General features: G+C 44.8%; 3 protein-coding genes across 7 annotated transcripts in view; 1 reads left to right on the top strand and 2 right to left on the bottom strand.

Annotated features, from left to right (window-relative positions):
* The first annotated feature begins 8,030 nt into the window (after window positions 1-8,030).
* SUMF2 (sulfatase modifying factor 2) lies at window positions 8,031-26,206 on the top strand. The gene is made up of 9 exons (XM_088445864.1): window positions 8,031-8,208; window positions 11,410-11,566; window positions 14,196-14,310; window positions 17,448-17,492; window positions 18,233-18,383; window positions 18,610-18,665; window positions 21,140-21,224; window positions 24,230-24,392; window positions 25,672-26,206. Exons 1-9 carry the CDS (start codon window positions 8,139-8,141, stop codon window positions 25,766-25,768), a joined length of 939 nt encoding a protein of 312 aa, XP_088301990.1. The 5' UTR covers window positions 8,031-8,138; the 3' UTR covers window positions 25,769-26,206.
* Window positions 26,207-34,141: 7,935 nt separating this feature from the next.
* PHKG1 (phosphorylase kinase catalytic subunit gamma 1) lies at window positions 34,142-89,043 on the bottom strand. 5 transcript variants are annotated; one of them, XM_088445935.1, is made up of 11 exons: window positions 88,566-88,752; window positions 55,817-55,907; window positions 54,591-54,698; window positions 53,042-53,217; window positions 51,236-51,290; window positions 44,568-44,633; window positions 42,816-42,979; window positions 41,026-41,116; window positions 35,823-35,976; window positions 35,337-35,462; window positions 34,142-34,589 (listed from the first exon to the last, which is right to left on the bottom strand). In XM_088445935.1, exons 3-11 carry the CDS (start codon window positions 54,671-54,673, stop codon window positions 34,338-34,340), a joined length of 1,167 nt encoding a protein of 388 aa, XP_088302061.1. In that variant the 5' UTR covers window positions 54,674-54,698; window positions 55,817-55,907; window positions 88,566-88,752; the 3' UTR covers window positions 34,142-34,337. The 5 variants fall into 5 exon arrangements, with proteins under 5 accessions (XP_088302061.1, XP_088302063.1, XP_088302060.1 ...); XM_088445937.1 differs by lacking the exons at window positions 55,817-55,907; window positions 88,566-88,752 and adding an exon at window positions 89,000-89,043; XM_088445934.1 differs by lacking the exon at window positions 55,817-55,907 and having other exon boundaries at window positions 88,566-88,751.
* A 54,163-nt stretch (window positions 89,044-143,206) lies between these two features.
* Window positions 143,207-144,179, bottom strand: part of CHCHD2 (coiled-coil-helix-coiled-coil-helix domain containing 2) — a 14,159-nt gene continuing 13,186 nt past the window's right edge. The window contains exons 3-4 of the mRNA XM_088445939.1: window positions 143,625-143,784; window positions 143,207-143,511 (exon numbers count right to left, since the gene is read on the bottom strand). Of these exons, the coding sequence (XP_088302065.1) occupies window positions 143,504-143,511; window positions 143,625-143,784 (168 nt within the window). The 3' untranslated portion in view covers window positions 143,207-143,503. The remainder of the gene's footprint in view (window positions 143,512-143,624; window positions 143,785-144,179) is intronic.

Here is a 144,179-nt window from a genome sequence, read left to right on the forward strand (position 1 = left end):
TATGGAGAGATGAAATAAATAGATTAGACATTGACACAGTAGGAGCCTGTCTAATAGCAAAGACTCATTTTGTATAACTATCCTGTGTGCAGTTTTACCACAAGATTCTTAAGAACAAAAAAATTTCTGCAACAAATCCACAGTTCATGCAAATACTCCTACTCTCAAAAACAAAATGAATGTGAGGGTCCAGGAACATCATCTACATTATAGTAGTAAGAGCGTTCAAAAATATTTTATTCATTTTTCTGTGGACACATTTTTTTTTTAATAAACATGCATACAGTCAGGATAAATCGTGTACCTTAAATGTGCTTTAAATCTCCAAACATAACCAAAATCTATGAACATCCTGCATTTTTCCTTCACTGCATTTCAATTTTACTAATTTAAAAGTTATATTTTAGGAGTACTTTAATTGTTCGAGTGCCCCATAAACTATATACAATAAAGATCTTGGCCCTCATTCAGAGCCGTACGCTCTGAGCAGAGCGCACGCTCTGCATGAGGGCCGGGCTCCATTTTCATGGAGCGTCCTCCTGGACGCTCGTATAGCTGTGGTTCACCACCCACAGGCTATACGAGCGTGCATTTTGATGGCCGCGATGGTCGTGACCATCGCGACCATCGAAATTGCGAGCCGGAGCCTGCGGTTGAGGTTTTCAACCGCAAGCTCCGGAGTGATTTTGGCTCTATCAGAGCCAAAATCACTCCCACTGACATCACTAGTGATGTCAGTGGGCCGGCTTCTGACGGGAGGCGTTCCCGTGGGAACGCCCCCGTCAGGTAGGCATGCCCCCGGCACGCCCACCAAAGGGGGCGTGCTGTCAATCAACATTGACAGCACGCCCCCTTTGATCGGACACAACGAGCGAAGGAAAGTCCTTCGCTCGTCGTGTCTGGCGCATGCGCACGACGGAGCTCCCTCCGTCGTGCGCATGCTCAGTGCAGACCATCGACCCACTTGCGAGCGGACAGCCGCTTGCGAGTGGGTCTGAATCAGGCCCCTTGTGTGGAATCATCCTGCCTCTCTGACTTCTGCTGACAATATCAGGTTCTGCATGTACCTTAAGGTACTGCTTCACTCTCTTCATTGCATTCCAATCTCTTTGACAAGGTTTGCTCAGACATCTACAAAGATGGGACATAGCTAATGACATATCAGCCCTTGTAGTAGTTGCCACATATAAAAGTGCCCCCACTGCTTGTCTGTACTGCTCATTATTTGGTAAGAGATCATCTCATCTGTCTACTTTCAGATATGGTGCATCCTGGATGTAATCACCATCCTGGCTGTCGGTATGCCAATGCTCAGAATGCTGGCGCTGGAATCCCGACACCAGTCAGAAGTCCCGGCATCCCTACAGTAAGTAGTGGGGTTAGGGAGAGGGTTACGGGTTAGGCAATAGGGGAGGAGGGTTAGGTTTAGGCAGCGGGAGGGGGAGGTTAGGTTTTGGCTGGGAGGGAGGGTTAGAGTTAGGATACCTACCGACAGATGTTGGTATCTTAACCCTGTCGGGATGCTGGCATCGGAATTCTGACCGCTGGGATCCCGAGTGCCGGCATCCCGTACCCAACCCGGTGCATCCATTGGTGTTGTCACACCTTTTGTTTCTGACATTCCAAATTTATTAAGAATTTTACCAATTTTAACAGACTGTTACCATTTGCATGCTGTTCTTAAGGCCTCCATACACGGTGCGATGCGACAGGGGATCCGTCGTCCGACATATTGGGCGGTCCACACACACAGTGCGATCGGGTGGCCGACCGCCCAATATGCCGGCTCCCCCCTGTTTCACCTGCATAGCAATGAATGGGATCGCACATTGCATCCCCTGATCCTATGGTCCTGTAGAGAGATTAGGGGGTGCGATGTACGACCCAGCAGGAGCGCGCTCAGCCCGATATCAGGCTAGCATTCATATGCAGGCCGGCGCTACCATTAGGCAGCTTTAGGCAGCTGCCAATGGGCGCCGGCCACTGGAGGGCGGTGCTGTCAATTAAATTTTAGAAATGAAGGATGTCTCAGACATAATTCAATTAAATTCTGCTAGCGGCGGCCACTGTCTATAAGTCAAATCACCCCACATACCTCACTGGCAATGCCAAACTGAGGTCTCCACGTCCGGCCGCCTTTGCTGCCAGCGGTGACATGTACAGTCACCAGGGGCGGATTGGGATGGAAAACCAGCCCGGGAAATTTATGGAAGCAGCCCTAATAGGTGCGGGGTCTGTTGAGGGGGCCGGGATCCCTTCTCATAGGGTCTGATTCTGAGATGGACACAGTAGCAGCTGTCCTTGTATCTTTTGCTGCAGTTTTGTCTGTGAAATCACCTGCATTGTGCTTTTAGTATAATACATAATATTATGCATCAAGCAGCTTGATACATTGGGCCTGATTCAGGGCCGGACGCTCTGACCAGAGCGCTCGCTCTGAATCAGGGTCCTCCTACCTAAACTTACCACCCACAGCTTATACGAGCGTCCATGATGATGGTCGCGATGGTCAAGACCATCGCGACCATCGGGCCTGCGACGAGACCCTGCGGTAGGGTCTCGCTGCCGCAAGCCCTGGAGTGATTCTGGCTCTATCAATGCCAAAATCACTCCCACTGACATCACTAGTGATGTCAGTGGGGCCGGCCCCAGACGGCAGGCGTTCCCAAGGGGACGCCTCCGTCTGGCAGCCACACCCCCGGCACGCCCACCAAAGGGGGCATGCTGTCACTCTCCATCGACAGCACGCCCCCTTTGGTGCGAGACCCGAGCGACGGCTACCCCGTCGCTCGCCGGGTCTCGCGCATGGACACGACGAAGCTCCCTCCGTCGTGCGCATGCGCCTTTGGGTACCATCGACCCGCTTGCAAGCGTCCTGCGCTTGCGAGCTGGTCTGAATGAGACCCATAAGTCTTTAGACAACCTCCTGTAACTACCTAGGAATACCCAACACATTTCTAAAACACTTCTTGGTGCATGCGTCTAAATCCGCACTGCAACTCAGACCTATGCGCAGACGACAAACAATGCACAAGAAAAAAAATAAAACACATTGGCCCCCACAGGAAAAAAACAAAAACACATTGCCCCCACAAGAAATACATAAAACCACATGAGCCTCAACAATAAAAAAATTAAATACACATTGGCCCCTGCAGAATAAAACAAATACATTGGCCCCCACAAGAAAAAAAGACATTTACCCGCACAAATAAAATAAGACACCATTGTCCCCACTGGATAAACAAACACATGGCACCTACCAAAATGGTAGTGTCTAGATGCCCTTCACAGAGAGGACCCTGACGTCATTAGTTACTGTCTAATGTACAGTAATTCCCTACTATTCACGTGGACATAGGCCCTGATTCAGACCCACTCATGAGTGGCTGTCCGCTCGCAAGTGGGTCGATGTTCTGTACTGAGCATGCGCACGACGGAGGGAGCTCTGTCGTGCGCATGCGCCAGACGCGACGAGTGAAGGACTTTCCTTCGCTCGTTGTGTCTGATCAAAGGGGGCGTGCTGTCGATGTTGATTGACAGCACGCCCCCTTTGGTGGGCGTGCCGGGGGCGTGCCTCCCTGACGGGGGCGTTCCCAAGGGAACGCCTCCCGTCAGAAGCCGGCCCACTGACATCACTAGTGATGTCAGTGGGAGTGATTTTGGCTCTGATAGAGCCAAAATCACTCCGGGCCTTGCGGTTGAAAACCTCAACCGCAGGCTCCGGCTCGCAGTTTCGATGGTCGCGATGGTCAAGACCATCGCGGCCATCAAACTGCACGCTTGTATAGGCTGTGGGTGGTGACCCACAGCTATACGAGCATCCAGGAGGACGCTCCATAGTTATGGAGGCCGGCCCTCATTCAGAGCGTGCGCACTGCTCAGAGCGTACGGCTCTGAATGAGGGCCATAGAGGGAGAATATAAACCTGTGGCGAGTGAACCGAGCCCACGAGGGGACAACTTTCTTTGTTTGGTGGCCTTTATGGGCATGGAACCGCACTTTTGCCTTCATCTCACCTTACAATGAAGGGGAAATAAACTCAACCTACAGAAATCAATAAAACACAATGGCCCCTACAGGGAAAAAAAACCCGCATTGACCCCCACAGGAAAAAAATAAAAACAGATCAGGTGCAAGCTTGGAGTAGTAGTAGTGTGGGGACAGGCAGCGAGTAGAAGTAGTGTGAGGGGCTGGCAGGGAGAAGTAGTGTGGGGTAGGTGGGGAGTAGTAGTAGTGTGGGGCAGGCGGTGAGTAGTAGTGTGGGCAGGGAGTAGTAGTATGGGGCAGGTGGTGAGTAGTAGTAGTATGGGGTAGGCAGGGAGTAGTAGTAGTAGTGTGGGGCAGGGAGTAGTAGTAGTTTGGGGCAGGCGGGGAGTAGTAACAGTGTGGGGCAGGGAGTAGTAGTAGCATTTCAAAACGGGACAGAATGGGAGTAATAATGGAAAGCAGGGCAGGATGGGAGTAGTTGATTGGAGTAGTGGGCAGCATTGGAGTAGTGAGCAGGATTGGAGTAGTAGTGGGAAGCTGGTAGGATAGGGGTAAGTCACCTCAGCTCATGGGTCCTGGCCGTCGTCCCTTTCTCTGCACTGACAGCTCCCTCACAGCCAGAGTAAGCCCCTGCCATCCGTGTCCTGCACTGCTTCTCCGGCTGCCATTCGTGTCCCGCACCGCTCCTCCGCCTGCCATTCGTGTCCTGCTTCCTACTCCTCCATCCTAGGCTGACTGACAACTGCATACACCCCGCCCCCCCTGCATGGTCCCGCCCCCTGGCTCATCTCCCGCAGCATTGCTCCGGCATCCCACGGAGCTGACGGCGGGAAGCGGAGGATGAGGGAGGATGGGGTCACCGGCACTGCACAGTCATTGGGGTGCCCAGAACTTCAGGTTTGCGTTCCATATCGAAACGTAAACCCCAGAAGCATTGCAGCTGGCATTCAGTGACAGCCCGACCGGCAGAATCGGCCAGCCCAGCAAAGGGGTTTAGGGGTCGGCCCAGCGGGAACTTTCCCGCTGTCCCGGTGGCCCAATCCGCCCCTGACAGTCACTGTTGTTTATTAGTGTTGGCAGGCACGAGCACCTGTCTTTGCAGAAGACGAGGACCTGGCTGCTGGGCTGCCTGGGGTTGAGCTGAGCCTGTGAAGAATATGAAGAAAAACCGCTGACAGCCAGTTATAGTACTGTAAATCAGCTCAGCAAGTTTTGTGTTGTGTAGTGATCTTATGTGAATGTATAAAAATAATTAGACTACTACTGTAGTAATATAATTATTTGTATACAATCATTCACATAAGACCACTATACCAGCAGAGCAGAGGCATCTGCTGGTGCCTAGTGCATGCTGCAGAACATAAAATGAATAAATAAAAATATATGCAACAATTAAAAATAATTAATATTGCAGCTGTCAGCGTTATTGAAAGCAGAGGGGGGGGGGGAGGGAGAGGAAAGAAAGAAAACAGGCAGGTTAGGCCACCAGGAGAATAGGGCACTTCACACTGGACTGCACCTTCTCTCTCACCAGTGGCCCAGGCCCCCGACACCTACAGTATAGGACTGGCTGGCACTGTCACACATCGACAGTGACAGCGCAGCGGCCACGCTCGCCACTCTTGTCTTAGCTGTGCCTGCGGCAGGGGCAGGCTGGGATGGAGGTGGGACACGGAGACATGTGCTTCACGGGCCGGACCTCTTTAGAATGCATTTAGGATGGCTGAAGTTTTGCCTAGGGTGCCGAGAAACCTTGCACCGGACCTGTTTGCATGGCTTCCCTAGAGGACAGTACCATACCTGAATATAGTTAATATGTTCCTGCTTAGCAGAATTAACAACTTCATTCATTACAATTTAATGCATTTATCACCTATAAATCAAACTTGCCTATTTTTGTAAAAGCATTTCGGGGAGACAATGAAAGCAACACCTATGAGTGCGTGTTAAAGTGGACGTGTACTGCTACATCTGAGAGGTGTGTCATAAAACTTATTAAGGTGCCCATACATGGTGCGATAAAGCAGCCGATCTGACGGATTGGTACGATTTGGCTGCTATATCGTATTGTGTATGGGCATGATATAGGACAGAGGGCCTAATTTAGACCCGCTCGCGAGCGCTGAGCTCTCGCAAGCGGGTCGATGTTGGCCAAGTGCGCATGCGCGAGACCCGGATAGTGACGGCCAAGCCGTCGCTATGGGTTTCGCTACAAAGGGGGCGTGCTGTCGATGGTGAGTGACAGCACGCCCCCTTTGGTGGGTGTGCTGGGGGCGTGGCTGCCCGTCTGGGGCCGGCTCCACTGACATCACAAGTGATGTCAGTGGGAGTGCTCTCTGCTCTAATAGAGCCGAAAGCACTCCAGGGCTTGCGGCAGACGAGACCCTACCACAAGGGTCTCGTCGCAAGCCCAATGGTCGCGATGGTCTTGACCATCGCAACAATCTTTTTGGCCGCTCGCTATAGCTGTGGGTGGTCACCCACAGCTATGCGAACGGCCAGGAGGCCGCTCTAAAATTCAGAGGGACGGCCCTGATTCAGAGCGAGCGCTCTGTCAGAGCGTCCGGCTCTGAATCAGGGCCAGAGCGCGCACCCGTGGGGTCGTACATCACACCCTCAGATCTTACTGCAGGTTCAGTCAATCAAGGGATGCGATGTGCGATCCCATCAGTGGCGGGCTGGGCCTGGTAGCAGGGTGCCATGTGCCCTCCGGGCCGCAGCACCATGCGGGCTGCGGGCAGTCTGTGTCTGTGTGACACAGCTGCACCGCGCGTATAGCGCTGACCGGACGGAGTTCGGTCAGCGCTACAGAGTTACAAACACACAGCCGCCGGCTCCGGCAGCTGTGTGTTTGTTTTGAGTGGCAGCCAATGAGAGTCTGTCAGACTCTCACTGACTGCCGCTGCACCCACTGCAGGAGCCGCTCCATCTTCCAGCTCCTGCAGTGGGTAATGGGAGAGACGTCATATGACGTCTCCCCATAATGCAGAGCGGCCCGGCCCGGGAGGACAGACGGAGGAGCGGATGGCTGCGGCGGGAGCGGGGATTCAGGTAAGTGTTTTTTTTTATTATTTATTACGTGTGTGTGTGTTTGTACTGTGGGAGGGGGGGGACCACTACTGGGGGCACTACAAGGGGGGGGGGGATTACTACTGGGGACACTACAAGGGAGAGGCTACTACTGGGGATACTACAAGGGGGAGAACACTACTGGGGGCACTGTATAAGGGGCACTGCATAGGAGGATCACTACTGGTGGCCTGTATAAGGGGATCCTCTCCTGGGGCACTGCATATGGGCATCACCACAGGGGGCTGCCCCATATCTTTATTTTCACTTTACATTAATTCCATATGGACCCGTCTCCTCCCTGGAACATTGAGGGGGGGGGCCTAAGCATGCACGTGCTCCGGGCACCCTGGCTACACGCTACTCCTCTGCCAGGGCCACCTCCATGCATTTGCCCCCAGGCTAAAAGTTGCCATCCCGCCCCTGGATCCCATGCAGCGCTGTGGGAGAGCCAGCATATCAGGCGGTCGGCCACCCGATCGCACCGTGTGTGGGGACCGCCCATATGTCGGACGTCGGATCCCCCATCGCGTCGCACAGTGCATATCGCACGGTGTATGGCCAGCTTTACATCCAAATGTAAACGAGCCCCAAAGCAGTTAGTAAGGTAAAATAATTGAAACAGACATGTATATTATCTCCAGTCCATAGCAACAATATTATAATTTTAAAACAGTGCCGCAAAGAATTTCACATTTATTCAGATTCTCAACTATTCATGTAATTATTAATTTGCGGTTTTGAATGAGTCATTGAAGTGTATTTAGTGGAATTTGTACAATGAGTACAACATTGCTATTTAGCTTAATTTAGGCACAATCACACATTTTGTTTGTCTTTTTGTCTACTGCTGCAATGGTAGTGTCAATCCTACTTGCAATGGACACTGACTGTGGTGTAATTTAGCATAAGGTACAGCCAGCCATAGAGGAATGGTAGTGCACAAGCGGCTCCTATAGATGGCGCTGCCGGCACAGAACGCTCTTCCACCTACAGTACTTGTGAGCCGCAGTCTGAGACATCACAGTTGCTTCCCGGTGCAGCTTCCGGGTGGTGTATGTAGGGAAGCTGCAGATGTGATGCTCTGCAGAATGAGCAGCCCGGTGGTCCTGGTGCTGTTGCTGTGTGTGCTGCGTGTGTCTCAGGCGGGTGAGTGGTGGTGAGATATATATCTGCTGCACCGGGAGACCCTTCCTCTGTTGTCATAGACAAAGTGTGCAGTGTCCACAGTCATGGCTGCAATCCTTGGCCAGCCGTTCTCCCCCCCCCCCAACACACACACATACACACACTGCCAGTATGATGTCATGAGTTCTTTCTTATTGAAATTATGGAGAGAAGGAGGGATACTGTGCACCATAATAACAAGCGTTATAACAACAGCTGAAAGTTCCTGCCTACAGAGACCACGATTCTAATTGTCTATTATGGGTACAAGTGAAACTTCACAATTGTTCTGTCTCATTGCCTAGTAAAAGACTGTCATTTCTTAAGCTGGGTACACTCTAGAGTGGGGTCTTCAACCTTGACCCTCCAGCTGCTGTGGAACTACACATCCCAGCATGCACTGCCATAGTTTTTGCATGCTGTTATAGCAAAAAGGTGGCAGTGCATGCTGGGATGTGTAGTTCCACAGCAGCTGGAGGGCCAAGGTTGAAAACCCCTGCTTAGACGATGTGTACCCAGCCGACGGAATGACGCGTCATAAAGATATGTCGTGCCGGCCATACGCTCTACACAATCCAGTGTACGATGGCTCGGTATATCATTACATGCTGTAGGTAGCAGTATGGCGTGGTTCACCACATTGTCTCATCTGATGTGCAGTACAGCAGATGGGACGATGCGATGAACAATCCTCACATGCATACACAGTATTCGATCTGCACAATATATAGTTCCGATCCGCGTCAGAACGATATATTGTATGATCTATCTCATAGTGTGGGAATCAGTATGAAATACCGGCTGACACATGGCCGGCAGTTCGATTCCCGGCAGCGTCAGTCCGACAGATGCAGAGATCCCAGCAGCGGCAGCCCGACAGCGCTGGAAATCCCGATTGTCCCTAGGTAAGTACAAACTAACCTAACCCTCCTTAGGGGTGCCTAACCCTAACCTCCCCCCGGGGGTGCCTAACCCCCCCTTCCCCTAGCCTAACCCTCCCGGGGGGGGGTGCCTAACCCTAAGTCCCCCCCGGTTGCCCTAAACCTAACCCTCCCACCCGTGGCTGTCTGCTCGCGGTGCCCGGAATACCTTCGATCGGGATGCCGGGCGACTGTCTCCCGGCGTCGGAAAAATGACGGGCGTCTAGATTTAGACGCCTGTCATTAACCCTCACCGGGATAAAGCAATCGGGAAGCCAGCTTTCGGGCTTACGTCAGCTGGTTTCCAGATTGAATACCCATAGTGTGTACCCAGCTTAAGATGCAAAGTCACAGAATTGCTTCACTATATATTTTTTGCTGAAAACCGAATCATTTTAATTAGTGATAATTGAGAGAAATGTAATAGTGAAATTCACAGATACATTCATATGGAGGAAAGTGACTCTGGCTGTACTTTGGTGAAAGAAAATGTTGTCTTCTGTATTTAAGCCATTTTAATAGCAAAGTTCAACAAAAAGAGGGATAATTATCAAACCACTTCTCTCAATGATCAACATGATTAATTTTCATTTACTTGTGTTGTTTCCCCACTACAGAAACCTTTTGGCACCTTCTAAATAAAAGCTAATAATAAAAATAATAATTTGTCTATCATTTGCTTGTATTAAAAAAAATTAGGACACACACACTTTTGTGTATTTTCCCAAAACATACCTACGTAGATATGAGGATCTCTTCAAGCATGCAAATTTCACAAGTGTTTTTTTTTGTTTAAAAAACAGCATATTTACTCTTAAAATGTGTTTATTATCTTAATCAGCACAATTATGTAATACACATTAAAATAGCACCAAAGGCATGCATATGGGTCTAAAAGCAAAAGGTTGCCTAAAATATGCAGGTTGCCTAATTGTGATTAATAAATAGGATCTTTTCACATTAGCCCAGGTACAGATGTGTTCTCATACACTAGGCATTTTTACACCATATGGAGCTAGAGAAGACACTCCGTGCGAATGAGACAAGCTGAGAGGAGTAGCATACTGTATTTTTCTTTAAATGTTGTGTCTTAGTTGCCGACACAACGAAAAGCTGCTCACAGTATGCTAGAGACGCTAGGCTGCGACTTTAACCGCACAGGAATTGGTTTTACACACGTACAAAGTTTCAGATGAACTTGTCATGAGGAAAAGTGGTGACAGCTCGCATACAGCAGGAGCCCTTTTTGCAAAATCAGGCTCTGTGGGAATTCAATTAAGGGCTAATTGAATTCCCCAATCAGTCGCAGTAGTCAGTGTACGGTAGCAATGCAGTTCTGTCACTTTGTTTTATTTATGCAAATAAAACGCACATTTTAAGCGAAAGATGCTCAGCGCAGCTGTACTGCACTGGCCTGGCGCTGAGAGGGGCTATTTTTGGTGCAACTGAAGCCACACTAAAAAAAAGGTCTGTAGTTCTGTCAGAAAGACTCAATGACTGATGGCTTATTTTAGGGCAGAGTTAACATAGCACTTGTTCTGGGGTTGCAATCATTCAGTGGAACTCTATCTTACATGGGTCCACTTTATACATAACTAGCTTTTGCCCGCGGCTTTGCCCACGATGAAATCGCTTTTGCCAACATTGTTTTTTGCATAGGAACCCTGACGCAAGAGTGGCCCACGTGATCAGCAGTACTTATCAGCCTAGCGTCTTCACCCACCACTTGCGCCAATGTGACTGTGCGCTGTGTGCGCAGACTGCTATGTAGCCTATCCTATTCAACTGAACGCGGGCCCAAAGCACCTCTCCCCCACCCCTTACCGGCCATTCGCATGGGTACTACACCTGTCTCTTGCATTGATGTTGTCAATAAATGTTCTTTTTGTTATTGCCCAGCTTTTTCTTGGCCGATTGAGATGAAACAAAGTCCTGGTTATTTCATGAGAACTGGTTCAGTAGTTTTTGCTCCAACTTGGAACAAACAGACAGACACAACATTCTTATAATATTAGTATAGATTTAAGCTAATTATAATTGTTTGAATAATTCTAGTATTTTAATGTTAACTGCTAGATGATTATAGATGAATGTTGTGCCATGTTTGGTATTCTTCTCATCTCTCCTGCTTGGCCTTGTCCACTGATTGATATACTTGTTATGTAAAGGAGATTGTTGTGGATGGCAGAAGACTTAATGTGACTCCTATACTGTTATAAACGTGTGTGTAAAGATCTAAACCATAGTCCTATTATTGTCACAGGACATGAACATAATGATTTATTGGTGCAACTTGATGGAGGAAAGTTCATCATGGGAACGAATGCTCCTAATGGTAAAGATGGAGAATTTCCAGCCAAGCAGGTGACAGTGAAGCCATTTGCTATTGACCGATATCCAGTCACCAACAAGAATTTCAGGTTAGCATAGACAGTGCTTGCTATTTCTCAAAGGTGTAATATTTAATAAACAGAGGAGGAGCCATCAGAATTTGTGACATTACTAGCTGATGTACCCAATGCTGCCAGGATTTCTCTCTCTCCCTATTTTTCTCCTCCAGTCTCTTCCCTTTGCTCCATCTCTCTTCCTTAACTCAGTTTGGTTGTGAGATAGAGAATGTTGGTTTAAACCATACTTTCCTTCTCTCCTGGACAGTCTAGAAGACTCACCATTTTTTGGGTGGATCCCTCACATCCCACCACTTCCTAGTGAGGTGGGCTGGATGGGGAGAATAATCCTTGGAATCACAGGCCCATAGAGTGGGAGCAGGGCCAATATGACACAAATCTATCATAATTGCGTGATTTAGGGGCTTAATGACGTAAAGATCTCGGACCTTCCCCACTGCCTGATCACCTGAGGAGAAAAGAAAAGTCGGTAAGTATGGTTTAATCTATCCTAAATAAGTAGCACCCTACAAAATATGTACCAGTGAGTGATATCTTGAATGTGGATAATTGGTACGGTATACGATTTGAATATGAGATGTAGTAACGGGTAGACACTAGAGTAATATAAATTTTTGTGGTCGGTAGTCTGCCTGACTTGCTATAATGTTATGGAACACAGTAATGTGACCCTCAGTGATATAATGGTTATGTCTTATTTCTGCAATAAGATCAAATGTATTCCTCTAAATTATTTATTATTCCTAAACATCCTAATAAATCTATTAGACCAGAGGTTCCCAAACTCCTCTATTACAGTCCATGGTTTAAGGGTATCGATGCTTGTATCCAGATGGTTAAATCAAATTGACTGAGGTGCTAATTAAGTCACCTGTGCTCAAGCATGAAACCCTTAAAACATGGACTGTAATAACAGAGTTTGGGTACCTCTGGATTAGACAATGCAATCACTCAAAGGTCCTATCTAGTATCTGTAGGATACTGTAGATGTGTTGAAATAACATAATTGACATTGGTGCAAGGGACCATTAACTGCCAACGTGATGCCATAATTTTAATCAGTGCTTTTTCTTATTATATAGATTACTAGTATTTCGGACCTGCCATTTGTCAGGTCGCTAGCTATTGTGCTCGGCGTTGCAAGTTTTCTTTTCTTCCAACTCTGCCCCACTCTTGTCTGACTCTCTAATAAGTATGGCCATCTGTGTGCCATAGATATATAACATCGATGGTGGAACTTTGCATCCATTGAAGGACTTACCTGCTCTGTAGAATGACAGGCTGTGGGCCCATCAGGGAAGAGGGCGGGGCTAAACTCCATGGGAGAAAAAAAACATTACCGCCCTGTCGGCCATCGATGGTAGAGGACCATTTGATATCCTCCATCAATGGCAAAACCATTGACCATCGATGGTAAACCATCAATTGTTGTTAACCACCGATTGCCATCTCTACTCTCTGTCCTTTCTTTCCCCCTCCTCCATGTTTGTGTGTCTATCATCCATCTCTGTACCACTTCTCCCAGTCTCTTTCGCTCATGTCTGTCTCTGTTTTCCCACTCTCTCATCTATGTTCCCCTCCTCATCTCCAGTCTCTTTCTATCATCTCTCTGCCCCCTGTCTCTCTCTCATCTTTGTCCCCTTTCCTCCCACTCGCTGATATGATGGTATTGGCCCATGTGCGAGTGAGAGGTTCTTCTGGCCTTCTGCCAGCTCCAGGTGTTGACAGGCCTCAGGGACCACTCCTGTGCATCCAAACAGTGCTGGCTGGGGGTGGAGCAATTGCTGGGGCCCTCTCCTGATCTCATTGTGCCTGTGCTAGACTGAAGCAGTAGCAGATTCTATAATAGATGACTCATACACATAGGCATACAGTATGCATGTAAATAAGTATTGCATTGCAGAGTCCATGACCTGTTATTTGTTCTTTATAGAACTTGATGCTATCTTTTGTAAGTGTCGTATCGCCTCCATTTGTGCTGGGTAAATGCAGTAGAACTCAGGTGATCTCAAAGTTAAGTTGAAAAACTATGTGAAATGTAAAACTTCCTTTTATAAAAGTGATACCTATAAAATGACATGGTTCTACGCTGACCCTGGATTACCTTTATTGTATGGTATTATCTGTTACACCAAATATAATCCAGGTGAATTTTTTACTTTATATACTGTAGAGCAGGGGTTCCCAACCACGGTCCTCAAGTCACACTAACAGTTCAGGTTTTGGGGATAGCCAAACTTGAGCACAAGTGACTTAATTAGTACCTCAGTTATTTTGATTTAACTATCTGTGCACAATCATGGATATCACTAAAACCAGGACTGTTAGTGTGCCTTGAGGACCGAGGTTGGGAATCACTGCTGTAGAGCAATAAGTCAAATGGACTTGTACACCAATTTGGAAACATGCAGGACGCCAATGTACTGTAATAAATAATTCCTTTTCTCTAACTAATACTTTCTTATTTTCAAGTCATCGTTAGTGTGATAATTTATGTAAAACGCTCACAGTCTTCATTTTTTTAACAACAGGATGAGCACAAGTCAGGGGTGCTTTAGTTAATTTACCTTTCGTTAACAATATATTTTTAGTAGGACAAATATCTAATTATAATCTCTCTTTTTCACATTTAAAAATCCAGAGAATTTGTACGGGCAACAAAATATAAATCAGAAGCTGAGACATTTGGCTGGAGTTTTGTGTTTGAGGACTTTGTACCACAGGAGCTAAAACAGAAAGTATCTCAGAAGCTGGAGGTAAGTGCTCTCTTCTATGGAGTGCTTAGATTGTTGGGTCATCATAGGAGGAAACTGTTGCTGCATATGTTTAAAGGAATTGAAAGACACTCTTTATAATATGATGATCTGAAAACATTTTCATTATATCGTCTACTGCTTTATGATTGAAAAGCAGCACATAACAGTTTTGATTGCTGCCTTTAAAAGTCTGTTGCAAACTTATTAATATGTTGTTAATATATACTTATGTTCTCACCAGGAGGGAAATGTTACTGCAATGAATTGCAACTTCTCTTTTTATGATGTTTGGAAGATTTAAATAGGACATATATTATTTCCATATAATAGTAATCCACTTGTGATGTTCTATTTAATACAGTTAACAAAATGATCTCTACCTACGTTCACTGCAAGATTGTCCCTATAGTTTTGTTTTTCTTAGTGATGATATCATTCAAAAGCTGAGGGAGTATGTCCATTTTAATGCAAAGTGTAATTCCAACCCAGTGTATTGTCACTGTCAGTGATACCCTTTTGGTTATGTCTGAAATGTAATTTTAAGTGGATGAGAAGAATTATGCTTGTACAGTGGTGTTATATAAGGGGTAACACATCCTAAATGTGGAAGGTATTTGGTTCTACAGACAAATCAAAAGTTAGGAGCAATCATCATCTGAGTTTGAGAAGGAACCTTACAGTAAAGAAATTGGGACTTATCAGTGTTTTCATAGACCCTGATGGGTCTACGAAACTTTTGAATCATTTGGGAGAAGGGCTAGGGGGCTATTATCTGTCACACCTGTCGCGCACTGTGGAGTCGGTGACTTACTGCATATTGCGAACTCTAACTTTCCCAAAGTTAGTCTGTCATATATGTCAACCTTCATGTAACATTTTATTAAAATTGGAGATGGTCAGGTAGGGACCCTTGGTCCACTTGACATGTAATCACCCAGGGAATAGGGGCAGCCATGTCTGGTCAACCACTGGTGATTGGAGAACAAGAATACGTACAGGGGTGTCCTTGAAGCCCATTTGTACAAGAATGCATACAAAAAAATCCTAGCTGAGTCTATACCGGGCCTTATTGGTCAAGGAGACCTATCGCCAGGGCCGGATTAAGGCTTGTGGGTGCCCTGGGGCAACTAAGTTGCAGGGCCCCATCAATAAAATTGCAATGGCCCCATGCCTTGTCTCCGGACTCTCCACCGACCATCAAAGTTGCAGCATACTACATCATGTCTGAGACACTGCTGGGAACTGACTCACGTCAGCATAGTGAACATGATCGAGTACACTGCCCAGGCAAACATAGGATTTTGAGTGGGGGCTTGTATGTGTGTGTGTGTGTGTGTGTGTGTGTGTATATATACATATACAGTATGTGTGTATATATATATATATATATATATATATGTATAATTGCCTCTTGATAACGGTATTACCGCAACAGCTGTCAGGGTACAGCATTGCCTTCTTATATGCTCAGGCGCACGGACATGACACTGTGGTACCCTGACTGATGCTAAGTATCTTCTATCCACTATTTGAGCTGTTCAATGATATTTGTTCTGACTTCTTTAAGGCACATTACATTTTTTACAATATTTTGCATTAAGATGGAGTGCTGGTCTGTCTCTACCTACAGAGAATACGTTTATATGGTTTATATTTGACCTGGCACCTGGCTATAACTTTTGAAGTGGGTGCAGTTCTCCTCTTGTTATATATTATACATACAAATATTGACACAAGATAGGAGTGCCTGATGTGCTTCTATACCCTTTAAACATTTGTGTATTTATAATGGTGACTTCAAAATACAAAGTGCTAAGTGACAAATTTAAGGTGCTAAGTCTGTGAATACAAGTCATGAATTTCTAAGAACATTAAGATAACTTTACACTCATAGTAATGTTTTAAAAGTTAATTATATAAATACTTAAAAGTGCAAATCACAATGAATAAATATGTGCAAAAATTCATAAAATTCTATATACAATACAGACAATTTGTATTCAGAACAAAAGGGGCTATTCCCATATATATATATATATATATATATATATTTATTAGGATATTATACGCACAATCCATAAATAAATACACATGTAAAAAAAAGGGGTAAAAATGGCTTATCTGATCATAAAATTGGTAAGTTCATAAAAGGAGAATAGGACTCTCCTACGCGTTTCGTCCGTTCCTTGGACTTCTGCAAGTATCCCTCAAGAGGCAGTTATAGAAAGAGGGGCACGGATGGGGAGAGAAAGGGAGGAAGATCCAGGGAGAGCGAGCGAGGGAGGGGGGCAGGGAGAGAGATGGAAGGAGGAAAGGACAGGGAGGGAGACTGGGAGGGAGAGAGGGAGGGGAGAGGGAGGGAGGCAGGGAGAGAGATGGAGGGAGGAAAGGACAGGGAAGGAGAGAGTGAGGGGAGAGCGAGAGAGGGAGGGGGGCAGGGAGAGAGATGGAGGGAGGAAAGGACAGGGAGGGAGACTGGGAGGGAGAGAGTGAGGGGAGAGCGAGAGAGGGAGAGAGATGGAGGGAGGAAAGGACAGGGAGGGAGAGAGTGAGGGGAGAGCGAGAGAGGGAGGGGGGCAGGGAGAGAGATGGAGGAAGGGAAGGACAGGGAGGGAGACTGGGAGCTAGAGAGTAAGGGAGTGTGGCTGTGCTGTGATTCTGCCGGGGAGCTGGCCAGGGAGGGTCCAGAATGGCCTGCTTCCCAGCAATGTTTGGGCAGTGTGGGGGCCCCCAATGTGTGGGGGCCCCTGGGCGACTGCCTCGTCTGCCCCGTCTATAATCTGGCCCTGCCTATCACCCTTTTGGATATTATCAGAAGTGTCTCTATTGGGGATAAACTATAGATTGTAAGCTTGCGTGCAGGGCCCTCTTACCACTATGGCTGTGTTATTACACAGTCTTGTTTTTTTTACTATTGTTCCCAATTGTAAAGCAGTATATAAGTAACTAATACCAGCAATAATAATAATAATCTGCATATGGTTGTTTTTGATCATGGAGCTTTTAACACCGTTCGATTTAAAAATATATAATTTTAAGTACTATTTGTTATTTGCGAGCACAAATGCAATTTTCAAACTAAGCTTTGTAAATGATCTTCCATTATTTTTCTTTTCTTTTTTTTTTTTTTTGCACAGTCTGCCCCATGGTGGCTTCCCATAGAAAGAGCCTTTTGGCGTCAGGTAATAGTTTTGGCAGTTTATCATCTGTTCTGTTTCTCTGCAAGGTATCTTCACACATGGATGCTTGTCATTCATATTAGTATTGTGTTTGCTCAATATTAAAATGGGAGTGGATGCATGTTACCTTGTTTATTCCTATGGGGAAATAAACAATGTTATACTTGATGAGCTTGTATATCTTATTTCTTTTAGGCCACTAACTAAAAATTTTATATGCAATTTAGCATCTTGTAAAATTCAGGAAAAGGTATATACCTATATTAACTTACGATGAAGTTTTCATATGTGATAGAACCCAGATTAAACCTACAATTTAGAACTATGTATGGGGCATCATTTCACACATGTAAGAGTGAGTACCATAGTGTTTATACTGACATAAATGTGCATACTAATAGGATAGTTTATTTACTGGGTAATCCTTATAGTGAGGGGTGAGGTTTCCCCTGATTTTTAACCTCAGATATTTGGGTATAATTTATCAAATGCTTATCTATCATAGTGAATGTTATTGTGATGAGTGTACATAGCTTATTTTTTGTGTTACTTGGTTTTGTACAGCATTTTTGGAAGATTCCATGGTGTAACAGGAAGGCAATAAAAATTAAATACTAAACGGCCTTTTATGCTGACATCAAATAACACAAAATTGTTATACCCCATTTCTAGGGCTTTTTGTAAAACACATGGCTAAAAGGTAGGAATTTGGGGTCCTAAATGATTCTTTCTGGCATTTCCAGCCGTCGGGGCCGGGCTCTGGTATCAAGGACAAGTTGGATCTCCCAGTGCTGCAGGTTAGCTGGAATGATGCCCAGGCCTTCTGTAAGTGGCTGGGGAAAAGACTGCCTACAGAGGGGGAATGGGAGTTTGCTGCCAGAGGAGGCCTGAAAGGTACGTCAGAAATAAGCTTCTAATGGTATATAGAATTAAATCTATTCTCTTGGTATCTGTCATTTCTTGTAACATTCTGCTGTTATCTGGGTTTTTATACTACTCTGTAAATGTATTAACATAAAACTATATTAAGATATTTTACAATAATTTGATGGAACATTATTTAATGTTTACACAACTGAAAATAAAGGTTGACATTAATAACATTATATTATACTCACAGGGAACACCTATCCATGGGGAAACACATTCCAGGAAAATAGATGCAATCTGTGGCAGGTAATATTCACATTTACAGTCATTGTTGTCATTTTCTTACCATGTGACTCTCATTCAGAAAAGTCATATTTATCACTGAGAGCTTAGTTTTAAACCGAAAAATCATTGCTTGATATAAATAGTTTTTCTATGTGATAACCTGCATTCTATTACATCCAGTATTAGTGGGTTGTTTTTTTTTCTAGGGTTCAAACATACTTTCCAACTCTCCCTGATTGTCATGGAGACTCCCTGAAATAGTAGTAATCTCACTGACGAGTCTATAAAGCTCACTGATTGCACCTTACCCCCATTATGTAGCTGTTACATAAAAAAACAGAGAGATATACAGTCAAATGGGATCATTAATATAATTTCTCTACATTGGTTATAAGGCACAATGATCCCTGTGGCTAAAAGCTTTTTTTGAAAAGTATTAGTGTGTTTTCATTTACAAGTAGATCTTACTAAATGCTTCGGGGCTTGTTTACATTTGGATGTAAGTCAGTATTATGGCACGCCTCTCAGATGTAGTAGTACACGTCCACTTTACCGCTGTGCTCATAGGTGTTGCGTTAACAATCTCCTTGAAATGCATTTTCAAAAGTAGGTAAGTATGGTGCAAAAACAAAAGGAAGAAAAACTCTTATGGGGGCACGCGTATGTAGTGGGATATGTGTATTGTTATGTATAAAAAAATGACAACTTTAATAGTTATACATTAATATAGAGGAGGAGATAGTTGTTCCAGGTGTGGATGAACAAAGACATTTCTGACTGAATGATCGAAGACATTTGATCACTTGTGATCACCAGTCAATATTTCAAGGCGCTATGGAAAAAGTATGTATTCTGTATATAAGTGGGAGGGCACATAGAGCCCTATTACCCCATAATGAGAGCTGCAACCAAGTGGAGTCCCCATTTTCAAATTATTTGTCCCACTAGTACTTATTGTCCAGTTATCACAAGACAAAATTACCGTATATGGGTGGGAGGGCGCTACGTGGCCTATCCCATCCATAATTACACCTGAAAATGTGGGGTCACTCGCATATGAACGAGGGGAGTCCCCTCTTTAAATTATGTGGCCTCCTTAGCAGCTTTGGTCTGGTGACCACCTGTGATCACCAGGTGGTCAGCTCGAAACGCATCTACTACCTACTACTTGTATACAAGCCTGTGAGTGTCAGAAACAGGGTGGTGTCCGGAACCTCTGTTTTTCACCCGCAGTGACACTCACCACCGTTTTATGGTATGAACTATTGTTTGTTTCTATTTGTGACTTTTAGGGAGCTATTCTGATGATTGCTCTATCACATTGGAACTTAGTGTACTGATTACTCAATATTTACATGTATCCATGATATTGTTTATTGCATGATAATTTTATTTGAAGCCTATTCTATGCACCTCGATCTCTGCTATTTTATCCTACTGTGTCATGTTTTTATTGTGATACACATTTAATAAATTCAGTTTGCTACTGATATTCAGACATAGTTTTTATTTTATCTAGTTTTCCATTAGCACAAGTGTCACTACACCTAAACTTTGCTTGGTTAAATTTTATTTGATATGTTAGAATGAGCAAAAAGACTAGTGGTATATTAATGAAAATACAAAGTCTTCAGAAAAAAACAAGGCATAATTTGTGTGAATACTGTTTAAAAAAACAATGAGCGCTGTTGGAATGTAATGAGCACCAACGTCAAAAAATGGCCTCAGCACAGTTGTGAGAAAACGCACATCTAGTAACTAGTGGACTGGGAGCAGCTGGTATATGTGGTGTCCAGTCACAGGGATTGAATATTATTAAAGAATAAGGGACACTTACTTTCTTACAGTAACTCCAGTCCTGTTTGGACCTCGATGATCACCATCCAACATGAATAACATGCTAAGGTCTTAAGATGTCAAACCCCGGAAGACGGACAAAAACTGTTGTTCAAACAAGTTGTTTAAATCAAAAAGATTTTACCAACTTGTCTCATGGAAACTGAGTTTTACTGACCTTTGTAAATCAAGAGCTGTGCTTGTAGGAAGATGTACTGTGGTTTATATCCCGGTGTGCGGGATGCTGCCGCTCACAATGCCGGTGCCGGTATCCTGTCACCAGTCAGAATCCCGACGGTAAGTATTGGAGTTAGGGGGAGGGTTAGAGTTAGGCACTAGGGGGAGGGTTAGAGTTAGACACTATGGCAAAGGTTAGGTTTAGGGTGTGGGGAAGGAGGGCTAGGTTTAGGGGTAAGGATAGGGTTAGGATACTTATCGAGAGGTGACTGTATCCTAACCATGTCTCTGACCGCGGGGAATCCGAGCGCCGGAAACCCGTACCCAACCCCTTGTCAGTATTGTCACTGTAATATAGGCAGTGCATTTACTATTGTTTTTAAGTGACCAGTGTTAATTATGCGGCCGCCGGTCTCATTACTACATCCCTATATGAGTTATCTATGAAATGTATTTTCTGATAAAATGCTTGTGCACTGCAGGGGAAGTTCCCTACAATGGACTCTGCTGAGGATGGTTATCATGGTGTGTCTCCAGTAACTGCGTTTCCTGCACAGAATGCTTATGGTAAGCGATCATCTACCTAACTTTACATTGGCTCCATCCATATACATTATTTTCTTGTTGTTCTGCATGTATCCTGTATTCATAAATGAGTGCTCTGGATTATTTAATCTGGAAAACTAGAACACAAAAAAATATTATTATTACTAAATTTCAAAATAAAATATTTGTCACAACAAGGCATGTGTGACATGACTGTGAAAGCGTTTTATTAAACTAAAAACACCATACTATCTCAAATGGGCAAACTTCCACCTTAAACACAAGTTCAATGGTTGATACTCTTATAAAGTCTTTAAAATGCAATCACAATCTTATTTAATCAGATACTGTGATCCAAACAATTTCTTGCATAAATTTAGTGATCTAAAAACCAAGCCTTCTACATGAATTCTCTAAGAACACAAAAACAGAATGTTATTCGTATTATTCATGTCAAATTAAATCTGAGGTAACTGAACAAAATAGTAATGGCAAATTTACTTACAAAATATGGATACAAAACAGTATCTTAAAATAAGTAGAAAAAACAGAAATGGAAGAATGATAATCGCATACAAAATCTGTCACATATGAAAAGGCTAGAAGAGATGGGAAATTACCCAACTCCACCCCCCCCCCTCCTCCCCAAAAATGGTCATATAAAAATAATTTTATTTCTTTTTGTGATAATTACTCATTTATGGTGTCGAAATTTTAATGCTTCCTGAATTTCAGTTGTGCAGAGTGTGACAAAGCTGCTGTAACATTTGTCAAGGTCATTTCTGACTTTCAAGGCAATTGTGGCTTATAATAATTATGCACATTTAGGTGCAAAAGGTGTACAGAGGGCCTGATTCCGTTTTGGGAATAGAGTAAGATATAGCAACTAACTGTTAACCTGAACAAACCATGTTGCAATGTGGGGTACAAATACATAAATTTTTTTTTTTCATGTGGGGTAAATACTGGCTGCTTTTGCATGAAGCCCACAAATACTGCACAGCTTTATTTTTACACAGCACTTTAGATTTCAGTTTGGACACACCCAATGCTCAAAGTGGGCCATTATGCAACGGTATGACATACCGGCACTTCAAGCACTAGAAGTTTTTTTTTTTAATTACTAGCGGTGCGGTTGGCCATCGGTACGCCATACCGCCCACTCATATTGTAGCCACTGTTAGCGGCTACATATTACATTGGATCAACCAGACCTGCACGGTTGCTGCTAGATCCTATGCCAGACTGCACCGCCGAGCAAGACCGTGCTGCTCGGCGGTGTGACAGACCGCTGAGCAGACAGCTCCTTCGCTGTGCTCACACAGTTGTTCCACGGGGCAGGGCTGCTAGGAGGACGTGAAGGTGACGTCATGTGCTCCCAACGGCTGTCGCGAACAGTAGCTTGGGGCTTGGCGCACTTCTTGCATTCCTTGGGCTGAAGGGAATCTTATCTACTTCCCTTGTGTCACTGCCTTCCTCGGCTTCTGCCACCTCCTCAAAGAAAGAGCAACGGAGGCTGGTTGATTGTTATTGAAGCAGGGGAAATTGAGTGGGGATGCAGGGAGTAGTGGGGGAGATTTTGTAAGTGATGCAGGGAGCAGTGTGGCGAGGGGGGGTTTGTTAGTGGTGTTGGGAGTAGTGGAGGAGGGGTTTGTAAGTGGTGCTGGGAGTAGTGGAGGTGGGTTGTAATTGGTGCTGGGAGTAGTGGAGGGGGGTTTGTAATTGGTGCTGGGAGTAGTGGAGGGGGGGTTGTAATTGGTGCTGGGAGTAGTGGAGGGGGGTTTGTTAGTGGTGCAGGGGGAAGTGGATGGGAGGGTTTGTTAGTGGTGCTGGGAGTAGTGGAGGCGGGGTTTGTTAGTGGTGCTGTGAGTAGTGGAGGCGAGGTTTGTTAGTGGTGCTGGGAGTAGTGGAGACGGGGTTTGTTAGTGGTGCTGGGAGTAGCGGAGGCGGGGTTTGTTAGTGGTGCTGGGAGTAGTGGAGGTGGGGTTTGTTAGTGGGGCTGGGACTAGTGGAGGGGGGGTTTGTTAGTGGTACTTGGAGCAGTAGGCAGGGGGTGAGTGGTGCTCAGAGTAGTGGAGGGGGGTTTGTTAATGGTGCAGGGGGAAGGGAAGGGGATGGGGGGTTTGTTAGTGGTGCTGGTAGTATTGGATGAGTTTGTTAGTGATGTGGTGGCTCCTGATTGGCTCACAGACAGCGTTAGATTTGAAATGGGAGCGCGGTGCCGCTGTCTCTACATGGATATCTGCCATGCAGGATACCAAATACACATTGAGATGAGTCTCCTCTCATCATGTCATCTCTTATCATGCTGCTGAAGGGACACAAGGGGGAGGTAAGAGGCTGCAGGGGGGGAGAGTCTTTACTGAGGGCATAATGTTATAATGGGCATTACTATGGGGCATTAATACTGGGTGGCACAATTTGCACTACAAATTTTGTAGAGGACATTACTATGTGGCATCACTTGTAAAGGGCATTACTGTATGTGGCATAACTTGTAAATGGCAATGTGTGTGGCATAATGTGTATAAGGGGGCATTACTGTGTGGCATAATGTGTTATAAAGGGCACTACTATTGTGTGGCATAATGTGTATAAGGGGTACTACAGTGTGGTAAACTATGTGACATTTGTGAGTGACCATGCCCTCTTCTGAGTGGCCATGCCCCTTCACGGGTGCGCGCGCGCCTCCGGCGTGCACATAAGTAGAGCCTTAGTGTTCCTTACGCCCATTTCAAAATTCCCACTTCGACCACTGGACACACCCCTCCCAAATCTATCTCTCTGCACATTTTAAATCTGCCCCACCTGCAGTGCAGCATGGTTTTACCAAGATGCAAAGTTACTTGCTATATCTAATACTCTACTCTCAAAGCTGAACCAGGCCCAGAATCTACAATGCACTTTAAACTGTATCATGCAAGTTAGACAATAAAAGGAAGTTTATGATTTTTTTCTAATGGTTTGTACAAATTTTGCACATAAATGCAAAATTAGTAAATGAAGCTTTTTATGTTGTACATCAGGTATGTATGACATGCTGGGAAACACCTGGGAATGGACATCCACAGAATACAGTTCATCTGGAGAGACCACACAGCATAGACAGAAGATGTATGTCCTGCGTGGTGCTTCTTGGATTGATACCCAGGATGGCTCAGCTAATCATATAGCTCGAGTGTCCACCAGGTAAGTTAAGTATCCATCTGCAGTTTTGATGTTTGTGTACCCTCTACTTACTTCCAGTCCTGGGATGAGGAAAAACCAAAGCAAGATTTATGAGGAAATAAATTGTGGGCAAAAATATATATTTACTTCCTGATGTTGGCTTAATTGGTGTTTCTTTATAATTGGTAATAAATATAAGATATATGGGGAGGTTTATCAAATGTTGGAGAGAGATAAAGTGGAGAAGCTGCCCATAGCAACCAGTCAGCTTCAAAATGTCATTTTACAGGCTGTGCTAGATACAGACGCTGATTGGTTGCTATGAGCAACTTCTTCACTTTATCTCTCTCCAAGATTTGGTAAATCTCCCCCTTAATTTATATTATTTCCTCTTACGGCTTATTATACTCTAAAATAAATAATTAGGTTAGGTTGTTCAAATTAATAATAAATGGGCCATCTTAAATCTATCCTTACCTCCACCGAATTACCCCACTTTCCAGTCTGTTTACATATTGTGATTGTTCCACTCTTCACATAGCAGTTATAGGGGGAGATTTATCAAATCTTGGAGAGAGAGTGGAGAAGTTGCTCTTGGCAGCCAATCAGCTTCTAACTCATTTTTCTAGCACCGCCTGTAAAATGACAGAAGCTGATTGGTTGGTATGGGCAACTTCTGCAGTCTATCTTACTTGAAGATTTGATAAATGTCTCCCATAGTATTATACTGTAAATGCTATTATTTATAGCCAGAGGATATGTGCTGTAGGATTATATAAAGAGAATTCCATTTAGTGTCAATTACTGAATATGCAGTGTCAGCTCCTACCTTATGGAGAGAGAGGGGGGCTGCCTGACTGCTAATGACTATGGGCGGCCGTGTCCATTACGCATGCGAGAACAATCATATAGGGAGCAGGAAGGTCGGAAAAAAGTGCATGCTCATTAAACCTGGCTTCTAGGGACTGCATCGGCTGCAGCACTTTGCAGCCAGGTAGTGCTGGAGAACTCAACGCAGAAGTGACTTCCCATTCAAAGCACTTTCTGCTAACAGCAGTCTGGATTGCTTCTCCCCCTAGTACTGTCAGTCCAGCATGTAACTAGCAGACAGCGTTTCCAATGGGAAGCCTGTCAGCTGCCAGTGCACAGACTAGGAGACTGGGGGCTGTGCTCTATTCTACTGGAGGGATTGCAGCCACTGGCAGTATGTATATGTCATAATGTTTGCTAATGAGTCATAACCTGTCCCTGTAAAACTGACCTTTACTATTTTATTTTTTGTATTATTCATGTGCATCAGGATGGGCAACACCCCAGATTCTGCCTCAGATAACCTGAGCTTTCGCTGTGCCAAAGACCTTTCCAGACCAGCAGGACATGGAAAAGAGGACCTCTGAGGAAATGGCCCAATTTCATAATGACCAATACTCTTGAACAAAGGTGACTGCAGGTACATACTGTGGGTCCAAAAGGAAGGCAGTCTTGTTACATATTTCCTAATTCACAGTTTTCTATATAAAAAAATCCAAATTCTCTTGTTTTGAGATGTGCCCATTGATGGGTATATCCTTATGAACTGAATGTGAGTAGTTATAGGAACTCCCACGGGTACAGCATCATGTAAGCTCTATGGCCCATAGTTGTGGAATGACTTGGTGGCTGTGCTAAGTTTGGGCCTTTAATTTATTATGATTTCCAATCCATTTATCTTCATCTTTTCATCACATCAAGTTTACTTGAGTGAAGTAGTAAATCTGTACCCAGAACCTGAAAACATCAGCAAGGGCAGCACAGATTACAAAATGCATGTGGAGAGATAATTGTGTTTGTTTTCTTTTCTTACCTAACTTTAATAAAGTTTTATAAATTAACAAGTAAGCATTAAGAATCTGTCATTTCAGTTTCAAGGTTAACAGCTTACTATTACAGTATAATTCATAGCGTACCTCCCACTCCATGGGATAAATTTACTAAGTGGCGGATTTTGCAAGCAGTCTATCCTTGTAGTTTTGACTACAAAATGTAAAACTGCAATAATATTAAATACAATTGTATTTAATATTATTCCCGTTTTAAAATTGTGGCCAAAACCGCAGAAAGTTAGTGGCTTGAACAGAGGAAGAAAGAAGAAGAAAATAAAGAACAGCAGCGATTTGTCTGAGGTGGTCAGACAGAAAAGTGTAGCGAAGCATGGACACTCCCAAGTCCAGAAATAATCTCCAGAGACCTTGATCTTCATGTTTTCACTACACATAACGTTACGCAGTAGTTTAAGGCCCATGATACTGTAGCCAAAATAGCTGCAAGAGAAAATATGGTATAAATATGCAGCACAGAATTGTTTTAATGGTGAATAAAGCAGAAGGTACAACAGTTTCAACTCGCCCTGTGATTATATGGCAGAAGGTCCACTGCTGAGAGAGCGACATAAGAAAGCCTGACTGCAGTTTGCTAAGACACATCTAAACTAGCCCAAAACCTTCTGGGAGAATGCTTTGTGGATATATGACAGCAAATTAGAGCTTTTGGGTAAAGCACATCCTCTCTTTGTTTGCAGAAAACCACATTCAGCATTTAAAGTAAAGAACATCTTCCCAGCAGACAAACATGCAGGAGATTCAGTGCTGTTTTGGGTTGTTGTGCTGTCTCTGGCACCGGATGCCATTAATGTGTGCATGGCATCATGAAATCTGAAGATTACCGGGCCATTTTGGAGCAAAATGTTGAACTCTATGTCAGAAAGTTTGGGTTTCTGTCAAAGGTAATGACCCCAAACGTGTACCCAGGAATGGTTCAAGACAAGATGCCGTGATACTCTGTAGTGGCCAGCAATCAGTCCAGATTTAAATTCTATAGAAAATCTGTGAAGAGATCTGAAATCAGCATTTTGAGAAAACTGATCTTCAAATCTGGGAAAACTGGAGTAGTGTGAACCCCATACAGTATGTACAGTATGTCACACTGCCAGTAGAGAAGTGTAGGAAGCTTATTCTTAGCTATTGGAAGCAGATGATTGCAGGTATGTTGACAAAAGGATGTGCTGCCAAATATTAAGTCTATGGTATCAATAATTTTGTCAGTGATACTTCTTATCAGTTTTTTGTTTGAAATGCTATGCAGTATGCAATTCTGGATCAAGTTTCCGTAATATTATCAGAATTGGGGAGCCCAAATACTGTTGTTCATTTCAATTGATGTGTTGTTGAACTTATGAGTTATTTGAAAAAAAAGCAAGGGCTTTGTGCACACTAAAACGATAGCTGATACAGAGGGACGCCATGTAATAGTGATTGGCACCCTCCGTACAGATGTCCTTACCCTTGTTTCAATATATGCCCCTAATCGGGATCAATCCCAATTTTATAACTCTTTGTTCCAACAGTTAGTTAGAGTTGCACAGGGTCATATAATTCTGGGAGGGGACTTTAGTACTGTCTTTGACCCTCTCTTAGATAGGTCTGGTTCGCCTAAAAAGAAGAAAGAAGCGACGACATCTAGCGCCTCTATCACCCTTACATCCTCCCTCAAACAGCTTAATTTGTGTGACTCTTGGCGCCTTTGCCACTCTACCGCTAGAGATTATACCCATTTCTCTGTACCACACCAACGCTACTCCTGCATTGATATTCACATTTCTCAATCAATTACGACACTAGTTAGTGATGCTGGAGAATTATTCCGTTTACATGGACCGACCATGCGGGGGTTTATATTTTGTTAGATATATATGTAGGGCCGCACGGGGGACTCATAAATGGCATTTAGACGATTCTCTTTTGTTGCATACTCCTTTTGGAAACTAAAAATGCTTTGTTGCATTATTTTGAGGAAAACGCATCCCCTGATATCTCACATGGAGTAATCTGGGAGGCCCATAAGGCCACCATTCGAGGCCATTTAATAGCAAAGGCTTCTGTAATTCGCAAAAAGGCAGCCCAAGAAATTCTGTCTTTAGAGTCCCAATTCTCCACTCTTTTGGCCAAACATCAACGCTCCCCCTGGGCTTCTCTTCTTTCTCAGAATGCCTGAAAGGACAGCTGAATGCCCTTCTGTCCCGTCGAGCTGCCGCTATTTAACAGTAACTACACCAGCGGTTTTATTACAAGGCTGATAAAATTGATACTCTTCTAGCCAATAAGTTGAGGTGTAAGCAAGCTTCCAGTACAATAGACAAATTGTATTCCCACAAACTAGGAGCCCTTACATATGACCCTGTGGTGATGGTGGAGGAGTGTAGAGGCTTTTATAGCTCTTTCTATAACTTACCAGAAACCCCCTTTCTTCCTCCACTGGTGCCGAGGGAGTGCATTCATATCTGTCCATTATTCATTTACCATGTGTGTCGAATTCCCAACTTTCTGTGCTTAATAAGGAGATTTCTCTAGAGGAGACGACGGCTGCTATCAAGTCCATGTGTTCCTCTGCTGCCCGGGTCCCGACGGCTTCACAGCTCAGTATTATAAATCATTTGTGAAGGAGCTCGCTCCGCATCTTACCTCCCTTTTCAACAAAATTCTGGATGGTGCTTCCACGCTAGCTGATATCGTGGTAATTCCAAAACCTGACAGAGACCCTACACAGTGCTCTAATTATAGGCCAATTTCATTGCTAAATGTAGACCTTAAAATGTATGCAAATATTTTGGCTAACCGTTTAGCCCCCCCTTCTTACCCATTTAATTCACCCAGATCAGGTAGGCTTTATTCCAGGCCGATATGCATCTGACAATACTAGAAGAGCCATCAACCTGATTCACTCTATTCATAAGCAGGACAAAAAACAAGAGATAAAGAAGACTCTTTGTTTGGGGGCACTCTTATACTGGTATATCCAGTTAAAACATAACTTTTATTACAAATCTTCCAAATTATAATTTGTCATAGAGAACAAATATTTGGACAACGAGGTCCTAGAGACATACATTTAAAATAGATATTAAACAATTAAACACAATCCAGTTCTGTCCGGATCTTCTAGATCCCACATAAGATATCCAAAAAGGGAAAAGAGAAGAAACCAATCTTCCTTGGCACTCAAGGATTTTAACTGGTAAATATTATTCAATATTTGTATATTATATACAGTATGCATTACTCAAATAAACAGATGATTTCTGTATGTTGCATGGAGGCAAACCACATATGTTCCATTAATCTCTGAAAATAAAAATTTCTTTCACAGATAGATCAGGAAACGTAATAATGGATATATGATCTTTTTTTAGAACAAGCTGAAGACATCAATACATGTTGCATTAATCTCTGAAAGAGAAGTTTTTTACGCAGATAGATCAGGAAACATGCAATAATGGATATATCATCTTTTTTATAACAAGCTGAAGACATCAACATAAATATATAGAAGTATAAAGTCTATTCATACTCAGAAATGACCCTCGCTAATTATGGCATTAGATGCTGAGAAGGCTTTGATCATATTTCCTGGGCCTTCGTTTTTGGGGTACTTCAGAAAATATGGTTCTCTGGAAATATTTAGATGGTATTTTAGCCCTATATCGAATTGCTGGTACCAGAGAAGGATGCCTGCTTTCCCCTTTGATCTTTGCTCTAGTCATGGAACCTTTGGCAGCGAGGATTCATCACAATCCAGACATTGTCGGTATAAATGCTGGTTCCTCAAAGCATAAAATTGTATCATATGCGGATGACGTTATAATATCATTTGGGAACCCAGCTCAATCGTTACATCCTCTCCTCGCTGAAAATGGCCTTTATTCCGGTTATTCAGGCTACAAAATGAATACAAGTAACACAGAGGTGCTTGACTTCTATATTCCTGGGTAAACAAAAAATCCTTCTGGAGACATCATTACCATTTAATTGGCATACACAAAAAATGTAAATATCTAGGTATCTTCCTAACACATCGCCACCACCAGTTATTCCAGGCAAATTTTCCCCGTGTTTTAGACCAGAAATAAAGCAAGGGCACCTATATTTTTGGCCATGACAATGAAAAGCTATAACTTTTTTTATAATAATTGACTTATTGTAAAATAAAATTGTAATATAAAAAAAGAAGAAACTTACACACTACAACTAAGTATGTCAACTTCAGTACAATGCAATATTGTCCATTATTCCTTTTTTGTATTGAAGTGTATCCAGTTTTAATAGTGTCATTGCAATTTGTATTTAAATATTCAGCTCTTTTAGATCAGGAGCCTGATCAACTCCGTAATCTATTTACAATTTATTTATGATTTATTTCTATTTTTGGTACAATATATGACTAATTTTTATATGTATGTTAAAGGTGAAATAAAACACTTATTTATATAATACATACTACTGCCTGTGTCCCAGCATAAATATTAGAGCGTAGTGAAATTTATAATTTCTTGTTCTCTCGTGAGGTTGACAATCACCTTTTATCTTCACTGCTGCACTTTTATTTGACCTTTTTGACATATTAGTGATTGGTTAATTTTTTCTTTGTTAAATAATTCATACACGTTATAATGAGCCTGCACGACTCTCAAAAAAATAAGTAATAGTGCATTTAAGCATAGGATATGCCGGGGCATGACCAGGACAGGGATAGAGTAGCACGCATCCATGCTACCTTCCCATCTCCATTATCCTTCTATCCAATCCTGTATCAGTGCCATTCTCTATTTAGCTGCTCTGGACACTGAAGGCTTAATGACTGGCATTTCTTCCCTCCTGTTGTGTTTAGTTTTTGTGTGACTTGATATTGCTTTGACTCTGTCACTACCGAGTCAGGCTGAACCTGTTTGCCTGTGTGGAATGCATGGTTCCAAGTAAACCCAACCCTTACCTATTTCTTCCATGGTCCTATTTATCTTGCTGGTGCAGCTTTTGATAGTCTGTTGAGCGTTACTGTATTACCTATTTGCTGTTTAGCTTTGTTCTGAACAAGGTGTTTCATTGCTGTTGAACGCCTTGCTTTGCTGTTATCCAAAAGACAACTCCTGCCAGCTATACCTTGTTTGTACTTTGCGATCTTAGGTTAGGGGTGGGAGAGTGGGGAGTTTCCATTGTTTTTGTTTAGCTTGTTGTTAGGGAGCAAGGTATCCCATAGCTGGGGTTTGGGTATGTAGCAGGATGTAGCTGGTAGTTAGGGATCCAGGTATACCATAGTTTGGGACTGGTATAGCGGGTGGGGGGAGGCTATTGTTGGGGTTTTAATTCTTTTATTTACCTGGCTAACTTTCTTCATACAGTCATATTCACTACTACTGTATGGTTTCTGAAGGCATTGTGGTTTAATTTGGTGGTTAGATTTGGCAGCTGGTGGGTTGGGTTTATCTCAAACATTCTGAGTTTCTTCAGTTAGTTCTGCTTATTACAATATTTCTTTCTAGATCTGTGTCCACCCTAGTGGGATGCTTAAACTATGGTCTTAAAACAATCCCCCCTCCCCCCACATTACCTCCCCCCCTGCCTGCCTGTGACCACAAAGGGGAATTGGTGTCCAGCATATTCTGACACCTTCCCCCATTAGGGAAAAGCACATCTGCGCCCCCCAATACCCCACATCCTTTTAACACAACTCAGAAATTTGGAGCATTGTGACTACCAAATCACTAAAAGATTTACGCACCATATTATTGATTTGACTATTTCTTTCTCATCATTTCAAAACATAAGCAATAACACTGCTTTGCACTTCAGGCACAAATACCATTGTTTTTTTGTTTACCATTGAAAAGAGGTAGGGGTCCTCAACACTAGGTTTGTGCTGCCACCTGGCAGTGAGCGCGAAGTACCCTATTATTTTATCTATGTTTTATCTTCTAGCTGATAGTATGGTCTTATGATCCTCATACTTTTGTGCTGGTACAGTGTGGGCTTCAATGGCACCTCCTTGCCTCCACTTTGTGTCCCGGGTGTCTGGTTGTTATTCCTGCTGGGTATGAGAAGTATTGTGCTGTTATTATTCGGTTCTTAGATCCGGTATGATGCATTCAGGCCATATGTTAGTGTGTATACTTGTATTGTCTGCACTGGCTTAAATGTGCAATTATGTGCCCGGCTGTCATCAGGCCAACTACTTTGATCCTGTGACTGCTCAAGATTTTTCCATTTTAAGACATTTTGTGTATGTTGTGTTGTGTCGCGTACATTGTGACTTCATTGAGATATGTTCTATTAAGTGTTCCTAGTTTGCAGGTTATGTTTTATTTATCCTGTTTTGTGTAAAATCTGAAAACTCTTATATAAATAAACATGAATTAAAAAAAATTACATGCCAGTGATTGCAGAAGTAAACACATGAGAATTGCAGTATGTTCCTAATACAGCTATTCTAATCCATTCACTGAAATGAACTGTTTTATCGATGAATTTTTGTCACTAACTTTATGAAAGTTGCATTTTAGCCATTTTTTGTTAATTTGTGATTGTTTACATTTCTGGATTTTGTTTTTCTATTTTGCTACAATGTGCCTTTAGTTTTGTCTTGTTTGTAATCCAGATAAGACTTTTTTTTCCTCTGGGGCACTCTTAATTGTAAATGTCTGTGTATACTAAAACATAACTTTTAATAAAGGCTTTAAAATATTGTCTCAGACTGTCATTGTATCCACTTCCTGAGAACACTCACAATAATAATTACATATGTAATGTTACAATAAGACTTGGATATATAGTTCTACCTTGTTCTGGCAAATGGAGATGCATTCACTCTCCAAATCCTATGTCAGTACCAATTTAAAACAATGCATGGTGAAAATATCTTATGAATTGGAGATTCTTAATCAACAATAACATCAAACAGTCATATGAGTTGCTGGATCAGAGAAATGTCTCCTAATTGTACTCCTGCACTTGTACTCCTGGTGGCTAACCATAACCAGCACTTATGTCAGTAGAGGGTAACTGAAAAATGATGCTGCACTGACCTAGACTGCAAATGCTTGTGGGAATGGGATAATTCCAACCAATGTGTTCCGTTACCATATTATTATTATTACCAGTTATTTATATAGCGCACACATATCCATTTACATGTTTGTATAAGCGCTAAAAAGCTTGTATTTTGACACCAGTGCTTATATAAAGTAACACACAACTGACGGAAGCGAAATCAAAATTGCTCACAAATCATATAGCTATTTCTTTTAGAAAGCTACCATGGCTGAAAATAGTATTAATTACACACATACTTAGTGGATCAATCCTATTAAGTGCAAGGGGAGCGAGTTTCTGTCGCAATGATGGGAAAATGCCGACAACAGCGCCGCAATTCGCATGATCTTGCCCAGGACTCATGGATTATTGTACGCAGCCTTATGGTGCTGCAAACAAAAATCAGCAAGTCCGGCTGTACGGTAAGTGTGGTAATTAGCTGCCAATTACACCTAATAGGATTGACTTGTTAGTTTGGCTTGTATTTCTGAAGCTGCATACACACACAACGATTGAGTTAATGAACGATTTTAGTAAACGATTTTCTACCTTGAAAAAATTAACTAAAATCGTTTACTAAAGTTGTTCATTTACTATGTTCATTTAAATGTAATGAACGATTTTTATGAACTACAAACGATTTTTGCATATTGATGAAAGTCGTTGAGTTGACAAGTCTGACTGAACTACAAACGTGAACGCGCATGAACGAAAATCGTTCATCGTTTGACTCAGAAAGTGAACGATTTTTACAAACGATTATCGTTAAACGATAATCGTTCAAAAAATCGTTGTGTGTGTATGCACCTTGAGTCTGAACTAAGAAAAAATGTGCTAGTTTGCAACATTATTAAAGTTTACATATGTATTGTTTTATTGTTTTTCAGCTCACACACAAACATATAATAATCATTAAAAAAAAAAAAAAAAATAGGCTGTGATTTTTATTACCTTGAACTGTTTTAAGTTGTATTGAATAAATAGTGCATAAATATATTTACATACACACACATATTTATTTGTATTCAAAATGCAGTCTCTGTGTGGGTACTGCTCCTCCAGAAGCAGCGTGTTAGGATGTCCTGGACTCTGCAGCCAGGGATAGCAGGATGGCTTTTGCAGTGTTTTCAAAGAGAGCGGCTCTGTTCTGCTGTTCTCCTTTCTTCACCCAGTGTCCATAGATCCTGAATGCACAAGCATCAATCATCTTCCGAATGGGTTTAATTGCATATGGGTCCCTTACAACGATCTCCTTGGTAACTGGTTTCACTCGGCGGTAATAGTGATAAATACGGACAGAGGCCAGAACTGTTAAGCAGACCACCTGTAATGGTATATCATTTTACTCATTTATACTTCTTAATGTATCAACTATTTAAGTCAAAACTTTTGTTGTCTCATTAGTTTAAGGTTACATAAACTTAGCAACTGTGGATTATTGTGTAAATTTGAAATAACAGTATACAATATTTTTTACATGTGAAAATAATCTGCCTCATGCGTTCACTTAGGCTCACATAGAAATTCTACAAAGTACTGATCTGTACTGCATTCTTTTTACGTAAGTGTGCTTAATTCCCTGCCAAACACATTTCCAGACCCACATTCACATTATATTCTAAGGAAACGCCCTTGTAAAAGGGGGATATGAATACATTTACTAGTACATCTGAAAATGTACATGCTACCAGTTCAGGAATCCCCCCCTTCGTTAACTTAATTTTTTATTATTGTCAATGTCCCCAATCCGCAGGTTGGCTCACAGCATGTCAACAGCATAATGACGACATGGTCTGATTGTCGACACTGACATAATGTTGACAATGGGATTTCCAATGTAAACTACATTTACAGCCTAACACTAACCCTAATTTAATCCTTACCCCAATTGCAGTCTAACCCTAAAGTCCTGTGTCAACATTTCGGCCTTACAATATTCACAATACCGACATTCTGAATATGTTGATATTATGCTGTCAATGCATACATTTAGTTTATATCTTAAATGAATCATCTAACCACCACTATACACTGTCTGAACTGTCTGTATGAAAGAGAATGATTTAATTACCTTAAACTTTCTGTATGGACTAAAATGGCGCACCTCTTCTACTACATACTGCTGGAAGAAGGGGTGAGCTAGTGCCTCATCTGCTGTCAGACGTCTCTCAGGGTTCACCACTAATAGTCGTGCAATCTGCAGACAGAAGATGGTAGTATTACTTTCTTTCTAATACGAATATAATTATAGTCCTTTCTAGAAACATGGGGCCTCATTTAGAGTTGAGAACTTCCAACAGCAAAGTGCAATGTTGCACCTTGGCAAAACCATGTTGCACTGAAAGGGAAAAGGGGCACATTTAAAATGTGTGTCAGACATAGAATGTGGGCAGCCAGTCCTAGCTCAGTTCTAAAGCACGGTCCCTGAATGCATAAAAATATTGCATTTCCCTTTCATCGCAACATGGTTTGTACAGGTGCACATTTGTTCCCTTTAGTTGGATTAGCTCCTAGCTGTAAATGATATGCAATGTGAGAGGTCAAACTTGAGCTGTACCAGGTCTTTAACAGTGTCCGACCGATCATCCCATTCTGGAGAACCAAACTGGTAGTCACCATTCATAATCATCCGTAACATCAACATCTGTTTCCTGTGCCAAAATGGTGGGGATCCAGCTAAGAGGGTGTACATTATGACTCCACTGCTCCACCTGTACGTGAGAATGAGACAGAACATAGTGATACACATTACCAAACTAAGCAATATAGTATTAATGTGGAGTTATTTATACTGTAGCACAGTGAGGTTTTCCTTTACAAAGTGCACTAGCTGTGCACCAATATGGCCTGCCCAATGCACTTCAAGGTGCATGCATATTCCCCTGTACTTAGAAACAGGGCTGCCATCAGAAATTTTGGGGCCCGGTACTGACAAAATAGGCAGGGCCCCCCGAGGTATAGGGCAGACTTGGGTGGAGTTGTGGATAATGTGGGTGGAGCTACTTTGGGGGTGGTGCATCAATTGGTGTGTAAATCAGGGATGGCTAGACATGGTGGAGGGGGGCACAGGGTAGAGAAGACTGGATATTAATGGGGAGCACAGGGCAGGGCAGGGTAAAAAAGCGGGGGCACTTGGCTGGAAAGAGTGGATGGGGGTAGCAAAGGGCAGGGAAGGATGGTTTGGCCTGGGGGGGGGCAAAGGGAAGGGAAGGCCGGCTGGATTAGGGGAGAGGCAGGACAGAGAAGGCTGGCTAGACATAGGGGTGCCGCAGGGAAGACTGGCTGGGTGGCTGGACTAGAAGGGGAGGGGGTGCAGGGAAGGCTGGCTGAACTGGGGGTGTAGGCAGGGAAGGATGGCTTGCTGGCCTGGGGGGGTGGGCAGGAAAGGAAGGCTGGCTGGACTGGGGGAGGTGGGCAGGGAAGGATGGCTAGCTGGACTCGGGGGGTGGGCAGGAAAGGAAGGCTGGCTGGACTGGGGGAGGTGGGCAGGGAAGGATGGCTAGCTGGACTGGGGGAAGGTAGGGAAGGATGGCTTGCTGGGAAGGAGAGGGCTTAGGGAAGGCTGGCTGGACTCGAGTGGGGGCACAAGACAGGGTCAACACAAATACACAAGTACCTGAGAAAGGGGCCAGGGTGGCAGCGCGAGTAATGCACAGGGCGGCAGGCGGAGAAAAAGAGCATCTGCGTTGCTTCATTTGAACTATGGAGCCGGCTGCGAGCCAATCACAGCTTGCGGAACGGCAGCCAATCAGGAGCAGCTGCTTATGATTGGCTGCTGCCAGCTTAATACTGTTGAGCTGGCCGCGAGCCAATCACAGCTCGCGGAACAGCAGCCAATCAGGAGCGGCAACTGTGATTGGCTCGCGGTGGGCTCCATAGTAGTTCAGCGGCCGCAGCACCGATGCTCTTCCTCACCGCTGCCACCCAGGCCCCCTCTCTCTCTGGGACAGGAGGCCCGGCAGTCCCCCCCTGATGGCGGCCCTGCTTAGAGATGCCGCCACAAACACAGTGCTATATGTTTGCAGAGGCACAGGAAAATAGGAGGTGCATTGTGCAAAAGTGCTGTCGAAGTACACAACGAAGATACGTATGCAAATATACCTTTGGGATATATCTTTCTAGGAGTCAATTTGAGCGCTTTCCTCCACTTACAGGATAGTGACGTACCTTTGTCTGTCCAATCTAACCCATTATTAATGTCTACTCGTAGACTGTGGCATATCCTTCGCCATAAGCGCTCATTAAACCCATTTATATCTCTTTATGATTTCCAACATGGACAGACGAGCCATCCCTTTACCTTGTGGTCTAAAACGACAACTTACTGACCCCTCAACTAGGAAACCGCTGCTGTTCTCACAAGCTGCTACCAAATACCCGGTTCTTAGACCTTTCCCCTAGCTTATCTCCAAACTCAATATTATATTGCAACTCTTTCTAGAGTTTTGTCAGCGGATGACTGGGATAATCCACTGGACGGATTACTGCTCCAGTAGACCCCTCCTCATGAAGCCATATCTATTCATTACTCTTTCTTGCAATGGGCTTGCACAATGGAGAGACCAATTCCCATCCCTAACCACACAGACTTTGCTACGGACATTAACTAATTAGATTAAAATGATTCCTGCAGCGTGATATGTCGAACTCTTTCTCTCCTTCTCAACAAATTCTACAGGACATATCTTTCCCCTCAGCATATACAGTCAGGTGCATAAATATTGGGACATTGAAAGAATTTTCATATTTTGTCCTCTATTCACCACCACAATGGCTTTGAAATGAAACAAACAAGATCTGCTTTAACTGCAGACTTTCAGACTTAATTTGAGGGTAATTATATCCAAATCAGGTGAACGGTGTAGGAATTACAGCGGTTTCTATATGTGCCTCCTACTTTTTAAGGGGCCAAAAGTAATGGGACTATCAAATCAAAAGCTATTTCATGGACAGGTGTGGGCTATTCCCTCGTTATTTCATTATCAATTAAGCAGGTAAAAGATCTGGAGTTGATTCTAGGTGTGACATTTGCATTTAGAATCAGTTGCTGTCGACTCTCAATATGAGATCCAAAGAGCTGTCACTATTAGTGAAGCAAGCCATCATTAGGCTGAAAAATCAAAACAAACCCATCAGAGAGATAGCAAAAACATTAGGTGTGGCCAAATCAACTGTTTGGAACATTCTTAAAAAGAAAGAATGCATCGGAGAGCTCAGCAACACCAAAAGACCCGGAAGACCACGGAAAACAACTGTGGTGGATGACAGAAGAATTAATTCCCTGGTGAAGAAAAACCCCTTCACAACAGTTGGCCAAATCAAGAACACTCTCCAGGAGGTAGGTGTATATGTGTCAAAGTCAACAATCAAGAGAAGACTTCACAAGAGTGAATATAGAGGGTTCACCACAAGATGTAAACCATTGGTGATCCTCAAAAACAGGAAGACCAGATTAGAGTTTGCCAAACAACATCTAAAAAAGCCATTACAGTTCTGGAACAACATCCTATGGACAGATGAGACAAAGATCAACTTGTACCAGAGTGATGGGAAGAGAAGAGTATGGAGAAGGAAAGGAACTGCTCATGATCCAAAACATACAACCTCATCAGTGAAGCATGGTGGTGGTAGTGTCATGGTGTGGGCATGTATGGCTGCCAATGGAACTGGTTTCCTTGTATTTATTGATGATGTGACTGCTGACAAAAGCAGCAGAATGAATTCTGAAGTGTTTCGGGCAATATTATATGCTCATATTCAGACAAATGCTTCAGAACTCATTGGACGGCGCTTCACAGTGCAGATGGACAATGACCTGAAGCATACTGCAAAAGCAACCAAAGAGTTTTTTAAGGCTAAAAAGTGGAATGTTATGCAATGGCCAAGTCAATCCCCTGACCTGAATCTGATTGAGCATGCATTTCACTTGATGAAGACAAAACTGAAGGAAAATGCCCCAAGGACAAGCAGGAACTGAAGACATTTGCAGTAGAGGCCTGGCAGAGCATCACCAGGGATGAAACCCAGCGTCTGGTGATGTCTATGCGTTCCAGACTTCAGGCTGTAATTGCCTGCAAAGGATTTGCAACAAAGTATAAAAAAATGAAAGTTAGATTTAGGTTTGTTTAGTTTGTCCCATTACTTTTGGACCCTTAAAAAGTGTGAGGCACATATAGAAACCGTTGTAATTCCTACACTGTTCACCTGATTTGGATGTAATTACCCTCAAATTAAATCTGAAAGTCTGCAGTTAAAGCATATCTTGTTTGTTTCATTTCAAAGCCATTGTGGTGGTGAATAGAGGCAAAAAATTTTAAATTCTGACAATGTCCCAATATTTATGGACCTGACTGTATACCTGATAAGACTCGCAGAGGATCACTCCTGCCCCAGATGTGTGTCTTTGAGGGCGGATTATTGCATTGCCTTTGAACATGCCTTGTGATACGCGGATTCTGGACTCAAATATAGAAATGTCACTCGGCACTTATTTATCTCTGACAACCAAATGGGCCATATTCGGCATCTTACCTGGGGGCACACGTATGTCGCAGGGAGTACGTAAATTATTAGTGATACCAGCAGCGGCTAAAATATGTATCCTACAAAATGTGTATACAGCCCCCAATCCCACCATTGTCACTTTTTCTAGAAAAGTTATTCCATGTTTTCAGGGTGGATTGGCTGGAAGCTTTGCTGAAAAAAAGAAAAATTTACGGAATGTTTTTTTGATACATGGGAGAGCTACATTGACACTCTATCCCCGCTACTTAGGGAACAACTCTGGATATGTTTCCGTGGTACGAAACACGTATGTTCTTCCAAGAACTCTCAATAACTATTGCCACTATTCCTGCTCTGGGTGGCTGTGATATGCAGTATAATAATTTTGTGTATTTACTAATAAGTGGATATTGCTTCATTTATATTGTTATTTGTCTATATGCAATATTGATACTTATTGTACTTCTGTCATTTACTTGTTTTTCATATATTGTGTACTAGCTGGGATACCCGGCTTTGCCCGGGTTCAAGACTGGACCCTGAAGTACACCTGCAGCCTTTATTTGTGTATATTGTCATCCCCACTGTTTGCTAACATGCATGTAAACAGTGGCGTAACTACCGTGGGTGCACAGGGTCAGGCTGCTATGGTACCCGAGCTGCCTCTGTGGACACGGTGGGCATGCTTCAGGCACGGTGGCTCGCTTCGCTTGCCACAGGTTTATATTCTCCCTCTATGTCCACGTGGACAGTATGGAATGACGTTGGATAGTAACTGATGACGTCAGGGTACAAATACTGAAGGGGATCTATCCTCTTCCATAAAATGAGCCCTTTACCACATTTCAATAATCCCACTTGGCAAAATTAAATCTTGTTTTTGCAACTGCTGTGTGCATTAGAAAGCTGCGCCCAAAGGCCTGTGCAAACATCTGCTACTTGGAAAGCATTGCCATTTTGCGCTGCATTGCTCTTTGTTAGGGTACATAAGAGGTAATAGCGTATATTGCATCATTTGATTCCAGCAAAGAGGATATTGCTCTACTCCTGAACAGCTTTCCGCCTTATAAATAAGGGCATCTATATGCAGCCCATTCCCTTTAATTAGTGCAATAAAAATAAACAAATCTCTGTCTGTTCCACTAAATCAAATAGAGAAATTTCCTTAAAAGCAAAACAAAAGTGAAAGCATGTGTATTGTAACTCTATGCAATAGATAGTATACTGCAGTTTACAATTAATAGACATTAACTTACATGTCCACTTCTTTACCATATCCTGGGTGGTACTCATCCATAGAGCACTGAAGAATTTCAGGGGCCAAATATCCTGGGGTGCCACATATTTCTTTATAAAGAAAACCAATAACATACTGATTTATAATGGATCTAGATTGCTGGAAGGCAAATTTTTACTGTATCTGATAAATATGTCTGTTTTAGAGCAATTCCGAAATACAAACCATCAGTATTGTGTAATACAGAAATATATTTGTCTGTACCCCCATACAATATGTAGGTCACAGCATCACTTACAGATGGCACTAAAGCTAGTGACACCTGCAGGCTAGAGGATACAGTATAATTAGTGAAGCAACTCACCACAGCATATGTTAAAAATGTATGCAACTATATTTCCTTTATGACATACTGTTGATTTATACCTGTAGCCTCAATCAGTGTGTGTGTAATTACAGGTAATAGTCCAAATAATGGAAGTACATGGACAAATTGGGGACACCAAGTATATCAGATTATGGGTTTTCACACGTGTGACTCATGCATTAGGTAAATAGATAACATCCTAGCTTGGTTGGGTTCATGAATTACAAATGCAGTACTGTCCTGTTTAGGAATTGGTATGAAATACCGCCGGCGGTTCGATTCCCGGCAGCGGCAGCCAGACACTGGAACAGATCCCGGCAGCGGCAGCCCGACAGTGCTGGAAATCCTGATCGTCCCTAGGTAAGTATTAACTAACCTAACCTACCCCCCTAACTCTAACCCTCCCTTAGGGGTACCTAACCCTAACCTCCACCCCCTTCCCCGCTGCCTAACCCTAACCTCCCGGGGGAGTGCCTAACCCTAAGTCCCCCCGGGAGCCCTAAACCTAACCCCCCCCAAGGCTGTCCGCTCACTGGAAGCCGGCTGTCTGTATAATGTCAGCCGGCTTTCCGATTGCATCCCCCTGTTTATAATCAAAATATTTGGCTGGAGCTTCAGTGATTAAAAAGCTCTACTTGCTCTTCATAATGTTTCAAGATCAACAATGGTAGACTGAATCTCATGTTCCCTTTTATGTGACTTTATATTGGAGTTTCCTTTTTATACCCACTAGTATGTAAGAAAAAACATCAGTATGACAAAATTTGAAAACCCTCCTTTAAGCCGTGCTGCACTCCTGCCCTGTCACTGCAAAATAATAGTCTTAGGAACGTATAATTTACAACTTGCAGAGGAATACCTGCTCATTGATATCGCAGTTGTAGCTTGAACTGGGTTGGGTATGAAATCCCGGCGGCTGTGTAGCCGCCGGGAGAGATGCCGACGCCAGAAGCCCGACATACCAGAATCCCGACGGGGCAGGTAAGTATACTAACCCTACCCTTCTCCCCCCCTAACCATCCCTTGGTGGTATCTAACCCTAAAACTCCCAGGTTGGTGCCTAACCCTAAGTCTCCCCAGAGGTGCCTAAACCTAACCCCCCCTTCCCGCACCCTAACCGTCCTGGGGAAGAGTGCCTGACTCTAACCTCCCCCCAGTGGGGCATAACCCCCCTTCCCCTAACCTAACCCTCCCCGGGGGTGCCTAACCCTAACTTCGTTCGGGCAGCCGTCTGTCGGGATTCCGTTGTTGGCCTAAAGATAGGCTTCGGTATTTAGACGCCTGTCTTTAGTATTAAGTGGGGATTTCGACGTGGGGATTCCGTCAGACGGCTTCCCGAGCATCGGTATTGTAACTACATCCCGCTGAGAATGGATTAAATTGTATAGTCACAGTGCAGGATGATTACTTACATTGAAGGAGCAATAATGGGTGAGGCTTACCTTTTAGCTTTTGTCCCTCATCGATTTCACAAGAGAACCCAAAGTCTGTCAGCTTAATGTTCATGTTGTCGTCCAGCAGAATGTTCTCCGGTTTCAGGTCTCTGTGAACAATGTTGTTTGAATGCAGATATGCAACAACTTCAAGCAGGGCGCGCATGATTTTCCTGCAGGATAACATTTTAAATGGTAACGGTTTGAGAAATGTCACAACTTTATTTCTGTTTAAATAACTCCACTGAGACTAATTTATTTATATAAGTAATATTTACCTTTACATATTAACTATATAGCCAACCGGCAATTATACAGAATTATTCGTTCTGTATTACTAATACTACACATATTATTCCTGCAAAGTTGTTTCGGTTTTAATTGTCAAAAATGGAGCAGTTCAGTGGAGATAGGATGGGCTGTTGGGACAAGAACTGCCCTCTGTGGCTACAGAAGTAGCAGAGCTTATTTAAGTGAATGATGGAGCACTGAATAGCTCTGTGATGTCTTATAACAGATCTCTGATTAGTATAGAGGGGGATAAATTTAAATAACTGCGTTTTATGCAAAGAAATGTAATAATAATATTCTGTGCCATGGCTTTTCCTTCACTGCACTAAGCTTCACCTCTGTCTTTTTCTTATAAAATAAAGCGTTGTATTTAGGACCCAGAATGGTATTAGGACTGTCAGATATCGATAATGGCTTGACAATGACGGCCATGTATGACCCTCTAAATATGCTGGTGTACTGTACAATACATTTCTATTTGCTCAGTTACACATTATTGTTAGCCTCGCACAACATAGAAACCAACCTACATTACACTTTACTGATTCCATAAAGACACTCTGTGTGACTATAACTGGATTTGCACTTTAGCAGGATTGCACATGGTGGAGAGAGTAAAACATCACCTGACTGAGCAGTGCACCACCACTCCAGGACAACTTCCCTCATGCATTTCATCACTTACATTCTTACATAAAGTACTGCAAAATTTAGCATCATTCATGTATTAAGCTAATCATGATAGCGAAGGGACATGTGTGTCACCAATGTACATATGCATTTTATAATTTTTTTAACACTCGTACAAATGTGCTTAGAAAATAACCTTCCCATATAAAGTGCAGCTGTCGGGTGTTAGAGACATCTCGGGCTCAAGTGTGATTTTACCCCCACCTGGGCTGTAAGAAAAAATACTCTGTCACTGCATGGTTGGGTAAAATGAGGCCTCCCCCAGTACACGGGGCTACTTCCATCTGGACACACAACATGTTACACTACCACAGGGACTGCCATTTTCACACGCCAAGTGCTGCATGAAATAGAGTCTTGAGGGGTATATTTACTAAAGTGTGGGTTTTTAGAAGTGTAAATGTTGCCCATAGCAACTAATCAGATTGTAGCTATTTTCTTCTATAAGGTGCTAGATAAATGTTAAGTAGAATCTGATTGGTTGCTATGGGCAACAGCTCCACTTCTAAAAACCCACGCTTATGTAAATATACCTCTCAGCGTTGGAAACAATCTTTACATTAGCAGGCATGTCAATGAACACTTTAAAAGGTATTCATACTACAATTACACAACATCTTGATTCAGTGAACACAACCCTAAGTGAAGCAATACACAGTAGTATGTGAAAAGAAATCCGTACATTCAATTTACTTAAATTAGTTGTATAAACTAACGCTGAGCATAATACCATGTAATTCGTAGTGTCTGCTGACAGAAGCCAGTAGGTAAGGACAATACCTTGTTTCCTTCTCACTCATGGTGACTTGTTCTGTGAGGTAATCAAACAATTCCCCTCTTTTCATCCTACAAATAGATAACCAGAGCATCTTAAGTATGCCAGCTTATGTCCTTGTCTAATTAACATCTTCTACAGTTTGTCTGTGAAACTCAATAGCTCCTTCCACTTGACTCATGTAATTTAACACCCTTTGAATGGTTCTTGTGTTCCTGAATCCAGTCAATTTCACCTTCAAGCCTTCCCTGCACCTCTAGCTGTAAGTAAGACCTTATGCCTACTAATTTACAAATCTCACAGACAGGGCCTATATACAGTACTTGTTGGGAACTAGTCGAATTGTCGACAATTAATATGTCGCCAAACTATATGTGGACAGGAGAATCCCAATGTCATAATGTAATGTTACATGTTTTACATTTGTTGGCAGTATAGCTTTAAACATTATGGTTTTTGATCATGTTTAATGTTATACTGCTGACACGGTTATAGTGCTTTAACTAACATTACATTCGTGCTGGCAATATGAAATCTGCATTCTCCTATCCACATACATGAAAAAATATGTATTCCTACTTATACCAGTTTGTAAAGGTAAGTTATATATTTATGTCACAGTTTGTAATTTAGTAAAAATATTGTACTTGTAGCACTGTACTTACCACAAACGGCCCAGGTTAGTGCGCATACTTGGATTACTTTTTTTTGTGGTGGGCATTGATATCAGGTTTTTCATCAGAAAGAGTGGTTCCCTTGTCTATTGTATTCTGCATGTGATTCATTTATTTGTAATACATTTAAACACTTATCTAAATGAGTCCTAAGAAATTAAATACAATCAATTGTCTGGATCAGTCCTAAGAACTTACATACGATTTTTTTTTTGTTTGTTTTGTATTTTAAGATTAAACAGAATCTGTAAAATTCAATTTTGTTTTAGCCATTATCCAGGTCCATAATGATTTATGTTAGATCCATCTTGACCGTCATTTAATTGAGACTCATGTAAAATATCAGGACCTAAATGTACCCAGAGCTGTTATAACAATTTGTCACTTGCACCCAAACAGGCAGACCAAGCAGAATGTAAAAATAACATCCAGACCACAGATAATTTTATCACTGCAAAGGGTACAGTGACATCTGAGATTGTCATAGCTGACATCGTAGGCTCCGTAAGGGCAGCTGTTATACAGACTAGTAGGCAGGTACTGTACTCACCACTGTGTTGAATGCATTAGAGACAATCATACAGAACAATTTGGCATTGGACAAATATTATAAGCTCATTAGAATGACCGTCATAAACTTCTCCTTCAAATGTTGATGTGTAAAGTCCTAGAGATTCTCTACGTCCTGGAAGGAAGTCACGCTGGATTACTCTACGCCTATCATGGTGCTGTCAAGATGTCAACTATTTAAAATAACAACAAAATGAGAAGGCAGAACCATGTTGTGCTGTGTTCTCTTGAGTTTAAACTTGTATTATGATCACTTGAAAAATATGTTGTCTGTTTATCCATGCAAAATCCATGAAAGAACGGTATTGCAATATATTTAAAATTAAAATTTGCGAAAAAAAAATTGTGATTCAAATAAACTGAACACTTAGTACACTCAGTATTATCTAATATTGGTAGTTTCCCTTTTCCCTCCATAAGGTTTATTATTTCTTAATATTTCAGGGAAATGTAATGGGAAATTGCATAAATTAATTAAATCCTCCACTTTCCATCAGCATTAGGTGCTCTCTACATCACCATGCCAGTCAATAATTGTGATGTAAAAATTAAATTAATGCTTCTAAAGACTGATCTTAATACTTATTTCCAATTCCCAATCTATACTACCACTTGATGTTTCATATTGCCTATAACAGCCTAATAATCCTAAATTATTGCTGTATAGCTCTCGGAATCAGTGTGTTGGATTGCTAGGATTGGGTGGTACTACGCATTATAACTATAGATGTGTGCCGACCACCGTGTTTTGGTTTTAGTTTTGGATCTGGATCTCCCCTGGTTTTGGATCTGAATCTGGTTTTGGATTTTTTTCCTCCCTGTTTTGTTTTTGTGTTTTTTTTTGGATCTGGATTTTTTCTTAAAAAATCATAAAAACAGCTAAAACCACATAATTTGGGCCTGTTTTTTTCCTACAGTATTATTAACCTTAATAACAATGATTTTCAGGCATTTCTAACCAACTCACAGTTCACAATATTGATTTCACTATTTTTCACCAATATAGGCCAAAGGCTGTAGCGAGCTGGCTGGCTAAAGTAAGCAGCAGAGCAGCGGCACAAACGCACGGTAGTTTAAAAAAATATCAGACATTTATGAAACTTTGCCACACAGCAGTGGCAGACAGGATGGCAGTTTAATAAACTATAATAATGTCAGTCGGCAATGCCCCAAATTGTGCCAAATGTAAAGGAAAAAGGTGCAAGATGGAATTGTCCCTCCCACCCACTCTTATGTGAGATATTAAAAAGGACATGCACAGTTTAACAAACCAAGCACTTTAGCGACTAGGACTGACACTTTCGTGGCTGAACTCCTTGGTTTGTTTGGGCCCCACAAAACATTTTTTGGAAGGACTACCTTCAATTATTAAGGAGGAGGTTGATGATAAGGGTGTTGGTGGTGGAGATTGCATGCTATGGTCCAAACTGCTGGTAGCTGATACTGGACTGCTTGTTATTAATTTACAAATTATAATTTTGTTAAACAAATTGCATGATCTTGCTGCAAATGACGGAACAGGGAGGAGGTGCCTAGATGGTTAACGTCCCTTCCTCTGCTAACTTTGGCTTTACAAATGGAACAGATGCCTTCACAACTGTTGTCAGAATTTAGATTAAAATAATTCCACACCGAAGACGTTGCTTTTCTGGCTTTCTTTTTATCATTAGCAAGAACTGCTGCCACTGGTGGCTGATTTACACAAACCACATCCTTATCATCAACATCCACATTAGCGTCAGATAGGACACAAATTTCCCCCTCATCCTCCTTTTGCACTTCCTCCACACTATCATCCTCATTTTTTATTATTTCACCATCTAATACTAGCACAGCTGTCATGGCGTCAGTGATCCGCTGTGAAACTGGGTGACAGCTGTTATACTTACTTCCTCTATCAAAGGACTGTTTAATAGTCAATTGTTTTTTTAAATTACTTCCGATCACGAATGAGGATGTAGGTGATGATGCAGGTGTTAGTGTTGGAGATCGAAGGCGCTTGGATCCCACAGATAGGGAGCAGGTAGGTGACACTGGACTTGTTATGTTTTGAGTTTTGGAACTTGGCGACGTACACTTTGATATTTGAGTAATGCGCTCCAAGTGATGTAACAAGGAGGAGGTTCCTAGATGGTTTAGGTCCCTCCCTCTACTCACTCGCATGGCAATGGGCACATATGGCTTGACAACTGTTGTCCGGATCGGGATGGAAATAATTCCACACGTGAGAAGTAGATTTTTTTGTCTTTTGTCCCGACATGACAACAATGGGCTTTGGCTTTTTCAAACCATGGGCAACAGCTATTGCCTTTCTTACACAAAGGACATCCTCGGTATCAACATCCTGATCACTAACATCTTCATCATCAACATCCTCATCATCCTTAGTGCCTTCATCCACCAAAATAGCCTCCTCCTCCATGTGCAATTCCACAGAAGCATCCTCAATGACTACGTGTCTAAGATGTTGACTGCCCTTCCCCACATTTACAGAGGGCACACAAATGTGGAAACTTGGAGGATCCTCCAGTACACTAGTATTTAGGTCTGGCTCACACATGGCAACCGCGGACACACCTGCACTCTCCTCGGGGATTTGTGGTTTTGATTTCTCAGGGCACACAGTTGGTTTTCCCGGAGCTGTCTTAACAACTTTCACATTTTTAATTGGACCACCACCACTACTACTACATGCAGAAGGGCTATCAGAATCAGCAGTCTTCATAAAGAAAGAAGGTCAAGCCTTTATCCTTTCCTAGCCACTTTGTGTAGTGAATGGCATATTGGCAATGTTTTGTTTATCTAAAGGCAAATATCCTTTCAAATTTTTTTTCTTAATTTCAGTAAAACTTGCTTTACCATATTGATGGCGTGACTTAAGTCCTGGGGCATGGGCCTTCCTAGAGGTCGAGGAAGTTGACGGCCTTGCACTGCTGGCGGCAGCTACAACATGTGGTTCTTGGCCTTGCTCTCCTGTCATGTGACAGCCCTCCATATTTTTTCTGCAGTCTAGAAGCAGTGTCACAATCACCAATAGTGTAGCCAAGGTGCGGTTACAAAATTAACACACGTGCAGTCGTGCGCACACACAAAAATATTAGAAAAAAAGACAATGATTTTTATTTTTTGTCAGCTCCAGAAGAACTTGGCCCCAGAGGTTTTTTTGGAGCACAACTGTAGTCGGGCAGCACAAGGTTGCAACTTGCGTTGCTGGCTGGCTCTTGTGCGCTACTGTGGTTAAGCCTAACACCCACGAGCACACAGAAGAAAAAAATATGACACTTTAATTGTTTATTTTATTTGATTGAGCACGACTGGAGTCGCTGGATCTTGTGCGTTACTGTGGTTCAGCCTAACACCCACGCACACTCAGAAGAAAAAAATATATAAGACACTTTAATCGTTTTTTTTTTTGATTGAGCACGACTGGAGTTGCTGTATCTTGTGCGCTAATGTGGTTAAGCCTAACACCCACGCACACACACATGAAAAAAATCTAACTATATAAGACACTTGTACTGTTTTTTCTTTTATTGCTCACGACTGGAGTCGGGCAGTACTGGCTGGCTCTTGTGCGCTACTGCGATTAAGTCTAACACCCACGAGCACACACAGAAAAATATAATAAAGACACTTTAATTTTTTTTTTATTTATTTTTTTTGGAGTCCAGAACTTGGGTCCAGAGATGAATACAGCACAAGCCCAGGACACAGCAGACAGCCCTGATGGATCAGCAGACAGCACCGTGACCAGAATGGATCAGCAGACAGCACAGTGACCAGAGACCGGAATGGATCAGGACTCAGGAGACAGCACAGTGACAGTGACAGCACCGTGACCAGAGACCAGAATGGATCAGCAGTCAACAGCCCAGGACACAGCAGATAGCACCAGCACCTCTCCCAGCCCTACACTATCCACTCTCCCTGTTCAGTCTCCACAGCCGGAGTGAAATGGCGTCTATCACGTGGTCCCTATATACTGCATTGATCATAGAGACGAAAGCTCGCGAACCGCGAGATTTCCGTCTCTATGGTTTTGCCTCGGTTTCGAGAACCGAGTAAGGCGGGATCCTCCGAGCCTGCTTGGATCCGACTCGGATATGCTAAATTCAGATGGATTCTGTTCTCTGGGAACCGAACCCGCTCATCTCTAATTATAACAGTTCATATTGAGTTAAGGTGCATACACACTAGACGATATGCTCCCTGAGCGATATCGTCTAGTGTGTCCCCGGCAGGCTGTGCTCAATGTCGTTTATGACATTGAGCACAGCCGCTGAACGATATCATTAACGATATCGTTCAGCACCGGGCTCTCTCCCCCATTCCCTGATATGCAGCAACCTGACGAGATCGTCAGGTTGGCCTGCATGTCAGCCCGATGAACGATGATGACGAACGACCCGCGGGAACGCGCGTCGTCGTTATCGTTCATCTTTTTGGGCTTAAAAATGGACAATAAAGTGGATGACTGAACGATAACGATATCGTTCAGTCGTCCACTTTATCGCCCAGTGTGTACGCACCTTTAATTGATTAACTTGAATACTAGTGAATTAATAGGGTATAGAACAGGCCTGGTTGACCAGAGGCTCTCCAGTTGGTGTGAAACTCCAAGTCCAAGCATACCATACCACTGATCACATGGTAAAGCATGCTGGGACTTTCAGTTTCACAACAGTTGGATTGACCAGTCCTGGTATAGAAGGTAAATGGAGGTGAATATATCTACAATTGCTACAGTGGTTGGATCTGTTCTTGAGCGACAAGATGTCAGATATTGCAGGGGAAGACGAAAATTCTAACTGCATGAATCAAAGTAAACCCAATGTCTGTGGTATTTTTGGGCCTGTCCTATTTTTTTTAGCTGATGAAAGGTGAATTTCCCCACCAGTATGACTATGTGCAGTCTTGATGTGTGAATTCTAGTCCTTTTAAGGTGTAGCACAAAAGCCAATTGTAATATGTAGGTTACATACTTTTATTGCTCTAGATAGAAGGACTATGTTTTTGTCCTTCAGAAAAGGGTTGATTTAATTAACTACAAGGGGGGCAAACTGCCATTGCAAGGACATGGAAACACGGTCAACAACATTTCAATTTGTCCCCATTTTGCCCCGGTCTTGCGGATTATTTGTCTGCAGCTCTGTGGGTCTGCAAACAAAAATCTGCGAGTTTGGAGCTACTGTAAGTGCAGCATATGTCCACACTCATGGAACGAGCTTCCTCCAACCTAATTATCTCGGCCCCTTTATGTCTCACAATTCACATTTTATTACAGTGTTGAGCAGGGATGTTTATTATTTTATTTTGTGTATTTTTACCACCATTCATATAATGCTGCAGGAATGTGGTGGCCTTTATAAATACTTACTGAGAATAATAATCAGCATTATGTAAGAAAAACCATACTGAACGGTACTTACAGGTCAAAGACCAAAAAGAAGAAGGTGTTGGACTCATAGCTGTCCTTCAGCTGGACTGTAATAAATAGAAACAGAACCACATGTTAATAGTGTTCATATTTATTTGTACAATACTGGGAATGTGCATATGCCGGATACATGCAGATTTCCGATACAATACAAATGGGACATGGGATGGAAAAATTACTTATTTTGGAAAATAAAACCGACAACTTTATAATATCTTTTAAATGTGTTTTATATATTACATCTGGTAAATTAGCACATTCCTCCATTTATAAAACGTAACATATGACTGACTGTAAATAAGTTCTGTGACTACAGAAAAGCAGATCAAAGAATAGCAAGATAATATGAAATCAGTGTTGGCCTGGCGGGGGGCCGGGTTATTGCCCGGTGGGCCCCACTGCCTCAGATCCCCACCCTCTACTATGGGATGAAGGGGCCTACACTGCTGTCATCTGCAAGGGGAGTCCCCTAACATAACACTTAGGGGTCTATAAATTTAGCAGTGATAAAAAGGATTTTCGCTGCTTCTCCTTATTCATAGAAGGGGTCACTGGAGAAACATGAGATTTCTCCAGCGTTTCCCCTGCTAAGTATACACTTCGCTTCCCCATACAGTAGTATGGGGAGAGCGATTCATAGAAGCAAAGCTCAGCATTCCGTTTCGCTTCTGAAAATGTTTTCTCCATCTCAGGATGGCATAATGTGCCTCCTAAAGGGAGAAGAGCAGGGAAGACAGCTGTCTCCCTGCCCCCTTCACCAGCAGCAGCCAATCAGAGGAGCCCAGGGCATAGGCCGGGTCACCTCCTCGTGACTGTCCGCTGCTGCCCCATTCCCCCCTCACTCTGCACTGCACTACCCCTGCTGCCCGCTACCCCAGTGCCCTGCCCCCCTCCCCTCTCTCTGCTCCTATCCCCTGCCACCAAAGTAACCCTCGTTCTGCTCCTGTTCTCTGTCTCCGGTCTCCGTCTGTGTCCTGACTGCCCTCCCTTCTCCCTCACACAGCCCCCCAAGCAGCACTGAAGTTACAAGATGGCAACTGGCGCAATCGTAGAGCCTTACCTAATGAAGAGGACCGCAGGAGAAGACTGCATCGCTGGATACCGGTTCACATTGCAGGACAGGTAAGTATACATGAATTGCTACTTAGACAAGCTATATATCGTATCAAAATTATGCGATATATAGTGATAAGTAACAATTACATTTTGCAAATATACAAGTATAAACCCCTTACGCGTGAGACGGCCTCCCACAGTGGGTAATATATGGGGGGGAGGGGGGGGGGCGTTCTAACCCTTGGGACTGACACATGGAGGGCGGGGGATGGCAGAGCCTTCAGTGTTGAGGGAAGGACGGCTGTGCACTAGCTCTGTGTCGTGACTTGCTGGGCATTCCTGTTGGCTGCTCAGACAGGATGGCACAGGGAGATCAGGCTCTGTGAGTGACATCGTCGTGGGAGATTTCTAAAGCTGGCCCATACAAATGACAATCGACAAGTTGGTTAAATGAAACAGATTTAACCAATTTGTCTGAATGACCATTTTTGTCCATTTTCTAGTGTTTGGAGGCAAATGGTGGATTGTCATTTGCTCCCATACATTATCAGACATATGTTCCTAACACTGCACTAGTTGGATGGTTGGACAGATCATTTTAGGTGTATCGCTAATGAATCCTGAGATGGAGGAAAGGCTTTGCCATAAAGTAGTAAACATTGCAGTTGTATTGTATTGTGAGGTTTTTTTTCGTGTGTACAAATTAGTTTGGCATCATTAAAGCAGAGGAAATGTTACTCACTAACATTCAGATGTCCAGAAACCTTCTTTAAGATGTCAATCTCTTTGATAGTTGCGTCTCGAAGCTCCTCTATTTCCTGTGGTGTCAAGTGATCACCAGTAATGTCAATAATTTTTACAGCAAAGTCCTCTCTGCTGGGCTTGTAGATGCATCTCCTGACCACACTGCTAACTCCTCTGCAGGAAGCACAGAGATTGGCAATGCAAAGTCCAGAGAACAATATATTACTGCTCCCACGCTCTGTATATCATTGCTTTGTTCCAACTCACAATTTAAGGAGCAGCAATAGTTACATAAATACCTATAAGTATTGTGAGCAAACAATTTGAGGATAGATGTTATTACAGAAAATCAGGTTTCACTTATAATATTCCACTCAGAATGTTCTGATAAAATTTAGCACACTTCTTGATACTGTCAGAGCCGGCCCTAGCCAATTCGGTGTCCTCGGCAAAATTTTGGCTGATGCCCCTAGCATGTATTTTTTATATATCTATATATATATATAAATACATATATATATATATATATATATATATATATATATATATATAGCAAAGAAAAAACTCCTCAACTGTCTCCTGGGAAACGATAAAGGAGGACCAGCACACCATCCGTATAGCACAAAGCATATCAATACATTTATTTAATAATTATTAAATAAATTTATTGATATGCTATTTGCTATACGGATGGTGTGCTGGTCCTCCTTTATCGTTTCCCAGGAGACAGTTGAGAAGTTTTCTTTGCTGTGATAATTTGTGACCCTGCACCCTGCTTTTTGACATAATTTGTACGATTTATCATTGATTGACACACATATATATATATATATATATATATATATATAAGGCCGGCACCCCACCTTGCAGGTAGTCAATGTTTCATATTTCTTGAAAAAATTTTGTCACAAAATGTTTACATATTGAATGGTCACTCCAGGAATGTGATGATTGTGTATATATATATATATATATATATATATATTTGTAGTAATTGTAGCATAGGCTCGGCACTCATAATCCACAATGTAATTGTGGGTGGCCTCCGCAGAAATCAGAGAAGTAGATGCAGAATGGCAGCGGCACTCGCCAATAAAACACGATTAGAGTAGGGTTAAATAAACTTCTATAGAAAATATAGAGGTTTATTTAACCCTATCTAATCGTGTTTTATTGGGGAGTGCCACCGCCATTCTGCATATACATATATATATATATATATATATATATATGAGGAGGCTGCTATAGCATGAAAAGGGGGACCAACTCCACATTAATGTCCAAGGTTTTGGAATGAGAATGAAATGTTCAATAAGCACAGATGCACATGTGGGTGAGATGTTCGGGTGTCCACATACTTTTGGCAATCTAATATATAAAACGTGTGTACCTATATTTTATTAAAAACTAAAAAAAAAAAGTATTAAACAACTTTGTTCATCTTGAAAAACATTTCTTTATGAAATTTGCTTTGCTATGTTTTTGTAAATCATGGTTCAATACAGTCATCCTCCACTGCAGTGTTATACTCTATAATAGATATTTACCTTCCCAGGATCTCTTTGGGCTCATATTTTTCATAAAACTCTTGAGATGTCTGCCAATCAGGTAGTTCCTCTTCACGTGTCATTTTTTGTTACTTCTTGTAATACTCGCTAGAATTAAAAGTCAGGAGCTGTGAGAAGAGTATAACAATCTACACCAACAAGTGGCAGTAAGTGACAATATTAAGTTGTTTTCTTATGCAATTCATTTTTAATGATCTATTAACAGTAATCCGGTCATTGAGTAGTGGACATTTGAGCAGGGAGAAAAGCACGAGAGTCGTGAGGTACATAAAAGTAGGAGCATGAATGGTGGGATACTGTACCCGAGAGAAAGAAATGTGGGGAAGAAAGAGCTGGTTCTTTGTTTGGATATAGCTGTGTAACAGAGCATTTGTACCACTATTAGCCTGTGCGTTTTCCTATCTCCAAACTCTAAAAAGGTTGGGTTGGAACTTTTGTGCACGTGCGCCAAAGACCTCATGCTGTGCACGTGCGCCAAAGACCTCATGCTGTGCACGTGCGCCAAAGACCTCATGCTATGCACGTGCGCCAAAGACCTCATGCTATGCACGTGCGCCAAAGACCTCATGCTATGCACGTTTTGGGGGTGTGACTGCGCATCACACCTCTGTTCTCATCATGCTGGGTGTTTGCCCAATGCTCTGGGAGCTGTTGTGCAGCCCCCAGCTTCTCCCAGCACAGTGCCTGCAACATCCAATCACTGCTGCTCTGCAGTGCAACACCAAAAAGAGTGCCCCCCAACCACTCCCACTGACAGGACAGTACCCGAAAAGCGGGTCTGTCCCACTGAAATCGGGATGTTTGGGAGGTATGCTTTCTTCAGTCATAAATATATTAAAAAATGTTTCATCTTATCCTCATATCCTCATATGTAACTTTGTGTATGCTCTGCAGTAATAGGCTAAAGAAGGAAAAGTAGCTACATGATGTTTGTTTTGTATTTGCAAGGTGCTGGTTTGATTTGTTTGTAATTATTACTCTTGCAACTATTAGTGTATAAGCTTCTATTGTCCCTAGTATGTACTTTTTAGTTTTGAAAACTTAATGTCATATATAGAGTCTACAACAGATGCAAGATCTGCATTTTCTTGTTGGAGTGTTGTTCATTTTGTAATTCATCAAAATCTCTGTATGCTCTGTCAATGTATACTCTGCAAACATAAAATACATCTATATATCATAGACACATTCTACATATATCCAACCTTGGAAAATTCTTCATCAATGTATGCCTACGGACGTTGTTGTACCAGAGGCTGCCACTAGGTGGAGTCGTAGAGTACAAGAAGAGATAAGCTGGGAAGAGAAAAGGGACTCAGTTGTTGGAAAAGTGCAGTTTTGCCGGACATACACACGAGGAGCGGAGCTGGAGAGCGGGGTGAGAGGCCACTGGTCTATGTGTGAGGACTTTTCAAGCAACAATGCTGAGGGTGCTGAGTGCCAGCGCCACTTAATACCGGCTAATAGAGTGCTGGGGACCGCAGCAGAATTGCCAGTGGTTTGTGCAGGAGATCCAGAGAGACAGCATGGCAGCGCTGAGAGCCGCAGCAGGAGCAGTGGAGGCTGTGTGAGTTGAGCAAGTAAGATGTCCCAATTGTGAGCTGCAATATCAAGTATTTGAGATATATATATATATATATATATATATATATATATCTGAGTTATAGTAGGCTTACCTTTGTTAACTGTCTTTCTTCGAAGTCCACAGGGATACCATGGGGTGTATGTGGTTGGCATGATCAGGGCACCAAACAGTTAAAGCTTTAGCTCCCAGGATGCACTGGTCCTCCTCCACATATACCCCTTCTCCAGCCAAAGGCAGATCAGTTTTATAAACAAGCCCAAGGCAAGAGAGAGGAGAAGGAAGAACAATGTACACAAGAAACACTCACAAAAAATGACGGAATCTGTGACCAAGAGGAAAATACCCAATGAAGCCGGGTGTGTCAGGGTGGGTGCCCTGTGGACCCTATGGACTTCAAAGAAATAGAATTAACAAAGGTAAGTCTACAATAATTTCTTCTTCAGGGTCCATAGGGATCCACAGGGATACCATGGGGATGTCCTAAAGCAGTTTCCCCTAAGAGTGGGAATGCTTTTGAGCAGAAAGGAATATATGATGCCCAAAGAAAGCATCCTGTGAGGCAGAGGTGTCAAAGGCATAGAACCTGAGAAAGATGTGGACGGAAAACCACGTGGCCGCATTGCACCTTGTCTCTTAAGAGGGATGAGTCACACCATCAAAGAGACTAGGTATGTGCAGGAAAGGGCCCTGCGCTAACAGATCCTGCCGTAGAGGAAGTGAAAAAGAAGTGTCTATGTAGAGACTCTGTAGGTCAGTGAACCAATGGCGCCTGGGCCAGACTGCCGCCTTCTTGTTTGAACTTTTGGAGAACCCTCAGGAGGAGGGAGATCGGAGGAAAGAGGTATGCAAGACTGAAGTTCCACCTCACTGCCAGAGCATCCACAAAGACGGCTGAGGGGTCTCTGGTCCTGGACCCGTACCTGGGGACCTTGTGGTTGTGACATGATGTCTACTTCTGGTAATCTCCATTTGTCCACCAAGAGTTGAAAGATATCTGGGTGGAGAGCCCAAGTCTCCCAGTTGAGGACGCTGGGGATGAACACTGCAGAGATTGCCGGGAGATGACATTCGGCCCAGACCAGGATGTTTGCCACTTCTCGCATGGCTGCCCGACTTTGCGTGCCTCCCTGATGGTTGAGGTAGGCTACTGCAGTCGCGTTGTCAGACTGGATTTTGTCCGGCCTGCCCTGGAGAAGGTATTCCACCTGAGTGAGTGCTCTGTACACTACTCGAAGCTCCAGAATGTTTATGGGCAGGCAACTTTCCTGGGTTGTCCACCATCCCTGAAAGGTATGATGACCGGTTACCACGCCCCATCTGTGAAGGCTGGCATCTGTAGTGAGAAACTCCCAATTTGGAATCCAGAAGGGGCGACCCTTGTCCAGGTGGGATGTGTGTAGCCACCATTAGAGGGAAAGCCGAAACTCCAGAGAGAGGAGGATCATCTGGGACCGGATCAGATGATACTGCCTGTTCCACCGGGAGTTAATCAGTTGTTGAAGGGGCCTGGAGTGGAACTGGGCGTATTCCATCATATCGAGTGTGGATAGCATGGACCCCAGGACCTGCATAGCTGAGTGAATGGATATCCTCTGACTGTGAAGCAAGTTGCACACACGCAATTGCAGTGCTGAAATTTTGTCTGCTGGCAGAAAGATCCTCTGTATTCGAGAATCCAGGAGAGCCCCCAGATATACCATTCGCTGTGTCGGAGAGAGGAAGGACTTTTTCCAATTGATGAGCCAGCCGTGTGTTTGCAGGCAGTTCACGGTCAGCTGGAGATGGTGTTGCAACACAGCCAGTGACTATGCAAAGATTAAGAGATCGTCTATGTATGTCAGGATTCTGACTCCTTGATGCCTTAGGTGGGCCGCCATAACTGCCATTATTTTGGTAAAGACCCGAAGGGCCATTGATGACCAAAGAGCAGTGCCTGAAACTGGTAATGTTGCTGCAGAACAGCAAACCATAGGAACCGTTGGTGGGTTGGAGTAATAGAGGTATGCATCCAGAATGTCCAGATAAACCATGAAATCCCCAGGCTCCAATGCTAGGACTATTGAACGTAGAGTTTCCCTGCAGAACTTGGGCACTCTGATAAATTTGTTGAGGGATTTGAGATTCATAAGAGGTCGATGAGACCCGTTGGGCTACTGAATCAAAAAGAGTGGAATAAAAAGCAGTTCCTCGATGAACCGAAGGAACCGGTATTATCACACCTGAACTCAGCAGGGAGTGAATGGCTTCCTGTAGGGCCAGAACCTTGATAGGGTCTGACGTGGGACCTGTACAAAAAAATTGCTGGGGAGGATGCTTCAGAAAGGTGAGAGCATACCCCTGAGTGACCACTTCTTGGACCCAGGTATCTGTTGCTGTTTGACGGCAAGAGTCGGCAAATCTAAAAAGTCAGCCTCCCACCCTGGGATCCCCCAGGAGGAGGCCCGCCCTATCAGACGAAGGGTTTGTCATCAAATTTGGAAGCTGGACGTCTGGCCGACCAAGAGTGCTTAGCTTGCAGCTTGGTGGTCTTGTGAGACCTAGACTGTCTAGGAAAGGACTGACCTTTTGCCTTACCCTGAGGGCGAATAGACCGAAAAGAGGCTGATCTAGGCTTAGGAGCTGTTGATGGCAGAAAAGCAGATTTTGAGGCTGCCACAGTAGCCACGATTTTGTCCAACTGCGCCGAACAGCCTGTCTCCAGAGTAGAGTAAGGATTCGAAGGCCTTCTTGGATTCCGTGTCTGCTTTAGTGTATGGTATATTTTGTTGACATGATACAATGTAGACAAAACATCCCTGGTGGTTTTAATAGCATCCAAGTGTGAAAAGGTTTGATCCTGGAAATATTTCTGAGATGAAATTGGCTGGACTGTGAAAGGTACTGAATGTGTAGTTTGAAAGAGAGTGAGGAGCTAAGGATAACTCGAAGACCGCACACTTGGGGGCTAGATGAGATGGTTGTGATATCAATGGATATTGAAATTGTGGGTAGTGAGGTTATGCGGGATGGTGGGAAGTTGATCAGCTCAGTCTTAGACAAGTTAAGCACTGGGATATCCAGGAAGATAGCAGAGAGACAGTTGGAGATACGAGTGAGAAGAGAGGGTGAAAGGTCAGGGGAGGAAAGGTAGATCTGAGTATCATCAGCAAGGATTTGATATTGGAAGTCAAAATAGCTGCTGAGATCACCTAAAGAGGACGTATTGATGAATAGGAGAGGTTGAAGAACAGAACCTTGGGGGACACCTACTATTACATGAGACAAGACAGGGAAGGATTGAATAGAGACGTAGGAGGACTACCAAGACTGAGCAGTATCACATAGACCATGGGAGTGAAGGTTTTGCAGGTGGAGCGGTTGGTCCACAGTGTCAAAAGCACCATAGAGGTTGATTAGAATGAGCAGAGAGTAGTGGCCTCTGAATTTGGGAGCAAGTAGGTCATTGCTGACTTTCATTAAGGCAGTTTAAGTAGAGTGGACAGGACAGAAGCCAGACTGAAAAGGGTCAAGCTGGGAGTGGGAGGACAGAAAGGCAATATGCTCAAGAAGCTTGGAGGTAAAAACAAGGAGAGAGATGGGTCGGTAGTTGGAGAGAGTGTTAGGATCAATGGGGGAGACAAGGGCATGCTTGAATGGACAGTGCCTGATGAGAGGGAGAGATTAAAAAGGTGGGCAAGATGGGAATAGGCAAGAGGGGAAAAGTAGCAAAGGAGGATTGGGTCAAGAGGGGAGGACCATATGAGGGCCATGACTTCATCTTCATATACAGGAGAAAAAGATGTCAGGGTTGCTAAGATGAATGGGGAGGGGTAGGTTGGGAAAGGAGTGGGCAGGGTACTTACGGTCTGGCGGGATGTGATGTCCTGGCATACAGTATAGAGTAAATTTTAGAAGTGAAGTAGGTGGCAAAGTCAAGGGCAGAGAGTGAGGAGGGGAGGCAACCAGGGGGTGGGCAGAGAAGGGATTTGAAAGTTGCTAAGGGACACTGGGGGTTAGAGGACTGGAAGGAGATGAGTCTTTTGAAATACGACTGTTTAGAGAGGGAAAGAGCAGCACTGTAGGATGAGAGCATAAATGTGAAATGGAGGAAGTCTGCCTTAGAGCTTTGCTCTGCAACTTGTGAACACTTTTGTAGGTATGTGGTGTATTTGGAATGCCAGGGTTGAGGTGTGGATCTGCTAGGGTGAGTAGTGATTGCTGAAGCAACAGAGGGCCTGATTCAGACCCGCTCGCGAGCGCTGAGTGCTCGCAAGTGGGTCGATGTTGCCTAAGTGCGCATGCGCACGACGGAGGCAACTCCGTCGTACGCATGCGCGAGACCCGAATAACGACGGCCAAGCCGTCGTTATGGGTCTCGCACTAAGGGGGCGTGCTGTCGATGGTGATTGACAGCACGCCCCCTTTGGTGGGCGAGCTGGGGCGTGGCTGCCCAGACGAAGGCGTTCCCATGGGAACGTCTACCATCTGGGGCCGGCCCCACTGACATCACTAGTGATGTCAGTGGGAGTGCTTTTGGCTCTTATAGAGCCAAAAGCACTCCAGGGCTTGCGGCAGCGAGACCCTACCGCAGGGTCTCGTCGCAAGCCCGATGGCCGCGATGGTCTTGACCATCGCGACCATCATTTTGGCTGCTCGCTATAGCTGTGGGTGGTTACCCACAGCTATGCGAGCGGCCAGGAGGTCGCTCCAAAAAGGTGAAGGGACGGCCCTGATTCAGAGCGAGCGCTCTGTTAGAGCGTCCGGCTCTGAATCAGGGCCTGAGTCGAGAAAAAGTAAGGGATACATTGTGTGGGGAAGTGGCTTGTTCAGGGCAATAAAGAAAGATAATGGAGGAGAGAAGTGAGTCAAGCAGCAAGGATAAGGAAATGGTGTAGATAGCCTCAATGTTACGTTTATGCAGAGGATTCAGTGGGGACATCTATAGGGATATTGAAGTCACCTACGATAATGGAAGAGAAATCTAAAGAGAGGTAGTAAGAGAGCCAGGAAGCAAAGTTGTCAGGGAATATGGAGAGTGGGCCAGGGGGATGACAGATGACAGCTACTCGGAGATGAACAGATAGAAGAATCCCAACACCACCACCATTGCGACCCCTGGGCTGGGGTCTTTGAGATAATGTAAGAACCCCAGAGGAGAAAGCCCTGGGAGAAGTGGTGTCCAAGAGGGACATCCAGGTTTCAGTGATGGCTAGGAGATATATCGGTATATCAATTTTACAATTATATTATTAGGGACCCCCATAACTTTGTTGCCCATGGGTCTCCACTAACCTTAATCTCACCCTGCTTGTATGGTCAACCTGATGCCTGGTCTGGTATACCGGTGTGCCGTCAAATGCATGCTGAAGTCATAATGAATTTCAAATGTACAACTACATGGTTTGGCAGAAGCTAAGCTTATAATAACAACAACAACACAAGGTCACTGATTTTCAATTCTCCAAGATATAGAGCTCCTTCACACATTCGCCAGACACACAGATACAGGAACACACATTGTGGAATATTATAGGGAGCTTCACATGATAGTAATAAATGCCTGTCAAAAGCATTTGATTTGCATTTCACTTGTATCTTGCTAGTGTCACATTGTGGAAACGCCAGTGAGTACCTGACCTCATATACTGTAACATTTCCACACAGTCCTCTACTAACTATAGAGAATATTTGTAAGGTAGTGTTTATGATGACATAGAATACACTCCTTGGAATAAATCAAGATTAAATCTCTTTCTCTGGGTCCGTCTGGGGGCACACCTCCTTACGCATGGGGTTAGAGTAACTTGAGGCTGCAGCACATAATGATCTAATTATTAGTGCTATAAAAGCTCCTCCTCTCTAACTCCTTCTCAGTTTGAAGTTAAAAAGCCAGAAGTATAAGGTGGAAGAACAACTATAGACATCTTGCTCATAGATTCCACAAATGAGGGAGGGACTGAAGTGTCTCCAGATGGAGTCAGAGAAAGAGATTAAACAGGTAAGAACCATAAATCTTGTTTTCTCTTCCTACATCTGGGGGACACTTCCTTACACATGGGGCAATGGCGTGTGGTGAGGTTAATGGTTGGGGAGGCACACATGGAGATGGGTCTGAGTGCTGGGTGCCCATCTCACCGTCTACTCACTGTAACTCTCCCCTCACTACACTAAGCTTCAGTGTCCATTGATTCTCCTACCTGCATCACTGTGTCTTCTCTTGCTGCTGCTGCTGCCTGAGCTCCAATCTCTAAACACTGAAGTGCACTTCCTGGTCACATGACACATCCTAGGTGTCCATCAGTGCTGAAGGCACGCCCCTCCCCCATGCTCAGAGGCATGCCTCTATTATCTCACTTTCTGTGCAGCTTACTGCCCCTGGTGTGGCCCCACCCCCAGCTCTGCAAGCAGGGTCTGACTATACAGAAGTGAGGCTGAGCTGTTGTAGCTGCCTCATCTTTCGTCTCCCTGTAATCCCAGGGAACTCCACAAAGCTGGTAAGTTTTAACTATCTAAATGATTACAAAACAAAGAAGATTTTAATAAATTAGAAATATCTTTATTGTATTATTCTAATAATTTTTATATTAAATCTCAGAAGTATGACAGGGGAGGCTCTGCCTGCACGTCCCTGACTTGGGGGTGTACCAACACTTGCCCCTAGGGGAAAGCTTGTCCAGGTTTCTCTGAACTTAACACTTTATGACCAAATTCAGACTGTTATGAAAACTGTAACATTTGGTGAATGTCTGTACTGAGGACCATGTAGCTGCTTTACATAATTACTTTGCTAAAGCCCCATGGACCTCATTCAGACCCGCTCGCAAGCGCTGAGCGCTCGCAAGCGGGTCGATGTTTAGGCCCTGCACATGTGCAGCGGCCTCACTGCGCGTGCGCAAGCCCCGGAGCGAGAGAAATTCTCTCGCTCCGGACTCCTGATTACTGAAATAACATGCGGGTTTGATGTGCCTGCCTGGAAGGTAATTTTGTGACTATTGTTACTTGACTGTTTGCAACATATTTACTGTGCTGAATTGCCGGATGGTACACAAAGTTACTCCTTAACTATTGCTATGCAAAAAAGCAAGATGCTTCCAAAAGGGCTCATGATTATCTATTGACATTTTAGTGATTCCAGTTTGGGACATTTTAACATACTTTTAAAGATTGCTTTATCCTCATGATCTTTAATTATATGCTACTGAAGCTGCTACATGTTTTTTGATTACTTTACATGATACATTATTTATTTATATGTGTTTTGTTTTATTCATTTTAATAAATACACAATTTTTACTATTATAATTCTCTGCATTGGTTTGAGTGACCTTTACTAATGACTTTTAGAATATGTGGTTGCTTTATCCCTCCTGGAAGGATTGTTTGTCTGCCTCCAAATCCTCTATCCCCGGAATAAACACTGCTGATATAGATGGGACGCTGGTCTCTGTCCAAGACAATCTGAAAAGCTTCCTTCATGGCTAAGAAGCTTCCTGTGCCTCCCTGGTGATTTATATATGACACTTTGGTAGTAGCATTGTCCGATTTAATCCTTATAGGTTTCTCCAGAAGGAGGTCTTCCGCTCTCCTTAATCTGTGCAGAAACCGCTCTTAGGGCCTGATTCAGACCCGCTCGCTAGGATGCGTTCGCACGCAGCCAGCCGATTGTCTGTCTTCTGCGCATGCGTACACATCGCAATGCGTGTGCGCGAACCAGTGTGAGCGATCAGGAAGCGTTCGCTTGCTGAGCATAGACAGCCCGGCAGATTGAGTGACAGGAGAAGCCGTTTGTGGGTGGTGACAGGGGCCGGCTGCTAGAAACAGGTGGAGTGGAGGTGCGAACGCAGGCATGCCTGAGCGTCTTAACGCTGTTTCAGAGGCATGCATAATTAAGAGGCAGCGTCATAGTATACGTCACTTGGCTGAAATTTACAAAAGCGCTCGCAGTGCTTGCGAGAGGGTATGGTCAACCACAAGTGCTGCGATCGCATCCGATGGTACTCAATGCTACCGATGGTCCTCCCTCTATATGAGTTGGCCAGAGACCACTCTCAGGCTCTATTGGTGGCTGTGTGCTCAGGAGGTTTGGTCAGTCTCCCTGTATGCCTCTCCTGCAGTGATCAGGTCATACAGAGCTCCATATCCTACCTGGGCTATTGATAGTTGACTAAGAGCTTAGGACCTCATTCAGAGTCTCTCGCTAGCGTTGTGTGCTTGCAAGCGAGCCGATGGTTTGCGTAAGCGCATGTGCACGCTTCGTTCGTTCTGCGTGCAGGAACCACCTTGGGCTTCCTTTTCCCAGATCATAGCACAGGTTGCAGACCGATTGGCAGCCACGGGGCCGGCCCCAATGATGAGATACCCTCAGCAGCTGTAAGCTACTATGCTTGTGTCCCCTATGCATCTGTCCTGTGGCTTCATCCTCAGCAGCTTTTCAGCAACCGTGGCAAGTAGCTAGGCCAGTACAGCCAAAAACCAAAAGGCGATCGGTTTCACACGCTGTCCAGCCTTCAGATTCTGGTATATCTTCTGATGAGTATGGGGATACACTGGGCTCCTCTCATGAATCTTTTTTGGAAGAAGACCGTTTTGCAGCAGCAGATGTCCCCTATCTGATTAGGGTGGTTAAGACTGTGCTAAACATAGACGAAGAGGAGCCGGTACAAAGAAAGGCTGCAGGATTCAAATGCCATAAAGTGGTGAAAGCTGAATTTCCTAAATCTGAACACCTTTCAGGACTTATGGGTGAAGCATGGAGTTCTCCAGATAAGAAATTCCATATTACAAGAAGGGTTGAGGCCTTATACCCCTTTCCATTGGATGAGTGCACCAAATGGGAAGTTCCTCCGTCAGTAGATGCACATGTGGCACATCTGGTTAGGAGCGCTACATTGCCTATACCATCTGCATCCTCTCTTATATGTTCCACAGATAGGAGACTAGAAGCTTGTCTCAAAGCAGTCTTTTCTCTATCAGGAGCTGTTACTTGCCCGGCCATGACTACGGCCTGGGTTTCCAAAGCCATTGAGGAATGGATGAAGACACTGGAGGAGGCTCTTCCAGAAGCTTCCAAGGAACAGCTGACAATTATCTTCTTTGTTAAGGAGGCAGCGTCCTATTTGGGAGAGGCAGCATTGGATGCTGGTATATTATCTTCTAAAGCATCAGCTGTCTCAGTGGTGGCTTGGAGAGCCCTTTGGTTAAGGGACTAGAAGGCAGATGCAAGCTCTAAGAAAGCCCTGGAATTCCTTCCGTTTACGGGAGGCATTTTGTGTGGCACGGAATTAGGCAAGATTGTGGCTATGGTGGCAGCTTCTAAAATGGCTGGTCTAACTTCAGCATCTACTACTAAACCTAAGCAATTGTCCTTTCGGGCCTTTCGGCCACAAGGAAAAGCAAAGGGTCAATCTTCCTCTAGAATCAGTTCTCGCAGGAAACCACAGTCTAAGAAATCCTGGCCAAACAGACATCCGGCTTCCAGGAATGAGGATAAACCTGCAGCCTGATGGGACGGACCGCCCTCTAGAAGATCCCAGAGTAGGGGGCCGACTTCTTCAGTTTTCAGTCACCTGGCATCTCACAACAACAGATGCCTGGGTTTGGGAGGTGGTCTCCCAGGGGTACGCCCTTACTTTCTGAAGAAGTCCCTCACAAAAGTGTTTCTGCACAACTCCGGCAGCGGATTCTGTGAAAATCTTTGCCATCCAGCAGGCTATACACTCCCTGCTGGTGTCAGGGGTAATAATCCCGGTTCCAGTGAATCAACTAGGAAAGGGATATTATTCCAACCTCCTCTTGATTCAAAACCCAATGGGTCTCACCGGCCTATTCTAAACCTGAAGGGACTCAACACATTTATCCAGATGCCCAGGTTGTGTATGGAAACCCTTTGGTCGATTGTGTTGGCAATGGAACCAGGGGATTTCATGGTGTCCTTGGATATTCAGGATGCATACTTTCATGCAGGGCCGGACTGGCCATCTGGCAGTTCTGGCAAATGCCAGAAGGGCCGATGCCAAGATGGGCCGATCCGGCTGCTGAGATGCCCGGCCGTCACATATCTCCCTTCCTGACCCAAGTGATAAAATACCATAGAAAAGTCCCTCCCAAAATGGCCACCAGAGAGAGAAGTGGGCTCTAGTGTCTGCCTGGCTGGAGACGGAGCTATTGCTGCTCATCACAGGGGTGGAGGTGGGGTCACAAGAGCACCAATACCCCCCCTCCTGCAATCACAACAGCCCGTGCCCACCCCTCCGGCGATCACAATAGCCCCTCCACTGGCGGATGCCCCCTCTCCTGCGGTCACAACAGCACCTCCCCCCTCCTGGTCCCCCCCCGCGATCAGAACAGCTCCTCCCCCCGCAGGTGCCCCCCCTCCCGCGATCACAACAGCCCCTCCCCCCGCAGGTGCCCCCCCCGCGATCACAACAGCCCCCCCCTCCTGCGATCACAACAGAATCCAACCCCCCATCCCCCCCCGTGGGTACCCCCCTACCGGGATCACAACAGTTCCTCCCCCCCATGGGTGCCCCCCTCCTGCGGTCACAACAGCATCCTCCCCCCTGCTGGTACCCCACCTCCCGGGATCACAACAGCCCTCTCTCCGCGAGTGCCCCTCCCACGATCACAGCAGCACCAACCTGCAGGTAGGAACCCTCTTGCAGTGCTCAGTTTTGTTTAAATATGTATATATGTGTGTGTATATATGTGAATTTATGTATATATGTGTGTGTGTATATATATATATATATATATACTGTGTATATTTATATATATATATGTGTTTGTATATATATGTGTATATATGTGTATTATGTATATATGTATGTAGTATTCACTTTAGGTCCGGCGCCGGGCAGGGCGTCAGACATAGAAAAAGGGCACTTGTGCACACGCGCCCATGAAAAGGGGGCGTGTCTTTATGACGCGTCCCATTTTCATTACTCTTGAGGGCGTGCCCGGCATTTACGGACATGCTGGGCAGCTCCCAAGTGCTGTGGTCAATGTGTATGGATGCCGGGTGCCCAGCATCCAGTTACCGGCAGTGACTGCTGCACCGCCATTTTCCCTACCCGTGGGTGGGAACAAAACCTGCAGGCTGTTTCAGAGGGGCACCGCACCAGAAATAGGGAGAGGCGCATGGTGCCCCGCTGAAACTGCCTAGCGGGATCACTATATATGTATATATAAGTGTATACATGTGTGTGTGCAGGGCCGGACTGGCCATCGGGCACTTCTGGCAAATGCCAGAAGGGCCGATGGGCCAATGCGGCTGAGCGCAGGGTTACCACCGGCACTGCAGCGTTCACCCTGTTTATTACATTCGCCTCGGCTGCATCATTGCGTAATGACGTTATCACGCGGCCGGCGGCCATGTGAATCTGGGCGGCTGGAAGCTATTTAGCCAGCTCCTCTAAGCTGGCATGTTGCTGCGCTGCCCAGTGTTATGGGCGGGCGCTTCATTATGCGGCCGCATCATGACGTGTCCGTGTCATGACGCGATGGTCGGCCTCTCCCCGTCAGCCTCTGTCTCTCCCCGGCCTCTCCCGTCAGCCTCTGTCTCTCCCCGGCCTCTCCCCGTCAGCCTCTGTCTCTCCCCGGTCTCTCCCCGTCAGCCTCTGTCTCTCCCCGGCCTCTCCCCATCACCCACTGTCTCTCCCCGGCCTCTCCCCGTCACCCACTGTCTCTCCCCTGCCTCTTCCCGTCACCCACTGTCTCTCCCCTGCCTCTCCCCGTCACCCACTGTCTCTCCCCGTCACCCACTGTCTCTCCCCTGCCTCTCCCCGTCACCCACTGTCTCACCTGCCTCTCCCCGTCACCCACTGTCTTTCCCCTGCCTCTCCCCGTCACCCACTGTCTCTCCCCTGCCTCTCCCCGTCACCCACTGTCTCTCCCCTGCCTCTCCCCGTCACCCACTGTCTCTCCCCTGCCTCTCCACTTCACCCACTGTCTCTCCCCTGCCTCTCCCCGTCTCCCACTGTCTCTCCCCAGTGTCACCCACTGCCACTTTCCTGCCTCTCCCACTGTCTCTCCCCAGTGTCACCCACTGCCACTTTCCTGTGTTAACTACTGCCACTCAGCAGCATCACCCACTGCCTATCAAACACTGCCTCTCCCCAGTGTCATCTGCTTAGTTTCACCCACTAGAGGCAGTGGGTGACATGAAGCGGGTGACACTGGAATGTAATCCAGGTAATGCATCCAAGTGACAGCATACTTACACTGTTCCATCTGTAATTATGGCGGTAGGAGTTGTTTAGGCATCAAGAGTCAAAGTAAGAGCAGCATTTTTTTGTCCTGTAAAATCTAGATGTGTACCAGTTAGCCTTACAAACTTTTACTAGAGTAAATATTGCTACCATGTATAGTGTTCCTGCTAGGCTGTTTCAGCGGGGCACCGCGCCCTGCCCTATTTCTGAAGGGCAGAAAGCACCCTGCCCTCCAGCACGGCGCCCCGTTGAAACAGCCTGCGTGTTCTGTCCTCCACCCGTGGGCCGCAGTGTCCCGCGGGTTGGGAAAACGGCAGAGCAGCAATCACCGTCGGTGAATGGATGCCAGGCGCAAGCGCCCGGCATCCATTCACAGTGACCGCAGCGCTTGGTGACAGCTCAGCATGTCCGTAAGTGCCAGGCACTTACGGACATGCTGAGCTGTCACCAAGCGCCGCCAAAAGTGACGAAAAGGGGACGTGTTGTAAACACACGCCCCCTTTTTGGGCGCGCGACGAAGGTGTGCGCAGATGTTCTCTAGCTCTAGGTCCAGCGCCCTGTCTGCCACCAGATCTAGAGTGAACACTACATGTACATCATATATGGGCCCAAAAGTAATAGCCGACGTTTTACTAGCAATGGCATGTTTTTTGTTCATGAAGTCCACAGCAGGTGGGCCTGTGTGCTCTAAATGCCAGGGCTGATTTTTAGTCCCAGTCCGGCCCTGCTTTCATGTGCCAATTACACGGTCCCACCAATGGTTCTTGTGATTTGCAGTGCTGCAGAAACATTTCCAATTTCAGGCACTGCCTTTTGGTTTATCAACAGCCCCTCGGGTGTTTACCAAAATCATGGCAGTAATGACGGCCTGCTTCAAGCACCAGGGAGTTAGGATACTGCTATAATTGGAAGATCTCCTGCTATTGGCACAATCGCCACAAGAGTTGACACTTTCAACATGGTGGAATATGCCCATTTCCACTCCAGACCATTCCAGTGATTCATTCTCTCAAACTGGAACAGGGAGTACCACTCAATAAAGTCACAGATGATCCATCTCACGCCAGAAGTGCACCTGTCCCTGTCTCAACAAGGGTCGCCCATTCTGGATTTCAGATTGGGTACTCCTTATGACCGATGCCAGCCTATGTGGATGGGGCGTAGTGACAGATTGACACACATTTCAAGGAAAGTGGACAACCAGGGAAAGTCTCCTGTCCATAAACATCCTGGAACTTAGGGCAGTATTCAGAGCACTTTTTCAGGCGCAAGAAATAAGGGCAGGCCTGTCCAGGTACAATCCGACAACGCCACCGCAGTAGCCTGCCTCAACCATCAGGGAGGCACGCGGAGCCAGGCTGCCATGGCGGAAGTTTCTGGTCTGGGCAGAATGTCACCTTCCGGCGATTTCAGAGGTGTTCATACCAAGAGTCCTCAATAAGTCAGCAGGATATACATGCCGGAAAGTGGGTGCTTCATCCATAGGAATTTCAGAGCCTTGTGGACAGATGGGGTCTTCCAGAGGTAGACCTCATGGCCTCAAGTCACAATCACAGGGTCCCGAGGTATGGATCCAGAACCAGGGATCCTGCACTCGTGTTTGTGGATGCTCTGGTAGTAAAGTTGAATGTCAGACTGGCATATCTGTTTCCTCCATTTTCTCTTCTTCCATGGGTCATCAGGAATGTCAAGCAGGAAGGCAGGACAGTAATACTGACAGCTCCTGCTTGGCCCAGACGCCATTGGTTCACGGACCTACAGAGTCTCACCATAGACACTCCGTGGCTTCTTCCTCTAAGGCTGGACCTGTTAATACAGGGTCCCTGAGTGTATCCAGATCTTCCTCGTCTATCTTTGACGGCATGGCTCTTGAGTCCTCCGTCTTAAAAGCAAAAGCTTTTTCCAATTCTGTAATTCAGACAATGCTGAGGGCATGGAAACCTTCCTTTGCCCGCATTTATAACAAAATTTGGCACTCGTATGTTCAGTGGTGTGAGCATAGAAATTGTGACCCTAAGGTGTTTAGGGTCTAATGACTGCTTTCTTTTCTTCAGGCTGGATTAGATCGGGGTCTCCGTCTGGCCACCCTGAGGGTTCAGCTTCTGCACTTTCAATTTGGTTTCAGCGAAGGATCGCACCATTGCTTCATGTTAGAATATTTTTTAAGGGTGTTCTGAGGGTTCAGCCTCCCATTGCTCTCCCGGTAGCCCCAATTGATTTGACATTGGTTCTCAGGGCTTTGCAGGCTCCACCATTTGAACCCCTGAAATCAATAGACCTAAAGCGGTTTACAGCAAACACAGTATTTCTTCTGGCTATCGCTTCTTCCCCTGGGGGGTCTCTGATTTGGCAGCCCTTTCTTTTCACTCTCCTTTTTTGATATTTCATCCAGATAGAGCTGTTATTCGTACCAGGGCGGAGTACCTTCCTAAGGTGGTATCCTGGTTTCAGCAGGCGAAGCATCATTGGATGTTGTCCGTGCACTACATATCTATGTAAATTGCACCAACCCATTAGAAAGTCAGATTCTTTATTTGTGTTGTATGGCTGTCATAAGCGAGGCTGGCCTGTTAACAAACAGACTTTGGCCAGATGGTTGCCTATGACAATTTCTCAAGCATACACACAAGCTGGTCTTGTTGTTCCGAACACGGTCACAGCACATTCTACTCGGTCTGTGAGACCATCGTGGGTGGTTCATCATGGTGCCTCTGCTAAACAAATATGTAAGGCAGCCACATGGTCTTCCGTTCATATCTTTGTCAAATTTTATGCATTTGACACATTTGCATCTAGGATGCTTCCTTTGGGTGTGGGATTCTCCTTTCTACTGAAACACAGAAGCATCCCCACCCTTAAAGGGAACTGCTTTGGGCCATCACCAAGGTAATTTCTGAGGACCCTATGGACCCCGGAGAAGAAAATAAGAGTTATGGTATAACATACCTTTGTTAACTCTTTTTCTTCGAGGTCCATAGAGTCCACAGGACACCCACCCTAACGCACCTGTGTTATTGGGTAATCTTTTCTTTTGTATCCTCTACGATTCCCTCTTCTTAGAGAGAGTGTTTCTGGAGTACAAGGGTCTTTCCTTCTCATCTTTTTTCCTTCTCCCACTTGGGCTTGATAACAAACTAACTGCCTGTAGCTGGGGGCGGGGTATATATGGAGGAGGACCCAGTGCATCCTGGGAGCTAAAGCTTGTTAATGGTTTGGTGCCTGAATCACTCCAACCACATACCCCAAGGTAGGTTCTGTGGATCCTATGGACCTCAAAGAAAAAGAGTTAACAAAAGTATGTTATACCATAACTGTTATTTTTCACAGAACCAGTGCATACGGAATCGCAAGATGATTTCTGTCCACCTCTGAATCAGGCCCCAAGTTACTAAGCCTACAATGAAGGCTCTCTCTCTTCCAGCTACAGTTCTGCATGTAGCATACATTAGATAAACACTCAGGTCTCTATTTATTAACATTATTTTTACTAAAATAAAGTGAAAAAGGGTGTTTTCACACCCTTTTCACATTATTTTAGTTTAACATAAATTTAAATTTCGTAAAATTCTAATCCAAACCCTAATTATCACATATTTTTAGGAAGCAGATCACATTTCCCATAATTGTAATGGGAAATGTGATCTGGCCAAAGTTACTAAAAATAAATAGTGAAAAAATACTGGGAGAAGCCCTGTAATAATAACGCAACCTGGAGATGGCGTTATCCAGGGTTTCCCCCGGGTCCCTGATTCCTGCTCTGCTCTAACAGGTAGAGCAGAGCTGGGAGCTGGGTCCCAGTGATCAGCTGTGTAGTCTACACAAACCACAATCTGAGCATTGCAAAAAAAAAAAAAACCACTCTTACCTGCACCCAGGGTGCTTGGTGGTCTGGTGATGTCCTTCCCCGGTGCTCCGGTCAGCTGGTCTCCTGGCTCCGACACTGTGACCCTGGTCAGCCTCTGCATAGAACCGGGGTCACAGTGCAAGATGGGAGACCAGTTGACTAGAGCCCCGGGGAAGGATATCACCAGAGCAGTGATCACCGGAGGTAAGTGACAGTAAGAGGGGGGGATCAGCGATTGCGGGGGGATGTGGAGTGTTAGGTGAGCTGCTCGGCATATGCGCGGCACCTTTTCAGTGTATTTGCGCCCCAGGCAGGGCCAGGTTGCCCATCTGGCACTTCTGGCAAGTGCCAGAAGGTTCGAGGGCCTGATGGGCTGGTCCGGTGAAAAACGCTGGCCGAGCAGCTCCGGCGCTCTGCTCGGCCGGGATACTGAAAGACGGGGGCGTGCCACGAGGCCAGGCCCCTGTGACTCGTGGCACGCCCCTGTGAGACATAACCATGCCCTTTTTGCTGCTAGGCCAAGCCCTTTTTGTGAGTGCGCAGCTTATTTAGAGCCCCAGTCTGTCTCTGTCTTTAGTTAAGGACTATATAAAAAAGTTTGGCCTGTCACCCTTACTCTTTGAGACACCGCCCTCCATTTTATCTGGAGTTTTTCATTTAGAAGCAATGGATACAGTAAATTATTAATCTGATGTGATGCTGCATGACTTAAAATGGGTACACACCTGTCCAATTCTCACGGCCATCCCTCTGATTTTAAGACCGCCCTACTGGCCGCTCGCATAGCTGTGGGTGACCACCCACAGCTATTGCGAGTGGCCAAAATGATGGTCGCGATGGTCAAGACCATCGCGACCATCGGGCTTCTGACGAGACCCTTGTGGTAGGGTCTCGTCTGCTGAAAGCCCTGGAGTGCTTTTGGCTCTATCAGAGCCAAAAGCACTCCCACTGACATCACTTGTGATGTCAGTGGGGCCGGCCCCAGACGGTAGGCGTTCCCATGGGAACGCCTCCATCTGGCCAGCCACTCCCCCGGCACCCCCACCAAAGGGGGCGTGCTGTCAGTCACCATCGACAGCACGCCTCCTTTGGTGCGAGACCCATAACGACGGCTTGGCCGTCGTTATTTGGGTCTCACGCATGCGCACGACGGAGCCGACTCCGTCGTGCGCATGCGCACTTGCCCAACATCGACCCGCTTGCGAGCGCTCAGTGCTCGCTCGCGGGTCTGAATCAGGTCCTCAACTCCAGACCAGACTGTTGACACAGGGCCTTATTCAGCAAGGATCGCTATTGCATATGCAGCTGCGAATACTTACGGAATGCAGCTGCAAATGTATTTTAATGCCTGCCCAAGCTCAGCGGCAGCCATTTTCCGGCGTTTCAGCAGCGCTAGGAGACCCGACGTGGGACCTCGGAGAGGTAAGTTTTACATAATATTGGTGCAGGGTGTGCGGTGTGGGCCCCCCTGGATCCAGCGTCTCTAATCCCACCAGAGTGCTGCTGCATGCAATCTGGGCCCAGAGCTGATCTAAGCTACAGCCATCTCTAGCTGCTGCCTGCATGTATTGTGATGTCACAGTGCAGGTCACAGCCCTACATAGAGGATGCCCAGCTACTGGCAGCCATTTTGTGGTGACATTTTGTTCTACATTGATACTCTCTGAATAGTTCCTGCTTTATTTAAGTGACTTTGAATAACAACTAATGATAAGGACTTTGCATAACATCTTCCAATAAGGTTTTGAACAGCAACATCTTCAGAAAAAGAATCTAAATAACATCTTCAGGTAAGGACTATATTACAAATTATGGCCCTGATTCAGAGCCGGACGCAAGTGGCTGCTCGTTCGCTCCGAGCGATGTTTGCCCAACTGCGCATGCATACGGATCGTTATACGCATGCGCAAACCACTCAGTGCGGCCGAAATTCATGTGCTCGCAAAATAGCGAATGCCTGATAATTTGAGTGACAGAAAGAGGCGTATGTGGGTGGTAACAGGGGAAGGTGCTTGAAAACGGGGAGTGGAGATCCGATCGCAGGCGTGCTTAAAGGTCAAAACGGGCGTTTTATGGGTGTGCATATTTAAAACAGCAGCGTCATTGACCACGTCACTGGGTTCTTTTATAGCCAGAACTGCTCGCAAAATTGTGGTAGCAAAAACCAACCACAAGAATAGCGAGCAGTTCATACCCTGGTCGATGTACTCGATTAATCTAATAAATAGCGGACATGACGTAGGATGCGAGCGGCCAGGGGGCGTATTTTTCCAAAAAACGAACGCAAGTTTTGTTCGCTCGTTCAGACCTAGAGGCGTGAACAGACCGCAAACAGCAAACGGTTCATTTGAATAGCCACCCCTTGTTTTAGAACGAACGACCGCAAATAGCGAGTGGCTCTGAATGAGGGCCTATGTCCTGTCACCCTTTCCCTTTAAAACACCTCCCTCCATTATATCTACACACCCAATATATGCCTACAAAACATACTTGCCAACTCTCCCTCATTGTCAGGGAGACTCCCTGAAATAATAGCAATCTCCCTGACTCCCTGAAAAGTCTAGCAATCTCCCTGATTGCACCTTACCCCCATTACGTAGCTGTTATATTACATTCAAATGGGATCATTAGTATAAGCAGATGGAATGGATCCGGCCGGATGGAACAGACTGATTGGACCTCGCCCGTATTTAAGGTGAGTAGGTGCATAGGAAGATCCATATCCCAGAACCCTGACAAAGCCTCTTATGAGGTGAAACACATAGGTGGGAGGAACACAGCGGGCTGAGTACTACGGACCACTTTCACTTGTACCAATCACCTGCATGTGCTGTTTGCTGGCAAACCCTATGCACTATCCGAGATGGTTGTCATTCAAGGTAACTACCTAAATGTTTCCTTGTTGCTAAGGGCTCTATTTACTACAATCCGCATTTAGAATGCAGATTATAGTGTCATATTTCCGACTGAATTTGCATTGCCAATTCAGGCACTATCACAGGGATTTATTAAAAATCTTGCGAGAAAGCTCTGTCCCTGCGAATCCCCTCCGCAGCCTTATCACTAAAAAATACAGTGACAAGGTGCCGCACATGCGCCGGACAGCCGCCGCTACAATTCGTCCCCCCCCTCACGACCGCCCCCCTTAATTTCACTCACCTCTGGTCATCGCTGCTTCGGTGATGTCCTCCCTCTGGAGTGCTGGTCAGCTGGTCTGCCATCCTACACTGTGATCCGGTCAGCTGTTCTATGCAGCAGCTGACCAGGGTCACAGTGCAGGAGCCGGAAGACCAGCTGACCGGAGCCCTAGAGGACATCACCAGAGCACTGATCACCGGCCCTGGACTAAGGTAAGTTTTTTGGTTTTTTTACTTTTTTTTTTTTTTTTTTTTTTAGCAGGGATGAGCTTGTTTAGACCACACAGCTGAACACTGGAGCCCGGCTCCCGGCTCTGCTCTGCCTGTTAGAGCAGAGCAAGAGTCGGTGAACCGGGGGAGACCCTGGATAATGCCATCTCCAGGTGGCGTTATTATCACAGGGTTTTTCCCCCAGTATTTTTTCACATTTTATTTTAGTAAATCTCAGGCAGATCACATTTCCCATTGCAATTATGGGAAATGTGATCTGCTTGCTAAAAATATGTGATAATTAGGGCTTGGAATAGAATTTTACAAATTCTACTCCAATTGCTCTTTAATAAATTTAGGTGAAACTAAAATAATGTGAAATGGGTGTGAAAACACCCTTTTTCACTTTATTTTAGTAAAAAATAATGTTAATATATAGAGCCCTAATAGAGCTATATATGGCAGCAAATTGAATTATCTAATATCAAGCGTATGTAACCATTGAATAGGACTTTTAATATGATGCTAGAGGCACTGCTATTCTAAATTATAATTCCATCTGGACTACATTTTACATATTTGACTTGGAGGAATTTTATTCTACTATATCCGACAGAACATTACTTTTTATCATGATTTGTTTTGGGATTTTTGATTCATTATTTTGATTTATTTATTTATTTTACATATTTCTTAATTTTTGTCCTGATTTTATTATCTCTTCAGTTTTTGAGCTTTGTTCAGTATTTATCTTTTTCATATCTATCTACATGTTGTATACCGGTGTTAGGCCTTTACATATACGATTATAGAGTGACCATATATCACTTAATTTGTAATATATGTATTTTTAATTTTGAATAAATGTATAATTTTAACCCAATATGCCGTAATGGGTACTATAGTTATTATGAGATATTGATATACTGAGTTTGAAGGTTGTGCGCTGGGAGACTTTGTGATTATAATTTGATAGTTCTCTAGGGTTGTAGGATCCTCTACCCCCTCCCAATAGCAGCTGTACCTTCTCACTTGAATTGGTATCTACTAGGGGAGCGCAGTCCACTGCTGTTTCATTGTAGTATAATAACCCTGCATTGGTTATAAGGCACACTGATCCCTATGGTTACATGCATTTTCTGAAAAGTATCCGTGTGTTTTCATGAACAAATAGATCTCACTAACTGCTTTGGGGCTCGTTTACATTTGGATGTAAAGTCAGTATTATGACACGCCTCTCAGATGTAGCAGTAAACGTCCACTTTACCGCCGCACTCATAGGTGTTGTTTTCACAGTCTCTCTGAAATGCATTTACAAAAGTAGGCAACTATGCTCCAAAACCTGACTAATTTTGCAGCAGATCTCCGATCTGTATCTGCTAAAACAAGCTACTAAAAGGATTGTGTCACCGTATACACTCTTCCATTCTTTGGCAGACCAGCTTCCAATCACAGGTAAGGGCGTAGCTACAGTAGGTGCGGAGAAAGGGGCTACTACGGGGCCCAGGCTGCCTCTGGGGCCTGGTTCTCTCCCTGCATCGAGTTAAACTGCCATCTCCTGAGCGCCAGCTTTTAAATTCTCACCAGAGTGCTGCTGCAGGGCATCTTGGCCCAGAGCTGATCTAAGCTACAGCCATCTGTAGCTGCTGACTGCATGCATTGTGATGTCACAATGCAGGTCACAGCCCTATATAAGGGATGCCCAGCTACTGGCAGCCATTTTGTGGTGACACTTTGCCCTACATTGATGCTCTCTGAATAGTTCCTGCTTTATTTAAGTAACTATAGACAATGACTAATGATATGGACTTTGAATTACATCTACAATAAGGACCTGAACAGCAACATCTTTAGAAAAAGAATCTGAATAACTTCTTTAGGTAAGGACTATATAAAAAAAAATTGGCCTGTCATCCTTACTCTTTCAGATACCTCCCTTTATTTTATAAGTAGTTTTTAATTTTGAAAAAATGGATAAAGCAAATCAGGGCCGGCTCTAGGGGTGTTCGACCTGAGCGGTCGAACAGGGGCACCACCCATAAAGGGCGCACCCTTCCCCAGCATCCCGATTTCAGCGGGACACTACTGTCCTGCTATTCCACCCGTGGGCCGAAGTCATTAATTCAGTACCGTGAGAGGGCTGTGGGAAGCCCAGCTAGTGAGGCTCCCCCCAGCCTGACGTTATTTGGTGGCGTGCCCTGCGGGCACGCCCCTCAGATAATGTCACGTGAGGAGGTGTGGCCTATGGTAATTAGGCCACGCCCCCAACTTTGACGACAATGAGTGCAGAGCACTCAGCCGGCATAGGGTGCTATTAGCCCTGGAACCGGCCCTGAAGCAAATTATTTATCTGATATGAAGCTGCATGACTTAAGACGGGTTCACATCTGTCCAATCCTCTGGGGATCCAATTCCAAAGCAGACTGTTGAAACAATCCTACTGGAGACCTGAACACAATCCTACTGGAGACCTGAACAAAGTTTCAACAACCAATATATGCCTCCACATCTGTCCAATTTTGAGACAGATCTCAGATCTGCTTCTGCTGAAACAATCTACTAAAAGGATTTTGTCACTGTACACACTCTTCCAATCTTTGGCAGATCAGCTACCACTCAGAGGGAAGGGCATAGCTACAGTAGATGCAGGGAATGGGACTGCTAAGGGCAGGGCCGGATTAACGGGGGGACGACAGGGGCGATCGTCACTTTAAGGGCCCCCACACCCATCGGAGTTAAAGTGGACCGGAGGAGGCGGAACCAGTTCCGCCTCCTCCGGCCAACCTAACTCCGGCGCCGCAGGGAGGCTTCTATTACCAGGCGCCCGCTGTAAACAGCGGGCGCCCGGCTCCCTCCCCGCAGCGGCAGCCGGAGTCGGAGGCTTGAGCTCACATGAGCTCCAGCTTCCGGCTCACGCAGAGCACTATGGCAGTGACGTCATGACGTCTCTGCCATAGTGTGGAGGAGCAGCCGAGCGGACTGCAGCGGACGCGGGGCTAAGGTTAAGGTAAGTATGAGCTTTATTTTTATTTTTTTTAGTGCAAGCGGCCTACTGGGGGCATTTCTGGCGGGGGGCATTACTAAAGGGGACATTACTCGGGGGGAGCATTGCACATAACACCTGGGGCATTACTCGGGGAGTGGGGAGGCATTACTACTGGGGGCATTACTGGTGGGGGGCATTATTCAGGTATTCAGGGGGGAGGCATTACTACTGGGGGCATTATTCAGGGGGAGCATTACTACTGGGGCATTACTCAGGGAGCGGGGAGGCGTTACTACTGGGGGCATTATTCAGGGGGGAGCATTACTACTGGGGCATTACTCGGGGAGGGGGGAGGCATTACTACTGGGGGCATTACTGGGGGGGAATTACTACTGGGAACATTACTCGGGGGGGAAGCATTACTGCTGGGGGCATTAATCAGGGGGCATTTCTTTTGGGGGCTCTACTAGAGAGGGATCATTAGTATTGGGGGCACTAATAGAGGGGCATTACTACTGGGGGCATTTCTACAGAGCGCTCTACTAAAGGGGGAATGACTACTGGGGGTATTACTATTTGGGGCACAACTGCATGGGTATTTCTACTGGGGGATTTATACAGGGGGCATTACTATTGGGCACATGCCCAATTACTACTGGGGGGCATTACTATTTGGGGCAAAACTACAGAGCCCTACTAGGGGCATTTATACAGAGGGCATTACTACAGGGGGCACTACTAATGGGAGTATTGCATAGGGGGCACTCCATAAGGGGCACTACTACTGGGTGCACTGCATACGGGGCACTACCACTGTGGGCACTGACACTACTGGGGGCTCTGCATAAGGTCCCCATTGTGCATACCCCCAGTTTGTCACATTTAATAGGGGCCCCCACATGTTTGTTGCCCAGGGGCCCCCACAGACCTTAATCCGGCCCTGGCTAAGGGACAAAAGCTGCCTTTAGGGCCCGTCCCTCTCCCTGCACCAAGTTACACTGCCATCTCCTAAAGTCCGGCGTCTCTAATCTCGCCAGAGTGCTGCTGCATGCAATCTGGGCTCAAGCTGATCTAAGCTACAGCCATCTCTAGCTGCTGCCTGCATGCATTGTGATGTCACAATGCAAGTCACAGCCTTAAATAAAGGATGCCCAGCTACTGGCAGCCATTTTGTGGTGACATTTTGTCCAACATTAATACTCTGAGTAGTTCCTGCTTTATTTAAGTAACTTTTGATAACAACTAACCATAAGGACTTTGTATTACATCTTCCAACATCTTTAGAAAAATAATCTGAACAACATCTTTAGGCAGGGCCGGACTGCCCAGAAGGGTCGATGGCCTGATGGGCCGGTCCAGTGTAAAACCCTGACCGAGCAGCTCCGCCTCCCCGCGCTCTGCTCAGCCAGGATAGTGAAAGACAGGGACCTGCCGTGCAAGGCCAGGCCCCCGTGACTCGTGGTATGCCCCTGTGAGACATAACCACATCCCTAGGCCACGCCCCTTTTGCATCCTCCTACAGCGAACATTCAGGGGGACTGCCAGGGTTTATTTGGAGCCCCAGTCCGTCCCTGGCCCCAGCATTCCATTCAGCAACCCACTTGCCAAAACCAAGAGCACCACCACTCCCATCATTCTGCAGGCTAGCAGCTCCTTACACAGTGCAGACAAGTTCATGTCCTTCAGCAGCAGTTGTGCCCTGGACACCACCCTGGTGACATTGCCAAATAGGAACCCTCCCAGAGCAGAGAGCACAGACACTGTGTAGGTAAATGCTAGGGTGACAACCTTCCGTCTGAGGCCAGAGATTTTAGATGGGTGCAGGCAGGAAAGGGGTGTCAGGGTTTCATGGCATCTTACCAACTATAGGCTCCAATCCCTCCTCAAGAGTTGTGGAGAGGGATGAGGAGAGCATTCTCCCAGCTGCTAAATGGGCAGGGTGCGGCACCCTGCTAAATCAGGCTAGCAAGAACACTACTCATAGTGCTGGTAGAACCACACAGTTGACGGTGCAATATGCTGCAGATCAGGCAACTGGCAAATCTCATCCAACTTGTTGTGAGTGTGAGTGTATTGCACTACCATCCTGTGAAATACTGCAAGCATAACACTGAATATGCATTATAGATGCTCTAATAAATAACTCATATAGTCCTGAGGTTAGTGACTTTCATCTTACCTCTTTGTTCAAGACTGTATTGGGCTCCTGGTAAACATTCCTTACACGAGCATAACTGTCTTGTAAGGTAGCAAGCTGCGAACACTACATGTTCATTTTCTGCTCCTGGTGGATGACTAATATGGATATTCATGCAGCTCGCTTTTAAATATTACATAAGCAGTTTCCGAGAAGGATGTTACATCATTCCTGTTTCTGAGAGCAGAATACACTTAAGGGTAAGTCAGCAAGACTCAAGAGACATACAGCTTCTCTAATTGTGTCTCTCACAGATCTAATGATCCTTATGACTTTTCAAATCCTGCTAAAACCTTTTTTATACAAATCTGAAAAATCGCATCAACCTTATTACATATCATATTCGTGCAGCTGTAAATCTCATAGCAACACTTCTAACATTTAGCATAGCCATAAACAGGGCCGCTGAGAGCTGCGGCGGGTCTGGGTAATAGGGGACGTGGCCTAACTGCGGGAGGCGTGGCCACACCCCCTTCCTGGAAAAAAAAAGATATGCAGCGCCGCGAAGCGGCGCTGCGCGCTGGGGAGAGGGGGCGCTCTGAGCCCCCTCAGCCCGGCGCAAAGCCAGGGGGGGCGCGATTAGTGTGATCGCTCCCCCCCACAGGCATAGGAGACTGCTGTGGCTGCTGCTCAGCAGCCACGAGCAGTCTCCACCGCAGCTCAGCACACGCTGTGTGCTGGGCTGCTGTGAGGGAGGGGGAGCGGCGCCGGACCCGGGCCCCCGCCGGACCCCTCAGGAAGCCCGGGCCCGGGTAATCTGTAACCGCTCACCCCCCCCTCTCGGCGCCCCTGGCCATAAAGGGCCAATTAAAATTTGATAGAAACATACTCACTTTTACTTTGTACTCACAGACACTCACACATGCCCCGGGTAGATTGTTATATGACTGTAAATGATGACAATACTTATATTTTGGATAACGGAATATTCCGTATTTTGGAATATTTGCATATCATAATGAAATATCTTGGGAATGGGACCCCAATATACACACACAATGCATTTATGTGTTATATATACCTTATACACACAGCCTGCAGGTAATTTTATACAACATTTTCATGAATTTTGTGGCTCAAGCAAAGTTTGTGTACAGAAAAGAAATTAATTTATTTTTCATATACACCCTATACACACAGCCTGAAGGTAATTTTATACAATATTTTTAATAATTTGTGCCTTAGACAAAGTTTGTGTACATTGAACCATCAAAAATCAAAGGTTTCATTATCTCAGTCATACCAAAATTATTCCGTATTTCGGAATATTTGGATATGGGAGACTCAACCTGTAGTACTAAAACAAGCAAAAGCATATGGTATGGATTCTTTTATATTTGTATGAGTGTATGGAGATGTTAGTATTGCATGTTGTGTGCTATGCTATGTCTGAATATTAAACCTCTTTGTCCATGGACAGTGACTGGATAAATCAATGAACTCATATGTGAAATATTCATCCTAGAGATGTAATATACTCATATTGCTGATCTATTCCTTCCACGTACAACACTGATTACCAAGCACAGTGTCCATGACACATTTATCTGCCCCTGGATGCCAGAGTTTCAGGAATTTGGTGCTATAATTCTATAATTTAATTCAAATTAGATGTAAAAAAGGTTCTATAAAAATATGTATTTTTTTATACATTTTTATAAAAGGAATGTGTGTAGCAACATATTAGAGGATTCCAAATATGAGGTTCTGTACAGTAGCATAGCCAGTTTTTGACTGTTGAAAGCATCAGAGCTCTACTGTGCAGTCTCCATGATGCTTCTTTAGGGAGGTATCAGTACATAACCAAGATGGCAGCCGTTTGGTCTTCTGCACATGCATGGCGTCATCTTGTCAATGAGAAGGAGCGCCGCAGTGGGGCATTCAACATGTTCCACTTAGTTATACTGCATTTCACAGCTCAATCTGCAACCTGCACCTCTAGCTACAAACAGTCATCGGCTGTTGGTCTGTATACTGCGCTCCATGCCAAGGGGAAGCAGTCGGGAAGCCGGCGGTCGCAATGCCAACCGCTGGCTTCCCGACTGCTTAATCCCAGCAAGGTACAAATGATAGGCGTCGACATCTCGACGCCTATCATTAGACCTACGCAGGGAGCCCGGCTCACCGATCGAATGTAAGCCGGGCGCCGGGAGTGGACAGCCGCGGGTTATGGGGCTCCTGGGAGGGGGACAGGGTTAGGCACCCCCCAGGAGGTTAGGGTTAGACTAGGGGAAGGGAGGGTTAGGGTTAGGCACTTAGAGGGGGGTTAGGGTTAGGCACTTGGGGGGGGAGGTTAGGGTTAGGCACCCCAAAGGGAGGGATAGGATTTGGGGGGGAATTAGGTTAGTTATACCTACCCTAAGGACGATCAGGATTTCCTCCTATGTGGCCGGCGTTAAATCATACTGATTCCATGCCAAGAGCCTGTTATGTACATACTGTAACTGAGTACGGCTGTACATCCACATTACTGTTAAATAAACCAACCCACTGGTTAAGCACTGGGATATTTCATGACCTTGAGAGATCCGCTGTTGTATACTATTACTCTGCTATTACCATTGCCAATAATACACACATTTGAAAATTAACGTGAGGCGAAGCGAGAACGGAAAAATAGATGCCCTAGGCCCAGGTGTTTCAGAATTCAAATATCAACTTCTAAATACATTATTTGCATTAAAATGACATGAATAAGTACCACTTGCATTAATATCCCAAAACACACATGCACTACAGAAACAGTTGATGCCTCAGCTATGATCCACTGCTACTCTAGAGCTGGCTGTGTATATAAACTGGGAATATTGTTACATTTGGTAAAAAGCGACATAAAGAAGGCAGTTGAGTATATTGAGACACTGTAAGGGTGGAAGGATAAAAGAACCAGGGTCTTATGTAATAGGGTGAGATCTAGTGCCGCTGCGGGAACTCCTGAATGTCTTCCAGTATTTTTAAAGCGCCATTCATTTGAAAGGCAAAACCAAGTTGGTACTTCCAAAGAGATCAAACTCCGACCTCTGACCCCCTGCCTATACGGTAGTGAGGTAAGAGAACAGTATGCTGTCTACTAAAAGAATGATTTGAAAAGAGAACGGAACAGAATTTCCCTACCAAAAAATCATAAATGAAGAAGTAGAAGTATCTCAGAGAGAATACCACCAAACTAAACCAGCACTCTATAAAAGGAATTTAGAAATAATATATATGGATGGGTGCCATATACAAATTAAAAATCTAACAATTTTTATTGTAATAAAAATAAATATGAAAGACAATTCATGTACAAAATGAATATCGGCCTTAAACCAATACCTTCTCAGTTTAAAGTGTGTTCAGTCTTTGGGCATAAGGATCAGGTTCACAATATGAAAAGGTAGCCCAAGGGTTCAGTCATAGGGGCACAATGAATATCTGCAGTCTATGGTAATTAATTACCAATCCTGTGGCAGTTTTTGTTAGGATTTCCAATTAGCAATGATCCACAAGCAACAGTGATGGGGTCAAACGCAATGGTGTATGGTGCCCATTGTTCCACAGTCTATGTTCTGGAGATCCCAATTGGCAATTGCAAGACGCTGTGAACATCCGGTAAAGGAGCAATTCTGTGCTGGAACCAGATGGACAAAGCAGAGACCTGCACTTTCAGAGATGCTAGGTGGAGGCCTAGATCCAATCCAGCCTGAAGAAAGGCAAGAATTCTAGAAACTTTAAAAACTTGAAGGGTCATAGTTTCTTGGAGCATATTGGAAATATGTATGCCATATTCTATGGTAAATTCTAGCTGAGGCCAGTTTGTGTGCTCTGAGCATGGTCTGGACCACAGAGCTAAAGAAACCCTTAGCCATTAGGAGGAATGTCTCAAGAGCCAAGCCGTTAAAGACAGATGGGCTAGGTCCAGATGTGGACATGGACCCTGAGATAATAGGTCTACTCATAGAGGAAGTTAAAGAGGAACGTCTATGGCAAGCCAAGCTGGAGCTATCAACAGAACTGTGCCCCCCTCCTGCCTGAACTTTCGAAGCACTTGAGTAAGCAGGGATATTGGAGGGAAGAGAAATGCCAAATGGAAGTTCCATTTCACTGACAATACGTCTATGAAGGCTGCGCCGGGGTCCCTGGTCCTGACTCCATAAAATGGATGTTTGTTGTTGTGTCTTGAGGCCATGAGACCCACTTCCGGTAGACCCCATCTGTCCACCAGAAGCTGAAAGACTTCTGGATGTAGAGACCATGCACATCATGACAGCTGAGGAAATCCGCTTCCCAATCGAGAATCCCCAGGATGAACACTGCGGGGTTGGCTGGGAGACTGTGTTTGGCCCATGTGAGAATGCGGGACACTTCTGTCATTGCTGACTGACTTTAAGTGCCCCCTTGATGATTGAGGTAGGCACTGCAGTGGCGTTGTCGGACTGTACTTGTGCTGGACTGTTCTTCAGAATATCCTGAGCCATAGTGAGAGCTCTGTAGATGGTTCTAAGTTCTAGGACATTGATTGGCAACACTGCCTCGACTGGGGTCCATTGGCCCTGGAAGGAGTGCTGACCTGTTACTGCACCCCACCCTCGGAGGCTTGCGTCCGTGGTGAGGAGAGCCCAGTCCAGGATCCAAAAGGGGTGACCCTGGTCCAAATGGGATGTCTGTAGCCATCAGGCTAGGGACAGGCGAACCTCTGAGGGGAGGCTAATCGTCTGGGATCTGAGCTGATGGGGTAGCCTGTTCCACCTGGAGAGGATCAGGTGTTGTAGGGGCCTGGAGTGAAACTGGGTGAACTCCACCATGTCAAAGGTAGACACCCAAGGCCTGCATTGCAGAGTGAATTGACACTCAGCGATTGCGGAGCAGTCTGCGCACCCTGTGCTGTATTGCTGAAATCTTTTCCACTGTTATTAAGATTCTCTGAATCTGAGAGTTCATGAGGGCTCCCAAATGGAACATCCTTTGAGAATGTGTAAGGGGAAGACTTTTTCCAGTTGATCAGAGAACCTTGCATTTGTAGAAGAGCAATGGTTACCTGCAGATGGCAGTGAAAAATCTCTGGGGAGCTGGCCAACTATGGGAGTAGTCTGATCCCTTGATGATGAAGAGATGCCGCCATAACTGCCATGATCTTGGTAAAGACCCAAGGGGCCGTCAAAAGGCCAAATGGCAGAGCCTGAAATTGGTAATGTTGCTGTAGTATAGCAAACCGGAGATATTGTTGATGAAAAGGCATTATAAGTACATGTAGGTAAGCACCTTGAATGTCCAGAGATACCATAAAATCCCCAGGCACCATAGCTAGAGTAATAGAGCAGAGGGTTTCCATATGAAACCTGGGCACCCTGATAAACTTGTTCAGAGATTTGAGGTTGAGGATAGGCTGATGAAGCCCATTGGGCTTCTGAACTAGGAAAAGGGTAGAATAATAGCCCTTGCCTCGTTGTGAGGAGGGGACCGGAATTATTACTGAATTCAGTAAGGACTGAATGGCTTTTTGGAGCAGCAGCAGGGCCTTGCTTGGGTCCAATGGAGGCCCTGTGCAAAAGAACTGCTGGGGGGGTCATTTTAGGAAGGATAGAGCATATCCGTGGGAGACAATTGGGCTTCTGAACTAGGAAAAGGGTAGAATAATAGCCCTTGCGCCCAGTTGTGAGGAGGGGACCTGCATTATTGCTCCTTAATTCAGTAAGTGTAGACCATTGAAGGGCTGTAACTAGGGGTGTGCAAGCTGACACTCCAGGTACGCACCCAGCAGCCTGCTCAGAGTGTCCTTAGGAGGCTCTGGCCAGTGCCGTACTTCTTGGCATGATGTCATTATTGACTGTATAATTGTTTGCTGTAATAGTGGAATTAAACCTAATAAATAGCAATTGTTTATTCAAGTTTTGAATCTGAGCTTTTGCTGGCTGTTGTGCTGTATGCTGTATATTAGGAGTCAATGATTACTATTATATGTGAGAAAATTGGGTTGGGTATGAAATACCGGCACTCGGGATGTCAGCTGTCAGTATACCAACAACGGCATCCCGATGCTTAGTATCCGGACAGGGGCACGTAACTATGCTAACCCTCCCACCTTCTCCCTCTAACCCTCCTTTCTTGCCCCCTAATCCTAACCCTCCTCACCCCACGCCCTAACTCTCCCCGTTAGTGCCTAAACCTCCCCCTTAGTGCCTAACACTCCCCCCTTAGCACCTAATCCCAACCCCCCCAGTGGTACCCAACCCTAATCCCCCCCCCGCAGCTAACACTCAACCCGGCCCCGCTATACTTACATTCGGGAGGCGTTGGGATTTAGATGCCTATGTTTAGTCCCGGGTCGGAATTCCGACGCCGGGATTTCAACAGCAGGCAACCCGTCCATCGGCAAGGTAACTACATCCCGAGAAAAAGTTGTTGCTTATTAATTCAAGTCACTGACATGGGAATATTACTGTCTGGCCTGGTTCGGTTTGGTTCTTGGCACTGACCGGACTTGGATGGTATGATTAACTTATGCAATCAGGAAGCGATTGGCATGCAGAGGAACATTCAGTAGGGCAAGCAGTGAGGCACGCAGCCTCTTGTGATTCTAGCAATTAGTGCTTGGGGCACCACTGCCAGTAGTATTATAAAAAATAACTGCTCATTATCTTGGGATGATGTTAGTAATACTATACTGTATAAATTCTTCCAAACCTAGGCCTACTGTAACTTATGTATAATACTTATATAATTGATAATGCATTACAATTTTTAGTTAATATCCCATATGATTTAAGCATAAGGTTTAGTTGTCTAATTGCCAGTTTAACTAACACACATTGCCAGGAATGTGACTATGCTAAAACTGCATATCTAAATCCTAACATTGAACCAGATTACATAACAAGCATTTTGGAATTTATTTTTGTGGTATATACATAATTTTCACACACAGGAGCAATATTGAATTTACAGCAATAGTCTTTTTTAACCGAGGTCTTACAATATTGCCTCGTAGACAAAATAAGTCGTTTTTCCTCTTGACGTCAACATGAAAAGATTTCGTTTTGACATATCACGCAAAAGGGACAAGTAAAGTTGTCCATGAGCAATACAGTCTCCACTTAGGTCATCTCTGGCCATGTTAAATGTCTGTCCCTGTGCTTTATTTATTGTCATGCCAAAGCAGGCTCTTACCGGGAATTGGACTTTAAAGAATATTTTTCACATAAATAAACGATTAAAAAAAAAAAAGGAAAAACTGAAACTTTGTATCCGTAAACAGGGCTTGCATCGATTTTTCTGGAGAAACCGGATAATAAGTATAAATGTCTACATGGTATAAAATAAAGTCCATCGTTGTGATATATCTTTAATGGTTTAGGCAGCGTAAGCCAAGAAAGCACTTGGAAGTCCGTTGTTTCATTGACTTGCTTCATTAAAATCGTCACTGCTCGGCTCCCTTTTGTCATACATTAATGTTTCATACAGCTAAACCTTCCTCGACAAATGCTTTATAGAATAATAAAAATTGCAGCAAGATATGTCCAGTGATTCTCAAGATTAGCCCAAACAAACAGACAGATGCCTACCAGGGACTTTATACTATGTATAGATAGATATAATTAAACCATGAATATTAAACCATATATGTAAAACAATACAATACATTTTCATCAAATGAAAATTATAGTGGTAAATGGAGAATTCAGATTGTGTTTATGATTAATGATCAAATGAGACACTTACTACAAATGGCAGGACTGTACTAGAAATATGTTCTGTCTGAGCCTTTTGTGGCTTAAACTAAGAGTATAAGAATTACGATTGCCTGCCTCTATATTTATGAAGCCTCCCTTACCTCTAGTAAAGCGAGATTCCCCGGTTCTCCCCTGAGAATGTTCCCATGTACACTAGCAGCAAGAAGCCTAGGATCCAGCATACACACACACTGTCAGAGCTGATGCTAGTCAGTGCTTGTGCTCTGTACACTGCAGATCTAAGCAAGTGGCTTGCCAAAAATACATTGCTATTCATCTCGTCCTGGAATAAAACCAGCACAGCCAAGACTCAACATGTGCTGTTAACACTGAGCTCCCCATGTGCCTGTTATGTAGTCAAAGCATCTTATGACCTAAGCAAAGTTGAATGTCAATCTAGTGCTAGTAAACAAACCATGATACATACTGTACCCTCCCTTCCTCTTTTATAGAGTAATGTGGCTCACTCCTAGCTACTGCATTGCAGGATTTCCCAAGCTTTAAATAAAATAAATCATTGTGGTGTATAACTTACCATGACCATGTACAGACGGAAGTGTACGGCAACTGGATAATACTGTGTTGCCACAACTACTGAACCCTGTATCCAAGATTGTCTTGATGCCCAGAATAAAGCAAATATATATTAATAGGGAGTGCCACTGAGCTATTAATACTCACAGGTTATCCCTTATGCATTTTCTTTAGGAAAAGATAGTGTTGATAGCATGGATGAAGCCTCAGAAATTATTTTTGCACTGATTTGCCTAAATGTAAATGCATATTGACAAAACACCTAAAAAGTGGCAATTTGCTGTGTTTAGCGGGACTGAATTAGTAAATGGTGATGTGCCTTATTCTGTTTAAAAACTGAAGTGTTTTGTAGAGTGGAATTAGCAATGCATTCTTCTGCAAAATGCACAACTCTCCTCATCTTAATTGTCTCCGCAAAACAAATCTTTAATATTAGCAAACAGATTTTGTATTGTTCCTTAGCAGTTGGTGTTGGCTACGCCCCATCGGGTTGCCTTTGTATAACCTATGTGCCATGGGGGTGTGGCTGCAAAATCTTGGCAGACCTAACCGTCCCATTTTTTGGGCACTGTCTCACAGCGGGCCACACAGGGGAGGGGGCAAGGTTGGGAGGTTTCCTTTTACCTGCTGCACTGCAGAACAGCTGTGAATGGATCCATATGCTAGGAAGAGGGACTGAGGGCAGCCCAGCAGCTCAGGAAGTCCCCAGTGTGACAAAAATGGAGCAAGGTGCATGGCCATGTCCCCGTGTCACAAGGTTATGCCACTTGTTTGTGTGCGCACTAAAGGAGCTACTATGCTCTCTTTAGGCTATAGATCTGGTTACACCAGAACTGTAACTAGACTTTTTGGTGCCCTGTGCCAGAGAGAGCATTGGTGCCCCCCCCTCCCCATTATTTTAATAGGGACATAATATAGTTCACCTGACAAAAGGGACATGGCCTCATAGGGAAGGGCCAATAAGAGGAAGCTACAAGTGATAATGACAATAAATAGGAAAAGTGACAGGCCCAAACAGCGCCGCCTGCCCTGCGGTGCCCTGTGGCACAGGTCGCACCACCCTAGTTACGGCCCTGGGTTACACCCACACAGCACTGGGAAAATGGAAACCGCTCCCTTTTTCTCAGATATTGGCACATGCGCTGTGGACTCTGGCACATTTACAGCATCTTCTGGGGACATTCGCTGACTGCATACAGCCCCCCCCCCCCTTCCTCACTTGATCCTCCCCTGCTTGCAACGTTCTCATAACAGGCCCTGTATCGTGATCATTGCAGAGTGAGCAGCTTTAAAACAAAAATAGACATTATTGACCTCTATAGCAATTGTGATATCAGTACACACTGAGAGTAACATTAAAAGTATATTTAAAAAATGACTATACATTAATTTATTCAATAAACTGAATACACTATTTTGCTAAATGTTGTGGTGACTGCTATGTGAATACAACAATAGGGTAGGGGAAAGCTGAGGAGATCCTCACACTGGAGTAACATTTTCTGTATGCAGTAAGAAATCAATTGGAAAATAAATAAAGTTGTTGTGAACAGGCCCTGGCAAAAATATGCCGAGCCCCCTGGGGGTACTTTTGTACACACAAAGGATCTCCTGCACCACGAATCCTGAAGTTACATCTAGGAGTTTTAAAACAGGTATCTACACCATTACTGTCTTAAGGGGCCTATCCATTAGCAGATCTTTCTGAAAGACAAAAGATTTAGCTTTTGAAAATTCCTGAGGCTGCTGTGACAGATATCTGTCATGTACATGACAGATTTTTGCGAACGACGAACGATATTGCATGACATCATTCTGGGAGTGAATTTTTTTTTATGTTTCTATTCATTTTCTTTAAAAGAAAATCGTTCGTCGTTTACCGCGACAGATATTTCTATAATCTGTCAGCTATAAACGATAATTGACCAACATGTTGGAGAGACCAAATTTGTCGGCCGTGGGAGTGTGCATTTTTATCGTTCAGAGCCTATCCATTACCAGATAACTCGCTATTGTTTCAGTAGCACTCTTAACAGAGATCCATACACGATATCACCCCGCAATGCTATGCACTAGGGTGTGTTGGTTTTAGGGGTCTATTCGTTATCACTTATTTACATAAAAACAGGTGAAAATTAACATTTTCATCTACTTTTGTATAAATTAATTGTCAGACCCATTCATCATTCATGTAATGCAGGAGATTTCACAGACTGTGGCGTAACTATCGGGGGTACGCTTGCTATGGGGCCCAGGAACTTAGGGGTCACGCCGGCCCAGGTAGCACCTCCCGCCACCCTACCAATTTCATTTTTTTTTACCTTTTTGGCCCCGAGGTCCAGGGGGCCCCAAGGTCCAGGGGGCCCCAAGGTCCAGCGGGCACAAAACGGGGACGCAGACAGCAGACTGATTGTTCCAGCCTGTGGGCTGCGGCCGCCATAGCTGCTGCCCAGCCCCAGCTCCCTTGTAGCCTGGCCCAGGCAGCACTGGGGCTCTCCCAGGTGGCTCAGCTGCAGCCCGGGCCAGGCGTGACCTTTAAGTCAGCAACGAGGTGGCATGATGTCATAGGTGACGTCGCTGCAAGTCTTCCCTGCCCATCAGGCAGGCTGCGCTGGTGAGGAGTTAGAAGATAAGGCATAGGGGCTGGGGGCAGAGGAAGGTGATGGTGCTCCTGAGGATGGAGGAAGGTGAAGGGGGCAGAGGAAGATGAAGGTGGCTGGGGAAGAGGAAGGTGATGGGGGCTGGGGTCAGAGGAAGGTGATGGTGCCTGGGGACAGAGGAAGGTGAAGGGGCAGAGGAAGACGAAGGGGGTTTTGGGCAGAGGAAGGTGAAGGGGCTGGGGACGGAGAAAGGTGATGGGGGGCTTCTTGGCTGAGGATGGTGATGAGAGGCCGGATTTAAGGAAGGTGATGAGAGGATAAGGACTGAGGATGGCTGACTGCAGACTCCATCCCTCCTTCTCCTGAGGCATCCACAGCACTGTCATCAAGAAGACCTTACAAGAGTTGGCAGACAAGAACTACAGCCTGCATCGTTCATGACAGAGAGACACTGTGGTAAGTCATAGTGTATTTTTACTCTATTTAAAAGCTGGCATATCTTTCAGTTAACATTATCATGCTTCACATATCACACATGCAGGGGAGAGATGTGCAGGATCGGGGGTGGTGGTGAGACGGTGGCACTCCCAGAGATATCAGTGTACCGGGCCCCGAGATTTCTGTTGCCAGCCCTGGGACCACCAGCATCTGCATGCAGGTGCGGCAGCTCTTGAGGAACAGCACCAATGTTATTTTTAATGAGGCACTGGTCGCGAGCTATTAGGAACTCGCAGAACAGCAGCTGCTGCTTTTTGGCTGCTATTCCATGAGTTTCAATTGGCTTGCGACCAGTGCCTTATTAAAAATGACATCGGTGCTCTCTTTCCCAATGGCTGCAGCCGCATGCAGGTGCTGGCGGCCCAACACCAATAACTAGGGCACACAAGAATAGAGGCTGGTGGAAGGACACAATGGGGAGGGACACACGGAGAGTTGCAGGAGGTGGGTCGGGGTGACATGATAGCCAAGGTAAGGTGCAATACTGTGTGTGTCATTACTCTGTCATAACACATTATGCCACACAGTAATGACACAGTAATGCCCCTTATACATTATGCCACACAGTAATAAGGGGCATTACTGTGTGTGGCATAATGTATAAGGGGCACTTCTACTGTGGGGCATAATATATAAGGGCACTACTGAGTGGCATAATGTGTTATAAGGGGCACTACAACTGTGTGGCATAATGTTTATAAGAAGTACAACTGTGGCATCACGTGAATTGGGGGCCCCTTAAAAATGTTGTTATGGGGCCCACAAAGTTCTAGTTACGCCCCTGATCACAGATATCTCCTGGTTAAAATTCTCCCTCTATAATTTCCACAGTCCCCATATTATAGTATGGGGATGTGGAAATTGTGACATTCATCAAGCTCCGAAATTTTTTTTTTTCGGACCTTGACTGTAATTCTACGCCACCCTGAGATGGCATATAGGCCCCAGAAAGCATTCACAAGTGCAGGGAGGGATCTCTTCAGTTCCCTCCCTGCTCTATACCCCCCGTGCCTTCAGCGGCTGTATGCTACATATCCCTCCCTCCTCCCAACCACCCGCAGGCCTTACCTGCCTCCAGGGCTCTCTGTCACTGCTCCCTGCCTCTTCATCAGTACCGCTGGTGGCAGCTGCTGCAGGAGGGTGGCAGGGGGCGCTGACTGGTGACACAAAGCAGGCAGAGGAGATACTGGGGGAGAGGAGAGACAAGGGGAGGAGGAGGTCTGGGCAGTGAGAGGAGAGACGCAGGGAGGAGAGTTGGCCAGTAAGAGTGGAGATACGGAGAGAAGCAGCCAGTGAGAGAGGAAATGAGGCAGCCAGTGAGAGGGGAGACACAGGGAGGATGTATGGGCAGTGAAGGGGAGCCACAGGGAGGAGAGGCAGCCAGTGAGGTGGGAGATGCGAGGAGGAGAGGCGGCCAGTGAGAGGAGAGATGCGGAAGGAGAGGTGGCCAGTGAGAGGGGAGATATGGGGAGGAGGGGCGGCCAGTGAGTGGGGAGATGTGGGGAGGAGAGTCAGCCAGTGAGGGAGGAAGTACAGGATGGGACATGGGAGAAACTGGGGACAGGCAGCGGGCAGGGTAGCTCAAGGAGAGGAGACACTGGGGGGTGGGGGAGGGAGGCAGAGGCTGCGGGCTGGGAGAGGGAAGATATGGGGTAGAGGCAACCAGCTTGTAGTGGAGACAGCATAGATTAAAGGGAAAAGTATAAGTTTTCCGAAAAGCTAACTCCACACAAAGAGCAGCTTTTCAGAAGTGATACTTTTGTTAATGAGGCATGATGAATGCCTCCAAAAGATTTTTTTAAATCGCAGCGAGTTTAAAACATAATTATCTCTAGTGATAATTATGTAGTGGTGAAAAAGCCCCTTAGTGAGCACTGACAGCAGATACCACCCTCCATATTCACAGTGCCTGTGTTGGTGACTCTCATTCCCCATTTCACTGCTCAGGCACAACAGGAAAAGCAGGTCTCCATACACATAAGTCCACAGGCTCCATTATCTCTAGCAGCTGCATCATCATTCAATTTTTTATACGTTATATCATTCTTAACCCTACCTTCTTATTGCAATTGCTGATCCCCAGGTGACCCACATAACTGTGTTATCTATCATTATTTATACATACCCAAGGTTGTGGTGCTAATTTTAACTTTTGTATTGTACTTTTGAAATTCATTTTTTTTCTCACCTCTCTCACAATCTCTCTGGGGTCTAGATTTTACTAGATTTTACTAGATATTGTTAATGTGTAGTGTCAGCCAGGAGATGCCACGATAATTTCCACACTCCCCCCCCCGTATGGTGGTACAGAAATTAGGCAATTCATCAAATTTTCTAAATAATTTACTTTTGGAATTTGAGACTGTGACTGTACACCATCCTCAGATGGCGTACAGCCCCCAAATGGCTTCACAAGTGCAAGTGAGGGATCTTTTCAGATCCCTCCCTGCTTTGTCCCCACTGCCTCCAGCGGCTCTGCACTGCAATTCTCTCCCTCCACACCATCAACAGCCTATCTCCTGTACCTTCAGCGATTCTGCAGCACAGCATTAGACTGGCAGGGGGGGAAAGGGTCTCAGTGGCTATAGAATCTTTATTACAGCCGGGCAGACCTGACGCACAGACACAGCAGATTAAATGTGGGTGGGCAAGGTCTGCAGACACCGGCAGATGGAGGGCTGGGACAGACACCGGTGGCGGTGTTAGTGGCAGGGGAGACAGACAACAGCAGGGGGGGCTGCAATTCGGAGCGGGGGTCTGTAGTTAGTGGCATGGTCTGTGGGAGGAGGGGGTACAGATGCCGACGGCGAATAAATGTTAGAGGCGCATGTGTAGTTTGAGAAAGTCCTTTTGGGCACCTCAGCTGTAATGGGAAAAGTTTCAAAATTCTGAAAAGCAAAAAGAGCAGCTTTTCGGAAGTGATACTTTAGGCAATGAGGCACGAGGTTCTGTTTAAGGGGTCTATTCATCATTACCTAATTATCACTTGTGATAATTATGTTTTAAACTTGCTGCAAGTTTAAAAAACTGCTCGAAGGCATTTGTCATGCCTCACTAACAAAAGATCACTTCCCCCTGTACACCTCTACACTAGGAGAACTCATCAGCTCATTCGGCCTCCAATACCACCTCTATGCCGATGACACGCAACTATACCTCTCCTCTCCTGAACTCTCCCCTTCTGTCCTCTCAGGTATACAGCTGCCTCTCCGCCATCTCTTCCTGGATGTCCGAGCGCTCTCTGAAGCTCAATATGGACAAAACTGAACTCAGCATTTTCCCCCTAATAGAGTCTCCACTCCATCCAATCTCGCTATCACTGTTGACAACACCATCATATCCCGTCCCACAACTTTGCTGCTTCGGTGTCACCCTGGACTCCACCCTCTCCTTTGCCCCCCACATTCAGGACCTCATTCAGAGGCGGTCGCTCGGGAGCGATCGGTCGCACCCAAAGCGACCGAGAATATGCAAAATGAGCGCTCAGTCACAAAGCACATCGTAAGCGCGGAAACACCCACAACAATGAAAGTACACCTCCTATCTCTACGGCCTCATTCAGAGTCGGTCGCAGGCGGCAACCTACGTCAGCACGATTAACACCTGTTACATTGTTAATTGCCTACAAACATCGGTTGAGGCAGTAACCATCGCCAGCACTCGCAATGCTTAAGGTAGACCCTGGGCTACCCTTAGCTCTGCGAGCAGTAGCGTCATTATTGCAACGTGATGACGTGTGTGATGACTCGCTCAGTAATATATGCACGCCATTAAAAGCCCTTTTTAAGGTCAATCCACCCCTGCATGCGCACCACCACACCCCCTGCGTGCACTGCCAGGTACACGCATGCGCAGTTGAAAAAAACATTGCTCGCTACGTCCAATCACTCCGTGCGACCGCCTCTGAATGAGGTCCTCAATCTCTGGCTCAATCCTATAATTTCCAGCTATGCAACATCGCTCGCATTAGGCCTTTCCTATTCCAGAATGCTACCAAACTGACTATTCATTCACTAATCATTTCTCGGCTCCACTACTGCAACCTTCTCCTCACTGGCCTCCCACGTTGCCATCTTGCTCCCCTTCAGTCTGTTCTCAATACTGCAGCTAGACTTATCTTCCTCTCCCGCTGCTCCCCTATGCCAAAACCTGCACTGGCTCCCATTCCCTTACAGAATCCTCTTCAAACTCCTCACCTTCACATACAAGGCCCTCTCTAACTCCACTGCTCCCTACATCTCCAACCTCATCTCCTTACATACTTCCTCCCACCCACTCCGGTCTGCCAATGACTGTTGCCTCTCCTCCACCTTGGTTACTTTATCTCATGCTTGTATCCAAGATTTTACCCTTCCACCACATAACCACGTCACCAGGCCGCTCTCCCCACCATCCTGCCTCAGCCATCTCTAACTTGCCTACTTCCTGCACTCAGGTCTACACACTCATGCCAGCTGTCTGTTTCCCCTAGTCAAATCAGGAGGTTGGGGACCCCCTCCGCCACAGTGGTGCTGGACTCCGGAGTCTGAATGGATTCTTCGCGCATGCGCGCAGCACCCATTCAGTGAAGGGAGAGGGCTGGGAGAAGCCCAGCTAGTGAGGCTCCCCCCAGGATGACGTTATGTGGAGGTGTGCCATGCGGGCACGCCTCCAAATAACGGCACGTATGGGGTGTGGCTTGTGTTAATTAGACCACACCCCCATTTTTGGTCATGCGTGCGATATAGGGGCGCAGTAAAGAGAGCCGGCACAGGGTGCTCCGACCCCTGGAGCCGGCCCTCCTTCCCTGCTGTATTGTGTATGGAGAATTGTGCTGTTAATTGTTACTTGTGCTCTGTGTATATTTTGGTTATTGTAATGTAGTTTTCTGTGCACCCTGTACTGTATGTACAGCGCTGCGGACCACTTGTGGTGCCCAATAAATATAATGTAATAATAATATCACATTTCCAACTGTGACCCCACTACACCTACTTTGGGATTACTTACTTTGCAGTGTTCAGATTGTTTATATAATTTATTCTAAACCTCCAATTTTAACTTTGTTTGATTAAAAGTTAAATTCAATTATCATTTTTTAATCATAAAAATTATAGTGTGCCCCTATGTGACCTAAGGTTATCCTTATAGAGACGATGGAAAGGAACAAACACTGAAAATTTCAGCTATTACAGCTCCACCTAGTGGTAATATTCAAAGGGAGACAATTTCATGTTATGCTGGGTACTGTCTAAGTCAAATAATTGGATATGATCACTGTACAATAATTATCTGATGATATAGTCTATAGTCTGATGACGTGTTGCTTGGACGCTACTTTGCGTCGGTGCAATCCAATGCGCACAAATGCGAATTCACACACACATACACACATAATGCACACACACACATATATATATATATATATATATATATATACACACAGTCGCTCATATGCGTATTCACGTACATACACATAGACACTCATATGTATATTCACATACATACACAGACGCACATTTGCTATTTCAATACACAGACACACATATGCGAACGCATACATATAAAATGGTTCCCACACATCATAGTTATTAAAGGTATTGTTAGCTAATAATTATGATGTAATATGTACTTAAAAGAGATCTAAGGTTCAGAATACAGTGGACATGTCATGTTTGGTATCATACTAAATCCCTGTTTATTTGCAGACATCCATTTCTATTGGCAAAGAAGTCGCATCATGCGGCCGCTAGTAATGGATGATAGGGAGTTATTGAATAGAATGTTATTACTTGTATGCAGTGTTGTAGCCAGTTTTAACCAGTTCTTCGGTGGGAAGCTACACAATGTGACTGTTGGAAGATTGAGCCATACCCCTGATGACACCGTATGAACTGATCAATGACCAGATTGACCAGAAGCAAGAACCAATGAGAACCTGTCAATTTGTACCTTTGTTATCTCTGAAACCTGTAAGGTATATAGGCTGGTGTCCTGACCCCAGTGTACACACATCTTCTTTGCGACCACAGACTTCTGGACTGATGACTGTATACTGGGATCAGTGCGCATACGTATGTATCGGCTGTACTATATAATAGCTTTTTACTCTAATTGTTAACTCCTACATCGTGTTACCCCTTTTTACATAAATAACTTTTTGTGCTTTGGAACCACACGATTGGACTGGAAAGCAATTCTTAAGCGGCTTGCAACGCTAAATAGCGACTGAACGGTATTCATAGATGAGGGATCGCAACTGATATCACACTACCGGAAATTACGTAAAGCGTACGAATTTTGTTTCCTCAACAAAGGGTGGACATGTCATATACTGTAAGAACCAATCTGTTCAAAGCCTGTTTATCACTTTATGTTGTGAAACCGAATATCCGTTTTTGTGTAATTTAAGGAGCGCTAATTAGGACCTAGGGACATGAGAGATGTCTGTTTCTTTTATTGTCATTTTTGCGCTGCAATAGGTGATTCGCACATAGCGTATGTGTCTTCCCTGTTTTGCTGCCACATGATTAAGCAATCGTTTTAATAGATAGTCTTGTTATATTTATAGCATGATCACTTGTTAAAACCTCTGAATAGGTATTGTCACTTGGGAAAGCGAGTTTTCTGCGCAGAACACAAGGTGGAATATGAAAGTGAACGTGTGCTTGTGATGTGAAAAGAAAAAGTTTTTAGGCACTGTTGGAATGAGACAGGAGAGACCCGGCAGGTGTCTGATGAGGCACAATACTACTGAGTAGGTATACACAGCAGGTATACTGGCAGAGAAAACAGGGATTTCTGTTTTCGGCGAAAACTAAGGGGTTTTCTGCAGACACACCCAATAGTAATCGCAAAGCTTATTGGTAGTTAGTATCTATAGGCAATGTGATTAGACTGCACAGTTGCGTACACACCGCATAGTTGCATATAAAAATGTGATTGTGACTTAGGGTTGTGTGGGAGTAAATTGCTGGCCTGAAGTAATGAAATACTTAAATCCTACCAGGCAGACACGATACTCAAAGTAGGAAGCTGAGAGACAAAGCTTGTGAATTTGTTAGGGAAGCAGAATCATTGCATAGGCAAGCTGACAATGACGCCTAAGCGGTCGGTTTTGCACGGTGGGAGAAAGTGAGTGGATGCAGCTTGTGAATTTGTCCACCGTCAAAATCCCTAGTGAAAGGAGCGAAAGTGTTGTCCCAGATGGGTGCTAAGCAGTCGCTAGGGATGGTCGTGGAAGTGCTGCTCATGGATGGGCCGATTGGATCGGCAAGGTATATAATGAATGTGAAGTATGGTGCGTACGCAAAAGTGTACTGCGACATATGGGTCAAGATGACCACAGGATGTATGAAACCATTTCCCAAAATTGGCAGTTTCTATTCGGAGGTATTAAGTACTGTTAGAGATAACATATGTTTAGTCAAATCGTTGAAGAAAAAGAGTAAAGTACAATGACTGTTTGAAGTTGTGGCAGCACGAGGGGAACTCGCGGCAAGGTGGTGTATGCACGCCGCAAAGCAGCGTACTCACACCGCTAGGTAGCGTGCACATGCCACAAAGTAGCGTGTTCACGCCTCAAAGTAGCGTACAGACGTGGAAAAGTAGCACGCTGCAAAACAGCATACTCATGCCGCAAAGCAGCACGCCGCCAGTTAGCGTACCCACGCTGCAAGAATAGAACACATGCACACCTCTGCCGCCCTATGCGACCGCAGATGGAAGTACAGCCGATACCAAAAATTAAAAAATCGTAACAAATAACTTATATCCTGTATTAAGTCATCTTAAGAAAAATGTTTTTGTTTTTTTTGTAGAAGACGATGAACACATCACTATGTATGTGTTAAAGTGTATGCAGCTTCCGTCATTGTGCATTTTGGAAAGATCAGGTGTCCTTGTTTACAGTAAATTTTGAGATTAGGATATGTTAATAAGAACAGGTTTTTCTTTGATCTACTTAGGAGTTTAGACAATAGATCCAGTTGTTGTTTACAAGAGGTTCACTGTGTTCAAGTATAGACCATAATCAGGATTCTAGGTTACAATAGATGGAATGGTAACTTGGGTATAAGGTGATGTCTCAATAGAAAGACAATCCAGCATTGAATTCTCCCAATACTACTGACAAAAACTTGCTTGTGTTCATTTTTTTTTAATGTTTGCACAATATATGTAATAGTTTTCTTTCCAAAAAGAGTATTTTTACAGGACTGAAGTCACACTGAACAGCAGGCTCTATTATTAAAGAAATTGTGGCTCCTGGTTATTCAAGAACAGTAACATAATGAGAGTAAGGTGAAATGAGGAAGATTGGTAGACTCTTCAGGAAGACATGGAGATTGCTGCTATTTCAGGGAGTCTCCCTGACAAATGAGGGAGGGTTGGCAAGTATGTACCATGTATTAACCCTTTCTGTGCTGCCTATATCACATCTGCAATAAACACACTCACACTTGGTACAATAGATCTCTTTACAACATCTCCCACACATAACAACACAAAACACACAACTCACACACACATATATATATATATATATATATATACAAATAATTATTTTCTCTGATTACTCTCTACAATTTATCTCTAGACCATTAGTCGGGCCGGAAGTGCAGGTGAATAATTAACATTCCATAAAATATACATACAGTATATCATATATCCCCCCCATACACACGCATGTACACTTCACACACATACAACCACAGTATATCACTCCATTTATTCTGGTTAATAAACCCTGCAGCATATCTGCAGTGAAACTTATACATTTAGGTACACATTGGCACATGTACAGTGCATGTGTTAAAGTACTGAAGAATTCATAATTACTCGCAGCAAACCCAAATATGAATAATACGTTTTTTTGTATAAAATATGAATTTTTTTCATATATTTGAAGCAAATTAATGGAGATGGAAATTAATTTTAGTGATGGTAAAATTATTTTACCTATTGTACTGCAATATATTGCAGGATTGTTCCAAGATGTTGTGTTCTGAGAATGTAACAAACATTCCAATTGGCAAATTTTAGGATGTTTGTTATGAATAGTCATGACTTATACAGGAACTAGAATTCAGCACAAATGTGAATTATGATTTGCATTTATTACCTTCTGTTGTTCTCAATGTCTGATTGCGAACAAAAGGGGGGGATTTACACATGTTTTCTGTGTGTAGTTTGTACGTATTTTTGAAAAAAAATCCTTGCAATACAGCAATTTATACATTTATTTTAGGTTAAGAAATCCAGTTCTGAGTAAGTTATGACATGGGGTGTGTTATACTACTTTATCTGTGTATTAGATCACATGTAAACCACATATAGCCTTGCAGTTATAACCGTGTATGATTTGAAGGTTTGCTGAATATGCATAATACATTGTTTAAGATGATCGGGTTACTTGATGTATTTTGTCAAAGGAATATAAGGGCGGTTATGGCCCCTGTGGAAGCTGGCATGTTTAGCTCACATGAAGCTTCGATTGCTATACATATCTCCAATCTTGTAAGGATTGAGGACTTCATTTCCACCAATACAGACAGGAAAAAGTAATACACCATCAGTGTCGGACTTGAACAGTGGGGCCCACCGGAGGTTTCCTATACCCCTATGGTCCAGTCTGTCCCTGTATACTAGTCATAACTCAGATAGATATGGATTTCTGTAACTAGATTAAGGAACTCGCAAAGGGAGGTATGTGTGTTTAACCCATTCAATTCTGTAACAGTTATACAGGTAACACCGGTGTGAAGCTTAGAATCAGGTGATGTATTGCTAAGCAGGGCATGATACAACTGTCTAGACACCACATGCAGTATCTGCTTTGTTGAATTCTGCCCAAACCAGACATGTCTCTTCAGCAAGGTTCACGAAATGGGAACTAGCTCTGATGGCACCTGCAAAATATCACCATTAAACGGTGCAATACGTTAAATCCAGCTACGTACTTACCATATGTGCCTCGAGATGCACAAAGGGTGGAAGGAGGTGAGTTTTGCAGGTATACTGAAACACATGATTGTATGGAATATTTGAATCAGACCTTTACTGCAAAACCAGACATACGTGACACACCATTAGAAGATGTACATTTGACGTTTTACATGGATGGGAGTTGTCATAAACAGAGCAGATGAAACTGCCAAATGGGCAGCAGGGTCAAATGTAAAAATGAACTACAGAAAAAGGAATTTGCCCCCCAGCACACTGCAGCTAAATCAAAAATACTTGAATCCTACATAATAATAGAAATTCAGAGGTATTAGTTACATACATTTGCAAATATATGAATAAGCGCTGGGCCAACGTCAAGGCTCTTCTATACCAGCGTCCCTAACATTAAGGGGTTCAAGTCCAAGAAGCAAGGCACCCCAAAAAATTCCAGCCAAGGACCATCCCCAGGGCATCACACGCATTTGACAGAATGTGAGCATATAATATTGCCCAAAACACTTCAGAATTCATTCTGCTGCTTTTGTCAGCAGTCACATCATCAATAAATACAGGGGAACCAGTTCCATTGGTAGCCATACATGCCCACGCCATGACACTACCATGATCATGCTTCACTGATGAGGTGGTATGTTTTGGATCATGAGCAGTTCCTTTCCTTTCCTTCTCGATACTCTGCTCTTCCCATCACTCTGGCACAAGTTGATCTTTGTCTCATCTGTCCATAGGATGTTGTTCCACAACTGTAATGGCTTTTTTAGATGTTGTTTGGCAAACTCTAATCTGGTCTTCCTGTTTTTGTGGCTCACCAATGGTTTACATCTTGTGGTGAACCCTCTATATTCACTCTTGTGAAGTCTTCTCTTGATTGTTGACTTTGACACATATACACCTACCTCCTGGAGAGTGTTCTTGATTTGGCCAACTGTTGTGAAGGGGTTTTTCTTCACCAGGGAAATAATTGTTTTCTGTTTTGGTGTTGCTGAGCTCTCCGGTGCGTTCTTTCTTTATAAGAATGTTCCAAACAGTTGATTTGGCCACACCTAATGTTTTTGCTATCTCTCTGGGTTTGTTTTGATTTTTCTGCCTAATGATGGCTTGCTTCACTGATAGTGACAGCTCTTTGGACCTCATATTGACAGTCGACAGCAACTGATTCCAAATGCAAATGTCACACCTAGAATCAACTCCAGACCTTTTACCTGCTTAATTGATAATGAAATAATGAGGGAATAGCCCACACCTGTCCATGAAATAGCTTTTGAGTTGATAGTCCCATTAGTTTTGGCCCTTTAAAAAGTGGGAGGCACATATAGAAACCATTGTAATTCCTACGCCGTTCACCTGATTTGGATGTAATTACAAATTAAATCTGAAAGTCTGCAGTTAAAGCACATCTTGTTTGTTTCATTTCAAATCCATTGTGGTGGTGAATAGAGGCCAAAATATGAAAATTCTGTCAATGTCCCAATATTTATGCACCTGACTGTATATATATATATATATATATATATATATATATATATACACACACACACACGCTCATATGCGTATTCACATACATACACATAGACACTCATATGTATATTCACATACATACACATAGACGTACATTTGCTATTTCAATACACAGACACACATTGCGAACACATACATATAAAATGGTTCCGACACATCATAGTTAAGAACCAGAGTTATTAAAGGTATTGTTAGCTAATAATTATGATGTAATATGTACTTAAATGAGATCTAAGGTTCAGAATACAGTGGACATGTCATGTTTGGTATCATATTAAATCCCTGTTTATTTGCAGACATCCGTTTCTATCGGCAAAGAAGTCGCATCATGCGTCCACTAGTTATGGATGATAGGGAGTTATTGAATAGAATGTTATTACTTGTATGCAGTGTTGTAGCCAGTTTTAACCAGTTCTTCGGCGGGAAGCTACACAATGTGACTGTTGGAAGACTGAGCTATACCCCTGATGACACCATATGAACTGACCAATGACCAGAAGCAAGAACCAATGAGAACCTGTCAATTTGTCCCTTTGTTAACTCTGAAACCTGTAAGGTATATAGGCCGATCTCATAACTACATCCCAATATTGAGTATATGAGCAGTTTAATGAGCATAGAGTTATGGACAGGGTGTGTGCAGGGGATGCGGGTCTATATCCCGACCACAGTGATTCCGGCACTCAGAATGCCAGCACCGTAATACTGACACTTGTCAGAATCCTGGCACCGGCATCCCGACCACTGGAATCCCGAAGGTAAGTAGCGAGGTTAGGGGGAGGATTAGGCACTAAGGGTGCAGGGTTAGGTTACCTATCGACAGGTACTCAGTCGGGGTCCTGGCATTGGGATCCTGACCTCCAGGATTCTGAGCGCTGTCATCCCGTACCCAACCCGTGTGCAGTCTGTGCTCAGGCACACACCTTAGCGGAGCCAGAACTCAGCATGGTGTGTGGGCGCAGGGGCTTAGGGCAGTCCTGTATTGGTAAAGGAGAAGGGAAGATCTGTGTATGGCACACATTAATTAAACATAACTATTATTTAATCATGAATAAAATGAATTAAAAATAAAAAAAAGAGATTTAGGGTAAAACTTACCCTTGTTAACTCTTTTTCTTCAAATCCATAGGGTGCACAGGGAAACAATGGGGTGTAGGTGGGACTAGGAGAACTGGTCACCAACAGCAAAGCTTTTCAATCCGGTCTTTCCCCCTATACCTCACTCACAACCTGAGGGCAACCCAGTTTTGTTAACAAGCCCAAGGCAGGAGCAGGATAGGAGAGAAGGAAGACTGGTACACTGAAGAATCACACTCATACAGAGAAGGAAACAAGTAACCAAGAGAAGAAACCCATAGAAGCCAGGTGCGGCAGGGCAGGTGCCCTGTGGACCCAAAGGACTTTGAAGAGTTAACAAGGGTAAGTTTTACCATAACTCTACTTTTCTTCTTCAGGGTCCATAGAGCTCCACAGGGAGACATTGGGGATGTGCCAAAGCAGTTGTTAAAGGGCGGGAACGCTCCTGAGCTGATAGGAGAACCCTAAGCCCGAAGGAAGCATCCTGAGAGGCAAATGTATCAAAGGCATAAAACCTAAGAAAGGTGTGGACAGATGACCAGGTGGCCACCCTGCATAGAGTAGAATGAGCAGATACTATAGTTGGCACAGGAAGGCCAGACTGCGTATAAGCCTGTGAGATAGTCATGCAAATCCATCTGGCCAGAGTCTGTTTGTTAGATGACCATCACTACTTGTGGAATCCATATAGGGCGAAGAGGGAGTCCGATTTCCTAATGGAAGTAGTATGGTCCACATAGATCTTTAGAGCATGGACCACATCCAAAGAGTCCTCACCTGCCGAGAGGTCTGGTGATTGAAAGGCCGGGACCACAATTTCCTCATTTAGGTGGAAATGAGAGACCACATTGGGAAGGTAACCCGGGAGTGTTCTAAGAACCGCCCTTGTCCTGATGAAAGATTAAAAAGGGGGAGTGACATGAAAGCACCCCTAAATCCGATACCCTACGGGCAGATGCGATAGCCAGAAGAAACAGTCTCTTCGCAGTGACCCACTTAACATCCACTGAGTCCAAGGGTTTAAATGGAGGTTCCTGAAGTCCGTGGAGAACACAATATGAAAAGGTAGCCCAAGGGTTCAGACATAGGGGCACACGGCCTTATAGGGATATCTGCAGTCTGTGGTAATTAATTACCAATCCTGTTGCAGTTTTTTTAGGGTTCCCAATTAGCAATGGTCCACAAGCAGCAGTGATGGGGTCCAACGCAATGATGTATGGTGCCCCTTGTTCCACAGTCTATGTTCAGAAGATCCCAACTGGCAATTGCAAGAAGGTGTGAACATCCGTATAGAAGCAATTCTGCGCTGGAACCAGATGGACAGAGCAGAGACGTGGACTTTCAGAGATGCTAGATGGTCCAAGATCCAATCCAGCCTGAAAAAAGGCAAGTATTCTAGAAATCTTCAAAACTTGTGGGTAATAGTTTCTAGGGACACACCACTGGAAATATGTATGCCATTCCCGTGATAAATCCTGAGGCTGATTTATGAGCTCTGATCATGGTCTGGATGACAGAGCTAGAAAATCCCTTAGACCTTAGGAGGGATGTCTCAAGAGCCAAGCCCTTAAAGACAGACGGGCCAGGTCAGGATGTAGATAGGGACCCTGAGACAACAGATCTGGTCGTAGAGGAAGTTGAAGAGGAACGTCTATGGAGAGACGTGGAAGATCGGAGTACCAATGGCATATGGGCCAAGCCAGAGCCACCAACAGGACCGTGCCCCCTTCCTGTTTGAACTTCCAAAGAACTCAAGGAAGAAGGGATATTGGAGGGAAGAGGTACACCAACTGGAAGGTCCACCACACAGTTAATGCATCCACGCGTTGGGGTCCCTTACCTGGCTCCATACACTGGAAGTTTGTGGTTGTGTCTTAAGGCCATAAGATGTACATCTTGTAGACCCCATTTTTTCACCAGAAGCTGAAACACTTCTGGATGTAGAGACCACTTTCCTGCATGCACGTCGTGATGGCTGTGGAAATCTGCTTCCCAACTGAGAATTCCTGGGATGAACACTGCACAGATGGCTGGGAGATGGCATTTGGTCCATGTGAGAATGCAGGATACTTCTGCCATTGCTGTCCAACTTTGAGTGCCTCCTTGGTGATTGAGGTAGGCCACTGCCGTGGCGTTGTCGGACTTTACTTGTACTGGCCTGCTCTGAAGGATATCCTGAGCCAGAGTGAGAGCTCTGTAGTTGGCTCGGAGTTCTAGGACATTGATTGGTAAGACCACCATTGGCTGGAGTCCAGCGGCCCTGGAAGGAGTGCTGGCCTGTCACCGCACCCCACCCGCGAAGGCTTGCGTCCGTGGTTAGGAGTAACCAATCTGGGATCTAAAAGGGGCATCCCTTGTTCAAGTGGGATGTCTGTAGCCACCAGGCTAGGGACAGGCGAACCTCTGGGGAGAGACTCATCATCTGGGATCTGAGCAGATGAGGCAGCCCATTCCACCTGGAGAGGATCAGGTGTTGTTAAGGGCCTGGAGTGAAGCTGAGCAAACTCCACCATGGATCCCAGGGTCTGCATTGCAGAGTGAATTGACACTCGGTGACTGTGTAGTAGTCTGCGCACCCGGTGCTGTAATACCAAGATTTTTTCTGTCATTAGGAAGATTCTCTGAACCGGAGAGTCCAAGAGGGCTCCTAAATGTACCATTCTTTGAGAAGGTGTCAAGGAAGACTTTTTCCAGCTGATCAGCCACCTGTGCATTTGTACAAAGGCAATGGTTATCTGTAGATGGCGGTGAAGAATTTCTGGGGAGCTGGCCAACAGCAAGAGATCGTCTAAATATGGGAGCAGTCTGATCCATTGACGATGAAGATAGGCCACTATAACTGACATGATCTTGGTAAAGACGTGAGGAGCCATTGAAAGGCCAAAAGGCAGAGCCTGAAATTGGTAATGTTGCTGTAGTATAGCAAACCGGGGATATTGTTGATGAGAAGGCACTATATGTACATGTAGGTAAGCGTCCTGAATGTCCAGAGACAACATAAAGTCTCCATAGCCAGGATAATAGTGCGGAGGGTTTATCATACGAAACCTGGGCACTCTGATAAACTTGTTCACAGACTTGAGGTAGATGATAGGCCGATGAGACCCATTGGGCTTCTGAACTAAGAAAAGGTTAGAATAATAGTCCTTCCCTAGCTGTGCGGAGGGGACTGGAATTATTACTCCTGCGAGCAGTAAGGACTGAATGGACTTTTGGATCAGCAGGGCCTTGCGTGAGTCCGAATGAAGGCCTGTGTTGGCTGCCTTGAGTCTCAGAGGAGGCGGTGGCTGAAGGAGGGGCAGCAAGACCACAGTGGAATGGCGCACTGAGCTTGGAGAGGTGCCACAGGGAGAGTGCCTTCTCCTCTCCTTGCTGACCTTACATATGCCCTACACCAGTGCTTGTAATGCCCTGGTGGTCTAGTGGAGTCCCTGACAAACCGGTGTTCACATCAGCGCCTCCGGTCTGTCTCCGAAGACCGGAGGTAAGACTGCACATACACGCGGGCCATCGCGAGCAGGTATCCACCTTACCTGTCCCCTTGAGTCCTGGCTACAGTCTGGGGTTCGGGAAGCCTCGCTAGCTAGGCCGCCCTCAGAGCCCCGCTGAGAGTACCTAGCCGAGTGTGGATGTCACGGCGCCACAGAGGGGTGATGGAGCAGCAGTGCAGATGTCTAAAGGACAATCTTGTAGAATAAATAAAACTAAAATAAAATCATAAAAATAAGCTTGGCTGCTTAATATCAACCCCCTGTTAAAACGGTGTTCCAAGCTTCTACCGGACACCAACGAAACTGAGTGGCCCTCAGGCTGTGGGCGGGGTATAGAGGGAAGGACTGGAGCATCCTGGGATTAGTCCCACCTACACCCCATTGTCTTCTTGTGGACTTCTATGGACCCTGAAGAAAGTTATGTTAATGTGAGCCATACACAGATCTTTCCTTCTCCTTTATCAATTTGAGTTTAATTTATCCCATATAATAAATTGATGAGTTAAGATTTGGGAATTTTTCAGGGGCTTTTGATATATGATCAATATCTAAATGGTATATTCCAGTGCAATAAATATTCTTTTCTCTGCACCTCTGTATTGGGCAGCTATTTTTTTTAAATTGTTATACTTACTTTAAGATGCCGGTCAAATTCAGCCCGGCACAGAAAGGCTGTGCCCACGTCATTTGTGCATGATGTCACACCAGTGGGACCACCCCATGCTTCATTACAAATGCAGAACCACGTGAGAGATCCTAGCACACAATACTTGCTCTCTCAGATCATCTGGCAAGTTCTGGGCGGTAATTTGGCGCAATTTTGCACTAAATCGCATCATTGTGACCCCACTACTCACTTCATAATATTGGTAATCGTAGCAATGTATAGCATACTTACCTACTTTCCCGAAACCTGCGGGAAGCTCCTGATTTTTCAGGTAGCCCCCCCACATTCTGGGAAGAGTAGGCACTTCTCCTGCATCCAGCGCACTTCCTAGTTAAGTGGACATGACAATAGTTTTATTTCTATTTTTTACACCACGTTTTAACACTATCAACCCAGCACCCACCACCCAGGGGTGCCGGGGATAGCCCCTTTATTGTCCACACCTCGGCCTGGGCTGACCAGTGGTAATGCTTTCGCCGATGGACCCAGTGAAAGGGTTCCCTTGGGTGTGACATTATTCCCCCCGCTAGAGCACAGTGCTGGTTGTGCTAAATACAGGGGACCCCTACATCTTTTGTCCCCTGTATTTTGACAACCAGGACTGGCTCTGAAAAGCTTGGGGCTGGTTAAGCTTTAGGAGGGGGGGTACATAATATATATATTTTTTTAACTTTTTTTTTTTTTTAAATTGAGTACATTTTTTATTTTGGTTTTAAAACATACCATACAAGCATAAATTACATACAGATTAACATGTACATAGCATGCATACATATCAAATTACATCAGTATTAACAGGCATATACAAATAGTTAGAGTAGATATCTGTTCCCATTGGCTTGAGTAATTAAAAAAAAAAGAACAGAATATAGATATGCATATAAACAGATATAATGTTCTTAAACATACATACTAACTAATAACAGTTTACAACTGTGATGTACTTAGCACACTTAAAAAACAGTGTTAATGTTGTTATTATTGATACTGATATTGCCGCATAATAGAAAACTTCCCAATAGAACATTAGAGCCAATTATGAGTCACTGGGTGTCTCATAGAAACTAGATTGAAGCCATCTATTCCATGTCTTCTCAAACTTAGACTCAGACTTTCGTGAGATATAAATATATTTCTCATGCATCACCGTAGAATTAACAAGTGATTTCCATGTCACATATTCAGGTCCCTTAGAAGCCAACCATGATCTAGCTATGACAACTTTTGCCAATGTACACAGATTAATAACGTATTGGGTAGTATGTTTATCCAAAATATCACAAGGTATTATTCCTAGAACACATGCACTAGGTGTTAGTATAGAGATAGGGACACCAGTAGTGGCCACAGTTTGTAGAATTCTGTTCCAGAATGTACTTATGACGGAACACTCCCAAATCAAATGCCAGAAAGTACCACTGAGTAAAGCACACTTAGGACAGATATCGTTTATCCTTCCAGCAAACTTCATAAGCCTAACGGGTGTGAGATAAGTCCTATGCAGAATGAATAGCTGTATCTGTTGAAATCTAATTGATGCAGTAGAGCATCTCGGAGACCCCATGGCAAGGGTCCAGGACTCATCACTCATAGGACCCACATCAGACATCCAACGTTCCCGAAGACCAGGAAGGTCCGAACAATGATGAGCGGACATAAGATAAGAGTATATACTAGATATAATTTTACGGGACCCCGTAGACAACAATAACTTTTTAATAGGAGAGTCTAATATATTTGGCGAAGAGTCCGAGAATTGGGCAGATAGCGCATGTCGCAATTGAAGATATCGGTAAAAATAGGAGCTAGGTAGACAAAATTCATCCCTTAACTGAGTAAAGAATTTAAGAATACCATTATCATACAATTGCCCCAAAGAGAACAACCCTTTAGAACCCCATACTCTATCTGTTTGTAAATAAGACAACTCATCTAATGTTTTGGAGTTCCACAGTGAAGTGTCTGGGTCTACACCTTCATACTTGACCATTTTTGAAATTAGCCTCCAGATGTAAATTGCTTGATAAAACACAGGAGGATCATTTTTAGAGTATCCCTCTGCAAGTAATGCCTGTATAGGGGAGTGTCCCGGCGAAGCCTGGGAGACCATTACAGATATCAAGCCACCCACCGGGCCACCCTGCAACCATAATCTCAAATGCGCCAATTGAGACGCAAAATAATATAATCTAAAAGGAGGGAGAGCGAGTCCACCCAAATTCCGGGATCTAGTTAGAGTATTCAATTGAATCCTGGGACGCTTGTTCATCCAGACCAGAGAGGAGATCAAACTGTTTAGTTTCCTAAATATGGATAGTGGTATATAAATAGGAGATTGTTGGAATACATATAGGAATTTAGGCTGCACGATCATTTTTACCAAATTAATTCTACCAGTCAGTGTCAAAGGAAGTTTAACCCAGGTGCGAGATTTCATTCGGAGATATTCCAATAATGGTTGGATATTCAGAGAGATATAATCCTGCGGAGAATTAGTAACCCAGATTCCCAAATATTTAAAGCGGTCTACCCACTGAAGGGGAAGAGGTATACTGGGAGATGTGGGAGGGGACCCTCTAAGTGGAAGTATGTGGGATTTCCCCCAATTAATCTTTAGTCCAGAGTATATACCGAAGGCTGTAATAACCTGGAGCACCGCCGGCATGGAGAGAGCATAGTCAGCCAAAAACAATAAAAGGTAATCTGCGTATAAGGCCACAGTGTCATTTCCATTGTCTACCCGAAGATCCACTATATCAGGATGGGATCGCAGTACACATGCCAGCGGTTCCATTGCCAAAGCAAATAGGGCTGGAGACAAGGGGCAACCCTGTCTCGTTCCCCTAGATAAATGGAAGGACAGTGGCAGGTGGGGAGTTTGACTGGGGCGGTACACCTGTCAAACCGTAACGCAGGGGTCCTAAGGCGAGCTCAGGGAGGACAGAAACCTCCCGTGGAGCAGAAGGGCATACATAACCATTTATTGAGATCCGTGCACTAGGGACCATATATAGCAACTGGACCCATTTAATGAAGCGTGGACCTATCCCGAATGTTCGCATAACTTCCCATAAGAACTGCCATTCTATGGAATCGAAGGCTTTAGCCGCATCCAGTGACACTACAACTGAAGATGATTCATCACCATGGGAGATCTGTAGATGTGTAAATAACCTCCTCAGATTCTCAGAAGTGGATTTCCCGGGCATAAATCCTGTCTGGTCTGGATGAACTATAGTAGCAATAACTCTATTAAGTTGCATAGACAGGAGTTTGGCCAGAATTTTAGCGTCAGTGGATATCAGGGATATCGGTCTATATGACTCTGGAAATAGGGGATCTTTTCCAGGCTTCGGAAGTACCACTATCACTGCCTCAGACATGGAGGCAGGGAAGATCCCTTCCTCAAACAAAGCATTAAATATGTCTAATAATATGGGAGCAAAAAATAACACGTTTTCTATAAACTTCAAGGGGAATACCATAAATTCCGGGAGCTTTGCCACTCGGAAATGATTTAATAGCTGTGTTAATCTCTTCAATAGTGACAGGGGCCTCCAATATGTCGCTGGCCTCAGTAGTAAGGATAGGAAGCTTGGCATTATTTACATAATTCTGCAGTTCTGCCTGGCTACATTTTAAATCAGATGAGTAGACATTCTTAAAAAATTTCAGGAACACATCCGCTATTTCAGGGGTTGTATCAACTACCAAGCCATCAGCTGATCTCAATTTAGCAATAGTGTTACTAGGTCTGTCTGAGTTAACCAAGTACGCTAGATAGCTTCCTGACCTGTCACTTTGAAAATATCTGGAATGTGAAGTAAATAATAATCGACGGCTAGTTCGGTCCTGTAAATGAGTACTCCATTCTTTTTGAGCATGTAACCATGATACCCTGGAGGATTCTAGCTTATACACCAGATATGACAACTCTAAAGCTCGGCATCTGGCTTCCAATTCAAATTCCCTTTTCCTATAGAATAGTTTCAGCTCTGCCACCCTCTTTATCAGTGATCCTCGCATAAAGGCCTTGAATGCATTCCATATCATAACAATAGGAGCAGAACCCATGTTATTAGCAAAGTAGCCCTGCCATGCCGCCTCCAGTTCAGACCCCGTCCCCATTTGCAATAACCAGGAGGGATGTAGCTTCCAAAAATGCTGACCCTAATCTATTTTAATATCTAACTGCAAGAATAGCGGGGAATGGTCAGATATGCCCCTAGCCTTGTACTCTATACCAGAGATGCAGGGCAATAGGTTTCTGGAGACCAGGGCCAAGTCTATTCTGGAAAAAGAATGATGGGAATGGGAAAAACAGGAATATTGGTGTGTATTTGGATGTTTTTCCCGCCAGGGGTCAGTCCAGCCAATATCCGTCACAAAATTTGCCAGCCCTCTACCTGATGGGACGTGACAGGCAGAGGATTCACGCCACCTATCCATAGCAGGATTTAGTACATTGTTGAAGTCCCCAAGACACAGAATTGAGGTATCAGGAGAGGAAGCTACAAATTCAGCTGCACGCTTCAAAACCTCATACGAGAAGGGTGGAGGAATATATACTGCTAAAATAAATATATTAAATGAATAAATGCTACAATCTAAGAAAACATATCGCCCTCCAGGGTAAATTTTAACGGTATTGCAGACAAATGGGACTGTTTTACTTATAAGAATAGACACTCCCCTAGAAGAGGAGGTAAATGGGGAATGAAACGCCCAACCCACCCACGGTCTCTTAAGTGATAAAAGTTTCCCACCCACCAGGTGCGTTTCTGTAAGACAGGTAATCTCTGATCCATAGTGTCGCAACTGTCTAAGTACTAAGGAACATTTTATCCTATCATTAATACCCCTCACATTCCAAGTCAATATTTTAGTCATATATAGGGAAGTAAAAAGAGTTTCAGGATATCCCCCAGCAATCTACTAGAGACATTATGCAGACTGACAGAACGGATATATATAGTCAATACGGCAATACAGTACATCACTTTACCAAACATAAAAATAATATCAAATAAAAATAAAAAAAGAGGAAATAAATCTCTCCCAAATCCCCCCCACCCTGTACACCAACCCAACCAAGGCATACTTGGATCCCTAAACATTAAACTCTCCCTCCCTACAAACTAATAGTAACACACAGGGCCGCCATCAGGGGGGGACTGCCGGGACTGGAGTCCCGGGCCCGGCCTCTGGCTGAACAGGGGGGGCCCGCCGGGGCCCGTCCGCTATTACCGCCATTGCAGAGCCTGCCATAATGAGAAGAAATGGGGCCCAGCCACCGCTGCTACCGCCCACCAACCTGGTCCTCAGCGTTGGTGAATGGATAGCTAGGAGCCGGACTCGGGAGCTGGAGGAGGCAGCCAAGGCCCGCTCGGGCTGCTCCTCCACCAGCTTACATGATGGCAGGCCTGGGACGTCAGCGCACGTGACTTCATGACGTCACGGCGCGCAGCTTGAGGGCGCCACTGAATCCACAGCAGGAAGGTCAGTGACGCTTGCACATCCCCGGCGCCTGTTTAGTTGTGCCTGGTCTGCACCTTGTGACCCCATGGCTGTGTGTGAGCCGGGCAGCATGTGCAGGTTCGGATTAAGGGGGGAGATGCGCGGGGGGGGCGAGTATTCCAGGACCTCCTTCTCTCAGGGGCCCCCCAGCCTGCTCCAAAGCAGCTCTAGCGCTGCAGTCTGGAAACAATTTTGCTTATCTCTAGCCTCCGCCGCCCCGCGCTGCTGCTGGCGGTGGAGGCCGGAGACTAGCATGATCGGTCCCCTCCCCGGCCTGTGCAGTGGTTGGCACCTGACCTGTCAGCCTCCCCTACCTTCCTTCTCCGACGTTAATAAAGCGGCGCTGCGTCTGCGCTACTGATGTCAACGAGGAGCAGGACACTGGTGCTTGGGGACAGCTGGGAGCCTGGAACTCTTGGAGGACTGAGCTGAACACAGCGCACCCCAGCCAGCAGAGGTAAGTGAGAAAATGGGAATCATTAAATATGTAATGACTGGGGGTGAGGGGCATCATTAAATATGTAAGGGCTTCGGGTGAGGGGCACCATTAAATATGTAATGACTGGGGGTGAGGGGGTATCATTAAATATATAATGACTGGGGGTGAGGGGGTATCATTAAATATATAATGACTGGGGGTGAGGGGGTATCATTAAATATATAATGACTGGGGGTGAGGGGGTATCATTAAATATATAATGGCTGGGGGTGAGGGGGGATCATTAAATATATCAGGACTGGGGGTGAGGGGGGATCATTAAATATATAAGTGCTGGGGGTGAGGGGGATCCTTAAATATATAATGGCTGAGGGTGAGGGGGGATCATTAAATATATAATGGCTGGGGGTGAGGGGGGATCATTAAATATATAAGGGCTGGGGGTGAGGGGGATCCTTAAATATATAATGGCTGGGGGTGAGGGGGGATCATTAAATATATAATGGCTGGGGGTGAGGGGGGATCATTAAATATATAATGACTGGGGGTGAGGGGGGATCATTAAATATATAATGACTGGGGGTGAGGGGGGATCATTAAATATGTAAGGGCTGGGGGTGAGGGGGGATCATTAAATATTTCAGAGGGGGGGATCATTAAATATATCAGGACTGGGGGTAAGGGGGGATCATTAAATATATAATGACGGGGTGAGGGTGTATCATTAAATATATAAGGGCTGGGGGTGAGGGGGATCCTTAAATATATAATGGCTGGGGGTGAGGGGGGATCATTAAATATATAATGACGGGGTGAGGGGGTATCATTAAATATGTAAGGGCTGGGGGTGAGGGGGTATCATTTAATATATAAGGTATTAGTGTGAGAAGATCATTAAATATATTATATAAGGGGTTAGGGGGAAGATCCTTAAATATATAATATATATATTAGAATAATCATATACTATATGTAATTTACTAATATATTATGAGTTGTTGGGAGTTGGAAAGACATAATCATACAATATATACGGGAAGAAGTGGGGGGGACAGTTACTACACATAGAATGGATTGTATCTTTGTGCGTGTATATATATTATATATACAGTATGTATATGTTATGTGCCACCGCTGATAGGACCTGTGCTGCTGCCTCATGGAGGTGTGATGGGAGGAGGCGTACGCACCACGGGCATGGTCAGGGGAGGTGGTGCAAGAGGGAGGGGGCCCCCCTGTCATAAGTGCCCCTGGCACCTTGAAGGCTTAATCATCACGTAGCATGAGGTATTGTGGGCAGAGACTAAGCAGTCATCCCGGGTCATACTGCAAGCAACACAGGGGCTTGTCCATTGGAGCTCGTGCTTCATGTACTGATGGGGGTGGAGGGTGCTGTCCGGACTGTGCCTTCGCCATGCACCTATGTAAGGTGTGTGGTGGGTGTTGGGGAGGGAGTGACATTATTGCTGTGTGTGCATCTCTGATCTTTAGCCACTGCTGGAATTTGTTGCAATGGTTACTTGCAGCCTGGTGCTGTATATGTGTGTACCTTCCTGTGTGCAGGAGGTACATGTCTTTAGTACATGGGGGGGGGGGCGCTAGGATGAAGCCCTGCCTAAGGTGTAGAGAGAGCTTGCACCGGCCCTGGCAAGGTCGACGTCAGAGGAGCCACAGACCAAGAGGAGCAGTCGCGTCTGCAGTGCTGGTGGTGGAAGAAACAGGATCCTTCTTAACGGAAATAAGGTAAGTGGTATAAATGGGCAGCAGGGCACACAGACTGGATTTAATAACGGGGAATGAGATGATGAGAAAAAAAGGCTGCGCAGAAACTGGAAGTAATAACCTGGGGGGGCTGGTGATGAGGCTGGGCATTAATGAGGATGGTTAGGGACCTGCCTAAAGAGTTTACCTTTTTTTTTTGTATGTATGGATAAGGTAACGGGGGGGGGGCCCTGCCTAGTTTGTCTGTCCCGGGCCCCACAATTTCTGATGGCAGCCCAGGTAACACAACCCACCCGGCCAAACAATTACTCTGATAGCCAAAATAAGCTGAGAGTATTAGGAGCAATGGATTCTAATGACCACCAAAGAACATGATGGGCTCCCCAGTATAGAAATAATATTAAAGCAACAGTACCATATTCACTTATACTTATATGAACTGACATATTGTACAGTGATTTTATAACAAAAGTATTATATATTGAATACTATCCTCCGTAAACTATTATTTATATCCAGTACCTACTTAGTGTATATATTGCAATCAATGAAGTAACATATTATATCTAAGAACATCGATTCCAACAGCAATATAGATATATATTCACAAAATTATATATTATTCATAATCACTCTGGTTCCAATTGCCGAAGACCAGGTGATCTACGATCCAGCCAAGCCGCCGCCTCTTTTGGGGAAGCAAAGAACTTGGTCTCCCCATCTGCCACCACCCGTATCTTAGAGGGGAAAAGCATTGCATATGATAGATTAAGGTCACGGAGGTGACGTTTAATAGGGAGAAATCTTGCTCTGTCCTTTTGTACCTCCACCGCAAAGTCTGGAAAAATAGAAGTTTTAACTCCATTCCGTTCCAATGGACCTTTAATACATGCTAGATTGAGAATAGTGTCTCGATCTTGGTAATGTAGGAGTCTAGCAATAAATGTGCGTGGAGGAGCACCTGGAGGCAAAGGTCTAGGAGGGACATGGTGTGCCCGCTCCACTGCAAATTGGGCTGAAAAAGAATCTCTGCCATAGAAATCGATGAGCCACTTTTCAAGGAAAGCTTCAGGGGCGGAACCCTCCTCTTTCTCAGGAAGCCCCACAATTCTCACATTATTACGACGGAGTCTGCCTTCGATATCAGATATTTTGTTCTGCAGAGTAGCCATTTGCGTAGTCAGAGAAGCAACTTGTGATTGTAATGGGGTGTGCGAATCTTCTAGATTAGAAATACGGGTTTCTGCCTCTCCGACCTGTTCCCGCACCCGTTGTACATCATGTCGTAGTAGAGACAGATCAGACTGAACACTTTCGATTTTGTCAGCTAGTCTAGCTTCGCAGGAGGTGACTGCCTCCAGCACCTGTTGTTAGGGTCACCTCCGAAGATGTAGTGGAACCCACTCCAGTGTTAGGTGCGACAGTTGGTTGTCCGGATGTCCCTAGGGGGGCAACGCTCGGAGGCACAGGTGGCATTGATGAGCGGACAAAGCGCACAAGTTTAGCCGCAGCCGCCGCACCATGTCCGGACTTTCCCATTATATCGCCAGACAATAATGTAATAGCCAGTCCCTCAGTAGCAGTCCACTGCACAATAAACAATATCTTGAAAGAATGGTATTTGTAATAGGAATGCTATAAAGACTAGGCTGAAAGAGAGATCCAAGAGAGCTCAGTCACAGAAATATCCAGCTAGGTTTAATTAGTATAGTATATTAGGTGATGATACTGACTCACAAAAGTTGCAGGGAGTATAGATCACGCAGGGCACCACACTCCGAATGCCTCCTCTGATATAATCAGGAGCAGAGAACAGCCACCTGTCGGGGTCCAGCAATGGCGCCCAGCACAAGCTCCGGCGGTGTCACGTGGCCGGGAGGCCCAGTCAAGCATCGGGCCAGCACGAGGTACAGGGGACAGAGAGCCGCACTCACCGGAGTTTTCTCGACTGCCCGACCACGACGAGAAGGGTCAGTCCGGATGTGGAGGTTACTCCCGGCCAGCACAGCCGCATCTCAGCGGAAGCGCCAAACAACAGCCGAGGCTCTACAGTCCAGCAATTGCGGCGGCAAGGCCTAAACTCTCGGCGACCCCGCCGGGCGCCGTATTCGGCCTCGGAGCTCAGGACCAGCACAACAGTATCCCGGGAGGGTAAGTACTCGATGGCGAGCAATTTTATCCGGGTAGCTGTGCGCAGGATAGATATGCAGGATATAGTACTGGGGAGCCTACAGGGCCAGCTGCCTACACCAGATCCGCCGTGGCCACGCCCCCCCTTTTTAAAAACTTTTTAATAATTTTTTTTTTACACAGATGCATGCACAGGTCTCACTGATCCGTACATGCATCCTTGTCAAGTAATGACGTCGGTATAGTACACAGCTCGGAATGACATCTTTCAGGCAGAAACACTGAACGATATGCCGCAGATCTTGTACGAGCTAGGCAGATCTTGCCTGCTGTAGGTAAGATCTGAAAATACGACGGACGACTCTCAGGTACGCGCATCAGCATTGTTATCGACAGTGGACACTCACGATTTGTTGTTCCAGTGCGTCAAAATTGGGCAACTCGTGCAAAATATAGTCTAGTGCACAGGTTCTCAGACTCTGTCCTCAGTACATGTTTTCCAGGTCTCCTCACAGAATCACAAGTGAAATAATTAACTCCACCTGTGGAACTTTTAATTGTGTCAGTGAGTAATAAATACACCTGTGCACCTGCTAGATGACCTGGAAATTGTGAACTGTGTGGGGTCCTGAGGACCGAGTTTGAGAACCTCTGGTGTAGTGTGTACGCACCTTATGAATGTCTTCAAAAGATGTCTGCAGGATAACAGGAACTATGTTATCAGATGGAAATATGAGATCAAGAGGGAAATGTGTAATGCAGTGTAGTGCGGAGAGGAGTGGAAGTGGAGAAATTGCTTGGCCCCCTCATGATGTAATGCCGAAATTTGTGGGGATATTGGGGGTGGGGTTTGTCATATTGGCTCCACCCCCACTGCAGCCAGTGTAGGAGGAAATCGGTCTGTCAGGGGGCGGTAACTAGGTACTCTGAACCCCCAGCGTGCACTAGTGGATAACACACACCTTTGGAATACTAGAATAATTTAGCACATAGAAATAATGCACATAAAAAGAAATGAAATCATAAAAATAAGCTTGGGCTGCTTAATAGCACCTTACACTTACACTTGCCCTGAGGATTGCCAGAGGCAGCCCCCTTCTTTGGCCTCTTTTCATGAAAAGTTTGCTTATATCTTCAGAATGTACCGGGTAGAGACATTATGGGGGAGGGGGAGGGGTGAAGGTGCCAAAATGGGTGAGATAGTGCAATATATATGGAAAAACAATGTTTTCTGTAGTGCAGGGTGATAGTGTTGAGTGATCACAGGTAATCAACTATACAATACTGAGGGGGGACACCATTTTAAAGTGTGCACTGAATTAATGCAAGCCCATAGTTTTAAAGAGACTTGTCCTCATTTTGATGCACATGCTAAACACCAGCTCTATCCATAAAGCTTTTAACCATCCTCATTTACATGAGGATTAAAGGGCAGCTTCTGCTGGCATTTCTTTCAGTATTTTTTATTTTATTTAATTAAACATGGTCTATAGTGACCATTCGTAAAATGGGCAACTCAGTTTTGTTAAGAAGCCCAAGGCAGGAGAGGAGAGAAGGAAAACTGAAGAATCACACTCTCACACAGAGAAGGAAACAAGTGACCAAAGAAAAAACCCATAGAAGTTAGGAGCTTAGGGACATGTAAGCAACCTAAACGTCCAGAGACACCATAAAATCCCCAGGATCCATAGCCAGTATAATAAAGTGGAGGGTTACGAAACCTGGGCACCTTGATAAACTTGTTCAGAGATTTGAGGTTGAGGATAGGCCGATGAGACCCATTGGGCTTCTGAACCAGGAAAAGGGTAGAATAATAGCCCTTGCCTCGTTGTGAGGAGGGGACCGGAATTATTACTGAATTCAGTAAGGACTGAATGGCTTTTTGGAACAGCAGCAGGGCTTTGCTTGGGTCCAATGGAGGCCCTGTGAAAAAGAACTGCTGGGGGGGTCATTTTAGGAAGGATAGAGCATATCCGTGGGAGACCACTACTCTTACCCATGCATCTGATGTGGTCTGACACCAAAACTGGGCGAATTGAAGAAGTCAGCCTACCACCCTGGCCGCCCCACCCTGTCAGGCTGTAGACTTGGCAGGTGGACATCTAGTAGCCCAGGCTTGTTTGGCCCAGGCCTTGGCTGATGCCTGTTGCCGTGGAAAAGACTGACTCTTAGCTTTTCCTTGAGAGCGAAAGGATGACATCCAAGGCTTTGCAGTATATGCAGAGGACAAGAACGCCGTCTTGGAAGCTGCCAAAGTAGTCAAAATTTTATCTAATTCTGGACCAAATAGGATATCAGAATAAGGAAGGGACTCCAGAGCCCTTTTGAACCTGAGTCTCCTTTCCAGGAACACAGCCAAACAATACGTCAAGCCACTAACAAAGTGGCATATATCCTGGAGGCCAGGAGAGCCGTATCCATAGCTGCTTCTCTAATGTAAGATATGTAGGATAGTTGTTCTCTTGAAGCATCAGAGGGGAATGTCTATTCTAGGGCCTCTGCCCAACTCTCAATGGCTTTTGCCACCCAGGCCGTAGCCCTAGCAGGGCGAGTAATAGCTCCTGTAAGAGAGTATATTAGTGTTCCTTCTAGCTCCGGCGGGAGGCAGGGCGCCGGAGCTAGAGAGGGCATGCACGCGCACTGAAGGCGCGAAAAGGGGGCGTGGTCATCGGAAAAGGGGGCGTGTCTATAAGACGCATCCCCTTTTCGTCACTCTTGGGGGCGTGCCCGGCACTTGCGGACACGCCGGGCAGCCCCCAAGCCCTGCAGACAGGGAGAATAGATGCCGGGCGCATGCGCCCACCGTCTAATCTCCGGCGGTGAACGGGTCACCGCATGTTTCTCCACCCGCGGGACACTGCGTCCCGCGGGTGAGAACGGCTCCCGCAGGCTGTGAGGGCAGGGCGCTTTTTGCCCTCCTCCTGGAGGGCAGGGTGCTTTTTGCCCTCCCCCTGGAGGGCAGGGCGCCGCGCCCCGCTAAAACAGCCTAGCGGGAACGCTAGTATATGGTTTGTGACAAGCTTCTATACGCTTATCTGTAGTCTCTGTCAAAGAGGTTGCAGTATGGATGGGTAAGGTGGCATTCTTAACCAGACATTTTACATGAGAATCCACTGCTGGGGGAACCTCCCATTGAGTGCAATCAGTAGCTGGAAGAGGGTAAAAGGAACTTAAATGTTTTGGAATTTGAAACCTTTTACCGGGCAAATTTCAGGATTCACTCATGTAATCAGACTCATGTAGTTTAAAAAGTGGTTGTTTTTTTCTTAGGAGCGGGTTCTTCCTCTTTTATTTGTAAAATAGACTTTACGGTTCTCACAAGAGCAGGAATATTTAATTTAGAGGGTGGCTTAAACAGAGTCAGAGTGAGAGAGGTCTGCGTCTTCTGCCTCCCCAGATGATATATCAGAATCAGATAACTGGGTGGACTGGGAAGATAACACAGCAAGTTTACTAGGTAAAGGCATTTCCTTTTGCAGCATTTGCTGAAAAACTGTAGAGGTATTAGCCAAACTCTGTACTGAGATAGAGAGTACGTCTACCCATGGGGGAGGCAAAGGATTTGCAGGGAGTACCTGCTGTGGCCCATCCCACAGGGGGCCTACCACGGAGACTGCTAAGTGGTCCGCAATCTGTCAGTACCTGAAAAAACGTAGCCATGGGGGGCGTGGCTTGGCTGGCGGGGAGAGCAGACGTGTCCTACATTAGCTCCTACAGCCATGCCGCTTTTGGGGTAGTTTTCTGGGACCTCCCGACCCCCTAACCTGCTTGACATTGCTCGGACGCATTCCCAGGACTGGCTGGCTCTCTTCCGCTGCCCTCCGGACATCTATGTGGCTCATCGCGCCGGGGCCTATACCTTAGGGAAGCCGCGGCCTCAATTGGGACATCCCGGCAGCCGAACCTCCGCTGTACCTTGCTGCTGGTGGCTCCCACCTTCTTCCTCCACCGGACTCCTGAGACGCAGCTAACATCGGATCTCACCCTCCAGCTCCCCAGATGAGACTCCCTGGGGAGTCTCATCTGCGGCACGTCTGTACAGGACTCGCAAGGCAGACGGATCTGCCATCTTGGCTTCTGCGGTGGGCCAGCTGTATGTTGGAGACTGCCCTGAGCCCACACTACCACTTTGTTTGTCTGTTGGGCACCTGCTGCTACTGCTACTGACCTGTGGATACCACGGCGGGGACCGAACAGCTGTCCCTCTCCCTGCTTGACCTGCATTCAGCAGCCATCTTGTCGGCAGCCTGCCGGGCATAACCTGGGTGGTCTCTGAAGTGCTGCAGTTGCTGGCTGGACCGTGACCCGCATTTCCCATCCTTGTGCTCTCCTCCTTGGGGCTGACTGGTCTCCTGGCATGCAGAGGGCAGTGATACCACCGGTGGTGAGTCTGTAAAGGCCTGTGCCATACTTCCTGCACTGCCCCTGTGTTTACATCCCCCACCTGTCTCTGTGCTGGACTTTTTCTGATGCTGGGGCTCTGTGGTTGTTCACCAGTTATTACATATTCTGCCCCTCTCAATTACTATTGAAGTGTGCCTTCTTTGCATCTCAAGTATTCATTCTAAGGTGGATTTGCACACTTTATGACACTCTCTATTTTGCGTACACTTCCTTAGCGCTCCTGCTATACGTGCAAACCTCTGTAATTTATACTGTCGATGTCTCATACTGGTCATGTGACGAAATGATATACACCCTTTGAGGCCCTCACCTGTCTCGCATTATATAGTGGCTCCATGTCTCCTGCCTATTATTTGTTCTGGTGACCCTGATAACATGTCTGGCAAGGGACGGAAGGCTTCAGCTACTACCACTCCCTCCATGTTTACTCCCAAATCTAAACCAACACCGCAGACAGTTGAGCGAGCTGGGTCCTCTCCCCCCGACTCTCCTGAGATGGATATCGACCCGTCTATCCAGGCTGTCTTAACCACCTTAGTGGACAGGAACAAGTTGACATTTCAACAGGAGCTCAAAAGAGCGGTGGATGACTTCAAGTCCGAACTCACCTCTTTGGGATCGAGAACAGATGCTCTGGAGTCTACGACGAATGAGCTTTGTCGCTATCAGGGAGTAGCAGACAGGGAACTTTCCTTTTTGAGAACCGAAGTCAATGAACTCTAGGATCTAGAAAATAAATCGCGTAGGAACAACCTCAGGATTAGGAATGTCCCTGAATCCGTTAATCCTACTGCTTTGTCTAATTTCCTGCAAGACCTCTTTAAACATATTCTCCCTGATCTTCAAGATAGTGACCTCTTCTTAGATAGAGCGCACCGTGCGCTTAGAGCTAAACCACCCTCTGGACAACAACCTAGAGATATTGTTACCAGATTGGTATATGAACCAGCGCTAAATGCTCACAATAATGAGTTAATGAAAATAATGTGCTGAGATGGATGGTTATTATGCGAGTACGGTCTATATCACATGATCGGGACACTTCACACACCCCTGACTCTATAGCTGAATCAGAATACGTAGCCTGTTTAGTCAGGTGATCGGATCATGAGAGCTTGAACCGCATCACATGATCGGGATTCTACAGACACCCCTCATTCTATTGGTACCGATGCGAACATGTGATCTAGATAATCACGTGATCAGACTTAACATTATTGGTGTAATTTTACCATGTGACTGCACCAGTTAAACATCAAGGGGCGATTAAGGATATAAAGAAAGTAGCTTTATATGTAAGTTTGCCTTCTTTCATTATTCAATTTATTGAGTAACATATGCTCCATTTATGAGTGAATAGGATTGCCAAAGATTAGTTTTATTGTTTTGATGGACGGTTATCTTTCTTTTTTATATATTGTATATTTAATTATTGCATGTGCACACAATTTCCAATGAATGAGTGGGTATTTAAACCCCATCAATAACTCACAAATACATTCGCCTATACTCCTGAGGAAGCTGATAGTTAATACACCAGCGAAATGCGTTGAGAGGGCCATCTTTGCGTTCCCATTTCACTGGATGATCTCTGGACTTTATTACAACCCCCCCGGCAAGGATTGCGGTGCCATAAGAGACCTGGATGTTTCCATTTCACCTTACTTATGAACGGCGCCAAGGATGCTAAAAGGAACTTTTGGATTACATGCCACTGACTGGTAATATCTTGCGCTGCTTAATACTATCCTTTGGACACTAATGAGGGAGTCCTATCCCAGTATTCATCATTTGAGAACTACTAACAGTTGTATTATCTGCACTCCAGCTGGTGATTCTGATTGGTATTTTTTTGTGAGAATTATTAACAGTTGCATAACCTGCATTTTAACTGGTGATTTTCTATTGAATCTACTGCAGCACCCTGTGCAATATTTTTACTGTATTTATACATTATGTTCAATTAAATGCATATTGTTTTTTAATTATAACCGTCCATCTCAGCATATTATTGTCATTAACTCATTATTGTGAGCATTTAGCGCTGGTTCATATACCATTATACATTTTTCTATTTCTATTAGGGTTGACAATCCCTTTACCAGCTGCTTGATTGACAGCGCGTTAGTATCACTTTATCCATTTATATTGTTACCAGATTACATTATTTGCGTACAAAAGAGAAGCTTATGATGGCTACTAGAGACACTCCGACTATTGTATTTAGAGACCTGCATATCCAATTATTTCAGGACTTCGCTCCGTCTACCATTCAGAAGAGAGACCTGCAACCAATCACACGGGTACTCCGCAAACACAATTTGAGATACCGCTGGACTTTCCCTTCCAACTACAGGTTTTAGCAGATAACACAACTCGCACAGCTAAAACATTGGAGCAGGGTCAGAAGCTTCTTGACGACCTAGGCATTCTTCCGGCCCCGGCTCCATCTGCCCCACTGACGGGGTCCCCTAAGTCTCAGCATCAGGGTCCTCCATAGGCGAGCTGGACAAAGATGCCTCGTGGTTGGGTTGACGACTCTAATGGATATGTTGTTTCACCTACGGTTGGAGTTGACATTATGTCCTGACTCCAGACATCCACCTGTGAACCTTTTGGTTCTTCATAATATAAGAAACAAAAAGAAGAAAAAGATAGAGTTTTTATATGGTGCACTCTAATACATTGTTGTGTGCCACCTTATATAAAGTATAATGTATGTATTAAAATATTAAATCTTTATTTGTCATATCATTAAAATATATATTGGGGTACCATATAGCGAAATATAAAATCAATAACTCATAATTAAAGAAATGAACAAAAACAATAAAGAGTGAATGACATCAAAATTAAATGTGAAATAAAAAAGTTTTCCAAATACCGCTGTCTAATTATTATTATATTGCTTATGCCACTAATATATTTCCCTACTAAGGTATTGATATTAATAATCTATCGGTATGTGCTGATCATAATATCAATATAATTTCAGTCCGGTTATTATAGTAGGGAAATATATTAGTGGCATAAGCAATATAATAATAATTAGACAGCGGTATTTGGAAAACGTTTTTATTTTACATTTAATTTTGATATCATTCACTCTTTGTTTTTGTTCATTTCTTTAATTATGAGTTATTGATTTTATATTTCGCTATATGGTACCCCAATATATATTTTAATGATATGACAAATAAAGATTTAATATTTTAATACATACATTATACTTTATATAAGGTGGCACACAACAATGTATTAGAGTGCACCATATAAAAACTCTATCTTTTTCTTCTTTTTGTTTCTTAGCTTATGTGATATATAGAGTTATTGGTAGCACCATCCAAGTGATCAAGTATTTATACTAATGGAATAAATATTATTAATAGGAATTTTGTACTTGAAAACTACTTGGAATGTAAACATTAATATGAGAACCATTTAAAATCATTAAATATACGTATAAAAATACATTGTATTGTATATTCTCGTGTGGAATTATATTCTGTTTCATGATTTATGTGGTTCTTCATAATAGTTTGTTTATAAGCTGATTGCTTTATTGTGAACTCTACATTATATGTTTCTACTGCTTTGATTTTCTTTACATATATTCGCCATCTATTGTTTTTTATTTTCTAGCAATTGATAATTGTATTGTGTCTACATAGGACTCTTATTTATTTTAATTTATTATTATTATTTTTTTCTGGCAATGTTCTATTTCAAAACGATTACTTATAAAGGTATATTTGTTGTTTTAGGTTAATCTGACACTGTTCCACTATTACCCTATCCCCCTATGTGGGATATATATGTTCAGATTTATCTGAGGGCCTCTGGTCTTGTACCAGTTTTTGTCCTATATCGCCCCACCACCCCACGACCACATGCTTACACCCTCCTTTGTTGTGTACTAATGTTGATTTCTCTTTTTAGCCCCTTTGTTAGGCAAAAACCCTGTAAAAAATAGACCCTATCGATGCCTTTCTTCCATATGCTATCTCTTTCTTTTTTTGTTCTTTTTCTATCTCTGTTTTTTTGTTCGGTTTTTATATTTCTATGTTTTTTATTTCCTTCCCTTACCCGACTGGACTACCTGTGGTACTTGCTCCCCTAGTGCCTGGGCTTTTAAAGCTTCCCGTTTCGTGGCTCTCTCATGGGTTTGAAGATCCTATCGATAAATGTTAATGGTCTAAATTCTCTGAGACGACGTACTCTGGTCCTTGGGACCTGCAGACGTGAAAATGTGGATATCTTAATGCTCCAAGAGACGCACCTAACTGGGGAATACTTTCAACTGCGAGGTAAGCATTTCTCGCACACTTATTTTGCGTCAGCCCCCTGTAAAAAACGAGGTGTGGTGATCCTCATGTCTAGTAAAGTTCCCTTTATTCTCTCAAAACAAGCTGCCGACACAGACGGTAGATATCTCATATCAATAGGGACCCTTAAAATGGAGTCGGTCACGTTAGTTAATCTATATGCCCCCAATACTGGCCAGAGCTCCTTTTTTCTGCTGTATTCAAATGGGTAGAGCAACTCTCTCAGGGTCATCTAATTATTGGTGGAGACTTCAATGCAGTTTTAGACCCTTCTCTCTATAAAAATGCATCGTCACAAATACAACATTCCCCTGAAGTGTTGCGCACATCTACGTCTCTTAGTAATGGTTTGAATAGACTGTTAGTTGTAGATTCCTGGCGTCTCAAAAACTCTATGGCTAGAGATTACACACATTACTCTGGTCCCCATCAAATTTACTCTCGCATTGATTTCATTTTAGTCTCGCACTCCCTCGCTCCTAAGGTCACTTGTGCAGGCATTACTCCTTTCTCATGGACAGACCACGCAGGTACTTACATTTTATTTGATTTATATGATTCCCCCTGTAGATCTAGATCCTGGCGTCTCAACGATATTTTGTTGTTAGACCCGTCTACTCTACAAGACATTAAGTCTGCTATATCTGACTATTTTGAGATTAATTTGACCGTTGAGATTGCCAAAGGTATAATCTGGGAGGCCCATAAGGCCACGATTAGGGGCAGACTCATTAGCAAGGCGTCACACCTTCGCAAGAAAGCTTAGCATGAAATTTCGCTAATGGAAACTGACATTTCTCAGCTTCTCTCTCAGCATAAGCAATGCCCCACACCTGCTGTACTCTCTAAAATTACCCTCAAAGATAGGTTGAATACTATCCTTTCACGCAGGTCGGCTAATATATTAAGAAAGCTTCAACAGAAATACTATAAGGCGGATAAGGCAGACTCTGTTTTAGCTAGTAAGCTTAGACGAAAACGGTCATCCGGTCTGATTACCAAAATTAAACTGCGACGGTCAGGGATGACTACTTACGTCCCCGTGAAGATAGTGTCTGAGTTTTATGCTTACTATAGAAATCTGTATAATCTATCCTCTTCTTCGCCACACCGAGAACCCCGAGACATCCCTTTCTTGTCTGCCTTCTTTTCCGATAATTTGTTCCCTTCTCTTAATGAGCAGCAACTGTTGGAGTTGAACGCGGATATTACGGAAGAGGAAATTCTTGCAACCATCAAAGGACTCAAACCGTCTGCGGCTCTTGGTCCAGATGGATTTACGCCCCCAATACTATAAGAAATTTGTTTCTGTCCAATCACCCTTCCTAAAAATCTTTTTTAATGAATTATTAGATGGCGCTTCTTTTGACCCATTGACCTCCTTGGCCAGTATAGTTGTGATTCCAAAGCCGGATCGCGATTTAGAATCAGTCAGTAATTATAGACCCATTTCTTTACTGAACGTGGATATCAAAATCTATGCCAACTGGCAAATAGATTGGGTCTTCTCCCCAATTTGGTTCATCCCGACCAAGTTGGGTTTATACCTGGGAGAACAGGCCCTTGACAATACACGCCGGACAATTGATCTGAACCATGCCATTCACAAACAAAAATCGCCGGCTTTGGTGCTGGGGTTGGATGCCGAGAAGGCGTTTGATCGGATTCTTTGGCCCTTTATGTTTCACACCATCCGATCTGTGGGTCTTTCTGATCAATTTTTCCATAGTGTGACTGCTCTATATAGATCCCCCTGTGCAACTGTGCTGGCCAACGGGATTTCATCTTCCCCATTCCCGATCCCTAACGGGACTCAACAAGGCTGCTCATTGTCCCCTCTCATTTTCACCCTGACGATAGAGCCCCTCGCGACGCAAATACGTGCCAACCCATATATAAAGGGTATTAAGATTGGGTCTGTCGAACATAAGATATCACTTTATGCGGACGACATTTTGCTCATGATATCCGATCCAGTCCATTCCTTACCCCATCTTTTTCGGGAGATAGAGGATTTTGGTGTACTCTCTGGCTATAAAATTAATGCACAAAAAACTGAGGTTCTTGACTTTTATATCCCACAAGATGTTAAAGATACCCTAGAACAATCCTTCCACTTTCGGTGGAATCAACGCCAGTTGAAGTACTTGGGGATCTACATTACCAAACACTATAAACAACTTTTCCAAGCTAACTTTAAACAATTGTTAGCACAATTTCAAAAAGATCTTAAGGACTGGGGGAGGTTGTCACATTTCCTGGATTGGCCGTGTTAATACCATCAAAATAAACCTATTGCCAAGGTTGCTATATCTATTTCAGACTCTGCCTATCCGGATACCTCCCTATGTTTTTAAGCATCTACAACACATCACTGCACAATTTATTTGGTCCAATAAACAACCTTGGGTGGGACGCGGGGTGATGCAGAGGCACACTTCTGGTGGTGTCCTGGGGGTCCCCAAATTTAAATCATACTATTTTGCCACCAGATTAGCACAATGTGTACTGTGGAATGGACCCAAGTCTGAGAGGGTGTGGGTCATGATAGAAACTGATGAACTGCATTTCATTTCTTCGTTATTGTGGCTTCCCAGCATGGCCCGCCCTGGAGCTGCCCTGCATCATCCTGTGATTTCTCATTCTTTAGATATTTGGGATACGGTTAACCGCCAACATAGTATTGCCCCACATCCTAGCCCTCTGATTCCGCTGTTTGACAATCCACTTTTCCGTCCGGGCTGTCTTTCCTCCACCTTGGTGCATTGGAAGAATGGTGGAATTAGATTGCTAAATGATATTACGCAGACCTCTCCCTCCTCCACATTTTCGGATATACAGGAATAAAACTTTCCATCCCTCATACCTTCTTTTTCCAATACTTGCAAATATGACACTTTCACTCTACATTGGTATCCCAACTTACCCACAGGTCCCTCACCACGTTGGAGGGCCTGGCACTTCGTATGGCATCCCCTAAAGGACTCATCTCCACATTATACAACTTGCTCTTGCCCCATCACTGGACATTAGAGACTCTCATGAAAGGGCCTGGGAGACTGACTTGGGAGAAACCTTAGACAATGACGACTGGACCGATATCTATTCTAACTTGGTCAAAAGCTTAATATGTGTTCGCATAAAAGAAAATGCGTACAAGTTATTTTTTAGATGGTATTATGTTCCTACTGGTCTTAACAAAATGTACCCTGGGACTTCCCCTTTGTGTTGGTGCTGTTGCATGACAGATGGGACGTTCCTACATATTTGGTGGAGCTGCTCGAAATTAGTTCCCCTTTGGAAGGAATTGTGTGTATTGGCCAATTCCATCTTAAGTATTCAGGTCCCTTTTAGCCCTAACTATTTTCTACTTCCTATAGGCATCTCCTCACCAAAATAAACTTTTTACACAGATGGTTTTGGCAGCTAGATGCATTATTGCTTCAGCATGGAAGAAACTTGAAACACCTAGTATGGGTCTGATTATAGCCAAAATATGGCATGTCCACTTCATGGAACACATCACTAGCATACTGAAGGGCTCCTCCACAAACTTCATTAAGGTCTGAGAACCCTGGACCTCTTATTTTCAGGTCCCCCCAGCATTTCTATGAATACTTATTGATAGGCTTATTTGCTATCTCATCCCAGTTTCTAGTATATTGAGCTATCTTGCTGTAGCCACATTCATTCCAGTCTCTCCCATTCCCTCATTCCCCAATATCCTTTTTATCCCTCTTCTGTTGCTTTTTCTTTCTTTTTCTTCTCGTTATTTTTTTTCCCCTTTTCCGTTTTCTCTTTTTTCTCAATATAAAGAAATTTAGATAGCTGTTTTGCTGCACTCTTGTTTATTATTGATGTATTGTGCATTTACTCATTTCTACAATATTGTGTTTATATGTCTAGACCTCTGTGTAGGTCGCTTTTGTTTTGTCTCTCATCTTACTAATAAATTATGTTTATAAAAGAAAAAAAAAGGTAGCCCAGAGTGGGTCCTGAAGAAGTGAGACCAAGCCTCAGGGGCCTGAGTCTGTGCAACAATTTGTACAAAGACCATGCTAAATGAGGTCCTCTGGAGCAAAGCCCGCTGAGCAGGACTTACAAGACACCAGAGTAGGAGGAGCAGCATCAGCAGCCTGCTTGTTATTGTTTCCTCTGCCAGCCATAGCACACAAGAATACTAAAACACACAGTATGATACCGTGCAGTGAACACCCTGCAGTATGTGTAATATGGCAGTGTAGTGTGCAACCGCGCTATATAGTATGTGAGAGCCCTCACAAATATAGAGATGTGAGGTACAATGAACCCCCTATACCTTAGTATGTTAGGGTAAATTAGAATAAAGGGAAAGGTATAAGCCGACAGTATAGAAGTAGAGGTTAGCGCTAGCACAAGTCACATACAAATGCAGAAAAAAAACACAATATATCTGCAATTGTCACTACAATCAACTACATAGACCGCAGTGGTTGATAGGATATAGCGCTGTATAATCTGGCCCGTGGAGAGGTATACAGGGAGACTGGACCCAGCGTTCCCAAAGACCTGTGATGCAGAAAATGGCTTCCACGTCTCTGAGGGACAGGGGGTGAGGGACTAGCAGCTCAGGGAAGGGCTAGACCACAGTGGAATGGCGCCCTGAGCTGGGGGAGAGGCTGCAGGGAGAGCCCCTTCTCCCCGTGCTGACAGTAACCACCAAGTCCCCTGGCCTCTAAATATGCCTCTGCGCCAGTATATTAATGCCCCGGTGGTCTAGTGGAGTCGTGGGAGCACCAGTGTCTTGAGACCGGAGACTAGACTGCATAAAGACGCAGGGGGTCCACCTTACCTGTCCCCTGGATTCCGCGCTGGAGTCTGGGGAGCTTGCTAGCTAGTCTCTCAAGAGCCCAGCCGGGAGTACCTAGCCGAGGCTTGGTGTCACAGCACCGCGGAGGGGTGATGGATGTCTGTGCTACTACTCCAAGGGAGAGTCTCTGCTGCTGCTCACGAGAAATAAAAAAATAAATCATAAAAATAGGCTTGGGCTGCTTGAAGCAGCACCACTGTTAAAAATAGTGACCCAGCTCCTGCCAGACACCAACAAAATTGAGTTGCCCTGAGGCTGTGGGCGAGGTATAGGGGGAAGGACCAGAGCATCCTGGGATTGAAAAGCTTTGCTTTGCTGTGTCCGGTCCTCCAAGGTCCCACCTACACCCCATTGTCTCCCTGTGGAACCAAATGGACTCTATACCCCACCCCCTGCCTCTTGACAGCCAGTTTACACTAATAAAGCCAAAAAGACAAAAGGAGGAACAGGAGAGGAGAAAGGAGGCAATAACACGCATACACACGAAAATGTGGCTGTAAAGCCAACAGGGTCCAAACAAAGCGCTGGGAGCGTCCAGTGTCCACCATGGAAACAGAGAAAAGGATTTAACAAGAACAAAAATCCTATTTTCTCTTGCTTCCTATGGAGGACACTGGAGACGTCCCATAGCTGTCCCTAAGGGGGGGAGCTTTCCTGTGCTGCAGATAACACCCTGTGACCTAAAGCGGTCTTGCGAAAAGCAAAGGTGTCAAAATGGTAGAATGTAATAAAAGATTGGATGGAAGACCAGGTGGCAGCTGTACAAAGTTGCACCGCTGAGGCACCACAGCGAGCCACCCATGAAGTCCCCACTGACCTCGTAGAGTAGAATGTAAACGACTCAGGTACAGGCCGATCACTGGAAACATAAGCATGACGGATACCAGCTGTAAGCCACGGGCCAATATAGTTTGGACGTCGTCCAGCCCCGCTTGTGAGCGTGACAAAAGGACAAATAGAGCATCAGTGCGCAACCCCTCAGTTTTGGAAATGTAATTCAGAGCATGAACCACATCCAGGGTTTGCAAAGATGGGTCCAAATTGACCAAGTCCCCCTCCAGGAGAGAACGCACCACGTTTCCTAATTAAAGTGGAAACTCAAGACCATCTTAGGAGTCCCATCTGGCCGAAGAGACCGCCAGCAAAAAAACGGTCTTCCATGTCAGGAAACGCAAGTACAGTCTTGTGGTTCAAAGGGAGGTTTCTGAAGTGCCTTAAGAACCAAGACGGTACAGTCAGAGATACTAAGGGGGTTGAATGTGTAACACTCCCTGTAGAAATGTCTGGATAGTGTGCCAAAACCTGAACCTTCAGCAAACTGAGTCAAAAGCCCAAATCTAGCCCCCTTTGAAGGAAAGAGCAGTCTGGAGAGCTGGAACACAGAAAGAGAAACCATCCACTGTTCTACACCAGGCGAAGTAGGCCTTCCACACCCTGTGGTAAATCCTAGCAGACTACTGTTTCTTGGCCTTGAGCATGGTCTTGATTATGACACCCGAGAATCCCTTTGCATTCTGAATGGCCATCTCAATAGCCACACTGTCAAAACCAGAGACTGTAAATCTTGGTAATGAAATGGATCTTAAATGAGGTCTGGGAGAACAGTTATCCACCAAGGGGGGGTACCGGCGTTCGAAGATGACCCGTGAACCAGAAGCTACTAGGCTAACAGGGAGCTACCAGGATTGCTAGAACACGTTTCTCCCGGAGCTTGCGAGGAACTGAAGCAAAGAGCGGTGGGAGGTAAGAGATAATCTATCCCAAAGTTCCACGGAGCTGACAGGGTGTCTACGAGGTAAGCTGAGGGATCTTGTGTACGAGAACCGTATTTGTCGACCATTAGTAGTTCTGCTTGGAGAATTTCTGGGTATACCCACCACTCCATCAGCTGCTGGTAAACAGTTGGGATGAAGAGACCACTCCCCCCGAGTGGACGTCCTGGTGACTGAGATAATCTACCTCCCAGTTGTCCACCCGGGATGTAAACCACCGATATGGCCGGAAGATGCCTTTTGGCCCTGGACATGATGTGCACTGCTTCCCTCATGGCCCGAGCACTTCTCGTGCCTGCTTGGTGATTATGTAAGCAACAGTCATTGCATTGTTTGATTGGACCTTGACTGGGAGGCTCTGAAGATGGTGACAAGCATGAACCGGCGCTAGTTAGACAGTTCAGAGTTCTAGAATGGTTATGGAAAGACTCGCTAAGGCGGGCATCTATGGTAAGAGTAGTCCACAACGTGATCTGAAATGGACGTCCCTTGGCCAAGTGAGGTTTGATCAACCACCACCGTAGTGACTGATCTTGAAGACAGACAGATGAACTGTGAACATATCTGGAGTGGAGAGCCATTCCATTTGTACAACAGCTCCCTCTGAAATCGACGGTTGTGGAAAGAAGAAAACTACCATGTTGAAGGTCAATAGCAATTTGCCAAGAAGTTTCATGCAAAAATGGATAGAACCGTTGTCTGTTTTAGAAGCAGTTGAACAAGTGATTGAACACCTGAGATCTTGTCCTCCGGTAAGAAAACCCATTGCGACTTCCCAGTTGGAGCATCTGTTGGGCAGGAACTAGAGAGGACAACCGTATATTTAGGATCCAATCGTGAGCCTGTACATGTTTATGGACAAAGTGAGATGAGCCTATAGTTCCGGCGGCATTCTGGCAGTGAGAAGGTTGTCCAAGTAGGGTAAAACTTTTACTCCTTGGCAAAGAACAGCAGCCATGACGGACCTCACCTTCGTGATTACTTGGGGTGCTGTTGAGAGACCGAACGGCAGAGCTTGGAACTGAAAGTGTTCGGTGAGCACCGCGAAACAGAGATGGGACCGATGACCCTACCAAATTGGAACATGAAGATAAAGCGTCCTTGATGCCCAAGGACGCCATGAAGTCGCACCAATGCCTTTTTAAAATCTACAACAGCCTGCCACAGCAACTTCAAATGCTGAGGCCCTAGAAGACAAAACCCAAGTACCTGGGATGCCAATCTGAGGTTCTGCACCAAAGGTAAAAGCTCTGCATGTGACATGCCACTATGAAGGCAGTCATCTAAGAAGTCCACCCAGCGTTCCATGGCCTTGATGACCCAAGCTGGGGCGAGTGCTGGACAATATGAGAGACCTGTGGTGGTAATAGATTTCAGAAAGCCATCAAGTTTTCTATCAGTTATATCTTTCATTGAGGCTGGATTTGGCAGAGGATTAGTAGTAGCATTAGCCAAACATGCAATGGGGTCATCCACCAGGGGTGGCGTTTCTAATCTGGTCCTGTCTGACGGTTGAAGAGGATATACCTAGAAGTCAGAAATTTGCTATGAGGCAGATTCCAGGCTTCAGACAATAAATCTTCCAGGTGCACAGAAGACAGGAAAGTTATTAATTTCTTGCACTTGAAAAGAGAGGACACCTGTTCGGCAACACCATCAGGATCCTTAATCTGAAGGACTACTTTAACCACACCAATTAAAATTTTCACATTAATAGCACTGTCCGAATTCTCTTCTACCAATGACCAAAATCAGATACTTGCAGGCAGGCTTCCTCACCCAAAGAGGAAACATCAGACTCTTAATGACAATCCTGCACCTGTGGGATGAAAAAATTATGCTTTTGAGGGCGTACGACTGCCGGATCTAACATCCGGTGTAGGGAGGATGAAACCTGCACTAGGCTATAGGAGCTTATATTGGCAAGGATAATTGATGAGACAGCTCTTGCATAGCATTAGATAGGGTATTAGCCCAAAATGGTTCACATGGGGATGAACTTTGGGGACTATCCGCGTGGCTCTGAAAAAACATACTTCACAGAACCCAATGTGGTCTGGAGCCCAACTCTAAAGCTGCTTCTTTTTGTCATCTTTACAAGCATACACTTTATGGGCAGCTTTGTCAGTAACAGCTTTCCCTTTAGAGGACATGGTGACACAATGTATAAACAACTCACAGAAATGCCTGTAAGGATATCACACAGAAATAGCGAGGTAGCCAGTCACTAAAGTGTAATAGTAAGAAAAGCAAACACGCTTAGAAAATCCACACAGAAGTGTTAAATGACTAAAAACATTTAAACGATAGTTGCCCAGGGGGAGGAGGTTAGGTCCTTTCCCCAAAACCACTTAACTGCAGGAGCACAGGTGTCACTGGAGAAGATGGCCACAGAGTAGGGATAGGAGCTCTCCAGTGGGCAGTCCTAGCTAGGAAGTGCACCAAAAGCCAGGGGAGGAGCAATGGGAGTGCTCTCTGTGGGGCTGACCTCCAAGGTAACTTACAGTTTAAGAACAGCGTCCCGTTAGGCTAGATAGGCGTGCCTCAGCTACTATTCCTGGTGGTCCAGCGAGCACGTTAAACAGTGCTGTAACCGGCCCATATGTCACTGCCCTCCCCCCTCCCCTCCCCCTCATCAGCCTCCACTGACCGAGGAGAATCTAGCCGCCCATAAGCAAGACGGAATTCCGCTGTGCAGCAGGACCCCTCTTACCTTTAGCCACATCGCTCTGGCTGACATCTCTGGCCAAGGTCTGTTCCACTCTGATGTCTCCACCGGAGCCTGCACGGTACTAAAAACTGCCTCTGGAGACAGTGCTGGGATCCCAGAGAACCTGGCGTGCAGCTGTATACAGTGGTCAGTGTACAGCACGGTTCAAAGTTATAAAAATAAAAACCCGCTGTAGCAAAAAACGTGCCCAACTCTTATGCTGCATATGCATACACACGTAAAGATTTTCTGTCCAACCATCCAACTAGTTGATTGGTTGGAATGAAAGTCTGGTAACGTATGGGAGTAACTGACGATCAGCAATTTGCTCCAAAATACCAGAAAACAGATGAAAAGGGTCGTTCAGACAAGTTTGTTAAATGTTTGAACTAAACAATTTGTTCAAACAGTTTTTGTCCATTTTCAGGTGTTTGGGAGCAAATTGCTGATTATCATTTGCTTTCATACCTTACCAGATTTTTATTCCAACCAATCAACTAGTTGGATGGTTGGACAGAAAATCTTTACGTGTGTACCCAGCTTTAAAGAACTAAAAGTAAACTGGCTATCAGAAGGTGGGGTATAGAGGGGGAGAAGCCTGTGCAGTAAGATTTTTAGCTTTTAGTGCCCAAACTCTTCGCACCTGCTATACCCCAATGTCTCCAGGTTCCCACATAAGAAAGGAAAAGCTGATCTATAGCACCCTCTCCCAAATAATAGAGATCTATGTAACTGCCACAGAGTATCAGGATTTCCCATCAGTTTGCAGCTCAAACCGACTAATGTATAGGTTAGCAAAGCTCAGTGCAAGCCTACTGCCAATGGGCATCCCATATATATGACGTAGGTGCCCCCTGAGAAGGGATTTTTCGAAAATCGACTCCCAAGGGGGTGAAAAGGCTACAATGTTTCCGCTCCCTGTACAATGTCCTGCCTGACTGTTTCATCATGGATGCAGCACATTTCAGAATTCAAAAACCAACTGTTATCCCAAGTGCTGCCAAACATCACTGGCAGTTGGGGTGGCTCCCCTATTTGAATAGTGAGGGAAGGAAATGTGTTACTACACAAGTATGGGAGGGGAATGTCAAATGTGTTACTACACAAGTGAGGGAGAGGAATGTTAAATGTGTTACTACGGGGTGGAGGAAAGTGCTGCAACACGGCTGAGGGAGGGGAATGTGTTACTACAGGGTTGAGTGAGGGGAATAAATTACAGCAGAATACAGTGAGGGTAACGTGTTACTACAGGTGTGAGGGGAGGGCTTGTATTTCTACACAAGCAAGGGAGGGGAATGTGGAATGTGTTACAACACAGGCAAGGGAAGGAATTGTGTTGCTACAGAGGTGATGGAGTAGAATCTGTTAGCACACAGGTGAGTGAGGGTGATGCCTTACTATAGCAGTGAGGGAGGGGATACATTGCTATAGAGGTGAAGGATTAATGTGTTTATGAAATGGTGAGATGAAAATGGAAACCGTTAATATTTAAGGCAGTGATTCCCAACCTCAGTCCTCAAGGCACACTAACAGTCCTGGTTTTGGTGATATCCAGACTTGAGCACAGATGGTTAAATCAAAATAACTGAGGTACTAATTAAGCAACCTGTGCTCCAGTATGGCTATCCTCAAAACCTGGACTGTTAGTGTGCCTTGAGGACCGTGGTTGGGAACCCCTGATCTAAGGTTTACCCGAGTGAAACCAGTTTACATCAGTTAGCATACCTATAAAGTTAAGTCAGGTTCACGGAGATTCCAGTGTCATTTAGCAAAAAATCCCTAACTTCTGCAACTCCTATAGCATGAAGGATATAGGCCCTCATTCAGAGGCGCTCGCAAGAAGCGAGCGCTCGTTCTGAATGAGGGCGGCCGCTTGTAATTTTAAGTGCGGCCTCCTGGTCGCTAGCCAAGCTGTGGGTTACCGACCTAAAGCTAAGCTTTAGCGACCGACCTGGTTGATGGTCGCGATGGTCAAGACCATCGCGACTTGCGACGAGACCCTAAGGTTGGGTCTTGGCAACCGCAAGCCCCAGGTAGCTTCCTGCTCTGATCGAGCAGGAAGCTCCCCACTAACATCACTACTGTTAGTGCGGCCGCCAACAAAACGGCAGGCGTTCTTTAAGGAACGCCTCAGTTTGTGAAACCACCCCCCCTGCCGGGAAGCAATCGGGAAGCCGACTGCCTAAATACCGGCAGCTGGCTTCCCGACTGTCTTACCCCGGCATGGGTGAAATGCCGGGCGTCTAGCTGTACACCTAGACGCCCGCATTTCCCCGACGCTGGGAGACCGGCGCCCGGCATCACGATCGTAGTGATGCCGGGCGCCGTGAGCGGACAGCCGCGGTAAGGTTAGGTTTAGGGCTCCCGGGGGGGACTTAGGGTTAGGCACCCCCCCGGGAGGGTTAGGCTAGGGGGAGGGTTAGGCACCCCTGGTGGGGACTTAGGTTTAGGCAGCGGGGAAGGGGGTGGTAAGGCACCCCTAAGGAGGGGTAGGGGGGTTAGGTTAGTCTATACTTACCTATCCACGATCGGGATTTCCAGCGCTGTCGGGCTTCCGCTGCTTCGAACTCTGCTGTCGGGCTGCCGCTGACGGGAATCGACCATTCCCCCCCGCCACGCCTACAAAATGGGCCGAGCTTTCGATCAACAGCCGGCCCTTCTGTAGTGAGCTCCAGAGCGATAGAATTTCTCTCTCGCTCCGGGGCTTGCGCAGTGCGGCCGCGTCGCGTGCGCAGGGCCCAAACATCGACCCGGTTGCGAGCGCTCTGCGCTTGCGACCGGGTCTGAATGTGGACCATAGTCTGAACTTTTGAATTGTGTGCATAGTATCTTTAATATCGCATCTGTCGATAATATAGTCGATAATTTTAAACGATATATCATTCAGTGTGAATGCATTAAACGATGGACGACGCACTCCCGCGGGTCGTTAACGATTTCCCAGTCGTCTGAACATGCAGCTCAATCTGGGAATATCAGCGATGCCAAATGCAACATGACCCCCCCCCCCCCCCCACTGTTGTTGCCGGCATTGGCAAGTGTGTATGCACTTACCAATGCTGGAACCGTCGCTGCCGATGTCGCTCACTGGACACATCGTACAGTGTGTATGCGCCTTAAGGTGACTATTTTGTGGTAAGGGATCAAATACCAGAAATACAATGCCCAGAAGATGAAGAAAGCGGTTTGGGAATTTTGGGTAGGAAAAGTGTGTCAGCGTCATCTGCTGTGGTACTACACATCCCAACATGCCCCGCTAGTTTTGCGGTTAGATCCTGCTAAAACTATGGCAAGGCATGCTGGAATGAGTAGTACCACAGGTTGCCTGTCCCATTATTGCTGTGCTATGGTTTGCTTACTGACCAAAATGAAACAAGAATCTTTGGAGGAGACCTTCTTGGATAGGGCACTGTCAAGCAGTTCTCAATTACCTCTTATAGGAGTTCCCGGGACACACTAATGCTGCATTACACAGGGGACGATTTTCCTAAATATTATGAGCGATAACGATATATCATTCATTTTTATGCAGTGAACGATCGACCAATGACTCATGCTCCCGCATGAACGATAACGATATCTATGGTCAACCGTACATGCAGGCCAACTTGGACGATTTGCCTGTGATATGACTTCACTGAAATATTGATCATAGATATCTACCCAAAATCGTTTGCCTTGCACTACAGAAAGTTGGAGGCAAATCTATCAGCGATATCTTTGGTTGTGCAAGATAACAGTACATGTTTTCCAGGTCTACTCACATAATTATTTAACTTATGATTAGAACCACCTGTGGATCTTTTAAAATGTCAGGAATTAATACACTTGTTCTCCAGCAAGGAGATATGGAAAACCTGCACTGATAATATGTCCCCAGGACTGGATATGAGAAGTACTGTTCATTTTAGATCATGCTGGAATATAATCTTCAAGCAGAGGCCAATGGCAGCGGGACCTCCCGACACCTCTGCATCCCTGCACCCTCCCCCAGTGTCTGCTGATTGGGCAGCTCGCAGCACTCCCCAACCCAGCAGCCGCCGGGGAAATGCAAATGAAGCAACCCTCAGCCCCCCAGTGTATACCTAGAGGCTGCTCAGAGGAGCAGCTACCGGGAATTGCAAATTTGCAATGGTCCAATATATAATTTTTCTATATTAAATTTAAAATGTTTAAAATAATAATGAAGTCACAAGGTTGACGTTTCGACCGCACAAATGTGGTCTTCATCAGGACACATACTAACAAGGCACAGGACACGTGTGTCCTGTGCCTTGTTTGTATGTGTCCTGATGAAGACCACGTTTGTGCGGTCGAAACGTCAACCTTGTGACTTCATTATTATGCCTTGATTAAGTAGGCTGCTAACTTTTTCTGTAACCTGAAGAGAAGCCCTGGTGAGTGCATTCCTTTTTGTACTTTATACTTTTTGATACCAACTGGATATCACTGAATGGTCACCCCAGGCAATTGCTGTGCTGGTTGAAAGTGAGTGCTGACCTTTCGTGAATATATATATATATATATATATATATATATATATATATAACCAGTTAAGTGGTTAATGATGTACAATTGGCTAAGCAGAGCCACTCTTAAATTCTAGTTTCATTTCACAATCAGCTGGGAGAGTGAGGCTTGACTGCCTGTAGACAGCTTAATGGTATTCTAAGAATATAATTTTCTTGTGTGTTGTGTACAGGAAATTAATCATTCAGCTCTCTCCTATCCAAATTATATCTAATAAGACTAAACTACAATGTGGCCATAATTACATTTTCCCTATACAGAGCTGTTGGTATCACTTACAGGCGGAATTCCAACAAATTTACTAAGTAGAATACTGAAGGTATGGGGAAAAGTATTATGAAAAAAAATTAGTTCCAAAATCTGCCAACAGAGGAACTTTTTTGCGATAAAACCATAGAACGTTGTGATAACGGTGTGAGCTGAGAGACTTAAGGGGGGTATCCATTTAGCGATATTTGCAGGCGATTGCACGATAATGTCATTATCGTGCAATCGCTTGCAAATCAGGCATGTATCGGGCACATTTAGGTCAGAAACAACCAGCAATGCGAGCACCCGCTGGTCGTTTCCGACATCTGTCATCGCCCGTACATGCTGGTCAACCTGACGATCACGTCAGGTTCAGCATGTACGGGGATGATGGATGTCCCTACACTGAATGACTGAACATTCAGTGTAGGCACATCACAGACAAGAGAAACGTCAGCACGATTACAATGTCGTAATCGTGCTGTTTTTTCTATGTCTGTTAATGGATAGACACCGTAATTCCTTTAGCACGTTAGTTCAACTTCTTTTTCAGTTTTTACAAGAAAACAAAAATTGAGGTTTACGTTATTAATTTGTTGGTACCTTTTGATGCATTTTGCCTCGCACAGTTCCCTATTGGAACACTGCATAACTACATTTTATTCCATAGAATCCTTGAATATATTTACTAAATTTGGCGGCATTCTGTCAAATATTTAGAGCTACAGACCACTCTGAATAGGGAAACTAATTATGGCCACATTGTATTTCTATCTTCAGTGAAGAAATGCAGATGACTGAGGAATGCATTATCACTGCAACCAACATAGGTGCACAAAATAGGATATTTAATGATCTGTCGTATTGCCTCAAATGCAGAGAACCTTTCTAATCATATATTCTGGTATTGCTTAAGCAGTTTAATCCTTATAAAAAAAAAAAAAAAAAAAGGTTTTTCATTAACTCTGTTTAACATGTACAAAGGGGGTAAATTCAGCATTTCTTCTTGTGCCCAGAGACTGCAATCCAATCGTTTGGGTGCCCACAGCCGATGCTGCACACATTTCTGCTCGCAGCCTACTAAGGTGGCGGGCAGAAATGTGTGATAAGTCCATTGTTTGAGCGCCCTAAAGGGGAATATATTCACTATGCGACATGAAAGTCTGAACGTCCAGACCTTCAAGTCGCCGAGGTGCGGTGCCCGCACTGAACGGCGTTCACTGAACGCCATTCAGTGAACGAGCCCGACCTCCTATCCCTGAACATGCCGAACCTGACGAGTGTAGTCAGGTTGACGGGCATGTTCAGTAGACAGTTGGGGTCGACAAGGACCCAGCACGCAAGCGCATCGCTGGTCCTTACCGGCTATCCATTACCTGACTGAACAATGCGACCAAAACCTCCTGGTTTTAGTAAGCTTGTTCACAAAGTCGGGTAATGGATTGGCCCCTTAACACGTACTTTTAGATGTCTCAATGCTTTTGGGCACGTCAAAAATAATGGACACCCGATCAGAGCAACAATTGTGTTGATCTTAGGGGTGCACCTGAAAAAAAAAACAAATTGAAATTCCCCCCAAAGAGAATAGGAATTTTGTTCTCCTACATGTTTATAGGTAAAGAACAATGAACTATGCAAATACATATATTTTACCTATAAATAGACAGGACTATAATTTCTATACACCTGCTAAAAATGTGCCATGTTCCACCAATGCATTGGATATTTGTTGGTTCGACATTACCAAACATTGACAAGAAAACTAGAATCCAGAGATGGAAAGGATTTATTTAAATAGAAAAAGAAAATCCAACAAAAATGACAAATAAAAATATACTCATGTTACAGAGCTCCTTCTCCAAATCCATTATCTTTCAAGTTGTATTGTGTGTTCTGAGGAAGAAATCTAATCTCCACATACATGTATTTCCCTGAAACAGCATATCTTGAACACCTGCTAAGAGCAGAATGAGCCCACTGAGTGTTCGCTGGATCATGATAAGTCTTCAGGTCCAGTACATTCTTTCCGACAACATGCACGTATTTATGTCGACGTATACGTTCATTAATATCCTACAACAGGAATTAAAAAACAAAAAAAAACACATTTGTAAACTTGTGAGAAATGAAAAACAATATCAGCATAGTATGTCCAGAAGTAAAAAAAAGCATGTATCCATATTTACCATTTGCAAAGCGGCACTGTTTGAGCACCTGGCTGAATCCCTCACACAGAGACAGGTCACTCTGATTCTGAGCACACTCCAAGAACTGCCTCAGCTCATACTGGCATACTGTGTTCTGAGACTGTGGCTGTTGATACATTGGTTGAGAAGCAGCAGGTTCCTACAAGTAAATCAAGGCGGCAATAGGTATTTTAGAAACAATTAGGAGCAAAGAGTCAAATAAATCCCATCAAAAACAATTTAAACCAGTGTCTCCATAAGTTATATTAGTTAATGTATGTAAAACCTACCTATATTTGTGTAACTGGTGCTTGGTGATATTCTAACAGAATACAGAGAGCTTTTTAAATCATTATCCAGACAACTTTAATTTATTGGTTTGTATTTCCTTACTGCACCTTTGGCTAATCGTGTTTTTCACTAAAGAATAAAAGGCCCCTGCACACTAGACGATATGTTGAACGAATTGGCCGATTCAGACGCATCAGAATGACAAATCATTAAAATCGCCAAGAGTGTAAGCACTATGCGCACTCCCGCAGCGTCGTTCGTTGC

Source organism: Taudactylus pleione, unplaced genomic scaffold (genome assembly GCF_031769625.1).
Source record: "Taudactylus pleione unplaced genomic scaffold, aTauple2 ptg000391l, whole genome shotgun sequence".
Lineage (NCBI taxonomy): Eukaryota > Metazoa > Chordata > Amphibia > Anura > Myobatrachidae > Taudactylus > Taudactylus pleione.

Coding starts and splice junctions, on each gene's coding strand:
- SUMF2 (XM_088445864.1), top strand. CDS start 8,139: ATGCTCTGCAGAATGAGCAGCCCGGTGGTCCTGGTGCTGTTGCTGTGT. Junction 8,209..11,409: donor GCTGCGTGTGTCTCAGGCGG/GTGAGTGGTGGT, acceptor TTATTGTCACAG/GACATGAACATAATGATTTA. Junction 11,567..14,195: donor GTCACCAACAAGAATTTCAG/GTTAGCATAGAC, acceptor TTAAAAATCCAG/AGAATTTGTACGGGCAACAA.
- PHKG1 (XM_088445937.1), bottom strand. CDS start 54,673: ATGACACGTGAAGAGGAACTACCTGATTGGCAGACATCTCAAGAGTTT. Junction 42,980..44,567: donor ATGAGTGAGAAGGAAACAAG/GTATTGTCCTTA, acceptor GTTATCCTGCAG/GAAAATCATGCGCGCCCTGC. Junction 35,463..35,822: donor CGGACACTGTTAAAGACCTG/GTACAGCTCAAG, acceptor TTCTGTCTGCAG/ATTGCACGACTATTAGTGGT.